Source organism: Scardinius erythrophthalmus (assembly GCF_964197995.2).
Source record: "Scardinius erythrophthalmus genome assembly, chromosome: 19".
NCBI classification, from domain to species: Eukaryota; Metazoa; Chordata; class Actinopteri; order Cypriniformes; family Leuciscidae; genus Scardinius; species Scardinius erythrophthalmus.
The window spans coordinates 19,812,303-19,956,481 of record NC_138239.1 but is presented as its reverse complement, the minus strand read 5'-3'; the positions used below and the strand labels follow the sequence as shown (position 1 = coordinate 19,956,481).

General features: G+C 36.4%; 5 protein-coding genes across 11 annotated transcripts; 2 read left to right on the top strand and 3 right to left on the bottom strand.

Moving 5' to 3' along the window:
- Positions 1-1,435: 1,435 nt before the first annotated feature.
- Positions 1,436-3,236, bottom strand: vsx1 (visual system homeobox 1 homolog, chx10-like; the record flags this gene model as incomplete). Its single annotated transcript, XM_081394113.1, has 5 exons — positions 1,436-1,689; positions 1,911-2,103; positions 2,188-2,311; positions 2,405-2,483; positions 2,852-3,236. 5 exons carry the CDS (start codon positions 3,234-3,236, stop codon positions 1,436-1,438), a joined length of 1,035 nt encoding a protein of 344 aa, XP_081250239.1.
- A 22,423-nt stretch (positions 3,237-25,659) lies between these two features.
- On the top strand, positions 25,660-40,818 carry entpd6 (ectonucleoside triphosphate diphosphohydrolase 6). 2 transcript variants are annotated; one of them, XM_081393901.1, is made up of 14 exons: positions 25,660-25,813; positions 26,568-26,889; positions 28,495-28,571; positions 28,706-28,849; positions 30,197-30,272; positions 32,913-32,948; positions 33,744-33,832; positions 34,421-34,500; positions 37,019-37,083; positions 37,565-37,666; positions 38,632-38,772; positions 38,885-38,941; positions 39,493-39,608; positions 39,790-40,818. In XM_081393901.1, the coding sequence occupies exons 2-14, from the start codon at positions 26,637-26,639 to the stop codon at positions 39,880-39,882; spliced, it is 1,329 nt and encodes a 442-aa protein (XP_081250027.1). In that variant the 5' UTR covers positions 25,660-25,813; positions 26,568-26,636; the 3' UTR covers positions 39,883-40,818. The 2 variants fall into 2 exon arrangements, with proteins under 2 accessions (XP_081250027.1, XP_081250028.1); XM_081393902.1 differs by having other exon boundaries at positions 37,568-37,666; positions 39,790-40,569.
- Positions 40,819-41,701: 883 nt separating this feature from the next.
- On the top strand, positions 41,702-55,244 carry pygb (phosphorylase, glycogen; brain). The gene is made up of 20 exons (XM_081347279.1): positions 41,702-42,072; positions 43,726-43,827; positions 44,144-44,222; positions 44,302-44,405; positions 44,529-44,660; positions 45,593-45,704; positions 47,158-47,240; positions 47,712-47,855; positions 47,965-48,057; positions 48,324-48,470; positions 48,546-48,709; positions 48,893-49,007; positions 49,154-49,255; positions 49,418-49,565; positions 49,798-49,856; positions 50,352-50,493; positions 50,643-50,850; positions 53,194-53,328; positions 53,513-53,579; positions 53,964-55,244. The coding sequence occupies exons 1-20, from the start codon at positions 41,830-41,832 to the stop codon at positions 54,114-54,116; spliced, it is 2,532 nt and encodes an 843-aa protein (XP_081203405.1). The 5' UTR covers positions 41,702-41,829; the 3' UTR covers positions 54,117-55,244.
- A 2,533-nt stretch (positions 55,245-57,777) lies between these two features.
- Positions 57,778-85,738, bottom strand: abhd12 (abhydrolase domain containing 12, lysophospholipase). 3 transcript variants are annotated; one of them, XM_081347282.1, is made up of 14 exons: positions 85,638-85,738; positions 84,587-84,737; positions 73,373-73,494; positions 68,292-68,397; positions 67,297-67,416; positions 66,641-66,671; positions 65,135-65,180; positions 64,903-65,032; positions 64,683-64,720; positions 63,296-63,375; positions 63,095-63,177; positions 62,573-62,651; positions 59,793-59,920; positions 57,778-58,779 (listed from the first exon to the last, which is right to left on the bottom strand). In XM_081347282.1, exons 2-14 carry the CDS (start codon positions 84,733-84,735, stop codon positions 58,746-58,748), a joined length of 1,146 nt encoding a protein of 381 aa, XP_081203408.1. In that variant the 5' UTR covers positions 84,736-84,737; positions 85,638-85,738; the 3' UTR covers positions 57,778-58,745. The 3 variants fall into 3 exon arrangements, with proteins under 3 accessions (XP_081203408.1, XP_081203407.1, XP_081203406.1); XM_081347281.1 differs by lacking the exon at positions 57,778-58,779 and having other exon boundaries at positions 59,613-59,920; XM_081347280.1 differs by lacking the exons at positions 57,778-58,779; positions 85,638-85,738 and having other exon boundaries at positions 59,613-59,920; positions 84,587-84,997.
- A 15,659-nt stretch (positions 85,739-101,397) lies between these two features.
- On the bottom strand, positions 101,398-136,397 carry hspa12a (heat shock protein 12A). 4 transcript variants are annotated; one of them, XM_081348053.1, is made up of 12 exons: positions 136,048-136,397; positions 122,429-122,505; positions 122,088-122,215; positions 119,877-120,063; positions 119,384-119,488; positions 118,707-118,823; positions 114,517-114,688; positions 109,234-109,320; positions 108,242-108,346; positions 107,829-108,087; positions 104,503-104,606; positions 101,398-102,369 (listed from the first exon to the last, which is right to left on the bottom strand). In XM_081348053.1, exons 1-12 carry the CDS (start codon positions 136,088-136,090, stop codon positions 101,738-101,740), a joined length of 2,016 nt encoding a protein of 671 aa, XP_081204179.1. In that variant the 5' UTR covers positions 136,091-136,397; the 3' UTR covers positions 101,398-101,737. The 4 variants fall into 4 exon arrangements, with proteins under 4 accessions (XP_081204179.1, XP_081204180.1, XP_081204181.1 ...); XM_081348054.1 differs by lacking the exon at positions 136,048-136,397 and adding an exon at positions 135,267-135,374; XM_081348055.1 differs by lacking the exon at positions 109,234-109,320.
- Positions 136,398-144,179: the final 7,782 nt, after the last annotated feature.

The window sequence follows — 144,179 nt, the reverse complement described above, 5'->3', positions numbered from 1 at the left end:
AGATTTAATTCCTATGTCCTGAGCTTGTCTCAGGCTGAAGTGTTTTAATCTCTGTTTTCATGCCCCTCTTCTCTGCTAATCTGTTTTTCTATTATTCTCTTTAAAGCCCTAACAAAACCATTACTTTCCTAATGTCATATTATTAAGATTAGATACTATCAAATTGTTTATTTAGCCATTATAAATGATAGTACATTTCATATAAACTTTATACTAACATGCCAATTAAAATAATTATAATAATCATTATTATGATCTTCATTGTGATTGTTTATATTACAGACTATTAAATTAATTGTAAATTGTTGTTTTTAAGTTGTGTTATTTGTGATCTGAAAAAATGAATTATGATGATTACGCTACGGTGTTAGAGCTAAACCATTACATTAAACAATTAACTAATGATAAACTAAGTTTGATAATATAACAAAACATTGTGTTTATCGGTTTCCATTGACCTTCAGTAGGATGTGAGTGTAAAGATCTAAATAAAATCATTCCTCAGAGATAGAAATAAAATGAACATGGTTTTGTTGAAGTGCTGCACTTAACACGCCTGCAGTGGAGTAGAGCCTTTGTTGAGGTTTTTTAAATAAAAAAAAGATCTGGACAAAGCTCATAAAAGCAGGCTGACATGAATTAAAGATGATTTGGCTATTGAATTGTCTGACAGTTTCTGGGAAACAAATTGCTTAACCTAGTTGTTGTTTGGCTTAAATGTACCTTAATATTTTTTTTCCCAGATGGTATTTGTGTAACAGGACATCTAACGGGTCAGCAGCATCCATACTGGAAGCCTTCTTTATACCTTTCTCCTGTCCTTGACAACAAAAAGACTGGCCCCAGTGATGAAATGAGCCAATTTCTTATCCTTCCATGTGGCAACTCAAGGTAATTCTCTTTGACATATATTTACTTTTAGTCTACTGAAACAAAGAAACAGAAAACCGGAATCAAAAGCATAAAATGTTTAATTTTTTGTCGTGATGTGGATTTGTTTTTGCTGGTATTATATTGCTCTGATGACATTGGTCGATGCAAAACATTCATCATCACAGCAGGTAAAGTGCTTTTAAAATTCTTTCCGGGAACTTTCTGTTCCCCAAAAACATGCCATATTACAACAGGGAAATATTCTGACATTCACAATAGTGGCGCTGAACAAGTGGTCACCCCGAAGCGGCTGAGATTTTTTGACAGAAAAAATGAATAATGCCCATGAACGTATCATAAAACATGTAATTTAACACTTTTTACATTAATAATTATTACACATCAAAGATAAAATCATTCAGAATAAAACAGTCTCTAGTATTCAAATATTTGATGACCGACAAAAAAAAACATAACACAGGAATGCTGTCAAAAGGTGAGATATTGTAAACTGATAGTCCTTGTATGTGCACTTCAAAATTGTCCATATTCGTTTGCATATTTAACTCTCATTTTCAGAATCGCTGCTGTCTCCTGTGCGAGGTGGTGATCTTTTCAAAGTGCTTTTACTCTCTTGTTTCGAAGTGCTGGACAAGTCTATTGCCATGTCCTCTGAGTCGTCCGCTCCATTGGCTACACTTGACCATGTCACGTCGCTGTCTTTCCCCTTGTGTTCCTCTGAATACGAATCTGAGTGCGTCGATTCAGGCGTGCCGGGAGGTTTTTTCCCTATTTCCAGAGACTTTTTGTGCATTCCTAAAAGAATAAAATGCCGACACCGTTAAAAATTGTTTTGAAATATTTACAGCTCTTCATTTAATTACAATTACAAGAGGAATTGTTTAAGCCTAATTCACATATATTTAAGTCTAAACATTCAAGTACAACATCAGACGGACGTTCACAAGACACCTCAGCTATGTATTCAAGTGATCAAATACATATTTGAGTCTTTAAGTACTAAATAGGAAAACCACCTGCTGGCTCACCTAGAAGCCAGGGAGCGCACGAGCCCATCATTCCATTCTTGGCCGAGTTGATGATGGATTCCGGAAGTGGAATCGAGTGACGGACCATGGCACCGTACAGCCCGTATTCTGCCATGACACTGCTGCGGCCCCAACACTTCTCTCTCTTCCTCCACTTAGCACGGCGGTTTTGAAACCATACCTGGACAGAAGCAAACCTGGGCATTAGCTATTTTTAAAGAGAGAGAAATATCAAGAAAGGAAAAAACTGTGGAAGTCATCCTACCTGTATCCTGTCCTCTGGTAGCTCTGTCTTCATGGCCAGCATTTCTCTTGCGTAAACGTCTGGATAGTGCGCTTCATGGAAGGCTTTCTCCAGCTCCTCAAGCTGATGCGAGGTGAAAACTGTCCTAAAAATCAAAACAAAGTGTGTGGTTGAGACACTGACACACCAGATCCTTAAAGAATAAACATTTAATGTGACGTTTCATTTCTTTACATACCTGTGCCTTCGCTTCTTCCTCTTCTGAGAGTTCCCTGAGTTTTTTCCATCATTGTGATCCCCGGAAAGACAATCATCATCTGTAAATAAATCAGCTTTTTGTTAATAAAAAATAAATGAACATAGCCAGACAAAGCTGCATCAAATAAATAAATAAATAGTAAAAAAGTAAAAAATTTAAGTAACATAAAAATGTGCTTAATGTAATTCATATTACTGAATCATGCAAATCAACAAAATTATTTTTTAAGCGTTATGTCGAGCAGAAATCTGTTACAGGTTACCAGTTTTCAAAGCGTAAAAAAATTCTGATTCCATCAAATTAGTAGCCTAGGCTATAAACAAAATTATTCGTTAATCGAAACCATAAATTTGCAGGGCCGGTTTCAGCACCGGCTGTCGTGAACAGCTCTTCGGCTCATTCATAACCAAATAAAGTGATTTGTACCGGAATAGGCGTCCCGTTGCTGTTCCATATTCTGCATGAAGTGGCTCTCTGTCCGTGACTGCAGGAGCGGGATGTGGCTCGGGAGAAAACACGGGGCCCCGGGAGGTTGTTGTGCCGCCAAACTACAGAGAAAACCCAAGCCGAGCGGCAAAGAGCCTCCCGGGAAGGCAAATCCTCCGACCGCCGCGCTCTGCCCCTCTCCATTGACCACTGCGCCCGGACCGGACTGATGCGGCTGAAGATCCGACTCCAGACCGAGCAGGTCTGTGATTGCGAAACCTTTGGACCGAAATCCAGATCCATTGAGGCGTGATTTGTCGATTCCGAAAGAGGGATACAGTTTAACCTTAGGTTTTTCGTCTATAGCCTCTTCTCTTCCTGTCATGGTGGCAGTTTGTTTAATTCACTTTCTCTCTGCGGAGGTCAGGCTGGTGGGACGGTTAAGCGCTCTGGCGGGACCATTTATCCTTCTGTCCAATCCAGCAGATCATCGCACTGTCCAATCAGATCTAACCTCAGATATGTCTTCCAAGAGGAGGCGTTTCCCTTTTTCAATCACAAAGGATTAATTGCCACCAATTTTCCCTTTAATCCGATAAGGATTTTCCTCCGCTGAATTGGTCCTAAGTAGTTTTTCCCTTTGGATGGAAGATTTCACTCATGTGCGCAGCCTCTCGTTATTGAAAATGTTTATATGGGACATTTCAGTTGGAATCAGAATAATCATTAGACACGAGAAACCGGAACAAGATCAATATTCAACATTTTAGTGGCTAACTGTGTATGACTATAAAGCCTATAGTTCTGTGATATCTGACGTGTATATATAGCCTATAGGCTTATTTATCGTTCGATAGCAGTATAATCTAATTTCAAATAATTTCTATGATGGCTAAATTACTTTGAAAAACAAAAAAAAAAAATCACTAATAAAGGAAAAAATTACGAAAAACGCAGTTTCTCCTCTAGTCTTATATTTTTACATAAATTAAGAAAAACTTAAATCTCATTGCCAAGCTTGCATGGACTGTAGACATTTAGTTTGATTTTGAATACATTTTTCTCTGGGCTTTTTTAAACATCGTTTTTGCTTTTTGAAGAAATGATTTCGCTGCCTTAATAAGCCCATTAAAAACGAGCCAGACAGGCGAGCGTTTAAAACAATAACAACAACGGCAAAATTATTTTATGTGGGTGAATAAGAGCATAATAAAGTATTATTATTATTTGCCTATTATTATTATTATTATTAGCTATTATTTTGATATTTACTTTGATAATAGCCTACATTAGTTTTATAAATTATTTTATAATATGTCTAAGATTTATCATTATTTAATTAAACTATGTATCTGTGAATCAATATTAATGAAACAATATTAATTATATTTATAAAAGACTAGAAAAAGACAGCTAAAATTAGTCCTAATATGCATTTATATTTTACATCAAACGTTCTGGCCATATATTTTTTTTTTTATATATTCGCAACATGATTAACACGTGTCCTCCTTACCCAGATACTTTCAGGCAAACCAGTCTCCAGTCGCAGTTATAAATCTAATAATTTCATCTTTAATTTCCTGTTTGGACAAATATTGGAATAAAAAAAAAAGTAATTATCTTGACGTGATCACAGAATCTGCTTTATTTCGTTCACTGAAGTATAGCGTCATCAATGAGGGAACATGAAGCTCCCAATGAGTAAAATATGTTGGGAAATGAGGTCAGAGTTACGGTAATACTGCTGTCAGAGGCCATCCCAGGTGTTTCACAAACAGCAGGCAAAAACGGTCAACATCTCAGCCAGTCTGTTTCGAAAAGAAGCAATTAGAGAAATCGTCTTACACAAGATAATTAAATGAAGTCCATTAAATTCGTTTACAACATTAATCTGTCATATAAAGAGCTCGACTCTGTAAAATCTGCTTTTAGGGCCCGTTTCCACCAGGACGACCTCCAGCATTTTAACTGGAATTTAAGAGAGCTGCTGCAGTAATCCTCATAACACAACGTTAACTAAAACTGAATGCGATCATACCAGAGAAAAAGAAGGGAGATCATTAGTTATCGTGCTTGAGAAGAATAATCTCTGGCTATTACATTGCACTTATTATTATCATTATTATTATTATTATTATTAGCCATTTTTTTATAGCCTATAGTGCAACAGCAACAATACCAACGAATAATAATTTATTAGCCTATTGTGTTGTAGGTCTATAACTTTATAAGAACTTGATACGAATTACGAAAACATAATGACGAATTTATTATTTAATTTTCTTACTTAAATCAACAACAAAAAAAATCTTTCTAAATGATTTTAATAACGTATTTATTTAGTTAGCCTATTTATTTGTAGAAATTATTTCACATATTACGAAATAACGAAAATTGCCATAACGAAAATTCAAGGATGATTTCACAAATACTTTTTTAATATGCCTATTTATTTATTTGTGTGTTTAATTTAGCCTGATTATACATTATGATTCCTTAATACTCTACTGTATTTGCTGACCAACAGCTTGCAATTTAACATTGCATAAACAGCCTTGTAAATTGTCAAGCAAACTAGTCAATTAACAATCTTTGTTCAATAATTATAAAAAACATTTCAGTTCAGAGTAGGCCTATATAGACTAAACACAAAACTTGACCGTTGATTTCTGGTCCTTCTATTGTTTTTAAGCAGACTGGAACAAACACAACTCAACGGAAACGGACCAATAAAACATCCTTCAATATAATGCATGGCGCTTTTAGTAACTGAATCAAACAACACGCTTAAACTGCGCTGGCTGTAAAGCGAGGAAATAAATTATGTTATTTTAAAGGCCAGATTACAAGGCTGGGTTTCATGGTGTCATCAGATAGGATAATCCAGGATTAAACTAATCAGTAAATGTTTCTCCGCTCATTATTTTCCAGAGAAGATTTCCAACCGATTCTCCACCGCCAAGATTATTAATCTCTTAAAGAGCGTAACATCAAAAAATCGCTCTTTGCTCTAATTTCCTCTGGCCGTGGCGCGCGGCACATGGAGGTTGTTTGACTAATAGACATGCCACGTGCCCTAATTCTGAGCGGGATCCCGCCACTGGGAATCACAGCAGCCCCGCACGCGCGCGCAAACATCACATGCCCCGCCCACCTCTGAGAAACTGTCCACTGGCTGCCAGCAGAATGGCTATTAAGCAATAGGATTTCATGCAGATTTTACATTTGATATAATGGGCGAAATATAGATTTTATAGGTCAAAAAGCTAGGAGAACAAATGTTTTATATACCCAGGATCACACTACCTCCAATGTTTCCTTAATGGCTTTGGGGGAACAAGATCCCTCAAAAACTTAATCATGTGATGTCACTGATGCTTTTTGTCACTTTACAACATTGGGCAGATGTTCAAATCTAAATCTAAATCTGGGTAGCTGTGTGCTTAAGGGTCGGAGGTCTCATGTGTTTGTTGTGCAAACATCTGGGCCCTTACATCTCCAGATGTCTCACCCAATCTATTAAGATCCCTGATTTGTAATCATCACAACATGCACCGCCATTTAAACTGAGTCTGACCAATGGTCAGAGTGCATATCACTGCGGCTTCCCGTCGCTCTGGCACTCACTGCTTTTCAACAACACTGGATGATCCCTCCAGACAACTTGTTTAATGTTCCACAAATACGGCGCCAGGATAATTTAGTAGTCTAAGAAATTCAGTCAGAAGAAAGCGGCAGTCTGTTGCACATAAGCTTCATCCTGAAACGGCAAACAACCTGTAACCCTTATTTGTCCCAAATCAGGACAAAATAAAGCGTATATTAATTGTAAGCAAAATGAAATGCCCTCATCCCAACCCTATATAATCTTTTATATAATAATAATAATAATGATGATGAAAAACCGATGCAGATGTCCATTCGGCTGCTTTCAAACATGCAAAGGGAGACCAGCCAGATAATCATTTTGCTGTATTAGAGGAGAACAGGCTTAACAGCATTTGTGCACTAAATTTCAAACTTACCGAGGGCAACGATTTGCGTTTTGACGGGGTAATATTTTGTAAGCTGCTGATCATTTTTTTTGGAACGTATGCCACATTAATGCCGTGAATTGTAATCACACCAGTGAAGTATTCATCCTCGAGTGGTAAATAATTTATGTTGAGATTAGGTTTTTGCATTCTCTGCTGGCAGCTTATGTCGACGCACAAATCTATGAGATTTAGTAATTCATTTTCTCTGTTTTCGAAATTGGTTTGCCTTTTGTTGCCTCACTATCCTTACATTTACTCTAATGAATGCGCGTCGGCGCCTGACGTTTATTTCCATTGGATCTTTTGAAAGTCCAGTAATAAAAAATGTCTCTACGTGGGTGAAAAAGTCCAATGATACGAGCTTTCCAAACAATTAATTTTTAGTTCACACAGAATTTATGACAGTAAACATCTTTGTAGAGGTCTTATTAAAGTCCAATTCATTAAAAAATGAACATTCAGTCATTACAGTATTTACTCAACTTCATGTTACAAACCTGTATAAGTTTCTTTTTCCTGCATAACCCAAAATAAGATAATCAAACACTATTGACTTAAATTGTACGGATTTTCCAAAATATTTTTTATTTCATACAGGTTTAAAACAACATAAGGGTGAGTAAATGACGACGGAATTTTCACTTTTTAAATTTGTATGACATGTTAATGCATGAGAGCGGAATACTTGATGACTTGTTGATCACTATTAAATGTGTTTCCTGCTATAGGCAAACGCCTTTAGAATCTGTTACCAACCACTGAGAGCAATGAAGACCAAAAGCAAATGCACACCCACTAACACCCTCAAAAAGACGCATTGTGCGAGGACGTGTGCTACAGAGGCGTTGGGACGCGGTTTTCTCCCTCTCTAGGGAGTAAGTACAAAAGGAGAAGAGCCCATCTGGGACTAAGAGAGCCGGGTTAATTAAAAACCTTCCGCACTCACACACTTATATTCACACGCAGACACAGAAGGATATCAGAGGTCATCTGATCAGTTACACACAAAAGCAAAGAGAAATTGGCCAGTCAGTTAGAGCTGTGAATCACTTATGTTGTAAATCTGCCCCTTGGGAAGACACTCCAAATTAAGCTGAAATGCTGCTTTAAAATGGATTTTTGAGCACCCATGTTGGAGAATATTAGAATGCGGGTTAGTAATGTCTAATGTCACTACTTTTAGAGCAAGCTGCAGACTTTAGGGTTTCAGTAAATTGTTTTATAAACTATGAAGAAAGAAATGCGTACAGGTTTGGAACAACAAGGGTGAGTAAATGGGGCAGTAGTGGCCAAATGGTTAGAGAGTCCGACTGGTAATCGATTCTCAGTGCCGGCAGGAAAATGACTGAGGTGCCCTTGAGCAAGGCACCTAACCCCCAATCGCTCCCTGGGAGCCACAGCAAATATAGCTGCCCACTGCTCCGGGTGTGTGTGTTCACTACTCACTACTCCTAATGTGTGTGCACTAACTTGGATGGGTTAAATGCAGAGGACAATTTGGGTTACCATACTTGGCCTTCATATTTCACTTTCACTTTTTCACTATTCTTTTTGGTGAACTATCCTTTTAAAGGGCTAGTCCACTCATAAATGAAAATTCTGTCATCATTTAATCACCCTCATGTTATTCCAAATCTGGGGTGCATTTCATGTACAACGCTATAACTTGTTGTTTAACCATCATGCATCGTTATAGAAATTAGCTAGCCACAACTATTTCCTGAAACCTGTCGCTTGAACCACATTAGTTCAACAATATGGGATGTCGTTAATTGTGTCACATGTAGCGGGGGAGTAATAACTTCTGCAATTAATAGATTTTATATTATTATTAGATAATTTACTTATAAACCAGAAAGCTGTTTATTTTTAATCACATTAACATGCAGCATACACTTTACTCCCATATACATGCGGTTCATTCTGTCAGAAGTTTTCTCTACAATATAATTTTTCTGACATGCTGCTGTAACGAACATGCCACCTGAGGACTACTGAGGTTTTTTTCCCCGTCCTTTTTTTATTTGTTATGTTTGATTCTTCACGGGTTCCCTCTTACGTCATACTCTGGGGTTCCTTATGCACATTCACACTCTTCAAAAACAGTAACCAACATTCTTCAAAATATTATTTTCTACAGAAGAAAGAAAATCATACAGCTTTGGAACGACATGAGGGTGAGCAAATGATGACCGATTTTTCATTTTTCTACGAACTATACCTTTAGGTGTATCATTATACGCATAGCAAGATAATTTATAGTTACATTTATTAAAATATCCTTCAATATTGTTTAAAGAAAAGGCAATATGGCAGATGGGAAAGGAACTGTTTCATAATTTGGATCTTGCATGTTTGCGGAGCACACTGTAAACGATAGCAGTAATTGCTATAATTCTATATCCAGACAGTGATTATGTCCTGGGTCATATTCAACAATGCCCTATAAACACCAGACCCAACTGAGTTTGTTTTTAATTGTTTAGCTGGTCCATTGTTTATGCTAGATAAGGGGACAACAATAGTCTGGCCACGCGTCACCCCCCACCAATCACACCCCATTCATTGCCTCTGGCCCACTAATTATTCAAAAATGCACATTTATGCAAATAGCCCTCCTTGTAGATTAACCTAATTCAGTGATGTAAACAACGGGTAGTCGTGGGATTAAATTTTTGTAAATTAGTCAAGGCCACTAATGATCTCTGATGTCTGTAAGTCTGGGGTTTTGGTCTCCTTAGAGTAATGGTAATCTCACATCCGAAGTGAGGCCACGCCACGCGGCGCGCAAGACAAGTTATAAATCTGTCAAAAACAAACAACTGCACTCGCCGTTATGCGTAACGATTCAGGATTATAGATTACTGGTGGATGCACAGGGTCAGAGGCATTTTATAAACATTGTTAAACCTCTATTAGCCTTCCTTTGTAATTATGTGCGTGTTTATATGCAAATAAGCCACGTGCCATCCGTACACAGCTAGATTCTAGCAAGAGGCTGCTTTTGAAAGATAGTCCTAAAAAGAAAATTGCAATTCACTCAATCTCATGTATTTCCAAACCTGTATGACCTGTATCCTTTCCTCTGAACACAAGAAATTGCACAAAAAAAAAAAAAACATATATACTTAGATTATCAATATATGTCAAATATATAGTTTTTTGCAACATAGCCTATTAAAACATAAGTCATACTCACAGGTTAATCAAGGAGTAGTTGCTTGAGTATCACAGCTTGGGTCATCCTGAGTCACACATGATTAGCAAAGCTTTGTGACCCTGATATCATTAATGCACACTTTCAATAATGGGAAGGATTTTTTTTCTCTCCAAAATTTCATATAAACTGAATAAGAGCTGAAATAGTGGTTTTGACATTATTAAAGCAAATACTGGGGAAGCAACTTACTTTAGCTTGTCAATTAAGCTTATCATAATTGAAAATTGTTCAATTACAGTTAAACTGCCCTATTGAAGAATTTGTTAGCTACAAACTACTAACAAAAACGACCTAACAACACCAAGACAATACACTACCGTAGATGTTTTTGAAAGCTCTTATGCTCACCAAGGATGCATTTATTTGATTGCATCCAAAATATATTATACAAAATTTAAAAACTATTTATTTTTTCTATTTGAATATAATCAGAAAATGAATTTATTCCTTTGATGGCAAAGCATCATTACTCCAGTCTTCAGTGTCACATGATCCTTCATAAATCAGTCTAATATGCTGATCTTTCAATGTGAAAACAGTGAAACGTTTTGTTCAGGATTTTGTTCAGAAATTGTTTTAATAACTGTCACTTTCGATCAATTTAATGCTGAACCCCAAACTTTTGAACTATGTAGTCTACTTACAGGCTCTATATCACATGCAATAAACACTACTATTTGTAGGAAAAAGTAACTTTGTATTGGATAACGATAAATAGTTTATTACTTCATCTAGTTACTCAAACACTGATTAATGCTTACTAGACACTTGATTTCATTATTTCAGACAGAAAAATAGAAAAAGCTGTGGGGGAGGAAAAGCAAGAAGGTCAGACAGAATGGAAAAGATAAAGGTAACAGTAGGAAGTAGGATGCCATACCATAACCACCAGTTGAGCACTGGTTTGTGTAACGCATAAGCCAGTCCACTAATGAACTTTGTGTGTCTGTTCAGTTAGCCTTGCTAACAAAGACACTATTCACACGCCATCACAGGCCTGTCTGACTCACTTAACCTATTAGACTGTGATCACTCTCTTTTTCTTTCTCCCACTCCCTTCCCTCTCCCCCTCACTCCTATCTTGCTCTCTCTTTCTTTCTCTTTTCTCTCCCCACTTCCTTAAAGTGTGCTAATTAGAAGGAATCAGGTCAATTATAAGATGGGGACTCATTATGAGGCCCTGATCAGGGACACATTGTGCTGTCCAGACAACCAACCGTCGCTGTGCCGCACCGTGGAGAAAAAGAGATGGTTTCACTTTATTTGATAGTCCCTTTATTCTGTTGACTATAAGTAACGTTGCACCTACAAATAGAGTTTTAGTAGACTGGTATGGGTTAGAATAAGGTGACATGTAGTAGCAAAGTTACTTTTAGTCAGAAGAATGTCTGTTGGGGGAGCATCACAATAAAGATTTAGATATTAAGCACAGTCTACTAATACTCTAATGAGAGTTAGTTTACATAGTTGCAAAGTCACTTATAGTCAACAGAATGTTCAAAAGGGATCATCAAAATAAAATTAAAGAGCCAATGCACTCTTTACCTAAATGAGGCATAAAAAGAGCTTCTGTGTCAACTATCTGGTCTAATATCATAAAATCAACTAAAAAAATAAATTATTTTTATATCAACTCAAAACAATATTCCTATCTTATCCTTACACCAACCAAGTGATGACAAATTTTTCATTCATATACTACCATTCATATACTTTGAAAAAAATGGTAACATTTTACAATAAGGTTCATTAGTTAACTACCTTAGTTAATTTGAACTAAAGAATGAACAATACTTCTATACAGCATTTATTAATCTTAGTTAATATTAATTTCAACATTTACTAATACATTATTAAAAACCAAAGGTTGTATTTGTTAACATTAGTTAATGCACTGTGAACTAACATGAACAAACAATGAACAGCTGGATTTTTAACTAACATTAACCAAGATTAATAAATACTGTAACAAATGTTTTGTTCATTTGTTAGTTCATGTTAGTTAATGACGAATGTACTAATGATCCTTATTGTAAAGTGTTACCAACAAAATTAATACTTTTATTCAGGAAGGACACAATACATTGTTCAAAAGTGAGAGTAAAGGCATTTATAATGTTACAAAAGATTTCAATTTCAAATAAATGCTGTTTAAATCCTGAAAAAAAGTATCATGGTTTCCACAAAAATATTAAGCAGCACAACTGTTCTGAACATTGATAATAATAAATTATTTATGAGCACCAAATCAGAATGATTTCTGAAGGATCATGTGACACTGGAAACTGGAGTAATGATGCGGAAAATTCAGCTTTCCCATTACAGGAATAAATTACATTTTAAAATATATTAAAATAGAAAATAGTAATTTAAAGTTTTGCTTTTAATGTATTTTTTAATTACATTAAATTACATTACGGCCTATTAATGCAAATTTACCTGCACTGCATAAACATTTCACCAGTATATCTTCCCTGGAAATAAAACCAACGTTTGCTGCATTTTCCAAATAAAAATACTTCTTTGCTCCTCTCTTGTCACAGTATGAGGTAGAGGCACAAACTTGAAACAAATAGACTTTTGGTATGGTTTTAAATGTTGCAGTGCAAGGCCAGATGAACTAAAGATGTACACTTTTCACAATATTAGAAATTTGGAAAAGCTTAACTTAATTCGGCCCAGCGCACCCCTGTCCTCAATGGGAGGAGAGGAGGGGTTTAGCTTTAACTGGCGAGGACTTTTCTGAAAGTGATAGGGAGAAATCATAAGAGTATTATAAAAGAATAATGAAAACAAAATCTGCCTTTGATTTGAATAATAGTTGTGATATTAAATCGGACGAAGGGATTATTAAAAGAATGGAGCGACTATTGTCCTTTTTTATGTCCATCTTAAAAATAATCACATATGTTATGAGGCATATGGTTTATATCTGGGTGAAGGGGAAAGGAAAGAGCAATCTAAAACATGGATTACCAACTTATATCTGTAAGTATCTTTCCTCGCAATGATGTGATTGTAGTTCAACACACTATGTCAATATTTCATTCTCATACGGAGGGTTAAGAAATATATTTATATTTATACAAATAGATCGTAATTTTTTTAAACAATAATATAAAATCACCTGTCTGAGGGCAGAGGTAGAGATACATTGCATGATATGAGAAAACTTAAGGAATGAAACAAATTCACATTAACTCCATTAATTAGGGGAACGTGGCGCTTGGTGAAGTGCCAAGCCCTCTGGCGTTTGGTGCTGAGTGGCAGATGTCATGTGCTAACATTCAATAACTAACCTTGAGGAGCGGGACAGCCTTGCAAGTTCCTATCCCTTGTCAGAATGTCTCCCAATCTGGCTCCAATCTGTCACAGAGATGCAGAAGCTCCGTGAGTGCACATGCTTCCCTTTCCCCAAGGCCATCCCATCCACCTCATTCTCATACTGTAAGCGCTAAAGAATAGCTATAAAAGATATAAATGCATCTTTTCTCAAAGAATAACAAGATAACTAAATGATTGAGGTTCTACAGCCTCAGAATTCACTTAAACTGCTTTTTCAGAACAAATATGGAAGGTCCTTAGAGCGATGATACTTTTCAAATAAATATTATCTAAACGGTAAATATGGCTCCTGTCAAACTTTTTTACTTAAATCATGCAGGAAAATCTGAAGGTGAGTTGCAAGCAAATTCTTGCATTTAAACCAACCAGAACCTGAATGTATGAGGGCATGTAGGATACATTCAGCTCATTTTCTCAGCTAAGTGCCATTACCCATAATCCACCATAAGCACTGGAGAGCGCCTGTCGCCGTGGCCCTCTGAGTCCCTCTCACCCTGCTTTACCACCATCCACTCACCCACTGCAGCCACCCCACCCTCTGTGGTGGCAGGATTAGGCCAAATGAGGCTAAGAACAGATTGAAAAAAAAGGAGGAAAAGGAAAATAAGAAGAAAATCGGTTTTAAAAAATGCAAACATTGATTCACAATGGATGACGAATAAATCATCCCTTCCACTCATTTAAAAGTTCAGCATACGGTAAACAAACACACATTTAGGTGAAACCAAACACTGCTTATTCTAAAGACTTTTTACTAAATTTGTACAAAGAAGGGTTAAAGTTGTGTTGTCAAGGTCAGATGAAATGTCTGCAAAAAAAGGATTAAATAAACTGGGAGAAAACATGACAAGGTCAAGCAGGAAAAGTTGCTCTATACCCTGCTATAATCAGATTAAATCTGATTTTGAAAGATATTACATCTTAACATTGTTTTATATATATATATACTGTAGCATAATTTAACATTCGATTATAGTCGATTAAAATATTAATCACGATTAATTGCAATTAATCAATTAATAGAGTTAATCACAGATTGTGCATTTGTGGTGAAAATGTCCTTCTGTTTATAATTGTATTCATCTTGTAAAGAATGTAAAGTATTTTATTAGCTATTATTTATACAAAAACTTAGTGTTAAACAGTCCTTCATCCGTAACTCAATCACTGACTCGTTGTTGTCGTGTGTTTCAGGTGCTTACATACTCTTTTATGGTGTGTGTCACTGTAATGAACCCAGGCTGCATCTGAAACCACATACTTTCCCAACTATATAGCAGGCGAAAAAAGTATGTGTATCCCATGAGGCCACGGGAGAGGATTTATGAACGATAGTGAAGGGATGCAACTGATGCCGGTAGGTCACATGATAATGACAATTTGGCAAATGTTGTACATCCTGATTATATTCATACCACACATTCGTATAGAACATACTTTTTTAGCGGTTGTGGAGTAATTGCTTAGGCTATTCAAAATTATTACCTACTCAAGAGAGTATGCGACATATCGCTAAAGTTCTGACAACCGGTGTTTAGAACTCGACACGGAGGAAAAACTAATTTAATGTCAAATGCATTAAAGGCGATCAAAAAATACTTGTACATTTAATCACTTGTGTCAGCACCTCAATTGTGACAGTCTAATTAAAATATTAAGAAAAGAAAAAAACAGAAGTAAAGTGGGATAATATGGATACAGATATGGGATAATAGATCTGGTTCCTTTTCATGTTTCCAGTGAGGCAGCACTAGTTGTGGCACTGGTCAGACTGCATGTCTGTAGTGCGGTCTGCAGGGTTGGCATGAGGATGCAGTGGGGCATGCAGTTATGGCAGCGTTAGAGACCCGTCTGTCTCCCTCCCTGGGGTAAGACAGGCACTCTGTGGCTAATTTTGCGCATATGCTTGATGACAGGCAGCCGGCGTCCTCTGCAGCTGCCAGGATAGAGAGATGGTGATCAGGCAATTTATGAGTTTTTTTTTTCTTGAAGGACATTCTGCTGTGATTATAAATTAATATTATTAATCTGAAATAGGCCATGCAAGATATGGCTTCAAAACAAAAGAAACACACACTTAGTGTAGTAGGGGTGTTTACGTAACGTTTTCTTGTGTTACCATTCAAAAGTTTTTGAAAGAAATGAATAGGGCTGCAACTAACGATTATTTTGATAATCGTTTAATCTGTAGATTATTTATTATTAATTGATTAGTTGGATGAAAATCTAAAATTATTATACATAAAAACTTATTTGTAATTAAAATTAAAATTTAATCCATTATTTTAAACAATGTTACTGCACATTCTGCCCAATGCTGTCCTCCAAACAATAACGCCTATGAAAACAAATATAGTGAATTTATCTAGGCTATGTGGTACATTACAAGCAAAAAAGGGAAAAAAATGTAAACATTACATTTTAAAACTAAAAACAACTGGTTGCTTACTATTTTAAAGCACAAGTTAAAACAGTTACATTAAAAATAATAATAAACAAAAACAAACACAATCATCCACTCTGTTTATAGGCCATTACAGTTGTGGTCAGAATTATTGGCACCCCTGGAAAATATGATCAAAGATGGCTGTAAATAATAAATCTGCATTGTTTATCCTTTTGATCTTTCATTATGAAATAAATAGCCTAAATGTTTTTCTCCAAAACACGTTGGCCACATTTACTGGCATCCCTAGAATTGTTTTATGAGTAAAATATCTCTGAAGTAGCCTATATTCCCAATAATAAAATTTTTAGCACACCAGGGTGACTAGGAACATGAAATTGCCTAGCTATGACTTGTTTCACAAGAGTATATGAGGAAACATAAAGGCCAAATTCCCTTAATTATCCATCACAATGAGTAAAACCAAAGAATATAGTTATTTTATAGTTATAAAAGATTGATGAGCTTCACAAAATAGAAAGTGGCTGTAAGAAAATAGCTTAAGCATCGAACATTCCCATTTCCACCATCAGGCCAATAATTAAGAAGTTCCAATCAACTAAAGATGTTACGAATCTGCCTGGAAGAGGACGTCTGTCTATATCATCCCAATGCACGATGAGGAGGATAGTTTGAGTGGACAAAGACTCTCCAAGGATCACAGATGGAGAATTGCAGAGATACTTGAGTCTTGGGGTCAGAAAGCCTTAAAGTGATAGTTCACCCAAAAATGAAATTTCTGTCAGTAATTACTCACCCTCATGTTGTTCCAACCCCGTAAGACCTTCGTTCATCTTCGGAACACAAATTAAGATATTTTTGATTAAATCTGAGAACTGTCTCACTCCTCCATAGACTTCTAAGGGACTGAAACTTGCTGGCCCAGAAAAGTTATTAAAGAGATCGCTAATATAATCCAAGTGACTACAGTGGCTTAATCTTAAGTTTATCAAGCGACGAGAATACTTTTTGTGCGCTAAAAAACAAACAAAATTAACGACTTTATTCCACTATTCATTTTCTTTTTTCTGGGCCTCAAGTGAGTTAACGTAGTGTTTTTGCGCAGCACGTCACACACATGACCAGCGTCGGCCAATAGTGAGCCTACGTGGTGACGTGCAACACTGACGCGCTGCGCAAAAACACTACGTTAACTCACTTGAGGCCCAGAGAGAAGGAAATGAATAGTGGAATAAAGTCGTTATTTTTTTTTTTTTTTTTTTGCGCACAAAAAGTATTATCGTTGCTTGATAAACTAAGCGACATTAAGATTAAGATTAAGCCACTGTAGTCACTTGGATTATATTAACGATCTCTTTAATAACTTTTCTGGGCCAGCAAGTTTCAGTCCCTTAGAAGTCTATGGAGGAGTGAGACAGTTCTCAGATTTAATCAAAAATATCTTAATTTGTGTTCCGAAGATGAACGAAGGTCTTACGGGGTTGGAACAACATGAGGGTGAGTAATTACTGACAGAATTTTCATTTTTGGGTGAACTATCCCTTTAAAAAATAAAAAATAAACAACCCCTGCATCACCACATGTTGTTTGGGAGGGTTTCAAGAAAAATCCTTGCTCATCCAAAAACAAACTCAAGCATATTCAGTTGTCAGACACAACTGGAACTTGAGAAGAGACCATAGAATCTATGGTCAAATGAAACTAAAAAAAGAGCTTTTTGGCAGCAAACACAAGACGGGTTTGGTGCAAATATGGATAAAAAGTACCCATGCCCACAGTTATATACTGCTGGATCTTTAATGTTGTGGGCCTATTTTATTCTGGTGGTCCTGCATCTTGTTCAGATAGCCAACATTGTATCAAGGATTCTAGCAAATACTAACAGATAAAAAAATCAAAACCTGACAACCTCTGCTAGAAATCTTATAATGGGCCATGGTTGGATCTTTCGTCAGGACAACGATCCCAAACAAACCTCAAAATCAACACAAAAAATGTGTCACTGAGCACAAAATGAGCTTCTGCCATGGCCGAAGAGTGAACTGAAGAGGAGAAGCACCAACGTGGATCTGGGAATCTGAAGGATCTGGAGAGATTCTGTATGGAGGAATGGTCTCTGATCTCTTGTCTGGAGTTCTCATCAGGCATTATAGGAGAAAACTCAGAGCGGTTATCTTGGCAAAAGGAGGTTGCAAAAAGTATTTAATAAAAGGGCGCCAATAATTATGGCCAACGTGTTTTGGAGTTCATAATGTGAGTTTTCCCCACTTTCAGTTATTTCACTTCAATGAAAGCTTAGATTTTTGCGCATTTTTTGAACAAAAGATCAAAAGGATAAACAAAGCAGATTTATGTTTTACAGCCATCTTTGATCATATTTATCAGGGGTGCCACTGATAATTCTGACCACAACTATAAATTAATCAATGGGCTATTCCAACAATAGTGCCGTAACCTACTGTTACTGCTCTCATAACTATAATTACTTGTGTTAAATGTATGTTTTTAAACCTAAACTTAATTTCTAACAAAAAATATTTGAGCAAAATGTGTATTTTAGTCAGAATTATTGACGCACTTCGAACGCTCGTTCACTGAAGTCAGTGAAGTTTAACATGACTTGCTTGCAAAATGGAAATACCCCCGGGACTTTATAATATTTACAGATAAGGCTATAAACAGGTTATAACCAAGTTATGCGCAGAGGAAAAGACGTGGAGGTGAGGTGTTAAACAGCACACGCATCCGTCAAAGCACAGCAGGTCAAGACCAAGTGCTTATTGTTTGAAGTGCTTTAGAAATATAAAACATTCTCATGTTTCGGACAACTTGAAACACGTCCCTTTCCCTGAGTCACTCTAGCCTACTATTGTCCTCCACTATTTTTCATTTGCATTTTGTCCATAGAAATAGAATATTCACTACTGTAAAGCAGCGTGACTGGCTGACTGATGATTCTGAGCACGTAGACGCGACTATTCGATAATTAAATTCGGTGTCGATTATTATTTTATTATTTACTCGTGGACGCACCAGTAATCTATGCCCATTTTGTTTAAAAGAATACATACAACTCACTATAAATTATTCCTTATGTGTGTACAATTACAAAAAGGTGCATTCTGTGCATCAGAATCAGAAGAATATCTTATTGATGGAATATCACTTAATTTTATCTCATCGCTTATCTCATTGCAGGCCAGAAATCCAAGTTAACACGGATTAAAATGTCACAGGAAAGACATCAGGAGGCAGACATCTCTATGAGTTAATCTTCTCACCCACTAATGAGTCTTCTACTGGATTGCTTAAATTAAAAGCAAATGTGAAGAGTGATTTGGCTGGCTTGCTGAGAGCCTGCCCCGCTCCGTAACGCATTAAGTGATTTGATTTCGCTCTCATTACTGTAATAAAGCCCTGTTAGGACTAAACAATCAAATGACCAGGTTATCCGGATATTAAACTGTTCCTGTTCAGAGCTCAATCAGGGTTAATGACAATAGGGTTGCAAAGCCAGCTGAACAAAAGAAGAAAGACTTTGGGAGAGGGATATAAGATTTAGGGGTTAATACTACTCGAGCTGCTTGATATTATTTCATATTTATTGACTTTGAATAGCAATGCGAATTGTTTTAAAAGATTTGGGGAAAATGAAAAAAAGGGTAATGTGCAAACATTTCATCCATAACAGAAGGTCTTGTTCCACTAAAACTGTACAATGTCTTAAACAAGCTCTGAATGCATTTTTTTTTCCTCAAATCTGATTGGAACAGCTTTTCCAGTGAAAGCTCCTCTCCTGTTGCTCTTAATATTAAAAAACACTGTAACACAGTGACAGGATATATGGTCAGGGATCCTTATTTAAGACCTACAACAGTATAAAGCAGAAATATGCTTTTGTTATACTTCTGATTAAAGTTGAGGTCATATGATTTCTGCTTTAGCGCTGATCTTTGTCTGCCGGCTGGCTTCCTGGTGCATGCGAAGGGGATTTTACACAGTGACAGTTATCATCCCCTTTTCATTTTAGAACAAAGAACAGCTAATCCTCATAATTTTTATTGCTAATACCAAATCATTGTTTTCCCCCCCTTTTTTCTCTTGTTGTAAAGCATGAAATTGGTAGGGAAAGAGATGTTTAAGTGGACAGACCATCAAATATATTTTATAAATAATAGGTTGTCCCTATAGCAACATGCACTGCAAAGGAAAGTAATGATATTACCATAATTCATTATGCCAGAAGCTAATATATACATACTATTGTAATTTTGTTTTTTCAATTTATCAAGTTCATATTTAAATAATGTAACTCAATTGCCAATACATACTGTTTTTATCAATGGTTCGGTTGGTATGACAGAATAAGATCTATTGCACCCAACGTGCAGAAAAGATGAGCTAAATTCACCTTTGACCTCTGGACAATTCAGTCTATTCTTCATGTTGATTTCCTCAGTGTTATCATCTTCCAGTGTTTCAGGCTTTTAGTGTGTTTTGGTGGTAGGTCAGATAATGTGCACTATTATTCCCCCTTCCTTTTTTTGGCCGTAGTCTTTTCCAAATGAACTAAAGTGATTGGTGGTGAGAGAGTCAGAGAGGATTTACTTTTAGTTGGGATTCTCCCTGTTTTGGAGCGTTTCCTTCAGATTAGCCATGCCCACGCAGAGTACATTAACTAAAGTAAATTTATTTAAATTATTCCATTATTTTTATTATAATTCCCCTTGTCTGCCCTCAGAAAAACATTATATAATGAATCAAAAAGGCATTAACTGCTTTATCCTTTTATTTTCCATCTATAAAAGGTAGTATGTTTGGTGGATGAGAATTGGATTTGAACAGGCTAATGCCATCCATAACAAATGAGAGTCTGGATGAGGTTTTAACGTACAGCAGAGCATCATGGGAAATCTCAGAGCTATTATCTTCAGTAAGGACAAATGGATATTTATTTATTTTTTATCAAAACCATATTGTGGTATACTCCAAAAATGATTATTTTATCAAGTAAATAATGCTAAAAATATGTTTGCTTATTGAGGTTTGGTTTACTGTTTTAAAGTAACACACTGTACAACTTTCAGGAACAGGAAAATTAATGTATCCTGATACAGCTTTTCTATTATGATACATAATAAAAGTTGAACCACAAGCATAGTTTTTATTGCTAATACCAAAGTATTGTTTTTTCCCCCCTTTTTTCTCTTGTTGTAAAGCATGAAATTGGTAGGGAAAGGTTGTATAAATGTGTGGTTTTCAATAGTAATAATTCAATTATTATCAATCTAATAACAAATTTGAAGTCATAGGAACTGAATATATTCAGTCAAGATATAACACCACATTATTTACAGTGTAAGACTTCTGTAAGATACTTTGACAAATCTTCTTTGACTTTTAGTTTATAATTGTTAACAATTACAGGTGCTTGAATGATCTCAGATAACATTACATCAACCTTCTTGCATAATTGTGGTCAAAACCTTTGAAATGCTTTCAGAATGGGTTCTAGTTAAAAATCTCTCTGCCGTTTTAACATCTATAAATACTTTGCCTTAATCAGAAAATACTGGAAGACGGGCAATACCATGTGACTCCCCCACTCTCTTTACGTACATTCTTTCACATACATGTAATACACATCATCCTGTAAGGAGGATTATTAGAAAGGATTTAGAGCAGGATTTTATTCACAATAAGTATATTAAAATAATTGTTAATCGATGACTCCTATTACATCTTTTAAATCCTCAGTTGGAGAACATCTGGACATCAAAAAATGTCTAATTTCTTCAATTTATCCTCCAGTTATTGTATATACGTTGTCCACGAAGGACATATACACACAGTAATATTAAATGTGACTAAGCCTGTTTCTCATGTTCAGATATGTGGTGGTACAGTTTGGTTGTAATTGCTTGTGTGTCATTCGTCTCTGCTCATTCTGTTACATAGAGAGCAACAGTGTTAGACAGTTTCTTAAATGAAAGTATTTGAAAAGACAAAAAAAAAAAAAAAAAAAAAAACATGACCTAATCCCATTGGATTATTTACGCTGCCTTCTACACGATTAAGCTACAAAAATGAAATTAAAATGTGTGTTCAATGGGATTTTCGGGGAATTTCCTGAAACATTGCTTGAAAAAAACACACACTGATAATAAGGAACAATAACTAATTCTGGTATAGTAGATCTGATGTTATTATGTCCCCCTCCAAACATGCACACGCTACGGCATCAGAGTCTTGTTTTCTCAGATTAACAAATGGCAGCAGGATTAGACTATTGTTTCATTCTAGGAAGATCTTAGATAATGTCTTATTTTTTGTTTGTGCATTAAAGCTGTGAAAAAAAGTAATCTAAGCTATTACGAAACAAAACAGCCTGTAAGCATTCAAATGACTTGTACACGGACAAGGGGTTTAAACATCAGGATAAAGTACAGGTTTACACAGAAGCATGATCCACTGAATGCTATTTAATTAAGAGAAAAATCAGTTTGCATATAGTTTATATGCAGATTTGTGATTTAAATATGCAAAATCCACATTAATTGGTTTAAATTTGTTTAACAATTTTAGACCTTAGTGGAAAATCTATCTGGATTATGAGAACTTGTTTCATATGAGTCACTGTTTCACTTTCAATAACTTTCCTCTTTAAAAAAAATTCAAGGCAGATTAATGTATGTGGGTATATCGGTGAAGGTATAAGTATTTCCACCCATTTTACGTCAGTTGGGTCAAAGTGAACTGGATTAGTGGTCTTACTATAGAGAGTGGCTCTTAAAATTTTGTCGTAATTGCTATGAATTTGCTTTTAATGGTTATGCAGACCACATCACTAATGGTCTAATCATTATTGTTAAAAATGTGAGCAAGAGATTAAGGGACCATTAAACATTAAATTGCTAAAAGCTATTAAGAGCTTATGTTAAATAAATACACTCTGATGCTCTATAGAGGAATTTTGGAGTAGTTTGTTTAACCTGTTAACTGTCTCCACCCTGAATGCTTTGAAATGCACACTCTTAAAAGGTTAAGTTGGGTTCCTGACTCAACAAAGAATCCTTGATGCCAAAAATATAAGGAGAAATGTTTTAAATGATTGCATAACATTTTTTCTAGTGATAAAATATGTTTAGCTGTTTAAATCACTAAATTTAACATTAATAATTAAAACTAAATCCATAAAATGATTCCATGATGGGAACCTCTAAAAGGTTCTATATGAAGCGCTTAGAACCCAGTTTAAGGTTCTAAAATTCTGTAGTGTAAGAGAAAGCAAAAAATGAAAATGTAAAAAAGTTATTATAAAAGTTTACTGTAAATCAAATGTACTGAATAAATATAATTATATTCAAAAGATATATTTAAAAAAATAATTTGGACACTAACATTTCTAGAAAATCAAAGCCACGTCTAAACAAGTTTTGTTCCAAATTTTGTAAAAAAAAATTGAGCCTGCTGAAAGTTTTACAGTAATTTTTCTAATGTAACGCAATGTCCAATTCCAAAACGATGTTCACAGGATGGATTTTGAATGTTTAGGATTTTGAATGTTTAAGCTTTTGAATGATACCTATGTATGATGATTACTAAAATATGTTATATGGATAAAAGGCGATAAAAAAACGCACCAAGTGTCCTGCTACCAGGACCTGACAGTTAACAGGCTTAAAGGGATACTCTAGTTTAAAATGAAAATTCTGTCATCATATACTCACCCTCATGTTGTTTCATACCTGTATGAATTTCTTTCTTCTGCTGAACAGAAAGGAAGATATTTAGAAGAATGTCAGTAACCAGACAGTTTCTGGTACCATTGACTTCCATAGTAGGAAAAAAATATACTATGGAAGTCAATGGTACCAGAAACTGTCTGGTTACTGATATTATTCTAAATATCTAACTTTCTGTTCAGCAGAAGAAATAAATTCATACAGGTTTGAAACAACATGAGGGTGAGTATATGATGACAGAATTTTCATTTTAAAGTGGAGTATCCCTTTAACAAACACTTTTTTTGGAAGATTAATGAATACATCTTGTGGTGGAGAATATGCAGCTAAATATTTCTTCAGCTAGAAAAATGAACAGCAGAAGCTTTGTAAAAACCTCTTTTATAACGAATACATTTGTCGATCTTCCCTCCCTTTTTTCTCTTCACAATCCCTGTGCAGTATGCAAACTGCAACTCAGCCCATTATTGGGGACGAGGATGGGGCGTTTTGCTTTCTGCTGCAACTGTTGAGGTACGTCTGTAATGACTGCTTAAGTTATAATGGGGGAAGTCATGTATGCATCACTCTTTGAGGGGGGGCGGTCAGAGTGCAACAGTTTGGAGGGATGGCCATCTTCCCCCTTAAAAAGTCCGCCCACATTGATTTTTGATAAGTGAGAACGGTCTTATATTAGGCGGTCCGTTGCCCCTCACCCCCTGCTGGACCTTGTGTCCTAGATAGATGCGCTCACACACATACCCTCATGTAAAAAGAGAGCATATGGTCCTTTCAAGCTTGCCCTGTGCTCGCAGACACTCTCAATGGAAAGCGTCAAATGAATATCATCAAAACCATCTCGACCCCCCTTGCAGGGACCTCTCATTATAGGTCACTCATTGGCTGAAATTCAAGCTCAGATGGGGGTGTCGCATGTTGCATGAGAAAGTGTAGGAGGGAACCACAGATTGGCCCATATAGCAGGCCAATAGGCCTTAATGATGGTTAATTAAGGTAATGAATGGAGATGTGCCACAGGTCATGTATAGCTGCCACAGCCTGGTAAACTTTAACAAAACTCACAGGGCCTCGGTGGAGAGACCAGCTGGTGCCATATTGAAAACAGCACAATGAAAGTGTAATTGGCTCTCTGGGTCTCAGGAGGTTAAGAGGGAAGCATTGAACAGCCGAAATGGGGCTTGAAAATGGCAATAGAACTTGTGCTGCAACTGTTGCTCTTATAACAAAAAACAAGCATATCTTTCAAGCAAAACATTTCATAAATAGAAGATTGACTGATGTCAATCATAAAAATATAGATGCATACTGTTCAAGATGAAGACAAAATGTATTTGGACTAATGCCATAATTTGTTTGCAGTCAGATGTCACTTGGTTTGATGTTTTGGAAATTCATATATTTTTAATGTGGTTTACGTGTCCAAATGCTTTTTTGGCCCACCCTATGTCTATATATGCCTACTTAACTTGATTCAGATGGAATCAGCTCAAATTAAATGAATTATCAAAAGATTCAAATTTTAGGCAAAACCATGTGGGAGTGAATTGTTTGGATACTGCTATTCAGAACCAATTACTTTCCTAGGGATTTACTTTCAGTCAATTCCATCATGTAATTTCCTTACCCAAAACGAATGGGCTCAATGGGAATCATACAGAAAAAAGTAGGCTATACAGGATAAGTAAACAATTTATTTGCTTACAATATAAACGGAAACTAAATAGGCTAATTAAAACGAACATTATGAATGTTTCCAGTAACATTATTAATGTTCGTTTTGGGCGTGCCATCATGAATAGACTATAGGGGGGGAAGCAAATTGGCCTAACATTTAAGCCGATTTAACAACTATATAACTATGGATTTGCCTAGCAAAGGGGTTTGAACGTAACAAAAAAATATCTGAGGAATGTTTGTTGTCTTTTCATAAACGGTAGGCTATTTATCATTATAACACTGCTTCAAACAAGTGTTACTGGTTTTGAGGGCGCGTCTGTCTTTTCTTTGGAACGCGTGACGTACGTGTTCGCTCCACGTCATCTCCACGTTGCAGGATTCTATATTACTGACGTAATCAAAACGAGACCAGAGGAGTTTGACAATTTTTCATAAGGAATAACATGTCAAAATCTCACCATGGCTATTCGTCGATACAGAAAACACGACTCGGATCCGAAGGAGTATGATCTTGCTACAGAGAACTAGGTATAACGATCTTAGAAACACGGATAATGACATTTTTGTCTTATAACTATGATGAGATTTATCTATCTGTTCTCAAATTATTCTTGAGACATTAAACAAAATTAAAATAAAGTACATGTGTTATATAAAGTTATTCTTTTAGATTAATATGCTCACCATGTTCCAAAAGTGTTGGTGCATCTCTTGTTGGTATTTTCCCACTCAATGTGTGTGCGTATTATTTTTGCCTATCGCGAATTATTGTTCAACATGACCGATACAAAACATGTTTCGAATATGTGTTATAAGTATTGACAAATCTAGAGTTCACTTAAATTAATTACCTAAATAACTCCATATATTAAACTGTCATCACAGTAAGAAAGTCTTACAATGCTGACAAAAATAACCATATTGTTCATATAACGCGTACATTAATTGCAGCAGATGTTTTGTTTTTCAGGTGTTGCTAGGTATTAGTAGTTATTCATTTACAAGTTGTGTGACGTCATAGTTGTGGCAGAAAATATAAGGACATCATTTGTTATATTTGAATTTATTTCATGTATTGTTTTGAGTGAGAACAGGTTAATACTGTATGTATTGGCTGTGTTAAATCTGTAAATCTTTGTTAGCTTCGTTAGTCATAGCTTCTCATTAACATTTAAACTAATGACTTTGTATTCACTTGGGTCGGTGATATTTCATACTTTATCTCACAGGAAATTTAAACTCCTTTTTTATATGATATTTTTTGGTGTTTTTTTTTCTGTAGGTAGTGGAGAATTGTTGAGCCTTCTGCATTGGTAAATTGACTCCACATCATGTACCTCTGTCTGCCATTATGAGGTTCCCAAAGTTAGCTTTCATCTTTATGTTTGTGGGATGCCTGGTGGTCTACCTCACCTACGTCAAACGCCATTATGATGACTCCAAGCCACCAGTACCTGACCAGCTGCCCCAATATAGGATGGATACCCATAAACATCCAACCTCATCTCAGGTGGTCAGTGAAAATTTCCAGTATGGTATTATGTTTGATGCTGGAAGCACTGGAACCAGGATTCATATCTTCAAATTTCAGATGGAGCCAAATGGTATGTTCAAATTTAAGAGGTATTTGAGTCCACTCAAATACTAATAATCGAAAAGATCAAATTAAGGGCATTAAGGCTCTCTAAAAGGGTCAAAGCAACACACTGCAAATAAGACCACATGACAAAAGCTTTTTCATAACAAAGACGTGAAAACAAAATCAGTCTTTAAATATTTATGTACATCAGACAAGAAAGCAGTGTTTTCGTCAATTGATACAAAGCTGAAATAAAATATAAATATTAAACTTAAATATAAATTAGAAATTTTGCTTTGGCAACTTACCAAAATTGATGTTAAAGTGCTAAAATTACAAAAACTGAAATAATAATACATTAAAGCTAGATTAAAAATGTTAATAAATACTAAAATAATTTTTAAATAATACTAAAATAACACTGTGGCAAACATATTTTGCACTAAAATACCATAGATACTAAAGTTATTGATAAAAGGTAAATGTCAAAGATATTACAATACATCTAATAAATATTAATTCATTTTAATGTTAATAAATTATGATTTTGTAGTAATGCCAAAAAATATGGCCATGGTGTTTTGTTGAAAATTATGGTTATTGTGGTAAAAAAATGTAAGGGCTTGTTAGATCACTGTAATTATTTATATAAAACCTAAACTCGTAACCTACTAGTACACTGAAATGCACACTTCCTAATTATTTATTTATTTTAAATCTACAACCTTACCACCAAAATACCATAGTGTTACTATAGTAAAACCAGGGGTATGTTGACTGTGTGGGTGTTATCCACAGATATTAGGTTTACTGCTTAGCGCAACCCTGATCGTCCAATGGCTTAGTTATTGCATCCCAATTCTGAGCTAAATCAGTTAAGTGCTGCTTTAGCCTTTATTGTTAAACCTATGATTGTCATATTATAATGGACATCAAGTAGTCTGCTATCAGGCACGCTCTCTCATGCACACACTTCCTAGCTAAGCCTGATGGATCAAAGGTCACACCGAAGAGTATGGTTAGATTTGATCAGTGGCTGAAACATTTGTTTATATCGTTTATTATGCAAACTTTGATATAAGCCATGTGGAACCCTACTACTGCAGTTAATCAGTGTTACAAATATCCTTTTATGAATTTTATTTCATATACTCTACTGTTCAAAAGTTTGGGGTTGGTGAAATGTTCACCGAGGCTGCATTTATTTGAATATGCACTAACATTGGTAAACATTATTACAATTTAAAATAACAGTTTTATATTTAATACATTTTCAAATGTAATTTATTCCTCTGATGGCACAGCTGAAGTTTCTGCAGCCATTACTCCAGTGTCACATGATCCTTCAGAAAACATTCTAATATGCTGATCTGCTGCTCAAGAAACTTATTATTATCAGTGTTAAAAAGTTTTTTTTGTAAATCATGATCGTTTTTTTTTTTCAGGCTTCTGAAAATGAATAGAAAGTGTGAAAGAACAACGTTAATTAGAATTTTGTTACTGCCACTTGATCAATTTAATGCATCCTTTCTGATTAAAGTATTCATTTCTTTAAAAAAAAACACAAATTTTAATGTGTAAATATATTTCACTGTTTTAAAAGCTAACATTTGTCTTTGTGTGTTAACAGAAGCTCCAAAATTAGCCCACGAGACATTTAGAGCTATAAAACCTGGACTGTCTGCATATGCTGATGACCCAGAAAAGGTAACCAGTAAAATGTGATCAAGTTTTATAGTTTTGAACCCTTCGCAAATGCCTTTGCAAAAGATTTGTCATAGTATCTTTTCCGTCTACAGTTTGATGGTCATATTAATGTAGCCAGTGCTGTTGTTTTACAGAGTAAGGAGGGGCTGTTGGGACTGTTAAAGGTTGCTAAAGACACGGTTCCTGAAACGTTATGGAGTTCTTCCCCTCTTATGCTCAGAGCCACGGCAGGGCTCAGACTGCTGCCTGGTGAGAAGGCCACCATCCTGCTGGACAAGGTCAGAGATCCATCAGTCACCAAACAGACTTTCACTGTATAGAGTGGTGCAGGGATGCCGTCAAAACCCAGAAGACCGATTCGCCAGTGGTTCCCACAAGATTTTCCTATGGGGTTTTTCAATTTATGAATAAAATAAGGTCTGTGGTAAACATAACTTGACGATACTTGAACATTTTGCTCTACTATGTAAATTTTGAAGCTGTTTTTTTTTTTTAAACAACATATGTTTCTAATATGTTTCTTTACGTTGTAGAACAAAACATTCAAGTATCGTCAAGTTATGTTTACCGGAGGCTAGTGTTGTCAAAAATATCAATACTTTGAGATCAATACAGTATCGATACTGAAATATCTGAAATGGTTCCAATACTTCTTTTCTGCAGTATCGATACACCGATGCCAGCTGCGCATTCTCTTTATCTTCTCTCCGACGGCGAATTGACACACAGCCGCCTCCTGTCACTCACTCATCTCATTCACTCCGATTGAATAGTGCTTGTATTAAGAGTCATTTTACTCGTTCCCACAGGTTTCGCGCTTTCACCAAAAGCACGCTCACCACTGATAACACTCTCGTAAAGTCGCCCTCAAACAGATCACGAGTACTAATTTGTCTTCTTTTTCGTGGCTTATTGTGATTAAATCAAATGGTCAACAGTAACACTATTGGTGTAACAGTATATTGGATCCATGCCTGACCTCTTAAAGTGACAGCAGTCTAATAAACCTGCTGCTGTCTCTCATGTTTATCAAAGAACAAAAGACAGAGAAAATCACTCGCTGATCTTGTTTTGTAACTTTAATTTAATTAATTTAAATAACATAGGATCTATATGCTGGTATATATGGAAGTTTTTTCCCGTGGTATCGAAAATGGTATCGAATATCAATATTTTTCATGGTATCGTATCGAAGTTGGAAATTCCAGTATATATCCAGTATATATAAATTTAAAAAATCAATTATAAAAACCCCTAGAAAAATCTCTATACCCTCTTTCAGCTAGTACGCAGGGCCTAGTGCTTTGAGGTAACTAAATGTATTCGGTTTCTATATCATAAAATTTCAGTTTCATTTACATTTGTTAATTTAGCAGATGTCTTTCTTTTGCAAAGCAGCTTATAAATGAGGAATACTTCAACACAATTTTAAGGAGACAGTGATATTAGACATGCAGTACAAAATTACTGTAAAGGGTGGAGTAAAAGTTTTGTTTTTTTAATACACTAGGCTAAAGGTTTAGTAAGGTTGTAGAGATGAGGGCTGTCTTCTGGCATTTCTTGTTCTTCAGCCTGTCATCTCAGTATTTCCTAACCATGCTAAACCTGAAATCTCTCTGCTGCAGGTGAGGGAGGTGTTTAGCGAATCCTTGTTCTTCTATAGACCGGACAGTGTGTCAATCATGGATGGCACAGACGAAGGTACCTTGTCAATTACTCCTTTGCCCTACTTAATAATGTCAGATTCGTAATAAACAAGAGTGTTCGTTTTCAAATTGTAAAAGAATATTCTACAACTTTTAAGCATTGTGTAGCCTACCATATATTGAAAGGAATAATCTATTGCAGTGTCAATTTTTAGTATCTAATTAATTTAACAATCAGATTATTTCAATAATTATTTAAATAGAAACAAATTCATAATAATAATAGATTCCTAAAGGCCCGTTCACATCAAGGACGATAACTATAAAGATAACGATAAAGATATAATTCTAAAAATCGTTCTCCATATTAAAAAATAACAGAGTTCACACCACAACTAAAACGATAAAGATATGAGGAACGATATCGTTGGGATCACTTTCAGAACGATTTTTTTCCAGCTGTCAAACGATAAAACACTGACAGCCAATCAGCATCCATTCTAGCAGGTCATCCATTTTCGCTACTTTGAAACCGCAGCGCGGGCGCGCGCGTGCTTAGAATAAAAGGACCGTTATCGGTTGTTGTTGACGCATATATAGTTATCTTTATCGTTATCTTTATAGTTATCGTGCTTGGAGTGAACGGGCCTTAACACTTTTATTTTGAGTCTAACGTAAAAAATCTAAACCAAACAACCTTAATGTACTTTTGTAGTCAAAAACGTGACTTTACAGTCTCGGCTAACAAATCAACTTAGTTTTGTTTGACAAGCTAATTTGAACATTTTAGGGTTATTTTTTTTAACATTAGGAAAACTGAGGAAGCACATCCTGAAAGTTCTAACTGATGACAAAAGTTCTCGTTTCTATGATTGTGAAGTTGCAGTGTTTTGCTGAGCTATGATCCATGCAGGAGTCTGTCCGTCTGGAATGTGAAACCGGCAGATGTTACTGGACATCTCCAGCTCGTCAAAAGCTTCTGGCCACTGCGGTCAAGCATTTGCGCTTCTGGCATAAAGATATAAATTGTAAATTGAAATTTTCTTCAGTAATGGCTTGAGCTGTGTGTGTATATTAACGATAGATAATGCGTATATATGGGACTTTAATCCAATCCTTTAAAATAGTTCACACAAGTAATAATGAGCCCAGAGGATAATGTCCCATGTGCACTATAATCTCAGCAAACAGATTAGCGGCCATTAATTTGCTAGGCAGTAAATTGCTTTTAAAGGAACTAAACTAGCATGGGCAAACAGTGTTGAGCAAAGGCCAGGTTAATACTGCTTTTTTGTTGATATACAAGTTGTCTTTGCTTAATGGGTAGCAATTTGTGTTTGAAATTTTGTCAAATTAATGCATAAACTCTGCAGGTCCCGTAACTGGATAATCTCAGTCTCATTATCAGCGTGAGTCTAAACTCTCCTGGACACACAAGCTTACCCAACCAGATTAGTCCATCACAGCAAATCATACAGACTTATTGTTAATGCTGTGCCAAAGTGGTATATGTGAGGGAACGGGATGGAGGGATGGAGTTTATAGAAACTAAGTGAGTTTGGTTATTTCTGAGAGCTAAAGCCCCTTACTTTGTTAAGAAGCAACCTACATTCAAAACAAACATACAGTTTATAAGAGTTTTAGCACAAAGATCCAATGATGCACTCACTCGCCGAAGTCTTTGTGATCTGGCCGGACCATGACTATATGTTAATGCTAAACTCTCTAAATGTATGGAATCCACCAGCATACAATGTACAGTACTGTTCAAAGGTTTTGGGTCAGTACTTGTTTGTTTTTCAGCATGGATACATTAACACATATTAGACTCATTAGACATATTAGACTATTTCAAATAAAGCTGTTCATCAAAGAAATAATAGCACAGTTTCCACAAAAATATTAAGCAGCACTGGTTTTCAACTGTATCAACATTGATAATAAGAAATGTTTCTTAAAAGCCTAGTTCATCCAAAAATGTTAAATTCTGTCATCATTTACTCACCCTCAAGTTGTGCTAAACCTCTATGAGTGTCTTTTTCTCTGTTGAACACAGAACAACCAGACAGTTGGTAAACAAACAGTTTACAGACATTAGCCATAGTATTTTTTTCTCCCTACTAAGGCTCAATGGCTACTGCCAACTGTCTAGTTACTAACATTCTTCAAAATATCTTCTTTTTAGTTCAACAGAAGAATGAATCACATACTGGTTTGGAACAACTTGAGGGAGTAAATTATGGCAGAATTTAAATTTTCGGGTGAGGTATCCCTTTTAGCACCAAATCACCATATTAGAATGATTTCTGAAGGATCATGTTACGTTAAAGACTGGAGTAATAAAGCTGAAAATTCAGATCTTGTTAAATAACAACTGCTCGTTTCTGATGTTGGGATCTGTCGGATGGATCTGCATACCTGCAGGTTCTACGCACAGCCAGGAGTTTATTCTTATTCTCTTTATTCCACAGTTTATTCTTAGAAGTAGCTCTCTTTTGTGTTAAGAATAATGATCCATCATTCTCTGTATTATATCACTGCGACTGGTCCGGCCATAAATGTGTAAGTGTGGGTAATAAATGATTAATGTATTTTTCTGCCTGAAATGTTTTTTGCAGCCTAGCTTTAGTACGACTGTGAGAAAGTAGTATTTTTGTATTGGGCTAATAATTAATGCACATTTGTATTTACACAGGCATGTCAGCTTGGATTACCATAAACTTTTTAATAGGTAAGCAATTTTAGTAGTCATGTTATACTGTATGTCACGCCAATTTAAAGGGATAGTTCACTTTGAAATAAAATTTTGGTATGTTTTAGCTTACCTCAAGGGCATCCAAGATGTAGATGTCTTTTTCCGCAGTAATTTCAATTTTGATATATTTAGGTCAAACCGTTCTTGTATGACAGTCATATCATGCAGGTCTATGGTCACCCCCTCAAAGAGCATGCACAGAGTCCAAATTAAAACAATTCTCCATCGTAAATACACACGAAATGAGCGGTTTGTGACCTCAGATCACTTGGACGTGACTGTGTTACAAGAGGTAAAAACTATATAAATACTGTTCGTTTTCTCACACAAACCGCTCATTTCGTGTCTTAGGCCATCAATGTGTACTTACGATGGAGAATTGTTTTAATTTGGACTCTGTGCATGCTCTTTGAGGGGGTGACCATAGACCTGCATGATATGACTGTCAGACAAGAACAGTTTGACCTAAAAATATACAAATTGAAACTACTGTGGGAAAAAAGACACCTACATCTTGGATGCCCTTGAGGTAAGCTAAAATATACCAAAATTTAATTTCAAAGTGAACTATCCCTTTAATCAATGAACATCAACAGATCAATAACAAAGATTAATCTGGACACAAATATATGATTATTTTATACCTTTCAACAGTCACCCTGCCCACATGCAAACTTTTTTCTTTTGTTTTCTTCTTTACTTTTACTTGAAAATGTTTGGTTTGTTCTTTAGAATGATTAGTCAGTGTTTTAAAAAGTCTCTCCTTCACAGGTAGTCTTCATGGCACTGAGACTCCTACAGTAGGCATGCTGGATTTAGGAGGAGGCTCGACCCAGATCACCTTTGCTCTACAGGATGAAGTGAGCCGTGTACATGCATATACTGTGTATATATATATATATATATATATATATATATACACAAATATCTGTAGACCCATGTTAATGAAGTCATGTCTCTCTTAACAAACTACCGTGATGTTCTCCCGTCCCATGCATTAATCCGCAAATGTCCTGTTAATCCCATAGGCCTTGTAAATGAAGGTTGTTGTACATTGGACGGAGAGAGTTAGAGAGATTCTTTCTCTTGAACTAGGTCAGGTCCTGTACAGGCGGTTTGGATTGAGGACCAATTTATTATGTCATTACACAGTTTCTCCGAGAGCTCTAGTTCCAAACATGAGCTCAGAGAGGAACTGCTCTACAGATTGCAGCTTACTTGAAGTTGCTGACAGATGTTGTGTTATAGTCTGGACTTAAAACTGCTACACTAGGCAGTTGCTGACTAATGTTGTTTTAAAAAAGTATACTGGACAAAAAAATGCAATGATGAGACTAGTACAAACTAGAATTGTAACATTTGTCATTCTACCAGATTCCTGCTTAAGAAGATAGGAATGCTACCTTTATACATCAATATTTGCTTGTTTGTGTTTCGTTCCTGTACAGAAAACCATCCAGACCTCACCCATTGATTATGTGACATCGTTTCAGATGTTCAACATCAGTCACGCCCTCTACTCACACAGGTAAAGTGGGCAGGGCATAAGTTAAAGTGGTAAAGAATGTAGCGAATAAAGCAATATATTATGCTGTTGAATTCTGTAGAAGAGATCCTTCTGTAAAATCTTTTAACACGTGTAAAAAAATAATAATGTCATTTTCTTTTTTCTTTTTTTACATGTACACATTCTCACTGAGCAATCTGAGAAAAAAATATTATTTCTGGCTCATACCCATAAATGTCAAATTTTAAAATGATATACTATTTTGTAAAAATAAATAAAACATGAAAGATTAACGACAGAAATCAACTATTTTAAATGCTGCGAGTAAAGTTTAGGCATCACAACATTATAACGCACAGCGTGAAAAATTGATATCCATTTTTAGATTGGTTGAAGATTACTTTTTTTTTTTTTACAATAAGTTGTTAAACTGTTTTTAATGATTTTTAGAGGATGGTAATATTAAATGTAAAAATATAGAAAATGAGCACAAACAATTAAATATCCAATATCCTCATGCAAGTCTTTAGTACATCCATTTTAAGTTATAGTGATAGTTTCAGCACATTACTGTTTAAAGGGGTCCTATTCTGCACTTTTACGAAGTCTTGAATTTGTTTTTGGGGTGTACTAGAGTATGCTTTCATGCTTGATTGTTTAAATAATGCATTATTTTTCACATATTTTACCTTATTGGCTAAAACACGCCAATTTCGATGAAGGCCCTCCTTTCGAAATACCAAATGTGCTGTGATTGGTTAGCTTTCCCAGCGTTTTGTGATTGGCACCATTTAGCACGTTTGGGAAATGTCCCTCCCCTTCATAACTGCGAGTTCTTCTCTAGTGTAAAACTGAATAAGGATGGCGTCAATTTCAAACCAATCTGAGCCCGATTCAGACCCTGACAATGTTAACAAGAGGATTGTGCAGAACTGATTTCATGGACAGATTTCATAGGATGTTTCAGAGTGGTATGTTTTTAGTAATTTTCTTATATATTATAGATACGATGTTATGTACCATTTAATCGTGATATTTGTCAGAAAACTAAGCTAATACAAACAGTAATCGATCACAAAAACATGGTTAATTTTCCTATGGAGCGGTAAACCGTCCTACAAAAGCGAGAGTTTACCAAAGCAACAGAAAACAAGCTGTTCAGCATAAAATGTGCAGTGCACCGATAAACGTTGGGATTATAATGTTCAGGAACAGTTTTTAAAATACATTTTAACAACCAGCCTTAGGAAGGCCAAACAAATGAGTTTTGGAAACGGGGTGGAAAAAAACATTGCCTTTGTGACAACACAGTCGTCTCTAATGCAGCTCAACCAGGACTCGTCCCCCTTTTTGCGTATTCCGTGGGCGGGGATTATTTAAATGTGTAACATTATGACTTCATAAGATCTGGAAAAATTGTGTTGCAGTCCAAACGAGCCGTTCGTTGTATCTTTCTTTACAGTGGACTTTGAGCTTTGCAACCTTGCAGATATTTGTTATGCTCAAACAGCAACATTACACACTAACTAAAGTTGAAAAAATGGAAAAGCATAATAGGACCCCTTTAAAAGCTTTAGCTTTTCAGTCCAACAGTGATGTTACGTGACTTGCAGTCTTCTAGAACCAGGATCAAAGCTCTGCCCGATGTTTGACACCACCACCCGTTGGTTGCTGTGCTTGGTCAGGGTTGTCCAGGGCTTTCTAGGTTATGTTAGCTCAATGATTAGTGCATGGCAAGTGTTTATGAGGCAGTGTGCGTTTGCCTCGCCTCGCTCTCCTGATTAGAGTGTAATCACACAAGCCTCCAATTACAATCCCATCGTGGGACTCATCTCCAGATTACTAGAATTACTAGTTATTCACTGCAGGAGATTTGACGCAACAAACCCTCCAGCAGAGGCCAACCAAACAGACTCTTTACTCATTGATTTTTAAAGGGCAAGATAGTGTTGGATGAGGAATCACTTATGGTGTATGACTCTTGCTCCAAAGTATGCAATCTCATTTCTCATACTTTCATATGAAATGCTGAAATATTTGTGATTTATAGTTAAATGTTATAAAATGCTTATATATACGTTACCGTTCAAAAGTTTAGGGTCAGTAAGACTTTTCAAATGCTTTTGAAAGAAGCCTCTGTTTGCCAGAGCTGCATTTATTTGACCAAAATACGGTAAAAACAGTAATATTGTGAAATATTATTACTATTTAAAATAACAGTTTTCTATTTTAATATATTTTAAGATGTAATGTATTCCTGTGATGCAAAGCTGAATTTTCAGCATCATTCATCCAGTCTTCAGTGTCACATGATCCTTCAGAAATCATTCTAATATGCTGATTTTCTGCTCAAGAAACGTTTCTTATTATTATCAATGTTGCTTTAGTGTTTTTGTGGAAGCTATGATACATTTGTTCTGGATTCTTTGATGAATAGAAAGTTTTTATTTAAAACCCTACATTTTTGATCAGTAGTGTATTTGTATTTTTTTGTATCTTGTATATTCATCCCTTTAATGTCTCTGGTCTTTCTCTGCAGTTACCTTGGCCTGGGCTTGATGTCAGCCAGACTTGCTGTGTTGGGAGGGTTTGAAGGACAGCCTTGTATGTGGTCTACAATCTCTCTTCATCTCTTGCTTTTAAAGACCTCATTCACTAGATAAATAAGCCATTATCTAATCTCTTAATAACGCACTGAAGATTAATTCCTTGGTGGCCAGCTGTTGCACTGATTCAGTTGAGGCCAAAGAGAGAAACTGCCATCAGTGCAATAGCTTCTACATGCAGTTTACTGCTGAGATTTACATTTAGTACACTACAGATGTAATCAGATTTCTTTGTTTATAGTTTTGTCCGTTGTATGAGTGTATCCCGCTTCTCTCAGAGTGGGTTTTAAGGTTATTATGAGCAAGACATGCATGTATTTGTGTAAACGTGCTTTTATGTTTGGCCACCAGGTGGCACTGCAGAACTCATGTTTGGATTTGTCTTCCTCAGCAGTGTCACAGTTACTCCACATAGTGGCAGTAAAAACGCTAATATGCATAAATAAATCATTCTTCCTCTTCTTTTTCTTCTTCTTCAGTAGCAGGACCCCAAGAGCTGATTAGTCCATGTCTAGCCTCAGATTACTCTGGACAGTGGGAGCATGCTGAAGTACTCTATACTGTGAAAGGCCAGAAAGCAGGTATGAAATATGTTGTCTGTATGGGTTAGGTTTTTGTATTTATTTAACCTTTAAAGTCCCCCTGTAATCAATAATTTATCCCTTAAACTCATCTTTTATCACTGCCCCGTCTCCACTATGGTCTCCACTCAGTCGAGCTCAGAATACCTGGTCCTCTCTGTCAACTTTACTGTAGTTAACGCTACACAATGGCAAGTGGAAATACTGGTTTCAGCCATAATATATTTGAACCAGAAACTGATTCAGAAGAAAAGGTGGAAGAGTGAATTATAGGGTTGTCTACAAGTCGATGTATACGAATGGTAATGCGTTTATGTATCACCGTCTACAATGTCAGACACAAAACAGTAATTAATATGATTAGCCTTTTGCTTGACTACGTTATCAAACAGCTAATAATGTGTCGCTTATGTTACACAATTGCTTTCTAAAAATCAGTATCCTAAGAAAAGATTTAAACAACTTAGAAGGTCAGTGGAGAAAGGCATATAGTTCATCATAACATCATAATATAAATATAAATCTACCCGATTTTTCAAATCAACAAAAAATCTAGCAGGATAACCTGGCTTCTCTTGAGACTCCCCTGCTTCAGAGCATAGTAATGATGATATGCTAAAGCCCACCGGCATGTTGACGTGATTGGTTACAAGGTAGTTTGTGACGTAAGAAACACCAGCGATTTTAAACCGTGTTTTTGAGACTGACTTTGTTTCACTGCAGTTTTAAAGAAAAAATACTCTGCAATTGGTGTTGAATTTGCACATGGTTTGTGTTAAAGCATATAAAAACACCACATAGACATATAAACAACATTAAAAACTGTGTTTAATTACTCCCCAGAATTTTATCATTTATAAGATCTTATAAAAATGTATATATAATGTGGATGTGTGTAACATATATAATAAACAGAGTGAACCTGAGTGTGTTTTATTTGAATCACTGTATGTGCTCTGTTCCAGGGGAGCCCATCTATGAGTCTTGCCTTAAAAAAGTGGAAAAGATGATCTACAAACGGGTGAGAAAAACAGAGGAAGTAAAAGACATAGACTTCTACGCATTCTCTTACTACTACGACAGGGCAGTGGATCTGGGCCTCATTGGTGAGAGATTAGTTTGATTGCTGTCATTTGATCTGATTCAAACATTGTCTCTTTTTTCTAAGATTTAAGAGTAGCAAATGAGTCATATACAAATAGTTTGTCTCTGTCTCAGATGAAAGCAAAGGGGGAACTGTCAGAGTCAGTGATTACATTGAAGGAGCCAAAAAAGGTAAGTGTTTGGATATGGTTGTATTAGTCTGATTACATTTGTGCAAGTAACTCTTAATTAAATGCACTACCATTCAAAAGTCTGGGATCAGTTTTTTTTTTTTTTTTTTTAAGTTATTCAGCAAGATGCATAAATTGATCAAAAAGGGACAAAAGATTCCAAATAAATGCTGTTCTTTTGAATTTCCTATTCATCAAAAAATCCGGAAAAAATGCATCTCTGTTTCCACAAAAATATTTTTCAAAAAACAATGAAGACTGCAGTAATGGCTCCTGAAAATCACTTTGCCATCACTGGAATAAATTACATTTTAAAATATATTAAAATAGAAAACTTAATTGTAATAATATTTCACGATATTACTGTTTTTCACTCTATTTTTGATCAAATAAATGTAGCTTTGGTGAGAGCTAAAAAATCTTACCAATTTATTGTGGCAGGTATAAGTTATCAGGATGTCATTATTGCTGTAATATATTAGATTTAAAAAAATTCACTTAGTTTACCTTAACTCAACAAAAAATTCATCCATTCTCTTCTTTGTGGTGCAGTGTGCAATAACATGTCAGCCGGAGGAATAAATGAGACTCCGTTCCTCTGTTTGGATCTGACCTACATCTCTGTACTACTTCAGGAGCTTGACTTCTCGCCTGATAAAGAGCTGAAGGTGTGCTACTCTTGATTTATGATTCCTGACTGTGTGGTGACTTTTGTACACAGATTGCAACACAAATAATTGGTCAACTACAGCAGTGTGTGATTTATCTGTAATATTTTGAAGAACAAATGCCATGACTCATGGGCGAACTGTGATTTTCTTTAACCGTATCATTCTGTTTAAATTTCAGCTGGCAAGACAAATAAATAATGTGGAGACTAGCTGGGCCCTCGGCGCCACTTTCCAGTGCATAGAGTCACTCCGTAAGCACGGAACGTGCTGAAAACACAGACACTCACAACGTTGTAACGCTCCACAACCCAGTAAAGCACTGACTGGTTTTAATTCTCTGGGAAAAAATATCTACATTGATTGTATTTGCCATTTTGTCATTGAACGTATTGAAAATGTGAGTTTTTATACATACCTCTGAATTTATGAATGTTTCTTATTAGGATGTTAAGCTGTGTGTGAGGGTAAAATGTATGTACTGGTCTGGGTGTTTACAGCATGTCAGAATCATATCAGTCGGGGTTAACTATACATAACTGATGAAGTGTACAAGTTGAAGTTATTTCATTTGTATCTTGTTTAATTATTTTTGTAGCTTTTAGATCGGTTTAATATATTCCATATGTTCAAACAAATCATATACTTCTTATTAAATATCTACTCTCAGAGGGAGGAAAAAAAAATTCTGTTGGTAAGAGCTGTTGCAGTCATGTCCATGTATTTTTTTCAGATATTTATTAACTTGCTGTTTGATGAGGCCATGTTCTTTACTATTAAATGTATTAAATATGTTTATATGAAATGCCATAAAAAATAACCTGAGTCTGTTGAAAACTTTGCTTCCAGTATTGAGAAAGTGCAATTACACAAAGTTCACAAGAAGGTCATAGAATGAGACAGCAGGATGTGGTCTGGCTTGTGTTTGCTCCAGTCACGTCCTTCAACTGTACAAACTTGCTGCTGTTTGTTCTTGGCACCAGCAGGTGTCGCAACACTATAAGCCTGAGGGCTTGGGCAGTCCGAATGTCACCATATATTACTCAGGTTTACTCATAGAATGTTGTATTGAGGTTTTTAGAAAGGGGACTTCGTTTTCTAACCTGTATAGCATTTACAAAATATGAGTTTCCTTGTCTGTGAACATAACTTGCCTATCTTTGGGAGCAAATGATGGGTATCGACAGACAGTGGAAGCCATTGACCATATGAAAACGGTATGAAAATACAGTTTCATGTGCCTGAGAGCACAGCGACTTGGATTCCTGTCTGAACTCCATAAATCGTCGATTCTCAAACTTGTGTCCGGGGATCCCAAGGAGCCCACAAATGAGTGCCGGGGGTCTGTGGAATAGTTTAAAACATGAATAAGATTAAACTAAATATATAAATTGATTTAAATAAAGAATACGTCTACAATAATGCAACATAATAGAAACAATTGATGCCTTTTCGATTTTAATTCTAGGATGGAAGGAGGCCTTTGCACTAGGATGATCATATCTGGGACAAGTTAAGAGGTATAATAATTATAAATGTTTGGAAATAGTTCTAGATCAAGAAATGTCCGTCACGCTACTCTCATTGCAAGTCAACTACAGTAGGCCTACCCACACTGACTTACAATCAGACTTCACTTCTAAATCCGACTCCTCCCATTTCGAAATGTTTTCTATTGGGTGCTTCAAGGCTCCATATACGGCCAGATTGTGGATCGAAATCAATCCGGAACTGTATCAATTAGTAAAAAGTATACCTATAATAATGGAAACTCGGCTCGTTTGAAACGCAAGGATATGGGCAAGTCTACATAAGTCATCTTTACTGCGACCTGAAAAGGCAATGGTGTTACAAAATGTTATATTATTATGTTATAATAGTTGCTGGCCCAAATGCAGATGGTTATACACAAACCGGCTCACCTAGGTCAGAATCATAGACTGTGGTCAGAATACATTAGTAAACTTGTAGCTAGTAAGCGTAAGCGTTGCATGGATGATTGACGTCTCACGCAACCTATGAGAACGCAATTGCGATAGTGTCACTGGCCAATAAACAGGCGGGATTTAAGCCCGCCCACCTTCTTCTCCAGCTGACATAGGGGTGTGTCTCAAAGCCAGGGAAGGAACAGTGCGTGTAAAGTCCTTCTCCACCGCACCAAGCTGTGCACAAGTCAAGGGTCCACAATTTCCATTCTTTGCTTTTTAAACGCATTGGCAACATGTCCAAACCTCTAACCGACCAGGAAAAGCGCAAGCAGATCAGTGTTCGCGGTATAGCTGGACTGGGGGATGTTGCCGAAATCAAAAAGAGCTTCAACAGGCATCTTCACTTCACCCTAGTGAAGGACCGCAATGTGGCCACCCCGCGGGATTATTACTTCGCCCTGGCACACACGGTGCGGGATCACCTGGTGGGCCGCTGGATCCGCACTCAGCAGTATTACTATGAGAAAGACCCGAAGGTACGGATCTCATCTCTTCCTCCTCTTGCAGCGAGGAAGTGGCGTATTGTGCACTAGTGGGATAAGTTACATGAAATGCTTTTAATGTGGAATTAATCTTTACGAATTTAAACATTTTGTTTATGCATTTGGCAAGTTTGGGCCTCCATAATTGCATTACTGCAGAATTGCACACTGCTGTATGACACAAGTGTCTTCTTAAGTTCAAATTAAATGCACAAACCATAATCATATTCATAGTGCATTGTAAATATTAGTGAATATGACCTGGACAGTCATTTCCTCATTTATTGTGAGATAGTCATTAATTTCACTGTTTTCTGGGGAGAGTTAAAGGCCTGTTGTTTCCTCAGCTTCCTCCATTGACATGGGGTCAGCTGTTAAAAAAAGTGTGGTCTGTTCTTTGTCATATTAGGGCATCATTAGTTATGTATTTTGCTACCAAAGATTGCATTATACTGTCAAACCCAGTTGAAGATAATAGGTTTTTATTTACTTGGGTTTACCTGTTGTTTATTTGCTATTACCTGGATGTTTAAGGAGTTGGGAGGTCATGGTGTTTTTCTGGAGAAAGTGCTTCTTTTCTTAGTCTTTTGTGGCTCCATTGGTGTGGCTGTGAAGCTCATTGTGACTTGTTTGTTGATGAACATGGAATCTAGGCCTAACCATGTATTTTGAATTAAAGCAGCATTACATGGTAATTTTCTGTACTTTAGGTCTTTTGGAGATAAGTTATTTATTGAATGTTCATGTTCTGGGCTTGACAGCTTTCCAGAGATGTGTGTGCTTAATTTCAGCAGTCATTTGAGCCAGTAATGATAGCCTGTGTTTTCCCTCCTGTCTAGATATCTCTTAGTGGAAGCAGATAGCTTTATATGGTTGAGCACAACAATATGTCAAGCATTTCCAGGTACTTCACTCTTGTCAAGCACTACGCTTGTTGAAGTTCAGACCCTTGGAAAAACAGTAAAACACTGTCACTTTATTTAAACCCACAGTATGCACTATGCAGTGATTAAGCCCCATCTCAGCATGTTAAACTGAAGCATGCATTTATTTATTACTGTGGTATTCGGATGTTGTTCAATGTGTATTTGAGGCCTTCAGCAGTCTGTAAACTTCTCCCAGGGCAGACATCTAATGAATGAACTCTTATGAAAAGTTGATATCAAGCCAACAAGATCAAATGTTGTACTTCAGTAACATACCTGAGAGTATAAGTAGGCAGTAAACCATATAAAAAGACTGACTGCAAAAATCATTTTAAAGTGATTTATTAAGTTGATTTAATTCAAACTATTTTAACATGCATGTCTGTGGAGAATACACATTTCCTGTTTTCAAATATTTTTTATAAAATATTTAAATAAATGTTATAATATTGGAGTAAATTCATATAATATAAACAGCCAATTTGAGGGAAAAAAACAACATATTGGTTGACCTTTTGTTTCAGTTCATATGCTGATTAATTGTAGTGTTATAAGATAGTATAATGTTATAATTTTACCAGACCGTAAAATGTTGCATCTTCTAATCACTGTAAGCTTGTATTGTCACATCTTTTCTATGGTCTTCTGCCTACATGATCTGCTACTTCAGATATCCCTGTGCACATGCAGTGAGGTTTTATTTGTGTGTTTTTTGTTGCAGCGCATCCACTATCTGTCTCTGGAGTTCTACATGGGCAGAACTCTACAGAACACCATGATAAATCTTGGGCTGCAGAATACCTGTGATGAGGCCATCTATCAGGTAAACTGCATCACTGATATAGCAAACTTAATGCTCTTGTTACTGAATTGCAGAAATGTCCCAGAGCTCTGTTACTTGAAACTTTAGAAACAGCTGTTGTTTTTCCCCTGCTCACCCACAGAGCGCTCATGGGGGATGTAGACCAGTTGCCACAGGCTTGCAAAACTCTTACTCTAAACCCTTCCTTGTTTGAATTAGAGAACACGGAAATTGCCGAAACATTAAACTGCACGAAATTTGCTTAATCGGTTGAAATTGTGTTGCCCAATGTGACTTTTTTTTAACATGATCTGTTCTGAAATCTATTGACCTTCAGCTTGGACTGGATTTGGAAGAATTAGAGGAGATTGAGGAGGATGCAGGGCTGGGAAACGGAGGGCTCGGCCGTCTTGCAGGTACCTACATTTAAAACTCCCTACATCCTAGTACATGTCCCAGACATATTGGACGTTTGATGTCTGCTTTCTCTCTCAGCTTGTTTCCTGGACTCAATGGCATCTCTGGGTTTGGCGGCATATGGTTATGGCATTCGTTATGAGTTTGGGATCTTCAATCAGAAGATCGCCAGTGGCTGGCAGGTAAACCAAAACTGAAAAATAGTATTTATATGGGTAATTTTCAGTATATGTTAACCCATGCATTTCACTTTATTTAAATAGTAGATCAAATATTGGAAATATGAGTATCATTTTTTTTTTTAGGTTGAGGAAGCTGACGATTGGCTTCGTTATGGTAACCCTTGGGAGAAGGCCCGTCCCGAGTACATGCTTCCTGTGCATTTCTATGGCCGAGTGGAGCATACTCATGAGGGACCAAAGTGGGTTGACACTCAGGTCAGTCAGTGATAATCTAGTGGGATATCAGGGGGAAAACATAGCTATAGAAAAAAAACAACTTCAACCACATTCACTATCATTCAGAAGATTGTAATATTTCTGAAAGAAGTCTGTTATGCTCATGGCTGCATTGATTTGAACAAAAATACAGTAAAACAGTAATATTATTTCTAATTATTATACAAAATATTTTCATTAGGGCTGTCAAAAGATTAATCGCGATTAATCGCATCCAAAATAAAAGTTTGTGTTTACATAATATATGTGTGTGTACTGTGTATAATTATTTTGTATATATAAATACACACACATGCATGTATATATTTAAGAAATAATTGCATACATATACTGTATATATATTTATATAGTTTATATTATATATAAATAACAATTTTTTCTTAAATGTATACATGCATGTGTGTGTATTTATATATACAAATTTAATTATACACAGTACACACACATATATTATTTAAAAACAAACTTTTATTTTGGATGCGATTAATCGCGATTAATCTTTTGACAGCCCTACTTTTCATAAATAAAATGATTACAATAAAAAAATAACTTTAATAACTTTATTCTTATGGCAAAGCTGCATTTGCAGCAACATTACTCCAGTCTTCGGTGTCACATCATTCAGAAATCATTCTAATATGCTGATTTGGTGCTCCAGAAACATTTTTTATTAATATCAATGTTGAAAACAGTTGTGCTGCCTAATAAGTTTGGAAACCGATATACATGTTTTTTTCAATAGAAAATAGATTTTTTTTGTAACACTTGATTAAATTAATGCGTCCTTCATTTCTTTAAAAAAACCTTACTGAGCTTTTCAATGTTACTGTAATTGTGGATAAATAGGATGGCAAAATTAAAGTCATTTCATGTCTATATTTTACTGTACCGCTCTGTCTTTTCTCTGGCAGGTGGTGCTTGCAATGCCTTATGACACACCTGTGCCTGGTTATAAGAACAACACTGTGAATACTATGAGACTGTGGTCTGCCAAAGCTCCTAATGATTTCAACCTGCAAGAATGTGAGTCAACACAATGATCAGCTCACATGATAAGCAGTCTGAGCTCCAGTATAACTTTTGGCTGAATCGCTGAAATTAAGTGAGCTTCTCTGTCCTGGTTTGAATTATTACATGCTTAAAATTTCCAGTTGCTTGCAGTATTATTGAAATAGTTTTTTAGATTACTGTTAGTTTGATTAGAGTCGACACTAACCTTCTCAGTTGAGTTTATATAAAAGTGAACTTGTTTCCTGGGAGAATGGTTTCTGTGTAGAATACTAAATATAGGCCTCTTCACCAGAGCAATGCATCAGCAGCACAGAAACAGGAGAGCAGCTGGCAACAGGCCAGCGTTACCCATAGATACGCCTGCTTTTGAGAGCGTCCTTCATGATTGTTGGGCCTCTGAGCTCTACAGTCAATGTCTCATTCTATAGACACATACTCGTAAGGTTTATACATGCATACAATTTTATATATATATATATATATATATATATATATATATATATATATGTATATATATATATGTATGTGTATGTATGTATGTATATATGTATGTGTATGTATGTATGTTATATATATATATATATATATATATATATATATATATATATATATATATATATATATATATATATATATATATATATATATATATATATATATATATATAACATACATACATACACATACATATATATATATACATATATACATATACATATATATATACACATATATATATACACATATATATATATATATATAATATATATATATATGTATGTATGTATGTATATATGTATGTGTATGTATGTATATATGTATGTATATATGTATGTGTATGTATGTATATATGTATGTGTATGTATGTATATATGTATGTGTATGTATGTATGTATGTATATATATATATATATATATATATATATATATATATATATATATATATATATATATATATATATATATATATATATATATATATATGTATATATATATTAGGGCTCAGTTTTTTCTATTGGCCCAATCAGATCAGTTTAGATTTTTACTTGCCCTGCTGCTGTTTTTTAACCATGTGTAACCTTGTAAATAGTGCTTTAAGATTTTCGGGTAGGTCTAACAGGTTGGATATATACATATTTAATAAAGTTATCAAACACTTCACAGCCTTCACTGCGTAAATTATAAATTAAATATTGATTAATCCTTATTAAAGCTACAAAAGTTATTCAGCCAAGAGCAGCGAGGGATTCTTTGATTGTCCTTAATGACAGACAGCAGCGGGTTTATTAGTCTGCTGTCACTTTTAAGACATACCATACAGTATATGACGCGCATCCCATTTTCTCCCAACTCTTCATGTTAATTTAAGACTTCATTTAACTAATTTAAGACTGTGCTTGCAAGGAACACTCGACAAAACAGGCATTTTAGCATGTAATTTTGAAATACTCTCTCTTAATTGTAGTCAATGTGGGAGATTACATCCAGGCTGTATTGGACCGAAACCTGGCAGAGAACATCTCCCGGGTGCTCTACCCCAATGACAATGTACGTACACTCACTTTGCAATGCTATAAAACTCTTGCTGAGGATGGTCTGATGGACAGAATGTACACACAGGGAGAGAGAGAGAACAGAGAGCAGGAATTTGAACGTGATATGCGTTAAGTTACTATAATAAACACTGACAATCATATGTGTGTAAATTTAGACTCTGTCGATGCTGGTATGCAAAATAAGCTTTAGCTGACAGGCATGAGCAGATTTCAGCAGAGAAAACTCTTATCTTATGCAACAGTGCCACTGACATGTGTAATACATTGAGGAAGTTTGAAAATGGAAGGCTATGTCTATGTGTCATGATACAGTAGTGTATATTGTTTTTATTCACACAACTGCTAAACTAAGAAAACACAATGCTTGGTTATTCCGTCTGTAAAACTGACAGTAAATGGAATGTGTTGCTGTTTGCAAAGCTTTCAGTGTGTCTGTATTTAATATTGTATGTGCATGCGTTAGTTTTTCGAAGGGAAGGAGCTCCGTTTAAAGCAGGAGTACTTTGTGGTGGCTGCTACTCTGCAGGACATCATCAGACGCTTTAAATCTTCGAAGTTTGGCTGCAGGGATCCCGTGCGCACCTCTTTTGAGGCTTTCCCTGAAAAGGTTATAAGACATGAAATGCATTTATTGACTGAATTTTCAGTCACAAATGTATAAACAGCAAAGGTTTTTGCTCTTAAGAAGAATAACGCTTTCAAAACCACTCTCTCAGGTGGCGATTCAACTGAATGATACTCATCCGGCTCTGGCGATTCCTGAACTCATGAGAATCCTGGTGGATATAGAGCAGCTGGACTGGGAAAAGGTGTGATGTTCAGGCTGTCAAACTGTGTTTTAAGATAATTCATCTTAACTCTAATCTGTGTTCAGCATTTGTATTTTTCTGCCTAGTCATGTTGACATGAGTAATACAGACAAAGTATTGCTAATATAATGAAACGCATAGTTCATTCAGCCAGACAACTTTTTTTTTAAATAACATTTTCTTGGAAGATATTTTATTCATTTTGTTATTTTATTTATAATAGAACTTTCCAAAATCCGCATTAAAGTGCGCATGTGTGTATGTAGGCATGGGAGATTACCACAAAGACGTGTGCGTACACAAACCACACGGTGTTACCCGAGGCTCTGGAGCGCTGGCCTGTCTACATGTTTGAGAAGCTTCTGCCGCGACACCTGCAGATCGTCTATGAGATCAACCGGCGGCATCTGGATGTGAGGATACACGCGTACACTAACTCAAGATCATCATAGTTATTTCTGTTTGGTCTGATGGACTCTCTGTTGTAGAGAATTGCTGCGCTGTATCCAGGCGACCATGATCGTTTGCGCAGGATGTCTCTGATCGAGGAGGGCGATCCAAAGAGGATCAACATGGCTCACCTTTGTGTGGTCGGGTCGCACGCCGTCAACGGAGTTGCACGGATTCACTCAGACATTGTGAAAACCACTGTGTGAGTAGAGTGCATAAGTCTATATACATAAATATTTGACAGCGAATGAATTATTTCTAGGGCGCCATGGAAGCATTTTTATTTTAAGGCTGTTTAGGTCATGTGTGTATTGACATTAAGTACTTTTGATACAGTTACATTTAGAACTTGCCGAAATGAATTAATTTTTTTAACTGGTTTAAGATTTAAGGACTTTTGTGACGTTGAGCCGGAGAAGTTTCAGAACAAGACAAACGGCATCACACCTCGTCGCTGGCTGCTGCTCTGCAACCCTGGCCTGGCTGACATCATCGCTGAGGTGGCCTCCTTAACTTATTATTCATGCAGTTGGTGTAAAGTTGTGTAGTATTTTAGTTTACATGTTATTTATTTTATTTTATCCAGCTCTTGCTCGCTCTGCCCCCACAGTTTTTGTTTCTGTCCCTCACTATCTTTCCCTTTCAGAAAATTGGCGAGGATTTCCTGACGGATCTGTTCCAACTAAGAAAACTTTTGGACTTCATCAATGATGAAATGTTCATTCGGGATGTGGCTAAAGTGAAGCAGGTCTACATTTAAATTATTATTTTTTTTAAATAAATAAAGACATGCCTTCTTCGATTTTGATATTTATAATGTACAGGAGTCTTTTTCAAAATTTAAAAAGACAAAAGAATAAAAAAAGAGAGAATTTTTGGCTTCATGTTTAAAGATTTTTTTTTTTTTTAGGAGAATAAGCAGAAGTTTGCAGCATATCTGGAGAATGAGTACAAAGTAAAGATAAATCCTGAGTCCATCTTTGACATCCATGTCAAAAGAATCCATGAGTACAAGAGACAACTGCTCAACTGCCTTCATGTCGTCACCCTATACAACAGTACGGAAATACATAAAGAAAAACACAGCAATGTATTTAAGATAGAAGATCAGTGCTTGAACACTGCCACCTATCTGAGCACTGATGAACTGACCAAAGAGAACATTACACTTTTTTTTTTAACTTTTTTTTTTTATCATAATTATTTTGTAGATCCTTTTTTAAAATGGCTCAAATTAATGAATGATTTAATTAGTGATTTTATAAATTATTTTATTCTGCACTTTTCTAGGGATCAAGAAAGAACCAAACAAGAAGTTTGTTCCCAGGACCGTAATGATTGGAGGAAAGGTATGTGAAAAAAAACAAAAAATAAATAAATAAATAAATAATAATAATTATATATATATATATATATATATATATATATATATATATATATATATATATATATATATATATATATAATATAATATAATATAATATAATATGGGATTCTGAATAATATTAGTATGTGATAACTGTCATTATGGAATTTTTGTGTACATTAGATTGACATGATTTAAAGCAGTAGTTTTCAATTAGGAGGTCTCAACAAACTTAATTAAAATGTAATCAAACTTTGCTGAAATGCTGAAAAAAACAAGGTGTAAACTTTATATTTATTTTTGTCTCCCCCAGTCATTTACAAATATTGATTTATTAATGAACATACTTGTTTGTGAAACTTCTGGAATCAGCTAAATAAATAGCTTAATATATTGACACTCCCAGTTTCTGTTAAAAAGTTTGAAAACAAGCAGCTCGAAAATTGCTTTTTCTCTGATCCTGCACTGCCTCCTGCAGGCGGCACCAGGCTATCACATGGCAAAGATTATCATTAAACTGATCACCTCAGTGGGGGAGGTGGTCAACCATGATCCTGTGGTGGGAGACAGACTGAAGGTCATTTTCCTGGAGAACTATAGAGTCTCATTAGCTGAGAAGGGTGAGTAAACACATTAACAACTGTTGATGGAGAGCCATAAAAATATCAGATCGGATATTTGTCAAGATCAGTTGCATCATAGTTATTTTATTTATTGGATATCATAGATTATAATGGAATTTGAATTTGTCATGTGCTTTGCTCTTCAGTGATCCCCGCTGCCGACCTGTCCGAGCAGATCTCCACGGCGGGCACTGAAGCCTCCGGGACTGGGAACATGAAGTTCATGCTTAACGGCGCTCTGACCATCGGCACCATGGACGGCGCCAACGTAGAGATGGCAGAAGAAGCTGGAGAGGAAAACCTGTTCATCTTTGGCATGCGGGTCGAGGATGTGGAGGCCATGGACAAAAAGGGGTGAGAAAGAGCGAATAGATATAAACCGAATAAGAGAGAGAACATGGGTCTAGATGGGAGAGCACTTCATTTGTTACAGTATTTACATTAGTTATTATAAGCATAACTATTCATTGATTGTTTGTTACAGTTCTGGACCATTTAATAATATGAATGGGTACAATTTTTTATTTTAATAGTTTATTAGTAAATTTTGAAGTTTACATGAAATAAGATAAATAAATGCATTAGAATTATTGTTCATTGTTAGTTCATGGTAAGTAATGTAGTTAACTAATGTTAACCAATGAAACCTTGTAGTAAAGTGTTACCAAACAGAAATGTAACTTCCTGATTGTGACATTTAAAGGGATACTTCACCTCTGGGAAGATGAATGTGTATTTAAAATAGGTCATTTAAGTAGAAGAAATGTGGAGAAATTTTTGAATTTGGAGCTTTCTAGACTGAGAAAAACCAGAAAATGTATTTTTGGCTTATGTGGATGAAAGACAACAACTCCCAGAATGCACTTGCTTCGCTGCCTTAGGAGGCCACGCCTACCGGTTAGAGAGCACAGTTGAAAACAACAAGGCTAGCCTAAGTAAGTGATGAGTTTGCCCAAAATGTCCGGGATTCGGCTTTTGCGTTCTACAGTCGCCATTCATCATGTTTACTGTGGCGAGCAGGACGAGGCTGACGGCCGCGGGAGAACGGCGCGAGGCCGGTGGCTTCATTACTGAGACGCGCCGGGTCTCGCATCTCTCACGGAGGAGCGGAAATTTTCTTAGCAATGGTAAAGCGCACATCAACCGATCACTTGTTTAGCGTTCATGTAAACACTACAGTCAGATTCACTGATCGGAATTAATTCAGTTAGATTGAAACGAGAGGTGTGCATGTAAACAATGAATGGCGACCGCAGAACGCAAAAGCCGAATCCCGGACATTTTTAACAGTCTCGCCCGCCGGACAAGTCAGGGAAAAGGAAGATGGTAACCCTTACTATTCAGCTTTCTCCTATTATTCAGCTTTCTCCACAGAACAAGAGCATGCTAGCTTAGCTTCCAAAGAAAGACGGCTGATACTGTGTACATTCTGTGAGCGAGATCCCACCCTGTATGGGCGGGTTGAACACATGCGGAACAACGCCATCTACTGGCTGTAGTCTTTAGCCTCTGGACAGAAAATCCTCCGATGACGCAAAATGACGATTTTTGCGTCATCGGAGGATTTTTTCCAGACAAAAAATACATAAATCTCTCGTCTCAGGGGGATTTGGGGGTGGAAAGCAGGGTAATTCGAAAATACTACAGGTTTTCTACTAATACAAAGCTTAATGCTAAATCCTGAAGTAACCCTTTGTGGAATTATTTTCTTCTGACTGGATTTGTTTTGTGATCACTGTTATTTTAGTGTTATTTATATAGGAGTGAATTAAGGGTGATTGGGACATAAGGTCAAATGGGATAGTATAACTATACAGAGATTATTTTCACTCCTAATGAGGGAAAATAAAACCTTTTTGCCGAGCCCTAGCTTTGAGACCTCATTGTAAAAACTGTAGGAGGGCGGAGCAGGCATCAAACAGGAAGTTGACCCTCTAATGCATGAGGAAAATTACAAGCTTTTGCTAGTTTTCGTAACAAGGTCCTAAAATTGTCATAACTACTATTTTACACAAACCTTTGATGGAAACATGAATATGATGCTCAGTCCACTGCAACAAAATCAATAAAAAAAAATCCTAACTGGGTTGTTTTTATTTTGTCACAATTTAGGTGGATGGGACAGCATGATTCTGGGTGATTGGGACACAATAGAGAACCATTGTTTATGCTCGAAATTGTTTTTTCCCAATCTCTTCATTTGTGCAACCCCTAATCATTCACAAAAAATGTTCAAGAGCTAGCTGGATTATGCTAAAGAAAAGAAAAACTAATTCTGAAAAGAAGGGTTTTGGCTCATTTACATAAAGGAGTATATCACGCATCCTTTCATTATAATATAAACTTTTTACACAGCTAAAACTTGTTTACACAAGGCTGAAATTCAAAAACCGTCCCAATCACCTTTGATGCACCCCTGCTATTATAGTTTTTATGTTAAGCTTTTTTTCTTTAAAATTTAAAATTTTGGTTATTTATTTTAGTTATGTGATTTTTTTTTTTTTTTTTTTTTTTTTTTGCCATTTTTAGTTTTTTTTATGCTTTTTTGGTTTTTACATATTTACTTTTTCATGAGTTCATCTTTTTATTTGATTTTTTTTAATCTTGTATTTGATTTCAGCTTTATTTCAGTGACTGAAAAACAACTTTTAATAATTAAAGTTTGAGTCTACAATAACATCACTGTTTGTGATCTAGATACAATGCCAGGGAATACTACGAGCGTCTGCCTGAACTCAAACAGGTGATGGATCAAATCAGCACTCGGTTCTTCAGCCCCAAAGAGCCTGAACTCTTCAAAGACATTGTCAACATGCTCATGAATCATGACAGGTGGGCAGCAAAGAGTGCACTTGTCTGAATTTTATTTATTGCTTCACTCCTTCTTTGAAATAGTTTGCATTTTCTGGTGTCTGTTATGTCGGTTATGTATGTTATGTATGTCTGTATGTATGATTATCACATTTCTTTTTTCATTTGTAGGAGGTGTCTGACTTCTGTTGTTTTTCTCTCTCAGGTTCAAGGTTTTTGCAGACTATGAATCATATATCAGTAGTCAAGAAAAAGTTAATGAACTCTACAAGGTGAGTTAAGCAGCTTTCTTTATGATCTATATTAAACCTATAATTACTGTATATCATTTTAAACTCCATTTTTAATGATATGTTATAAACTATAATTATATAAAATATCATTATATATATATATATATATATAAAATGTTTTTGTAACTGACACAAGTGGGCACCTAACACTCCTGTTAATTGTTAGCTGATGGTCATAATCTGAAAATGACCATTTATTGGCTGATTGATCTACTTGGAGTTTAAATGTGTCTTCCACTGCTCAAAATGTAGAACTGATTTTTGAGAAATAGATGTATGGGCAAAACTGCTTGTTTCCCAATAGCAACTTTGTTCATTCATCGTAAGTAAAATTCCCCACTCTTTATTTTTATTTTTAATCAGAACCCAAAAGAATGGACCAAAACAGTGATCAGGAACATTGCTGCTTCTGGAAAGTTCTCCAGTGACCGCACCATCATGGAGTACGCCCGTGAGATCTGGGGAGTGGAGCCGTCGGACGTCAAGATCCCGCCACCTAATGAACCACTGGAATGAGGGAGCAGGGAATACTGGGTCTGCTTGCCTGTTCCTCAACCATTCCCAGTGTGTTGGTGTGCCTTCAGGTTTCTCTCACTATGCATTACACCATATTGAACCCCTTTGAATTTCACGACTGTAGTTTACCCCCAATATACACACAAACTAACCCCTCCATGTGCACTTACACTGTAGTACATTTAAAATCAGTTACTTTCACTTGCCCATATACTCCATTTTCATGAATTTGGTTATGCCAATTCAATTTGTTGCTCATCTGAGACTAATTTATTGAAGCTTCATTTAGTTAGAGCTTAGTCTAGCTTCACTTTACAGCTGTATTGATGCATGTGTAAATTCTCAATGTTGGTGCATTCCTTGTATCACTTTTAAGAGTGGCCATTCTGACTGATTATAACAGAGATGCCAAGACTATAGTTCTGTCCCTGTTTTATGCATTTCAGGAAGTGAATTTAGCAACTGGAAAACATTGGAGACCTAACTATCATTTGCATCCTGGACTATTTCTTAGCAGCTTCAGGAAATATTTGCTCATCAGCCACCTTTAGTTTGTTTAAATTCAGTAGAATTAGTCTCCCTGCCCTAAAATACAGTATATAACCAGTCAGAAACAACCGTCTCAAAAGTGGCAAACGGCAGTAATGACCGAATTATATTTTTTATTCAAGCTTTCTGACGCAGGTTAAAGGGTGCCTTGTGTGCATACTGTGCAATATTAACAACAATAATGTAAATATTTCATAAAACAATGAGAATAGAGAATATATGGCAGCTGCCTATGTAAACTCACAGGAATCCATCAAATAGTACATTATATTTTGTCAGGGTGAGCTGATGTCAATTTGTGCTCTATTTTGCATAGTATTACCAAGTGATGATATGTTTGCGCTATTGTATCTGTAGCTTGAACTATGGCCCGTTTCATAAAGCAAACTCTGACTTTTTTTCAACTCTAAACAGCATTTCAGATTCCAGGCTGTCATTTGAATGTATGCTTATGGATGTCATCTTTGAACATTCACACTTGTACTGAGGTTTTCTTGCTTTTTTTTTTTTTGTTTTTTTTTTACACAAGTACTGTAAGGAAATTACCTTGTTAACAAATAATAAAATAAATAAAAACAGTATGCTGTTGAATTAAATGACTAAACAAGGCAATTCCAATTGCAAGTTGGATAATCTGTTCATTGTTGTGAAGATTGAAGGCTTGTTACGCCACATTCATATCACTCAGTGTAATGAATGGCTTGAACAGGTGTAGGGTAAGGTAAAAGTGAACGCATGAATGAGGCATTGCCTAAACCTGCTTCCCTGTAGTATAACTAGTTTACCTGGATTTGAGTTTGACCCTATCTATTAAAATTGTTCACATTGTGGTTTGTATATGCATGTGTATTCTGCTACATGAAAAAAAAAAAAGTCAGTCAGTGAGGTACTTAAAAAAAAAAAAAGATGCCGTCCTGGGATTCAGTATAAAAGTTTTAAAAATAGTGGATATTAAAAAGCGATACATATTTCTTTTCCAGTCCTTTATTGTTAACAAACAAACATACTGTACTTACACCTGTGCATGTGTCCAGTAAGGTTTAGCAGCTTAGAAGAAAACAAACATTGTAAACCACGCATGATATAGTCTGCAAAAAGTAACAGTTGCTGTTGAAATAACTGGGCAGTATTTCATTTCATTACAAAAAATAATTTTAAAATATAAGTGTTCAATTCAAATATGCAAAGTTTGGTCAACATCAACGAAGACGACAGAATAAAATCTGTGTTCAGAGCAGTGACATCCAAATATACAGTGGTCCATTTTTACATTCTAACAAAACAGGATACATAATTAAGTGGCTTCATTTATACCTCTATATAGTTTGTTTTTGGTCTTACATACAGTATGGTTGTCCTTCGGCTTTAGATAAGAATATTGCACTTCTTTAGGACCTGGTGGTCTCGCTAAAACTTGATCATTTCTACATAATCCTTCGCAAATTAAGAGATTTTGGTTGTTTTGCTTTCAGTGTATCAGTCCATCATGAGCCCACACTGGCAGAAGAAAACAAAAAATATTGGGATGCAATTTCTTGATGAGACTAACATTGGACTGTACAAACAGAGCCTTGAGACGATCCAAGCTTTCATGCTCACATGACCTTCCAATCATCACCAGCCCAAAAAATGTCTGACAAATATAACCTGACACACAGAGCAACAATACAGCAGATCTCGATTTTCAAAAGGCCTGTATTACAGTGAAATTAACTTGTTCGCAGATAAGAATTATCAGATGGTCAGTGCACACTGGGAAGAAAATATGTTCATCAAATATACATGACAAGATGTCAGAGCAAATCATAGATATGTGTCGTTATTGCTCGTCAATATTCAGCCAAATTAGAGAACACGACTATAAAACATTGGAAGATACACTAAAAGTGAAGCTTGGGTCAGAATGATCTTGTTAGAAAAAATACATTTTCAACTGTAAACAAAGTATACTACTGTTCAAAAGTTTTGGTTCAGAATGATCTTTTTTCTTTTGAAAGAAGTTAGCAAGTCAGTAAGGATGCATTAAATTGATCAAATGTTACAAAAGATTTCAAATAAAGTTTTTTTTTGCTATTCATAGAACAAAACTTATCAATAAAAAAATATCATGGTTTACACAATATTAAGCAGCACAACTGTTTTCAACACTGAGAATAAGAAATGCAGCAAATCAGCATATTAGAATGATTTCTGAAAGATCATGTGACACTGAAGACTGCAGTAATGATGCTGAAAATTCAGATTTGCATCACAGGAATAAATATATTTTAAAAATATGTTGTAATATTATGCAATATAATATATTGTAATACAGGGTTCCTACACATTTTCCATTAAAAAAAAAAAAAAATCAGACCATATTTAACATAAATGGTGCATACAACACTATTTTCAGTACTATATTTGATATACAGTACAGTCATCTATAATTTGAATTTTTAATCGGTTTTCTAGAAGTGATAACATGCGCTGGCATGATGAGAAGAAACCGAAAGTGCTTTATAACCTTCATATATTCACCTCTGACACAGTTTGATACTGTAAATGTGGTTTGATGTGGCACGACCACCAAACAGCAAAGTACAGTCTGATTTAAATGATCGTTTGTTCCTTGATCTGTTGCTGGTTTGAGTGGCACACGCATTCTTTTAATGAGCTTATGGCAAAGACAAACAGTTTTGTGTAATGACAATGTGCGCCTTAAATTCATTGTCGTGTTAGACAATCACTAAATGATCAATTTTGCCATGAAACCGCTCTGCTTGTATAAGTTTAGAAATTCTTAATTTTATATTTTTCCATACTTGGAAAATACTCTAATCAAATCCCATATTTCTCCAAACTGAATAGGAACCCTTTCACAATTTGACTGTTTTTACTGTATTTTTGGTCAAATAAATATAGCCTTGGAGAACATAAGAGAAAAACTTACTGACCCCAAACTTTTGAACAGTAGTACATCAGTTGCTAATTTATATAAAAGGTTTTTTGGCTCTATATAATAAAGGGGAGGGCATGAATTTAACGTAATGTTAATAAAAATAAGTTATCAAGATTTTTTTGATTTGGGTATCCAACATATTATGGTAACAAGGAATTATTATTATTTTTTGGAATGTGCAAAGTGAGTATAAACACCAAAGAAAATATATAACCCACATAACGAATGATTTTGCATACAGTTTTTTTCTTTTGAGAGTGCAACAATCTTTTTTTTTCCCAGTAACTGGCATGCAAACTAGCATAGATAAACCAAATGCATTAAAATAATGAAACATTGGGAATTTGGGAAGGGAAATGTCATGTCAAAAGCTCATTCAGTTCTGATTGCAGTTGGGTTGCATATGTACCAAGCAAACATTACAGCATAAACACAATACACAATAAACCCCATAAAAAAGTCACAGAGTTTTAATGCCAAGGCAGCACAAAAATCTGCACTTTAAAATCATTCAGGAGACGCGTCATTTAAATGGGAAGAAATAAAAGAAAGAAGACATTTTATTGTACGTAATTCAAGTTCAACCTAAAACAACTCGCTGTTCACATTGAGTGGATTTCAGGTCCATGATATTGTTAATAAGTCGGTTATTGTACGTTCGTAAAAACAAAACGGTGAATCGCAGTCAGCAAGCGCTGACGGTGACATTATTATAGCAAGTTGTCCTGATTCGTCCCTTTGACCTTGATCCTCGTGTGGTCTTCTCAGTGCCATCGTTAAAACTTCATCTGTACTTCTTTCCTTTGAAGAGGCTCGATGACTTAAGCATTAATTTCAGTGCATATTTGCATATTATTTTGCATACTTTGTGCTCCAGCTGCCCATTCAGATTTGTTACCATGACAACAGGAGGCAGTGAAACAAATCACTCTCTCAAAGATGATAACTTTCTCCCTCTGTAGGCTGTGTTAACAAGGGAATGCAAAAGGAGCCAGTGCATCTTCAGTCCATGCTTGTGTGTGTGTGCGCATGTACACGTGATGTACACTTGTGCGGATAATGTACATTGTGTGTGTGTGTGTGTGTGTGTGTTTAACTGACAGTGTGTGAGAGAGGGCAGTCAGGTAAAATGATCTTGACTACATGTGAGGAAGCGTCGCACTGAGAAAATCACTGAGACAGAGAGACAAAGAGAACAAAAACACATTAGATTTCTCAAAATCTAATAGAAATAAAACTTGGGTTTCTTGACCAGGATTTGCTACAGTTGTAGAAATGCTATTAACTAAACAAATATATACATTTAAATCAATATAAATTACATTAAGTGTCATTTATAGTATAAAAGTATAGAAGGATTCTGATGCTTTAGCCACACTTCAGTGTCATATATAAAGATAGATAGCAAAATATTTCACAGAAGAATTGTAATGTTTTCAATTATAAAACCATAGATATACGGTTAAAAATGTAGACAAATTGATCTAATTTGTCCAGAAAACATAACCTTCGGAGTCGGACTAGTTGTTCAACAGCAATTGAAAAAGAAAACATGTCCATGAAAGGTAGTTAGTTCTTGGGAAAATACATAAAGTTTAAGAGTTGTCTCAGTGTCCAAATATATTCAGGTGCATTTAATATATAATTAATAATTTTAAAAAGTGAATAAACTAAAATAACACTTAACTCAACTTAAAAAAAGAATCAGTCATTCAATTATGAACTCAATTTAATACATTTAGAAAACTAAAGGTTATTACTTAAAATCTCAGGCTATTTCAAATAAATAATTTTGATCACAGCGGTTAAGTTGACAAAATGTTTGAGAACCCCACTTCTAGTGTTTACTAAAGAAATGTAAAGGTCTGTCTCCCTAAAGAAATCATTACCAATAACCCCCATCTCAAATAAAACCAGATCTGTTTGTTAGTTCAGTTCCAGCACAAACTGGAACAGAGCGGAATGACAGTGATTTATGTATGTCTGAATTACTATTGCCTCGGCTGTTGGTCAGGGACCTGGAGCAGAATGTCAAAATTACACCACCTGGCACAATCCTAAAAATAGCTTGTATTCACACCCAAAAAAAATAAAAAATAAGATTAATGTTGCTGGACTGTTCTGTCAGCACCGAGCACTGGGAAAAAGTTCAGATGGCAGCAGTTTGTAAAGTGTACAGTACATACCTGAGTATATTTGGTAGCTGTGGGCTCTTGTAGATGAACTTGTGTCTGTATCCCAGAGCGCTGGAGAACGGGATGAACTGAACCTTATGTCCATTCAGACTCTTACTCTGAGCCGCCAAATCATACAGCTGTGGATAAAAAGAGAGAACAGCATCTTTCAAACAAATGTATTAGCAGGTACCATTTTATATTATTACTGTTGTTGTTATTATTAATACTAATACTAATAATGATTATATTATATTAATTATATTTTTATAATATAATTATTATTATTATATATAAAATAATAATATAAATATATAATAATATATTGTTTTATTATTATTATTATTATTACAGAGAACAAACCATGTTAAAAAAACAAATTAGCATTAGCAGCTACCATAATATATTATTATTGTTGTATAATACCGTGTTATTTTAGTAGAACTGAGATTATAATAATTCTGTTGTCATTTTGTTGTGTGTTTTGACTTTTTTAATAGTTATATATATATATATATTGACTATGATAATATGATAATAATGATAATATGACTATTATCAAGATAAACAAAATAAAATTGAGAAATGTTTTTATATTTTTATATTTTAAGTTATTTCAGTCTTTATGTTTTATTTCAGTTAATGTTTACTTTATTTCAAGTAACAGATTTTTTTTTAATGGTTTTAGTAAACTATAATAACCCTACATCAAACATCTATAAGTAACACTGTGGTTGTGTTCTATATAGTATAGGCTAATAATGTTAGTTAATATTAAAAAAGAAACAAATTGAAACCAATGGTTTGTAATGAAGATATATTTAGGTTAAGGTTATTTCTGAACAAAACAAAACCTATTTTTACTGCAACTTTATTTGGTATATGATTTTGTTTGGCATGTAACATGTTTAATACACATCCTCACATGTATTTAGCAAAACTTGAGCCTGAGAAACATGGCAGATAAAAGTAAAAAAAAAAAATACCATCAGACATGCCATATGTGCTTTAAAAAGCAGAAATTATGTTTAATCATAACAAGTGATCAAAATTATTGTAATCTAAGTATAATGAGCATATCTCATCCAATCAGAGTCTGAACTATCCATTCTACAGTTTTAAAGGGATATTTCACCGCTGGAAAAATACACGTATGACTAAAATACACGTATAATGCAATATCGTTGACGAATAAAAACGAGACTAAATGTGGTTTACAAAATAAAAACTATGCTAAAATGTCTCTTCATTTTCGTTGACCAAAACGAGACGAGACGAAATGTTATAACGTCACGACGAATGAGAGAGTTTTGTGTGAACCCATAGCTTTGTCGGCTTTAAATTCTGGTTTGCGATCTGGTCACCCGATTATCAGCGAATTTAACAATATTACTCCATTAGTTATTCTATTAAAATGTCTCATTGATATATTTGACACATTCATAATCACTTTTGCCAGTTCTTTGTGACAGCTGTATGTTATTGGCAGCGTCTCACATGAACACGTCACCGCATCAGCACCAGAACTTGGAGATTTTATTTTAGAGAATAATCGCACAATCTATTCGATATTCTATAATTAAATAAACTAATCGAATATCCAAAAATCGTGACTCATCCCTGCATGGAATCTCTTGATTCTTTTCCCAAATCTTCACTCACGTCGTCTCACCCATTTTCTAAAGGGATTATAAACGTCTTTTCATTGGTTCGCTTTTAATTAGGCCTATTATATTCGTATTCTTTACTGTGGTAAAGTAGAAAAACTGTAGGACAGATAGCCTACATTTGTACTTGCATGTCAAATTCTTTTTAACACAGTTTGTGCTTGTTATATTAGACAAAGGGCGCGTCAAGTTTAGTTGTAAAGCGTGTTTCACAAGCGCGGGTGATTTTTAGTTTCACTTTCTCTGGCAGCGCAATCTCAAACATAGCCTAAATATCTCGCCCTTGTGGAGGATAAAATTCGCTCTTCAGACTAATTTACATCAAGTAGAAAACATGAAGATATCATAAAGAGATCGATGGTCTCTTTCCTGCTCGTGTCCCACATCCCTCTCAGAGCGCAGAGTGGTAGGCTATATCACGCGTCTCTGTGTGGAAATATAAAACGAGTTTTTATTTTTTTTAAATAACCCCACCACCGCCGGTAGTTGGTCCATTACCACCGCGGTGGTAAAAAAACTGCCACCGTCACAGCCCTAAATATACTAAATATAAGATAACCTTGTTTGAAATTCTAAATTGACTGGGTTAAATAGAATCGCATTACTAAAAAGAGACTAAAATACAATTTTCATTGACTAAAACTAGACTAAAATGTCATCAGTTTTCGTCGACTAAAACTAGACTAAAATGTCATCAGTTTTCGTTGACTAAAACTTGACTAGACTAAAAAGAGTATGAACATGACTAAAACTAATAAAAACTAAAACGACAGCTTGACACAAAGACTAGACTAAAACTAAAATTAAAACATGCCGCCAAAAACAACACTAGATCCCATCCCACATGGGTGGGACGAAAACATGCGGAACTAGCTCCTACTACTGGCTGTAGTCTCTATAGTCTCTGGCCAAAAAAGCCTCAGATAACGCAAAATGGCGATTTTTCATCATCAGAGGTTTTTTCCAGACACACAATACAGAAATCTCTCGTCTCAGGGGGACATGAGGGAGGGAAGCACGGTCAGTCGAAAATACTACCGGGTTTCTACTGACACAAAGCTTAATGCTAATCGGTGAAGTATCCCTTTAAATGAACCCTGTCATTGTTTGACGTTGATGCTTTACCTTCTTTCCCAGCTGGAAGGGTACGACTGTGTCATCTTCTGCATGCAGGATCAGAACCGGACAGGATATGTGCTTGACACTAAGAGACAGACAGACACATTTTTAGGTGTTTGAAATACTCCAAAGTACTCAAAAGAGATACAGCCTTATAGGGATTTCATAGGTCTTGTGTTATTACAGCCTGGGAACTTGCAGTGGAGGTCTATGTAATGAATTGCATGCTCACTGCATCTATGTCTGAAGAATCAACGGTCACATAGAGCTGAATACTAAAGTGCTCTCTTTACAATATACAAGCATTCACATTAAGTCTGTTTCTAAAACAAATTCTCAGAGGAAGATGAAGCCTCCAGCATGTAAAATGCTACAGAACAGAGAGCCGAGATTATTATCTCAACACAGCTGTGAGGACACAGTGATGTGTAAACACTCAACAGTTTCCCTTGGTGGACACAGGGTAAACAAACTATCACACTTAAACTTACAGAGAAACAAACAAAATAGAAGACAAGAAGAACCTACTTCTCATCACTGGCAAATCGGATGTCATTTGCAGTAATTGAATCCAGGAAGAACCAGTCAAAGCCTGGTAGATATCTGTAAACCTGTTACACATTTATAATAAATGAACATATATCAATGTCCAAGGTGAGTTCTGCTTTTATTCATGGCACAAAGGCAATACATGATACTTTGAGAGTGAACAGGAACTTGATTTCTCACCATAGAGAAGGGATGGCTCTTGGCTTCCTCTCTGATATTGGTAAAGGGGGACTCTAAAATCAGCGAGTCAGGGGGCGTTCCTGTAAACACAGAGGAAGGAAGTCTGCATAATTCCTGCACAAAAAGTTTTGCAACAGCGGCTCAAATGCAGGCTTATATAACTTAAAGACTTGAAGTGCTTGCCGATTACATAAGTTCACTCTTAATCTAGTCAGTGCCTATTAAAGCTTGTCTATTTCTGAAACGTCAAATCAGAATCGCAGCTTCCTTACTGACAAGAAATAAAGAAATTATATTCCTAAACTCTTGATGGCGATCAGGGCACTTCAATTTACATTCATTGTTCTTTATGTGAACCAATTATAATTATTATTAAATAATATTAACAAATGTTTTGGACTCAAATTTGACATTTAGGGTTTCTGACCAATGCTTTTCCAGAATTAGCCATCACTTTTCCAGTCATTTGTGAGGATTAGAAGGATTTTGAAAAATGGCTTGATATAGATCACACTCACTAACAGTAAACTCAAGCCAAATAAATACTTTAGATGCATATCGAGAAAATTTTACACTTTTAAAATGTTTTTGAAACAAGTCTCTTTTGCTCACCAAAGATGAATTGATTTAATCAGAAATAGATTAAAAACCTAATATTATTCCAATTTAAAAAACTGTTTTCTATTTTAATATATTAAAAAAAATATATAATTTATTCCTGTGATTCAAAGCTGAATTTCCAGCATCATTACTCCAGTCTTCAGCGTCACATGATCCTTCACAAATCAGTATAATATGCTGATTTGCTGCTCAAGAAACATTTCTTGTTATTACAAATGTTGAAAACGGTTGTACCGCTTAATTTGTTTGTGGAAACTGTGATAATTTTTTTCAGGATTCTTTGATGAACAGAAAGTTCAAAAGAACAGTCATTTACTGAAATAGATTTTCTTTGTATCATCATAAATGTCTTTACTGTCACTTTTGATCAATTTAATGCCTCCTTGCTTAATAGAATTATTGATTGGTCCAAAACTTTTGAATAGCGGTGTATATTGACATTTTAAGATTGTATTAATTTCCACAACTTTTACAGCCCTGGAAATCACACTTTTGGATTTTCAATCATTTCATTTGGGAACATGTCTACAAGAATGTGCTTGGCTCATGAATAATAATGAGGTGACATAGAATTCATCCCTTTATTCAATGTGATTTCTTTGAAGGTAGGTAAATGGCTGCTAGCCATCGGAGGATAAAGGTTCAACCGACTGTAACCAGCTGTCGGAAGTTTCTACTTGGTCTCAAATTGTAGTTTTACACTGCTGGCTACGGTTTGTTCTCAGTTTCAACATTCCTGCCCATACACAAACTAATGATCACGTACCCCTGTCACACAGCCGTCTCACTAGGTTTGTGGCCACTCTGGAAAAACAAGAATGTACAGCATCAGCAGCAGTTCAAATATGCCACAGGGAGTTACACAATCAATTCCTTTATGTCAAATGAATGCCAAAACATTATTCCAAGAACAAGAAGTTCCACTTCTAGAGAAAGGAACACTATCCTCAGAGCTCTCTGAGATGGCTCCGGCGAGTTCATCTCACCCTGTGCCGAGTGAATGACCCCAGATGTGCAGGGGCTTCTGGCCAATCCGCTGCTTTATCCACTGGTAGAGGAAGAGGGCGTCTGACGTCATCCCTTTCTCTGAAGGGCTGCCCTCAGAGTCACCCCAACCTGCACAAACAAACAAAACCACATGGTGCTTCAATCCGGCACTGGGAATGGGATTCTGACTCAAATGATAGGATAATGCTTTAAAAATGACACCCAACATACCTCTATAATCGAATGTGACTACATGGTAGCCTAATGAACTAAGAACCTGCAGAGACAGGAAAAGAAAATGTCTGACATTACCCAAATGGACAAAAAAGGGTTCCTGCTCATTTTCCATAAAAAAAATAAAAAATAAAATCCATACTTTTCCAGATTCAAATTTCCAGAACTTCTCTGTAGATTCTTCAGACCATTTTTAAAATGGAAAAATCAAAAGGAAATATTTCCTGATCATTTCCTCACTCCAAGGCCATCCAAATGTATATGACTTTCTTTCACAGAGCTTAAAAATTGTATAGTTTTTTATTTGTTTCTAAAAATGACTCATTATTTGGCTAGAGAGGACCCTTATTTGTCAACTGAGGTTGTGTGGAGCCCTTTGAGGCTGCCTAAATATGGATTTTGGGACCGTCAGAAATGGTTTACGTTGGGCAACTTTCACTTGCATTAGATGGAGAAAAATTCTGGAATGGTTCCCTCCAAAACTTAAATTTGTCTTCAGCTGAGGAAAGAAAGTCATATACATCTTGGTTGGCATTGGGGTGAGTAAATACTCAGGAAATTTACATTTTTGGGTGAACTATTCCTTTAAAATCCAGCTGTTAACATGCTATTAAGTTGCCAAATAATTGCCGGAAGTTTATAACTACTGTAGCTCAAACAAATCAATTAAAACCAAACCCAGACATGTTCAATGCACAACATTTAGTTAAAACTGCAATGCTAAAACAGTGCAATGTTATTCATTTTTGTCATGTAAATTTAAATAACAGTAAACCTTCAATCACTGCTGCAACAGAAGGAATGTTTATGTCCATTCACTTTGCTTCACTGGCTGTTAGATAAAGCATAAAAATACTTGTAAACACTGTTTAACAAATAATTACACTTCACTGTAACAACCAATCACAGGAGAGAGTCCCTCCAGCAGATCCAGCCTAGCACTGATCTTTTGGCAGCCTGCTCTAAACGCCATGGGGAAAAGAACTCTGCTTGTATGATCAATTTATTTGTAGAAATTATTATTTTTATATTTTAGAAAACACATATTTTCCATACTCATCCAAACCTAGAAATGACTTAAATCAAAATCCATACATTTCCAAATGGCATATGAACCCTCCAGACAGAGCTTTCGAATATTAAATATACGGTTTATAATTTGGGGCTGGTAATCTTTTTTTAAATGTTTTTTTCAAAGATTTATCTGATAAAAAAATACAGTAAAGCAGTAATATTGTGAAACGTTTATTTGATACTCAAGAAACTTTATTTTTTGATGTTGAAAACAGCTTTTTCCTGGAAATCATGATACTTTTTTGTCAGGATTCATGGATGAATAGAAAGTTCAAAAGAACAGCCTTTACTTGAAATAGCAGTCTTTTGTAACATTACTACCACTTTACCACGCATCTTTGCTGAACAAAAGAATGAATTTCTTTACAAAAAAATCGTATTGACTGTAAACTTAACGGCGGTGAAAATTTAAGGCAATTGTTTTTTTACCTTGTAGAGCTGAACTCTGTGATCCCCTCCTCTGAAACACACAAACATACTCAAGTAAAGTGACCAAACAACTGCATCTACTGAACTGCATTTGACAGAATCCTTATAAAGCCTGGAATATTTGAACAGATTTTAAAACATCCAACATTTGCCACTATGTAAAATGGTAACAGAGAAAAATGGGCGTCATACTATCATATTACATCACGTTCTGAACACAACAAACAGGTTTGATTTCCTCCATATGGCTGGAATCATCTGCACACTGGAATCATCAAAAATCTGAGTCTGTGCCCATCTCACACAATATGATTTTCTGTGAAATTAGCATCGACGACTCTTGACTGTAAATTGTGAGAAAAATCTGGCCAAAAGCTGTGTATTGTATTCCAGCCTTAAGGCCAATTCACATTGCACCGACAGACGGCGAACAACACAGACAATCACCAGATTAAAGAACATCAATTTCCACGACCCAACAAACATGTTCAATGAGCAAAAACAACAGCAACATATGGGTAACACACACGGATCCAACAAATCCTGACAAACTGTTGGTGCAGTGTGAACTGGCCTTTAACGAACACTGAATAATTTTGAGATTGAGTGGGCTTTAGAAAGTGGTGTTGATCTCGTGTCCCTGAGTGTTTGTTTACCTTGTTCCAGCATTACCATGGAGATACAGGATGACAGGGTGATTGGACTGGAAGCTTTTGTCGAACCATTCAGGATCTCTTGCCTGAGCCTCCCTCCACATCACTGTAGGTACTGTGTGCCTGAGAGAGAGAGAGAGAGAGAGAGAGAGAGAGAGAGAGAGAGAGAGAGAGAGAGAGAGAGAGAGAGAGAGAGAGAGAGAGAGAGAGAGAGAGAGAGAGAGAGAGAGAGAGAGAGAGAGAGAGAGAGAGAGAGAGAGAGAGAGAGAGAGAGAGAGAGAGAGAGAGCATACAGCTGTTACAACACTGCTTAATGCACTTGATATAGTGAAAAAGTTTGATTCACAGGCATGTGCTACTATTCAAAAGTTTAGGGTTGGTCAAATTTTTACTGTATTTGAAAGAAGTCTTTTTCAAATCTCTTTCAAAAATCATTATACATATACAACACTATAAATGTCTTTACTGTCACTTTTTTGATCAATTTAATGCATCCTTGTTGGATTATTTATTTCACGTATTAGTTTCTTTCAAAAATAAAATTTCTTACTGACTCTAAACATAGTAATGTACTCTTTCAGGACTTCACCAAGAATTTATTACAAAAGATTCTCCTATTCAATATTGAATATGACCAGTACACAAATGAGTTTATTTACGGAGAGAAAACTAAAGCATCAGTGCCAGGAGGCTTATATGGCCCTTTCCACTGTTACTCAGTGAAAGTCAAACACACACATTCACAGTCACACCCAATGGCCAGCAGCCACGGGCCCGTGCAGTCCTCTGTCACTACGGATTTACATACTTTGGGCCACAGGCTGCGTTTCAATAAGTGCGCCCTTCAGAAAGACAGCCATGGCCATAGGCAGAGAGAGAGAGAGAGGGACAGAAACTGTAGGGTAGAGAATGTGAGGACAGAGAGACAGAGAGATAGCGAGTGGAGGTAAGCCAGGCTGTGTCTGTATTTTAGCCGTAGTCGGTGTCTGTGCTCTCACCAGACTCCAATGTTGATTCCTTCCTCCGGCTGTAGGTAGAAGTTGTGAGTGTGATTCAAGCCCTGATCCTGTGGTCTCTTCAGATCTATAAAATACGGCACTCGCACTGAAAGAGAGTGAAACAGAGAGAAATCAGTTCATGTGAAGCTGATGCATTTCTCAGTTAAACAGGATATTTTTTGTTTTTGTTTTATCCAACGGGAATTGATGGGATCTTGGAAAGTCTGCATCAGATACCAGAATGGAATCGTCAGTTGAAATCGAAATAAGTTAAAATAGTGTACATTTTTATTTCATGTTGCCTTTAACATTTGACCACTGAGATTTATACATCTCCAAGAAACTTCTGCATGGCTCAGTTAATATTAATGCACTTTAATTTTGTATTGTGTTACATAGCAGCAAATTTTGTTTGATAGTTTTATCAATTTATCTAATAGACGTCAGTTTAATCTATGCTAGTACTTGTAGATTATTCAATCATTACAAACGTAATGTACACTATATTAAAAGTTTGGGGTTAGTACGATTTTTAAAAAAGAAATTAATACTCATATTTAGCAAGGATGCATTAAATGGATCAAAAGTGACATTAAAGACATTTTTAATGTTACAAAAGATTTCAAATATATATATATTTTTTTATCTTTCTTTTTATCAAAGAATCCTGGGAAAAAAAGGATTGATAAATATAAGACATCAGCATAATAGATCATGTGACACTGAAGACTGGAGTTATGATGCTAAAAATTCAGCTTTGCCTTGCCATCATAGGAATAAATTAAATTTTAAAAATTAATAAAATAGAAAAACTGTAAAAATACTTTAAAATATTACTGTTTTTCTTGTATATTTGATCAAATAAAAGCAGCCTTGGTGAGCATTAGAGACTTCTTTCAAAAACATTTAAAAAATCTTACTAACACCAAACATTCGCTCGGTAGTCTTAAAGGTACAGAAGCAAAAAAAAAAAAAAAAAAAAAAAAAAAAAAGATTGTTTAGTTCTAGTTTAACTCTACTGTAAATTCCATTTTCCATACAAAGAACTGCTAATGAGATTTAAGATGATTGAGTGAGTTTTAATTTTACACTCTCTTCAATAAAGACAAATTTTGATGAAATAATGAATCGTTATTGAACATTTACAAATGAAGTAATCATGCTGGTAAATCATTTCATACAAAGGTTTTTGCAATTCTGCAAGTCTGGTCACAGTAAGACAGGAAAACAGTCACGTGAATCTATATAATGACTGTCTGTGCTGCTGCAAGAACCTACGAATAACATTCGGTTTGCCTTTTAAGAACTGAAAGTGTGCCACAAGCTTTCTCAGGAGACTGATGACTAGACTAAATTCACCAACCTTAGTCACAGATTTCTCTCTGAGTAAAGCAGACACAGGGATGCTTACAGTCTCACTTTTACACAGAGTCTGTCCATTATTAGTTCAGACTGCAAACAGAAGCAGAACATAGTGTGGAGAAACACATCAGCTGACAGAAGCGGTGTGACACTGCTGACAATGCTAATGCTAACATCAGCCCAAACCACCACAGAACCATGACTAATATCAGAGAAATGAAACTATGATGTGACAACATAGGAATAATCTGATAAAACCGAGAGACATGTGAGAGGCTGTTGAAGTGAAACAGGATCTCAGCGTTGAACAGAGTGGGCATTTAAACTGGATTGATGGATGAATGACGGCTTTGTTTGGTCGTAACAACAAAAGGTAGCTTAGAAATCTAGACGCACCCTAGCGGCAGCAAATGTAATGTAATGTTGTAAACCAACATCTTGATGTGGGTCTGGCTTGCCAGGCTAAACAAAACGCTGAATATAAACCCAAACTGCAACTGTGTATCCAACTTTAATGTTTGAAATGTCTTATTAAATGTCATGATGTCCAGCAGAGTCTGTTCTGTAATTGACAACACTTTTATATACCAAAAGACATTATGTTGCAAAACAGGTGCTGAGGCTTCAGTACAAGAGGACAAAGTAGAGACTGTGGATCAGCGTTACTGAACACTCACAGGTACATACTATTCAAAAGTTTGGGGTCAGTAGGATTTTTGAAAGAAATTAGGTTTTATTCAACAAGGATGCATTATATTGATCAAAAGTGACAGTAAAAACTTACATTGTAAAAAAATATCTCTATTTCAAATAAATGCTGTACTTTTAAACTTTATATTCATTAACTCTTTCCCCACCAGCATTTTTTTTTTAAATAGTTACCAGCCACCACCAGCATTTTTTAATCATTTTTGATAAAAAAATAAAAATAAAAAAAAAACATCTTAGTCTAGCTTCATTCATTCTTTGTTTAGCAATACTTGAATATGGGTAAGTTTCATTAAAAAAGCAACATTCTGAACAAAAAACAGATCCTAAACATCAAGTTTTTTTTCAAAGACTACAACATGTGCATAGGCAATAGAGTGGTGCAGGTATGACGTCACTTTGTAGGCCAAAAACGCAGAAACGAGTTAGCATTTTAGCACTTCCGGTTCCATCGTCCCGAAGTCAATGTTTTTTTTTTTTTATGGGATTTTGGTTAAATGGCTGAAATAAGGTCTGTTGTGAGCACAAGCTCAAGACACTTTCATGTTGTATTCTATGACATAAAATACATTTTATGTCTTGAAAAAGGCGTTGCTAACAAGTGGATAAATGGGACTACAGGGGCTGTCGAGGAGATTAAGTGTTTTCACGCCAAACAGGTAAACTAAGTCGCCTTTATTATGCTTATAATTGTGCTCTCAAACTATTCAGACTCAAACTTTCTGGGAAAATGTTTTAGATAAAAACTGAAAGAGTTGTCGGAAGCTTAGTAGTGGCCACGTTGAAGTGGTGGGACCATGGTGTAGTTAGCTTTGTTAGCTCACCTTACTAGTCTTGTGGTGTACAATTAACCTGTGCAAGTTAAAGCAACACTAAGGAACTTTTCCTCTTTGGTCGCCCTACAGGTTGGAAGCGGAATTGTCCATTACCGCTGTCATAAATCATTTCGCTGCCCGCAGCCTACTGTCGCACGCACGCTCGCTGTTTATCCAGCACCGGCATTGAATGAACGATGTCCACAGACAAGGTAGAGTATGTTGCATGATTTCATGAAAGTATGACGTATTGCGACATCAGAAACGAAGAAAAACTAAATAATGACTATTGTAACGCTTGACGTAAAGCAAGTCAAATTTGTAGTTTTCTTATGTCTCATTCGAACTACAGAAACGCGACCCAGTTTGGCAAACTTGCATAGTGTTGTTATAGACCCCTTTTGCGCCTACGTCACAGCGCTAGCTGGAGGCAAAACAAACGGAAAACTGGAGGCGGCCAATACAAACCAGCACAGATTCGGCTACATAATAAGGAGCTTAAATTATTATTTTTATTATTAAAAGTCATCTTGTTGTGTTCTTGGGTGCAAGAATCAATGAAAAATGAGTATGCTGTATCTGGAATTTTTATTTCTAGAAAATATTCATATCATTAAAATTGCACCGTAGTGTCACTCTTTACATTGTCGTCTTGGCGCTGGCTAGGCAGAACTGCGGATCGCACCACACAAGTCTTTACATGATCATTCAGCAGTTATATTATAGGCATCTAAATATATTTATATGTCCTCAGTTTCTCTTTAGCGTTAACGTTAATCCTGTCCGTTCGTCCATTGACTGAGCGTGTACGGTCATCTGGTTCCGTCCGTTAAAATTAACTTTTGCAAATAACAATCGGCATCCTGGACAGTGAGTGACCTTGCACATTAAGACAAAATCGGATTTTCTCCAGTCATTGTTAAAAAACAAGCTAACAAAACTTGCAAACTAACGTTAGTGAAGCGGCCAGAGGGATCTTTCTGCCTCCAGCTAAGCTCCGCCCACACAAATACGTCACCGTGTTTACCAACTGTAAAAGGGTCTATAGCAGATAAAGGGCTGCAAAGCGAATCCAAAAGTGCTTTTCACCCTGCTACGACTTGATGAACCACTGAAACCATTTTGGAAACATTATTTTAAGGTAAAAATTTTTTACCTAGTATTGCTTTAATCCACAAAAAACAATAGTTTGTTGTGGTAATCTTTAATCAAAATTAGCTTCTGCTCTGGAATGGCGTTCCTTCTCTGATGATGTCAGTTTGATAGCTTGGATAGAATAACATTAACCACTCCCCTCCAACCGTCAGTCTGCTATGAGCGAGGGATGAAGAGGAGGTCGCCAAAACAGCACCCTGCCCTCTATTCAATATTCCGTCAACAATGCAACTTCAGCTTCAGATGTTTCTTGAGCACCAAATCAAAAAGGGAATTCTAAAAAAAAACATTTAAACATTTAAAAAACCTTACCAATCTCAAACTGTAAAATTACCATGAAAGAGGTACATAAATTGAGGTACATAAAGTATAAATTAGGACAAGATTAAAAATTCACATTTGTATCCAAAAATTTTCTTCATAAATTTTGAAATGCCACAGAGTGTAGGCAAAATATTTGATTTTATGAAGATGCACTATGCTGTTTTTATTTGATGACTTTAAGTGTGTGTGACTGAATGTGTCTTCAGAGTTGTTCTGAGGATGCTGAATATTTCACAGGGGAAAATGCAGTGTAACAATCTCCTTGGATACTACATTTCCCTTGAGGTGTTTTGCCCTAAACTTGTCCTTGCAGCAGCAGATAATAATGGAAACTGACCCATCAAGTTACTGTATTAAATTATACATCGACAGAAACTGATGCAGCAACCAAAATAATGACAGCTTTACATGGCAGCTTTGCTCAAATAACAAAATGCAAATGCAAAATGATTGGTCTGGGCATTGCAAAACATAAAAAATACTCAGGAGAATTAGTTTAGTTAAAAAATACTTATATGAATATCAAAGTTTACAAAGACTGACCAAAACACTTGTTTAAGATAACTAAAGTATATCCAAAACACACCCACACACACACACAAACTCTTGTCTAAATGCCAAAGTATACAAAGAATGCCCTATGGCAAACTTCTGGCTTTCATCCCAAAATGTATATATAGTTTGGCCAAGTTGAAAAGATTGGATAAGAAAACTCACCAAAGTTTAAAAATACTAATTTTGCTTGTATTGCTGGACAGAGTTTGATGATAACAGGGATAGCGATATAGATTCCCAGCACCCAGATCAGTATCCTCCTCAACCTCCACATCAGACCACCCCTGCGGACAAAGAGAGAACTGATTATAATTCCATTAACACACATAATGCATTAATGTACTACAGATTAACAAAAAATTAGATCTAAAAATCTAAAAATTAAATTGTACCACACACCAAGTTCTATTTTGTCCTGCAATAATTGGTTAATAACAACATTCCCTCACATTTGAATGTCTAAAACACTTCAGGCCAGTTAAAGAATATATTATGGAAATGTTAAAGCATGTTTTTTGTAGTAAAAATCACATGGAAGGTTTACCATGTGTAAGTACAAGATGTGAACAAAAGTGCTGGTTTGGGAATGAAGAGTTAATGGTCCTCATAACAAGGCCTGTCCTCTCTTGGTCTCCCTCACACTCAGAGGTCAGACAGTGTGCATCTTTGCGGCCAGTGGTGACCTCTAAATTGTGCCGGGGAGTATAAAGTGTCATGATTAAAATTAGAGAAAGCAGGAGATAGATCACTTAGAGGAACAAACTCACCCTGTCTGACTTACTGCCCTGAGCTGTACTGTAAGGTCTGTGTGTGTATGTGTGTTTGTGTCTGGCTGATATACAGATTAAACTGTTAATTTCCAGTGCTAAGAGGTTTGTGGTGAAAAGCTGCTGTATTGAACTTGTTTCATTTCCTCCTTTGCATCTTAAACTGAGAGAGGAATTTTCCTACCTTACTCATGACCAGCGGATTACTTAAACCACACACACACAAACACACATCTGGTTCACTATCTTTGTGGGGACTCTCCATAGACGTAATGTTTTTATACGGTACAAACTGTATATTCTGTCCCCTTACACCAACACTACCCCTACCCCTAAACCTACCCATCACACAAAACCTTCTGCATTTTTACGCTTTCAAAAAATTTATAATTTTGTATGTTTATTAACCCATTATTAACCTGGTCCCCACAATGTAGGTGATGTCAGGTTTTACTATCCTTGTGGGGGCATCGCCACAATGTAATATAAACCTGCACACACACACACACACACACACACACACACACACACACACACACACACACACACACACACACACACACACACACACTAAGTGTAAAACGGTATCACAAATTCCACAAAAAATATTAAGCAGCAAAATTTATAACATTGATAATAACAAATGTTTCTTGAGCAGCAAATCAGCATATTGGAATGATTTCTGAATGATCATATAAGTCTGAACACTAGGGTAATAGCAGCTGAATATTTAGCTTTGCCATCACAGGGGAAAAATATATTTAAACACATTTAAACTGTAATGATGCGGTATTTTACAACATTATTGTTTTTACTGTATGTTAATCAAATAAATGCAGCCTTGATGAGCATAAGAGATTTCTTTCAAAACAATAACAAATTGTACTAACCCCAAATTTTTAACCCCAATAATAGTGTATAGATACACTTTAATTTCTTTGCAGTAAATGGTACTCATAAAGATGCATTCATATGAAATCTAATCACAGGACATACAGATAGGTGAGAGAGCATCCCAGACAGGGGGAAAGTAGAGTCAAAGCAATAATCCAGGAATCAAGCCAGAGCTGAGCATCCGGTTTGATCCGGCTGATCCTGGATCAGTTCCACCACAACATTTAAACATCCCTATGACCTTTCCTCTGCCTCCTTCAGATCACACCTGCTAACTTTGATCAAATAGTACAATGTAAATGACTAGTATGAAGAACTAAAGACAGGTTTAAATTTCTATTTACAATGTAAAATAAACTGGAACAAATTGAATAATAGAATCAATTGCTTGCGGCAACAATACATGGAAAGGGGTAGTAGAGAGAAGACAGGAAATTATGTGAGTGAGTTCTCTATCCTCTTCTCCCATCTTAATGTGGTAGCATGCCAACAACCACAGCTCTAACTGCATTATACTTGAATACTTATTCCAGGTGATTAATGCAGGTGGCTGATCTCAAATTCCCTGCAGAGATAAGACGTTTGGTCACCAGAAGGTCTGATCTGAGCGTGTGTGTTTGTGCCAATGTGGTCCGTTTGAGAGTTTTTGCTTGTGTGTGAGAGTGCAAGGTGATTGTGATAAAGAGAGAGAGATTAAGACTATTGTGTAACAACAGAGCTAAATACAGCACACACAGGCTGCACTGAGACTCATTACCGTACAGTGCTTACATAGATACTGCCATTGTGCCGTTTATGTGTGTGTGTGTGTTACCTTTCAGGATGTTGCTGATTATATACACATTATTATGTAGTAGAACGAGCCATTTGTTTGTCTATGTGGCTTGATAGATGTTCAAGATGTGTTTACTGGTTAGGTTATAAGATAAGATGTGCAATTCAGGGTTTGTACATGCCGTTTTTGCAGGTTCATGTTTGCACAGAGCATCCTAACCAGAGCTTTAAACCTTCAGGGTAACACTAATATGTTAAGCCATGCTGATCCAATGCCATATGGGCATTATTACGGCTGTCTGGGCATCAGGAGTCCAGTCTGCACTGGGACAAAGAGTTTCTGACTTGTGCATTGAGCAAAAATATGGGAAGGAATTAGAGATGCACCAACATTTCAGCTGAGAAAACATGCTGACATCTTGGCAAAAAATATGAACAGAGATAGGATAACATTTTTAACAGATACGGATACAGAAAGTTTGTCTGTATTTGAATTAAGTCTAAAAATGATATGTAATTATAATGCATATAATCCTTTCAAATACTGACAGATTAATAAAGAATGGTTCACGTTCTCAAACAGATTGCACACATACATTAGTCTGCCTCGTGCATTATACAGACAGCGTGTGTATTTTAATGCATTAAAATAAAAACAATGATTTCACATTCTAACAATATTTTATAATATTACTGTTTTACTGTATTTGTAATCAAACAGTAGCAACCTTGGTGAATATAAGAGACCTCTTTCAAAAACAGTAAAAAAAAAACTTAGCAACCCCAAACTTTTGAACGGTAGTGTACTTGAAGAGATATGAAGGTCTACTCGGTTTACCATGACACAACGTTGAGCATCACACAATGATTCATTTTTCAGTGCCGATTGCTGTTTAACTGTAATTTGACCTGCTTTAGAGCTCCATCTTGGTAATTTCGCTCTATTTGTGTGAATGTGTGATTCAGTCTCTGCATTGGACAGGATGTAAGTCTCTAAAAATGATCACCACCAACACACTACACCCACACATACAAACACTCATACACAGTAACACTTTACAATCTGAAATCCCTAAGTCAAGTGCATGTCTTAAAATGGAAAGGGATGAAGGATGAACATTTATTTTTCATCCTTGAAATAAAAACACTAATGAGTTTATTTAAAGTCTGCAGAGTGGCAGCAGTTGGCTGTCTTAATACCATATATGAAGACATCAATCTCTAAAAAGAATATCATAGTTATTCAATAACCCATTAACAACTCATTAGCTATTAATTCAATATTTATAAGCGAATACCTCCACATTTCATTGATCAGTCTAAACTCCCAAAGTGACATGAGTACCGCTCAAATGATAAAACTATGCACTTGTTTGACTACCATTTAGCCATTTTAGTGTAATTATATATACCTGGCATTAACAATGCAGGAAAAGTGAAACCTTAAGTGCACGTCTGATTCTACATGAATAAATAATTAGGTCATTTTCAGGTCAATGTATTTGACAGAGAACAGATGCATGATTCTGTGTATTACCAGAGCAGACAGGCAATAAGAACCTGCTGTACTAAACGATAAGCCTACTTTAGGATTAACTTCAGGATTGAATTACACAAGAACACTGAAGTATGCAAGAAACAAAATGAACAACATTTTATACCCATACTACAATACAACACCATAAACATAAGAAAAGCACACAAAAGAAGATATTTTGAAGAATTTTACCATCCAAACACTGGATTGCAGAAACTTTTTGTTCAAAATTATTCAAAAAAGTCAGGCTACGTTCTGCAGATTTGACGTGTTCTTGACAGATCCCACGGGCTTTAGATTCAAAGGCATCTTTCTAAGTCTAAACAAAACCAGTGTATCCTCTCTGCCAACCTCAAACTGTGAGCCCTTATTTCTTGAAAGCCACAGTTAGATCACTTCCACTCAATTCTAAGAAGCCAGATTCAAAACATCTCAGGAAAACTTTTCTGTCTCTTCCTTCTCTTTCTGTCGGACGCCAAAGGCTTGTCTCGTGTCTTCGGGTACCAGACAACAGCTATTAAGTGGCAGAGGATATGCTTTCAGAGCTCTCAGCTGCAGCAACCCAAATCAATGTCCTAAATATCCTGGTCTGGTAGTAGACCACCAAATGCCAAATACCTGCTCTATCAGTGCCCATGATCAATTAGTGGTCAGAGTTCTGACTGACATACAATGTCTGGAGTGACTTAAGAACACATACAAAGTTCTGTCATGAAACTCTAGGTCCCTAACTCAACCTGCTTGCAATCACATCATCTTTATAATGCACAGCTGATTGATTCCTGCAGTATCAGTAGCCAGTGAGGTCACATGTTCAACCTTCAAATACTTGGTCAGCATTTGCCTTATCAGTGCAGCACACTGTCTCTTGGACTGCTTTTACACTGGCACAAAAAATAAAAGTTTTTATTCATGTCTGACATAGATTGTACATTGTTGCACACGTGTAAACACAACTTTAACATGGTTTGTTATTCAGGGAAGAAGGAGGCAGTAACCTGCCAGCATTTCACAACTTTAATCATATAAAATAAACACAAAACGAAAGTAAAAGCGGCAGCCCCTCATGGACGACTGCCCCACACACACAATCAAAACATAATGTCAAATAGTCCAGGCCTGGTCCTCTCTCGTCCTTCACTGTCATCGCTCCTCCTTTTGTGCTTCTGAAGTTGTTTTAAGTGAATAAACAAATGGGCAAAAATGTATATGGTCAAAGGATCTGTGCATTATGCTTTGCAGTTTAAATGCACCATTATGCCTCACCAAGACTGTATTTATTTGATCAAAAATACAGTAAAATTGTGAAATAGTGTTACAAATTAAAAGTACTACTTTCTATATATATTTTGTAAATGTACTTTATTCCTATGATGGCAAAATTTAATGCAAAAGTCTTTACTGTCACTATTTCTAAAACTTCTGATTGAATTCTGATAGAAATAATAATAAAAAAGGACTAGACATGAGACAAAGAAAGGCTTGCAATTGAAGGTTAAACAGTGAAGAATGAAGATGATGCAGAAGAAGCAGTAGAAGTAGAGAAAAGTGGAGCCCTTTCACCAACCTGCAGCTACATGTAATAGATTATGACAGGTCTGAGGGACAGGACTCTCTGAGAGCACTAAGGTGACACTGAGACAACACAGCTTGGCGTAAGAAGAGGACACTAATGCCTTCATGCTTTTAACACAGCAAAAGCCAGAACTTCTGGTAACATTATACAGGAAGTTAACTGTTAATGTTTCTCCCATTAGACAAAATGAAATGGTATTTATAATGCGTTTAACTTCTGTAATGTGACGTTTTTAGGTGGAAACTAGCTTTAGAGTGGTAATTCCCCTCTTATTAATCACTTTGTTTCTTGGAATGAATCAATCATGGCTGACTGTGTTCTTGTTCACAACTCACAAACAAGACCAATGACATTTATTAAGGAAGTAAAAAAGATCAGGTTTGATTTCCTGTTGTTTTTAAACAACAGCTGATATGGAATTGCAAGACACACAGTCTGCCCTGGCATTACTATTCCACGATAATGCAAATGGCCTGAGATGAGTTAAGTCTGGACGGGCACGTGAAGGGTATGTGAAACTGTAGACACTGCACTCTTAAGGATGAGAGAGAGACACGTGCTACATTTCAGGCTCTCTACTTCCCCCCTCTCTCCTTTCGTCCTCCCTTTCACTCGCCCTAATGAGTGTCTCTGACCGCTCAGCGGAGGTTGGAAGAGCAGTTTTGACAGTGATGCCAGAGTTAGTTACCGCTCTGTCTAACCCAAGATTAGTCTTCTTCAAACCACCCTAATGTAGAAACACCACCGCCATTTCACCAACCCAGTTTGGGGAAGCGCAAAACAACATATTCAGTATCAACAAATCAGTGGGTTGCCTTTAAAAAGGCTGGTTTTGAGTCACTTGATGTTTTGCGCTCAAAAACAGCTAGATAAAGCTGATGGAACAGAATAGAGGAATCAAAGCTTTTTTAAATGTTTCAAGCTTTTTGACAGGCAAAAAACTATGCAAATGCCAAATACATCGATCTACATGTGTATGGCTGTAGAGGTGAAGATGAAATTTTTGAGAGGGTGCAAATGGTGTATCAACACACTGTTATCATGCAAACTAAAGGAAAACCTGAATGAACTGGTGGATATTGGATGACTAGTAGACCATCGTGACCCATCTCATTTACAGCAACTGACACAATGCTTCCCAGGCATTAACAGAATCTTCAGGCAATCCATGTTTTTACTGTTTAGGGTAGGGAGTGCTATTACGTATTTTCGTAAAGAAAAGAATACAGAATCTCTGGATCAAAACAGGCGAAAAAGAAGAAACAAGCCATAGAAGCATTGTCGCAGTCTTTGACAAGATGCGATTTTCTCAGCTTTTTGTTCAAAATGTCACTTTTTTGATGAAACTTTACCACATAAAAGAATGCACGAAGACAGAATAAAATAGTTTAAGTATAAAACAATATATTTTCTTTAAAAGCAGAGGCTCTGTTCTTTCTTTTGATATATTGCATGTTCAGATATTCATACAACAATATATTCTGAGGCCCATGAAAATTTTGTGAAAATCATCAAAAATGCTGACGGTGGCTGGCAACTTTCTTAAGAAATGCTAGAGGAAAGAGTTAACACACTTTTAGCATGTTTCTCCAATAAGTCATTGTCAAGATCTGTTATTAGTCTTCCTGAAATCTAAAAAAAGATTTCAAAAGAAGAAACCTTGTCAAGACTTCTTTTTCCAATCAAACCTGACATACTTTCAAAGGAAGAGCTAAAATAAGACACCAAATTGTCACGATTAGGACGCCTCTTGGGTCTACATTTGATCTAGAGCTCCTGATCCCAGGATGCAAGAAAAGACCAGAATTTCAGGTTGAAATGTGCAGAGTGAATAACTGACATGGTTTACAGGCATTATTTAGGCTGAAGGCTAGCCACCCCTTCTTGAGATGAATGTCTTTAAGAACAAGGGAATGCAACCAAAAACAATCGATTTAAATTTGCCCCCGTAAAATCAAGAGATTTTTTTTTATGCCTTTTAGCTTTAGGCATGATGTAACGGAAGTAGCAACAGATCTTTTCGTCCATATTGTGATGTACATCTGAATGAAATGGTTATATGCATCCATTGTTGATTGGATGGAGGCAGATCTGAATCCGAGCAGTCGACTATAAGAAAGGGGAAGCGGACAAAATGATTAAAGTCCGGCATGCATCACAGAGAGAAGTCTGTTGTTTTATCGAGTTATATTTTAATTAAAAAGAATTAAGAGTTAAAAGAAAATTGTACAAGTGAAACATGCATGGATGAATAGTTGGCAATAAGATCATAACCATACATTTAGAAAACAAGAGTGAATTTTCATTTCATGGCGACTTTAAGTCATCTTCATCTCTGTTTACACCTGGTATTAAGATTTGTAGATGTTTAGATGATTTTAAAATGTTTTGGTCGATCAGTTCACAAGCAGATGAGAGAGACACATTCCCGTTTGCACCTGATGTTTTAATCCGTCTCTTTTGTCCACTCTTTCATTTCTGCGCTGACAGCGGAAAGACCACACCGAACGCGGTGAGAGCGTGTTAGAAATCAGGAATGGTGAGAACATTGTGCTTGGTACGTTTTTCCTCTTCAAACCAAACTTGGGTCTTCAGCCAACAAAGTCTAAATCCGTCTGGCCGGCTTCCCTTAATTTTTACGCATTAGGTCAGTAGGAGGGGAGTAGCCCGTCTTTTGTGGCTGTGGAAGTGGTCGAAAGTAAACGACCCGTTTACACCTGTATTCAGCGTCGTCCACTTGTGATCTGGTCGCCGAAAACACATCTTAATACCAGGTGTAAACGGCCTAAATGCTAGTTAAAAAAATACAGTTTTTCCTGTTTCAGTAAAAAAAAAAAAAAAAATCAACACTGTTCTCCTCAAGCAATGTAATTAAGTCTTTAACTTCCATGTCTAAAATGTTACATGGGATTTCAGCTAATTTACTTAATTTCACAGATCCTGTAAATTAAAGCTGATCTGACCCTGTTAACCTTGAAACCGGCTAGCCACACAAAGGTCACTGCAACCAGACTAACCAGCGGCAGCTCCTGTGTCGGACACATGACCGGCTCCAGCACCCAATACCCCAGACCCATACAGCACCGGAGGAGAGTCCGATTACTGCGGCATCGGATACAGTGCAATAGTAGAGTGGCAGTTCAAATGAGATGTGATGGTAGAACTTTACCATACCATTTCCTGCTAGAGTTTCATGCTAATTTGACAAACAACGTCTTCTATAACAGGACATTTTACAGGTTACAATCTTTTAATGGAATCTTTCATAACTGCTCAGTTGAAACTAACTGCAACCATTTGTAACATTATAGTAGTTAAGAGCTGTAAGCGTTTCCTTATAAAGCTAAATCCCACTATTAATCAGAGCTCTAGCTTATTTCTAATAGCCACTATTCACATACACTAGTGTTTAAAAGTTTGCGGCCGGTAAGAGGTTTTAAATGTTTTTGAAAGAAGCCTCTTATGCTCACAAAAGCTGCATTTATTTGAACAAAAATAAAGTAAAAACAGTAATATTAAACAACTGTTTTCCATACATATTTTAAAATGTAATTTATTCCTGTGATGTCAAAGCTGAATTTTCAGCATCATTACTCCATTCTTCAGTGTCACATGATCCTTCAGAAATCATTCTAACATGATGAGTTGGTGCTCAAGAAACTTTTCTTATTAATATCAATGCTAAAATCAGTTGTGCTGCATAATATATTTGTGGAAACTGTGATATACTTGGATCTAAGAATTATTAGAAAGTAAAAAAAATTTTAAATAAAGTTATTTTAAACAGAAATGTTTTATAACATTATAAATGTTTTACTGTCACTTTTGATTAATTTAGTGCATCCTTGTTGAATGAAAGTATTTATTTCTTTAAGAAAAAAAAAAAAAAAAAAAAAACTTACTGACCTCAAACTTTTGAATGGTGGTGCAACATTAAGCAAACATGAGGCATAGGTCTCTAACTGTCCTCCAGGGTCAAAGGTCACAGCCAATTCACTCAAAAGCAGTGTGTATTTCCACATGATGTGGCAACAATAAAACCTAATACAATCCTCTAATCTTAAAAGCATTTTTGGGTTGTCACCCACAAGCTGAGAAGCATTGATCTGTAGGAACTCCTCCAGGTTCCCAATCAGCAATATGTTCTGGCAGTACTTATTGTTTATTTGCTGAGTGTACAATGTTTTAACATCATTATTGCTGGACCAGAATGTCCAGTAATGCCCCACCTTCCTCCCACTTTCATCTGCAGAGCAAGTACTGGCCGAGAAGTATAACATCACTAAACACACCTTAGTTGTTCATCAGAAATTTCTAGAATCTTTGCATTTAAGGCCTAATAATATCCCTTATAATCTGAGCAGAGATATGCCTGGACAACAGCTGAACATGACTATTGCATCCTCCTACAGTGATGTAATCTACCATTATTTTAATTTTAGCAGTAAAAAACATGAACTGCATGAGTACGTCTACAGATGATATCACCTTGCAGCCACTTAACCATGCATTAGAAAACTGACTCTCTTTTTGCATGTAGGGGATCTCCGATGGACTCCAAATCTGGCTTTAAGATCTTTCCACTTGACTGAGACAGAAATACTTTAGCTACTATATACAAGGTCAGTGCGATAAAAAAAAAAAGCGGTAAAGATTGTGACCAGTGTCACAAAACATGAATTAATTCCCAAAAAGCACAATACTTTGAATTTTGTGCCTCAAATTTCTAAACAATGGAACTGTAAAACAAAATTTTAGGGTTTGTGGAGTCTGAACTGGAATTTGAGTTACAGTGAACAAAAAAGTGTAACATGATTCTTGAGATGCTTGTGCACTTCGTGCGAACAGTGACATTTGAACAGTGACAGTGAAATGTGACATTTCTCGAGATATTGATGGTCTTGTGTTTTATTAAATAAATAAATAAATAAATAACCCAATATGATTGGACAAAAAACCTGTGAAAGAGCAGGATGAGTCATCAACATTTTTTTTTATATACATTTTAAATGCGCATATCTGTATATTTTGTGTAACAAGTGTATTTTGTCAACATTTAGGAGTAGATTAAACAGGCCTCAAAGCTTAAAGTTGTAGAATAAAAGCCGCATTGACTTCACATGTGTTTTAAGCTTTGCACAAACATCCCAAACTTACAATCACTTCACACTACACCCAGAAGTTGCTGAACTAGTTTTGCAATGGATCAGCCTAAATACCCTTTAGAGCAGAGGTCTTCAATTCTGCTCCTGGAGGACCACTGTCCTGCAGAGTTTAGTTCCAACACACCTGAATCAGCTAAACACACCTTTGTATTGTTTTGAAGCAAGCTGGAACTAAACTCTGCAGGACAGTGGCCCTCCAGGAGCAGGATTGAAGACCTCTGCTCTCTAAAGAGAGTCACATGGGACTGTGATTCAATCATAGTGAATAATATATGTGGATCTGTGCCTCATAAGAGTTTAAAACCACTAGGATCTCAAAGGAATGCCAATAATGCATGTAATATCATATTAACAAACATCAAACGGAACTCTATGCTGAAAATACACAAGATAACACTGAAAACACATAACTTAAAAACAACTTCGAGCCAGGCTTTCCAAACAGAAGTCATCAGAGAAGATAATACTGCATATATCTGGTAATTTGTATATAAAACAGTTCCATGCCATTATTATGTATTAACATACATAGCTATTTTTTTTTTTTTAACATACTAGGGTTTCATGGGACTGTATAAGTTGGTGTAAAGCAAAGACAAGTCTTGAGCAAGCTTTCCAGAAACTTATAACGTTACTGCTATAAACTGGTGATCAGTGTCTCACCTCCTGCAGCGTCTCCCCATCGCTGTCCCAGAGCCTCCTGGATCAGAAGCAGCGTCTGTCTTTTTGTGGCACTGCTTTAGATCGGAGCCGTCCAGTAGTGTACCCGTGAACGAGCTGTCATGATCTTCGTTCGCTTTTCGCTTTCGCATCACTGAAATGTGAAACAGCAAAGGTAAACAGTAACACAGATGAGACAGGAAATATTATACTGCAGTCCTGCGCGTATCCTCTCTGAATCAGGCGGCAAGGCCGGGCTAAATCTTGCAACCGTGTTAGATCCGGTCGTTCCGCAACGGTCTGTGTGTTTCTCCTCCCGGCAATTGTGTCATTCAGCACTTTTTCTCCCTACATTGTTTTGTAGGAGTCAGATATCTGCAGAGACCAGCTGATCAGCTCAGCCTTTCCCCCTCCGTCCCTCCACTCGGCCAATCGCACACCGCCGCTCGGCCCAGTCCGTTCGCGTCAACAGCCAATCACACACCGCTCTGTTCCGCCGACAACTAATCACAGAGCTGTAGCGCCCCCTCTTGTTCAGTTCAATCGTGAAGTGTAGGGTTGCCATGTCGCTTCTGTTGTGTATATTTTTTTCTTAATATGTCACATTAAATGCTTGCATTCTAGCTCTAGAGGTCGCTGCACGCTTTCTTAATGTAAAAATGTTACACATTTTTACAAAGCAAATTTAGGGATTTTATTTTAAAAGATCTGGCAACAACCCATCTGTAGACTTCCGTACAGACCAAACATGTTCATCCTGCTTTACTGGGTAAAACATGTCAGTATTCGTGTAATTATAGACAATAAGAGATCTTGCCACCTTTTTAACAAACAAGTCTTAGCTTTCGTCTATTTCCGTGTAATTTAGTAACTACATGAGCAACATGTAAGATATCTTTTAACTAGTTCCAAAACAGCCGTAAACACATCAACATTAAAGCACGAGGATCAAACCAGTAGGCTATATGCATGTAAAAACATTATAAACATCCAAGCCGATGCATATGAAGCTGTTGTCAGGAACTTTGTAATTATATAAATCATAAAACCTAACCTGGTCATCCCAGCTGATGAGATTTCATTGTAGATGTGTTTGACACGTCGCGTGCACTAGTAAGTTTTTAAAAAATGAGTTTCCTCTCACGTGACCATAACAAACAATTCAGCGGAAGGAACACGCAAGCACCTCTTTCCACACTGCCATTAAAGTAGTGGCAAAATATTCAAATTTTAAGTGTGTACAATGAATGTTGTATGTATGTATGAATATATAAGTTGGCCCTATAGGCTTGACATTTTATATAAAAAGATAGGCATGTTATATATATTTTTTATTAAATCTATGTTCAAGAAAATATATTATTAGAAACATGTTTACATTTAGGGGCAGTTAATCGCCCTCTATCTTCATTTAATTAATTTAAGACATTAAATTAAAGAAAATTTATTCCTTCTTGTATTTTCTCTCTGTTTTACATTTACTGTCATTATTGGAAAAAAAATTCTTGAGCCGGTAGATCAGATTTGTCACCTCTCGGTAGCCTCACGTTGGGTTTTGAGTTGTTTTGGGCAAAAGGTGGCAGTATACCATCACTTTGTTCTCTCTGCAGTTTCACTGTGAAGCAGGACAATCATTTCACCCAACTCCCTTCACACACACACGCAATAAAAACACAAAAAGGGTGGCTTTTAACACGGACAGCACTCTCAAGACACTCTCTGTGCCTTTTTACATAACAGTGTTCCATCTGCCTGGATTGGTTTGGTTTAATATCCCACATTTAAAAATGCCAATGAAAACTGTCATAGAATCTACCAAATGTACAATATCATATGGCAAACGTATTCCCAATAAGCTTCTTCTACTTATTGCCTCTAAGCCAAACAAATACTGTTTTATTTGTGATTTCACAAACCCTGGCTGATGGAACACACTGTTAAATAAAGAGTCTGAATGAATACATGCTGATTGATTTTATAGTTATAGGGAGTTATAGGGATATAATGCTCAGTCGATAGGAAAGCATTTCTCCCATCCATTAGCTCTAGTGCTTTTCTCTCCTGAAGCCATTCTTCTCATTGAGACTGTTTTTAACACCCAAATTAAAAGCAGTTACTGTTGTTCATCTGAACGCTGCTGTATGTGACATGTGGGTGTATGAGCCATCCATGTCCATTGAAGCCTCTGTTCCTCTGTCTGCGTTATAGGGTTGACGTGACTCGCGAAAAGTCTCTCCATATTGATGATGACAGAATTTCTGTTGCTTTTGTGCAAACAGCAGTCAGATTGGGCTCTAAATTACATGTTAACGGTCCTCTGATCCTTTTCACATCTCCGCTCAAAGTGCAAGCCCTCTTTTAATATGTCACACGCATGAGTGTCATTTCTAAAGGCTGCTTGAGTGGGTATGTGTGTGACGCACTCTCATTAATCTGTCCCATGCTGCTCTCTGCTTTATGAAGTCCTGATTGCCTGCTCATTGTTTTCTCATTCACTTGTTTGAATACCCAACCTATAATCAAAGCTGTAAAAATAAGGCATTAAAAAGGCATGCTGCCATTTTCATGGTGACACTAACAAAGTACATTTGCATTCACACTGACTTTTTACTCATTTAAGCCATCAAAACTCACAATGCCCATCAGAACAATCTGCAGGCTTCAGCTCCCAGTAAAACTGCATTATGGTATTAGAATCTGAATTGAACCGTGGCAAGTGATGAGGAGGGGTTCAATGCCCTTAAATTTGCACTCATCTCTCTCTCTCACAATGTCACTCTTTCTCTTCATTTTTTTTAATTTCTTCGTTGCGCACAAAGCTAATGATAACATAGATCTCTGATTCCAGTAATTACGGTGGCTTATCAGAAAGAATATCCGGATGACAGCATCTGTTTCACTGTTCCCATGAATAGAAGAATGGAAAGTTTGAAAACAAGCTTCTGGCCGATTTGTCCAGGCTTTGCCACAGTTTCAGTATTCTTAGTAAAACTTAATGTTCTGTGGTCAAGAGCTGTATGGCAGAAGGCTACGCTTTAGCCACACTTGAAGAATGATATCAAAAGGAGCATTTATTTTTTTAAGCATAGTAACCAGGCTTTTCAAGCAGAACATTTCACAAATCTAAATGTAAAAATATTATGTTGTATATCAAAGCCATTTGCATTATAGATTTAAAACTAAAGTGTACAAAAATTGGACTCTTTAGTGAAAATGTATGTGAGATATGAAATGACCTCAAGTTAATGGTTTTGAAGTTACTGCAGAAGTTACTGTAGTTTTAAGAAAATAATTTGTTCACATATGCCACTTGGTTTGATATTTTATTTCTACATTGCAATTTATTAATTTCAAATGTGACTTAAGTGCCCAAATACTTATTGGGGCCACTGTATATTTAAAGTAGGCCAATACACAACCGTTCAAAAGTTTAGAGTTAAGATTTTTTTTTATGTTTTTGAAAGTGTTATGCTCACTGAGACTGCATTTATTTAATCAAAAATACAGTACAGCACCATACTAAACAGTAATATTGTGAAATATTATTATAGCAGTCATTACTAGTCTTCAGTGTCATGTGATCCTTAAACGTACAGTATGGAATTTTTCGCCACTAGGGGTCGCTAACAATAACAAAGGTGTAGTTTGATGACGCAACATTTGCTAAGAATTATGGATCTTGTCGTCAACGTCAAGCCGACCGATCTAATAATGTTTATGGATGAGTGAATACATCGATGCTTTTATCATGACTGTGATATGAAGCAGTTCAGGATTGCTAAGAGACAGCTATCAGCTCCACACACGACGCGAGTCCCGCGGATATAAAAGGAATATGGACATTTCATTCTACCGAACTACACGCGAGTGCAGAATTACAACTCACAGGTCAGTTTATTAGACAAATTAAACTTGTGAGGTAACGCAGCGCTGTTTCACTTGGTCTAACATTACACTATCACACTAAACTGCATTTGAATGTGTTGAAATGTTTGTGTTAGTTTGTCTGTATGAGACTAGCAGTAAACTAGATCAACATTAGAATAACATACAGATCATATTCTAACATTCTAATTCTAACATTCTAACATTCTAATTCTAATGTTTGAACGAAACAACAACAGCGTGCAAATAGACATTGCGAACTCCACAGTTGTCCACGTCAGTCGCTTTTTGGTTACTATCAGAGGGCTCTGGTTCATAGCTCTGGTTGCTATGGCAGTACGAGCGGAAACCAGGGAAAACGCGGATATGACGCCATTGACGGCGACAAAACGGAAATAAAGAAACGGGACATGTCTTCGAATTAAATTACAAATTTTTCCTGGTTTGAAAGTTGTTGGAAACAGTCGGGATAATGTAAGTACACAACTAAAAAATATATATATAACATAGATATAGTGATTTTTGCTGTTTTAAAGCAAAAAAGTTACATATTGTGCCTTTAAAGGGATAGTTCACCCAAAAACGACAATTCTGTCTTCAGAACACAAATTAAGATCTTTTTGATGAAATCTGAGAGATTTCTGTCTCTCCATTGACAGTCTGCGCAACTGAAACTTTGACGCTTCAAAAACAAATTTTCTGAAGAGACACAATTGCTTAATATGATGAACAGAGGCTTTTATTCACATTTAGACATTCATCAACTCATAAATCAGTTATGATAAACTGAAACTCAAACCTGCTTGCTTGGCGTGCGAGAACCAGTGAGGTTCATTCTCGCGTTACAAAGTTACGCACGTTTGAGCTTCTGTTTATGTTTGCTGGTAAATGTTTTTATGTGAATAAAAGGCTAAATTCAATCTTCTATCGAAGAATATAAAGCGATCGAGTCTCTTCAGAAAATTTGGAATAACCCGTTCAATTTATGGATTCGTTTTCCAATTTCTTTATGGACTTTTTCTCAGATTTCATCAATTGTGTTCCTTAATTTGTGGTCTTACGAGTTTGGAACGATATGAGGGTGAGTAATTAATGACAGAATGTTCATTTTTGGGTGAACTAACCTTTTAAGAATTTTTGTGCTCAAGAAACATTTCTAATTATTATCAGTTGAAAACAGTTGCACTGCTTAATATTGTTGTGGAAGTCGTGACACATATTTTCAGGATTCTTCAATGAATAGAAAGTTCAAAAGAACAGCATTTGAAATAGAAATATTTCATAACAATGTGATTTTTTTATCAATTTAACACGCCCTGCTGAATAAAAGTTTTAATTTCTTTTAAAAATAAATCTTACTGACCATAATTTCATAATGTAATGAACATGATATCCAGCTCTGTTCTGCCAGTGTGCTCACCACTAGACATATACAGTAGGCCTATACATATTAATGATGTAGCTTGACTTCTGATGCAGTGAGTTTGCTTCCTTCTCTGAGAAAATCAATAATATCGGAAAGGCGATCAGCATATCCTCGTGTGGCACTGAGGTCAGACAGATCAGACCACATCTGCAGAAATTTACTATGTCTGATTTTGAGAAATTAGTGGTAAAATTTTGGAAGAAACAGTATAGCACCTTAAAACATCAACCTGCGCCCTTGACACAATCCCCACTTCCTTTTTCGAAAGTGCGTTAAACTGCTAAGAAGCAGATCTCCTAGAAGTGATAAACTCCTCACTTCTCTATGGGACTTTTCCAAAGTCTGCATGGCGACAAACTGCAGTTGTCAAGCCCCTCCTGAAAAAAAGCAATCTGGATAGCAACATATTGAGCAATTACAGACCAATCTCAAATCTTCCTTTCATAGGCAAGATCATTGAAAAAGTTGTCTTCAATCAGCTGAACAAATTCTTAATCTCAAATGGATACTTTGACAATTTTTAATCTGGTTTGCGACCGCATCGCAGCATAAAGATAATAAACGATATTCGCTTAAATACTGATACAGGCAAAACATCAATTCTGGTACTACTCGACCTCAGTGCTGCATTTGACACTGTCGATCATAACATATTTCTTGACAGGCTGGAAAACTGGGTCGGGCTTTCTGGGATAGTCCTAAAATGGTTCAGGTCATACTTAGAAGGGAGAGGTTATTATGTGAGTATAGGAGACCATAAGTCTGAATGGACATCCGTGACATGCGGAGTCCCTCAAGGCTCAATTTTTGCGCCACTCCTGTTCAACGTGTACATGCTCCCAATGAGCCAAATAATGAGAAAGAACCAAATTGCTTACCACAGCTATGCAGACGACACACAGCTCTACTTAGCCCTATATCGCCTAACGACTACAGCCCCATTGACTCCCTGTGCCAATGCATCGATGAAGTCAACAGTTGGATGTGCCAAAACTTCCTTCAGTTAAACAAAGACAAAACTGAAGTCATTGCGTTTGGAAACAAAGATGAAGTTCTCAAGGTGAACGCATACCTTCACTCTAGGGGTCAAACAACTAAAAATCAAGTCAGGAATCTTGGTGTGACACAGACACTAGAGTCAGACCTTAGCTTCAGTAGTCATGTCAAAGCAATAATTAAATCAGCATACTATCATCTGAAAAATATTGCAAGAACTATATGCTTTGTTTCCAGACAAGACTTAGAGAAACTCCCAAAAAGACCATAAGACAGTTGCAGCTCATATAACGCTGCCGCCAGGATTCTGAGCAGAACCAGAAAATATGAACATTTCACACCAGTCCTCAGGTCTTTACATTGACTCCCAGTTAGATTTAGGATTGATTTTAAAGTATTATTACTGGTATATAAATCACTCAATGGCCTAGGACCTCAATACATTGCAGATATGCTCACTGAATATAAACCCAACAGTTCACTCTAAGCATGGCGAGTCTGCTTTTAGCTATTACGCCAGCCGCAGCTGGAACCAGCTTCCAGAGGAGATCAGATGTGCTCCTACTGTAGTCACTTTCAAATCCAGACTCAAAACACTTCTGTTTAGCTGTGCATTTAATGAATGAGCACTGTGCCACTGTGCGTCCGACTGATTACACTGTATTTTATCTCTGCATCCTCCTTTTGATTCTAAACTCAAATGGCACTGAAAATTGGATAAGAGACAAATACTACTAATTCATTTTATAACTGTATCATTTATCTCTTTTAAGTCCTTTCTATGTAAAGCATTTTGAATAACTGTTTTAAGTTTTCTTGCTTTTATTTTGTGATTATTTTTAAAGCACTTTGAATTGCCATAGTGTATGAAATGTGCTGAATAAATAAACTTGCCTTGCCTTGATACTCTATGCCCATGTTAAATCATTTCAGCTCTCATCTCAGTTTTCAAGGCTCTTGTATCGGTTAGTTGTGGGTGTTTCTGTTAAATAAACAAATAATCAGACAATAAAATAATTACAGGATTACCTGATAGAGGGGTGAGGAACATTATGCTTCACAATGCTGAAAATGTGTCAAGCGGCCACTTCTGCAGATCATGATTCTGTTGGTGACAGAGCCGTATGTGGGCAGTACCCCTGAAGGGGGGATACACTACCCTCTCACAATCACCCTAGCAACCAGCCCAATTCTGACTGATGTGCCATTCTGATGATCTCACCTCTTTGGTAAGCTTCCTAAATCTCTCTCTCTCTCACACACACACACATTCACAGAGAGACCCTGTCCTGTTTGAAGTTGAGTGGTCCTCCACTCCCTCCTCTGTTAAAATAACACATACACCCCTGCCGCTTGTACAAATTGAATCAGAAGTGCTTTGCGTTTAGACTCATATTCAGATGGGGTGGGATCCTGGACGAGGGTGCTTGAGTCTAACTATAATTGCTGGGTTTTCATAATAAAATCCTTTTATTAATACTTACCTGCCGCGTATGGACGGGGACTAGTGAGGATGATGTTTTAAGTACTCTCTCAGCCCTGGAAAAAGGACCCACAAATGGACAGTGAATGATATTAAACTACCTCACACAGGGCCGGATCTAGACATTTGGAGGCCCTAGGCAAAATTCATGTTGGAGGCCCCCCCACCCCCAATAAAACACACTTGAAACAAATATGATTCCTAACCTTTTTATTTATAAAACATTTAATTTTAAATTTAGTATATTTTTACTTACACAGTACATAAGTTTGGACAAATTATTTGTAATGTTTTTGAAAGAAGTCTCTTATGCTCATCAAGCCTGGATTTATTTGTTCAAAAATACAGAAAAATAATATAGTGAAATATTATTACAATTTAAAATAATGGTTTTCTATTTTACTAGGCTATACTTTAAAATATATTTCTGTGATGCAAAGCTAAATTTAGAGTCACGTGATCCTTCAGAAAACTTTATAATATTCTGATTTATTATCAAATGTTAGAAATGGTGCTTAATATTTATTTTATAACATGTGATACTTTTTTTCATGATTCTTTGATTATTAAAAAGTTGTTTTAAAAAAGTCTTCAATATCACTTTTATAAATTTAACACATCCTTGCTGAATATTCCTGTTTTTTTCTGTATTTTTGATCAAATAAATGCAGGCTTGTAGCATAATAATAAACTTCTTTCAAAAACATTAAAAATAGTAATGGGTCCAGACTTGTTACTGGTAGCCTATCAAACTTTATCTAAGCTAATCTCTTTTTTGTTTAATGAAGATGTTATTGTTCTTGTTGTTATTTTGCTGTTTTATTCAGTTTATTCACAGTTCCAGAATACCACTTCAGTAGATGAACATGAACGTGCTTTTATAATTTTTCTGCGTTATGGGCAGGATTTTTCCCTCCCATTTAATCAATATTGACTGCAGATATTGTCATATTATTAATATCAGTAATATGTTATTATGTATTGCATTGCTACCTTAAATATGCTATACACAAATCAAGTGGAAGAGAAAGACACGATCGCTACTGAGCAGGAAAAAAAAATCTAAACTGATATTCGTATAGGCTATGATGTCAGGGTATTATCTAATCATCAGCATCAGCATATAGAAGATAGACCCATAGATATGAGATCCTTTATTTGAAACATTTAAAAATGTTGCAGTGTGTTGGTTTTTTAACTTTGAATACAAACGTCTTGTCTTTTACTTTTGTAGCTTTTTTACTAGTTAGCTTTGGACGCGATGTTATTCATTGATTGTACGCGCAAATTCAAAGCGTCGCGTCTGGGCACGTTAATGACGCTCGCGCGCTCTTTTAAATTCACAAAGCGGTGAATGATTTTTCCAGAAATGACGCTGATCTACAGTATCCCACAAGTTTATATTTAAAATACATTGCAATCACACCAAAATCGATGACCTGCATTACGAGCTGTGCTTCTTTGCGTGCCTATTTCTGCTTTTGCTTCGCACTCGCAGCACCTGATGGATGCGTTCGTTGACCGCCTCTGATCGCCTCTGACGTCCCCTCGGACTAAACTGGCTGGCGCCTCTATACAGTCATGGGCTGGCGTTAATGTGACGTAATGTAACAGTCTATGGTTAAGATAAACATTGTCACTATTTTTAGTTGATTAATAGGCTACATTTTGAAATAAATTGTAGATAGGACATTTAATTTTTTTTATTTTTTTTGTCCCTCTGTCTGGGCCCCATCCCGCCAATCGGGCCCTAGGCACGTGCCTAGTTTGCCTTTGCGTTAATCCGGCTCTGACCTCACACACCCGGTTCTTTTGTTCTGTATACCCATGAAATGTCAGGTAACTCACATAGCATTTCAAATATCAAAAGTAGTATGTGTTTTTGTTTGTTTTGTTTTAATATATAAATATATATTATATTTTAAATATGCTATAAATATATATGATTTATATTATATTATTTTTATTTTTTATTATTTTCTAATTTAATTATTTCCTAATCATGCCGCAGTACTGGCGAGTCACTTGTCTACACATATAAATGACACTAGGGGGCAGTGTTGACTCTTTAAAAATTCTCCTTGCCTCAATGGTCAAATTTCATCAGACTTTATTTGTCGAATGCCAGGAATTACCACGATGCAGAAATTACGTTTAATAAATAACGAAGCCGAGTAATTATTACCCCAAAGGTAGGCAAGAGTTTAGTTCAATACATATACGCCCATTGAATTTGTATTTGGTGTGAGGGGTTTTGAATAGAGGGTGAAGGGAGAACTTCCACATATTTATTTTATTTTTTCTCAGGCCAGACAGAGTAGGCCAAATGAGCCTTTTGAAGTAAACAAGACCATGCTCTTGGATATGTTGATTTAGCTGTCATTTAATATTTTGCTTAATCAAAAATAATTCTGCAATAAGTCCCAGTAGATCTGTCACTCTTCACATTAGCAATTGCTCTTTTGTACCAAAGATCATGATCGTTCTATGGCTGCTAATTACTGTCTTTTTGAATTCTTGTGTCGCCATCTTGTAAGTCATAAAGCCAGACAATGTCATACAGCCTACAGTCAGTCTCAACAAGTGTCTTCAAGAGTTTTAATTGTTCATAAGCTGTACGCTCAAATTTGTCAGCCCAGTCTAAAGAGGACCAAGATGTCCTTGATTTCAAATAATGCAGTTATATATTTTTGCTGGAACAAGAAAGCAGTTTCTCTTTTGAACTGAATCAGTCAATCTTTGCAGGACACAAGAGTTAAGTGGCCACTTCTGAATATAAAAACCTTCCTGAATGGAACAGGTTACAGTTCAATGTCTCATACATCATAGCTCATTGCTGAAGGACCTAAAATGTACTCTCGCTCCACCAAAAAAGGACCCTTTTCCCTTTATAAACAAAAGCATATACTCTTGACAGATCCATAGAAAATTAATAAAGGCTTCTAAACTCTTAAAAACTGGAGCCATTATGTACTTTAAGTTGATGTGTCAATGAACTAAATTAAAGTATGTGAGAATATTGATTTTATTTGTGTATAGAATGGTAGAATTTACAGATGGCGAATAAGGCTTTACAATCAAATGGCTCTTTTCAAATAGGAACAGTGGATGTATGTACATGACTGAAGAAATACTGCATGTTGAATTGCAAGTCAAGGTCTCTGTAGATTTTTCTTTTTACCATTTAGAAACTGCTTTGAACAGGGGATGTAAAGTGTGTCAGAGTTCAAACGAGCAGCATCCAGATTTTTTCAAAACCTGTTAACCTTCACGAGGATGCCGGCGCACTGAATCGTTCTTTGTTTAAATTAGTTTAAAGTTACTGTTAGATTTAATGTAGGCTAATCATACCTTGATAAACTTCTAGTGATAGTTATGTCTTAATTTGTGTCAGGAGTTATGAAAACGAAATGAGTTGATCCCTTTAATATGAATTATGATCATCAGCCGCTCCCATTCAGAAAAAAAAAAAAAACTCCTGTCCGGCCCTCTGGGTTTTTAGCTCAAAATTGTGCAGATTTGGAGAAATATTGATAGAAGATTCCCATATGTGTAAAAATTATACAGAGAGGAGTAATATTTATAAATTCCCAAAATGCACAATGTAATCATTATGAACGCTGGATACTGTGATGAACTGTGTTTTTAATTCAAACTGGCAGCCTGGGGGTGCTGTATGCACATTTAGTGCACAAATGGCTCTCGTGATGAACAGGCACATCATGTGACATTCCAGGAAGTCCCTTACATAAAGCTTCCAGAGATTGCTGGAGACAGTAAACACATGATTGCAAAGATATATGATTTATCTGTTCTTCAAGCCATGTCAGGTATTTTCATAACAATAGGTTATATTTATAATGCAATGCTAATCGATATAGCCTTTATGATTGTGCAAAATACTAAAATAATATTATTTTCTGTCCGTTTATTTTTATCCAAAGCCACATCAGATCACAGAAAGTTACTGAAAACACTTGACTTGCATTATAAAGCAAGTTTTGAGCAAAAACATGGTTTTAATTGAAGAAATTGTTGTGTATTGATTGTGTGCTAAACTAACATGCTAGCTTGCCCTAAGATGCACCTGCCACCCAAATGTTATTTTTATGAATAATTCTGAATAGTAAAGCTCTCTGAAATGTTTCCTTTTTTTCAAGAAGGGCAATTTTGATCAAAGAAATGAGGAATTAAAACAGTGTGAATAGAAATTCATAATTAATTATAAGAACAAAAGAAAATAATAATTAGAGCCATAACCAGGCCGGAGAGGTGTGAATGATGTGTACAGGGAAGACTGAAACTGAATTGAAGATGACAATAAACATCAGTTATCATTTTAGTCTTCTCAAAATATCACATGACATGATCTTGAAAAACGTTTTTAGACTTATCTTCAGATTTGAAATATAACATGGTCAGAAGTGCAGTGCATTTCTAGAGTAAAACAATGCCATCTTTATTTTCATAAAGATTATTAATTTCTAATAACTTTACAAAACTTTGAAGCTATTTATAACATTTTTTTTTCATTATGACAATAATTAATTCTGATTAAAACTGCCAAGTGTCTTTTAGTGCAAAGGGTTCCTGAGCTGTATCTGTTTTAGTTGCCATTTCTTGGGATTTGCTCAAAAGCGGGGGTGCTGACTAACAGGTTAAATTAAGGTTTAGGTTAATCTAAATTCCTTTTATAGTTCACTGGACAGCCATATTAACAATAACACCCAAGCAAAGTGCAGTACAACCCCCTCCCATATACTTACTTTATATGGAGAAATCTATTTAAACATTTGTGCTGTGTAATCTTTAATTACCATCACACTCTCAAGACAATTCGAAAAAATTCAATTGATTGGATGATTAGATGGTTGAAATTTGCTATTGCTGTGATCTCATGTGAGTAACAGTTCGTTCCGCTCTCACACCAGTAAACAAGTCATCAGAGAAAAGATGTCATTGCAAGAGGGAGGGGAAATTACTTTAATTATGAGTAAACATGAATTAAAATAAAATGATGTGCATGGTTACATCATTAATAACAATTCCATAAAAATAAGAATGGTCAATTTTGATTTCATGATTTTTTTTTTTTTTTTTTTTCAAAAAAAAAAAAAAAAATCTATTTCTGCTCAAATCTCATATGTTTTATATGAAATCATCACCTCTTAAAATTGGTAGTTTCTTGTGAATTTGGGTTGAAATTATGCATAAAATGCCAAAACAAAAGCTCCATTAATGCGCATAAGTGATTTTCAAGTGGGATTTCCATTCCTCTTGCCACTATATTAAGCATTTTCTTTCATTCATAAATGGAATTTATGCGTTCATTATGCCTTTCAAGTGTCTGGAAGATTTTAGTCTTTATTTTTACCTAAGAAAAATTAAATATAAATTTCATGAAATAATAATGACATTTTTAACTCTTAAGAAAGAATTTCACTGAAGAATTAGCCCCTCTCAGATTTAAAACAGAAGAATGTTTTAGCACAAGGTCACTCATTTCATACACAAGGAACTCAACTCGGCCGTTTTTTGAAATAACACATACTTTTTATTGGGTGACATTTTGGCTGTTAGTACTTGGCATTGATTGAAATACAGTTGCAAATCTTTTTTTGATGTGCATATGGCAAGAGCAGTGACACTTTATCCAATAATTAAAAACAACCCAGTAGGTATAGTTTGTGAGTTTACACAGCGTCAGCTCTAGGGGTGAGCAGCCATCTTGGATCTAAGTGAATGACTAGGTGACTTTCAAGCATTTAAAGCACAGAATCTAGCAAACAGTGAAATTCCTTAGTTTTTTCACACCCTTTGACCTGGTCCACTTTTAGCTAAACCAAGTTAAATAAAATAATGCTGAAAAAGCTATCAAAATCAAATTCACAGTGAATTTTTAGCAAACGTCGCCCCAACGGGGATGAGCATTTTAATACTTTAGACAGAGTGAAGAAACTGAAAAACAAAAGAACAAAATGATAGTGCTTTTTATGTGATTTTACAAGCATATCATAGCAATAACTACAAGAGGCTATACATTGTGTTAATCAATCAAATAAAAAAATAAAAATAGCAAAGCTGCCCATGAAATGGTATGGTGCAAAACAAGTTAAAAACAAAAGGAAAACTTTAAACCAGCAGAACAATATTTTATGTTTTAACATTCACCCTATCAATACTCTCAGAGCCAAAAAGGTGTGCTTACTTCACAAATCTGCACATGTTTGTAAAGGTGTATGTCTTAGTGTGTAATGTATATATCACACATGATGACATCCCTCCTTCTACTGCCTTGCACAGCCAATGATGAGAGAGTGATTTGTGGTAGCTCAGGTTTTATTATCCATTTAGTTTAAAATAGAATATTTAAATAAACCTAATCAAAAAAAAATATTTATCATGTTTGTTTGGTCACTCATGCGAATCGTGCAGAGCAGATGCAATTATTTGCAATTAATCACATGAGCAGCAAATTCAGATTACATTTAGAGAAGCGTTAGCATTTAGTCTGTTGCTTGCTATTTTTCATTTTCAGTGATATTACATTGTTTGATGATATTTTATTCACAATCTGGCAGATGCCCGGTGTGATTTGAGAAAAACTTTTGATCCATCATGTTTTTGATCCAGGATCTGTGCTATTTTCCACACATTTTAACTGTCCTGTGCAAGAATGATTTGGCGCTTCTTGTCTTACGTTGCTATGCAAATCTATAGAAAAGCAATTGGCTGACGCATATTTTTCCAAGAACGCCAGAAATAACTGTTACATTGTTCCACATGCTGACTTTCAAAGAACATGTGAAAAAATGCTGAAAATGTTCACCTCAGTGATTTAAAAATGTTAATTAATACAATTTCATAGCGACATTACAATTTTGCAGCTGAAGCTTTGACACAGACGCCACACTGGCAGAATAGCATGATGGAGCAAGTGGGAATCAAATGTGGAACGTCACATTGCAATACTTTATTGCTTTCATTTTTTAGCGTTGCATTCATCTCAGTATCTTCCAAACCTAAAGCACATCTATTGCCTGTGATTTGTGGTATCATCTACAGAATAAGATTTGACCATATACACACCATAAACTATCAGTCACCTCATTTCCCCAAACCAAAATATTCCACAATGTTACACGTCTTATTTCAAATGGTAACTGCGAGTAAAGTTGTTAAGGTCAAAGGTTTTCAAGTCTTGTGATGCTAAAAATAGAGCAACATAGGCAAGTCACAAAGCCGCATATGAGATTGGGAAATGGGAATTGCAAGTTATGAATTACAGGTTTGTTTGCGAGTTTAAAATGGAATTATTTTGGTTGGGGTTACGGTTTTGGGAATGGGATTAAGTTTCAGTTTTTGTGGTTTGGATTAGGGTAAACTCTGAATTTACTATCCATGTGAAGGCTGGTGAGAGTGGAAAAAAAATAACGTGTGCTCTTAAGGCCTGCATACACACACTGCTCATAAAGCTGCTAATGCTAAAACAATGCTAAAAATCTGTACAATATCTTTAAATACTGTATATACAGAAATAAACATTTTCATTTGACACATATACTCCAAAATAATCTCCTAAATAAAAATACAAAAGAAAAACAGAAGAAAAAAAAAAAGAAAAAACTCAGTGGCATCTCTTTCTATAAGAGCAGGATTAAAGGCAACTAGCATATAGCGATGGCTATCCTTTCAAATCATGTTGTAGGTGCAGCTAGCGGATTCTCTGTCGCTGCCACTTCAAATAAATGATGATTTAAATTCACATTCTAGGATTTATGCTTTCTCACTCCGCTTAGAGCGACATACTGACCAACAATATGAAAAGATATGCTGCATTTTGCGACAAACTAAACTTCTGCCAAGTGGAGTCAATGTAAGTGTCCAGAACTCCTAAAATGCCTTGACATGCATAAAATAAACACACAATCGAGATAATGAAACGTAAGAACAATACAAACAAAAAATATGAGATTTATGTTGTGTTTTGCCGCGTAGCACTACTGTGAAAAACTGACAGTAATTTTGTCATGGACATCAGCACCTTTGTGATGTGTAGCGGTACCAGTACCGTTCTTGAAGTTAGTTGAGTTTCTGTTTCAGACTAACAATTTGGTCAGCAGTCCAGCAGCCCAAACCATCTGCTTTACCTCCTCATTGTAACCTAAATGAATGAACTGGTTCTGGACTGGGCCTTGGAGGTAATAGGCCAGAGTTTCAGAGCAAAGCAGTACATTTCGTAAGAGAACAATGTTATATTGTGAGTATAAGACTGATGTAGCTGCCTTAACCTGAACTTGACTTGCTAAGTTAATACAATGTGCTATCCCAGACTGCACTACTAGCAATACGCAGCTGTATTTTGGCTCTATCCATGCAGAGTTTGCATCTCTGTGCAGAAAATAGCCATAGCCAGACAATACACAAAGACTGTAATACAAGCATACAAAGAATAACGGACTGAGTCTAGATGAAGAGAGAGCATTGGTAAAAATGAACAGAATGAACTCAACTTTGACCAAATAGGAGAAATTCATTTCTTTCTTAAGTTGATTCCAGTTGTGTTTCTGGAAAATGAAATAACCGGATAAAATAACACGAATGGCACAGTTATTCAAGCGAATGTCACATGGAAAGTCAGCAAACATGGTGTATTAGTTGAGACTCCAAACCTACAAACTTCATCTCTTGCTCAATCTCTATTTTTAGTTTTCTCTTTCTTTTCTCTATCCTTCTACACTGCAAAAGATATTTTTAATCAGCATTTTGTCTTGTTTTCCAGTCAAAATATCTAAACATCCTGCAGAACTGCTTGAGATATTAAGACTATTTTTCACAATTGTATTTTTATTACCCTGTAGTTTTTTGTTTCTTGTAAGTATAAATCTACAATTCAGTGGTTAATGTTTACAAGAAAATAAAACAATTTGCAAATTAATGTAATTCAATACGCAACTGATTACAAGTTTGGGGTCATGTTTTTGAAAAGTCTCTTCATTTATGATAATTTTTTTTTTTTTTTTTACATTTTTCATTTATTCATGTGATGGCAAAGCTGAATTTTCAGTATCATTACTCCAGTTTTCAGTGTCACATGATCCTTCAGAAATCATTTTAATATGCTGATTTGCTGCTCTTGAAAACAGTTGTTCTGCTTAATCTTCCGTAACATTATAAATGTCTTTACTGTCACTTTTGATCAACATATGCATCCTTGCTGAATAAAAGTATTTTTATTATAGTAAAGAAGTAATTTTAAAAGTAACAAATGGATCTTGTTTTAAGGATGTTGGGACATTTTTCTGGAAAACATGACTAAAATACTGAGTTTCTGCAGTGTCGTTTACTCATCCCTCATCTTTTTCTATTGACTAAGGAAATCGATGCTAGCTTTGACACTGCGAGAGGTCGCCACATCAATAGCCATGGCTCTTATCTCCGTGTCTCCGAACTGCATGAGCGTCTGGATCTCTCTTCGTGCCGCTGGACTCTCGGTACCGCTCACATCCAGCTTCAGCGTACCGCACTTCCTCACACCTGGGTCTGAGATGAAAATGGCAGACTCTTTTTCTGAGCAGTATACGTGGATGACAATCACCTGCTGTGACGGCTTCGCCGGCGTGTAGCTGCGTTTTACCGTTTCACCCAGCGCCACCGACTGATCGGCAGAGATGAACGTGTCGAAAACGTCGGTGCACCAGCGCATACCGTCCTTCACAAGCATCTTCTCGGGCGGGTGCTTCCCTTCTACAAAACGGTTAAGGACGCCAACGCCGTAAGTGAGTGGAGAGCGCCGCACCTTTATGACGCTGGGATCCAGGCCGAACAACACCGCCCCCTTGAGGATGGTCAAGCCCACATCATGCGGAATAATAATTCGGCTGCGGCCCTGAAGCATATTCTGAACCGCCTGCTGCAGCAGTGGAGACTCTGCGAATCCACCCACCAGGAAAAGGAACTTGATGTCTGTCACCTCCGGCCTGTCGAATAACTCAGCTGGAGGACATATAGAAGAACGAAAGCAGGGAGAGAAAGAGAAACAAGATTTTGACAAACGTCATTACAAGATTTATTACAAAACAATTGAACTCATTGCATGTTACACATTCCTCCGGTTTTCATCAAAATGCCAAAAATGCAGTTCATTGGCAGGGGTGTTTCTGCTTGTAGTTTTTGTTTGAACAGATCACAGCTGTGCTCAACCAACATGAGAACAGTGGGACTGAGTTCTGACCCAGTTCTGTGTGTGCTGGAGTATTTTGGGCAGATGGTCGAGACTCCCCTGACTGGGCCAACGCATGCCCTAATTGTGCTTCCCAACGGCCCATTAGTTTATACAGCTTTGCAGATTCTACTCAAGGCTGGAAAACACGACAACTTTTGCCCAGATTTTTGCCCCAATTTGACTACAATTACAGATACAGACTACAATTTTTTAGCTTCAGACTATAGGCCAAGTCGTACTGCACTGAAAGATGCCGACCAAAGTGAACAATCACCAGATTACAGATGACGCACCATCCAAATGTCTGTTGGCGTTGGACGGTGTCTGCTGGTGCAGTGTGAATTGGCCTTTTGATTCCATTCCAACACAACATGATCACGCTCTTACTCATTCAAAAGCTTTTAAACCATTCAAGCGCGATAAGACACAAATGAGGCGGCAACGCAGTGCTGGTGCGTCTGTGAATCTCCTGTCGGTGATACACACGACTTGCGCGCATTGAAAGCTGCTTAACACAGCGCTTGAACGGACAAAAACACAAAATTATGCCTAAACGCCTGTTTTGTCGGGTATTCCTCGCAAACAGTCTTAAATGAGTTAAATGAAGTCTTAAATGAACATAAAGAGTTGTGAGGAAACGTGTCAAATCCGTGTCGTGTGCAGCATGTCAAAGAGCCTAATAAACCCGCTGCTGTCTGTCATTAAGGATAATCAAAGAACAAAAGAAAAGGAGAAAAATCACACACTGCTCTTGACTGAATAACTTTTGTAAGTTTTAATAAGGATTAATTTGTATGTAATTTATGATTTATGCAGTGAAGACTGAAGTGTTTGATAACTTTATTCAATTTCTGTATATATCCTACTTGTTTGACCTACCCGAAAATCTTAAAGCACTGTTTACAGGGTTACATGGGTCAGAAACAATGAAAACAATGACTCTTTGTGCATTTTGACGGGGCAAATAAAAATCTGAACCGATCTATCTGGGCCAATAGAAAAAACTGAGCCCTGATATATTGAAGTGCAGGTAAATGTGACATTTATTATAATGGATTTATGTGAAAATTGTTTTAAGTTCACTTAAATTAAAAGTCGTTATATTTTTTAAAGCCTAATAAATGTAAAAATTGATAGTTTGCAATTATACTGTAATGCTAATTGGCTATAATTAATGGCTAAAATTGAGAAAAAAATCAATTTCATAGAGAGTATTAGTAGCAGTATTGGTATCGGTGATACTGGCCTTCTTTCAAAAAAAGATGGCATTAAACAAATATTTAAATTGAATCGATTAAATACATTTTACCTAAAACCTAAAAGAAAAGTTTCATTTTTGCTTTAAATAAATTTGTTTAGACTTGCCATTTACAATTAATGATGTTCATCATAATTTATGTTTGTTTCATATATTTTTCATTCCTATTCGATGCTGAATACTGTTTAATTCAAAAGTATTTTCTGTGGAATGAGGGAAAATATAATACAAGTTTATAATGTTTGTAGCAGTTTCATTTTATTTACAGGTATTTTTCATTAGTTCTGAATGTAATAATAAATTGTGACCTATACACGGATGCAACTTGTTTTGTTTTTTTTCCCCGTCTCAACAATGCAATTTTGATCCGATGTGAAAGTGAGGTGCTGCTGCCATTTCATCTGATATAAATCAAGAAGCAGTCCGATCCCCATTTATAAGTCTTGTTTATTTCACTGAGTTTCATGACGCATGTATCCAGAGCACATGGTTAACACCCAAATCCGAACAACAAACACTCCCATTTCACTTAAAAACTCCAGAGATCTCAATCCTGTCTGAATCGGTACATTACATACAGGCATCGTCTGTCAATAATTGTAACTCATATGGCACATTGTTCCAGTAGAACAGGGCGAGTACTCACTCAGGTGTTGTATAATGTGGTCTATAGTTGGTTTAAACAGTGCATTCATTGCATCTGGACTCATTCTCAGCATTCCCTGCGAAGACCACTTCACAAAGTCCACACTGCAGAAGAGAGACAAAAAGAGAAATAGCAAGAGTTATAGACTGAAAATAAATAATAAGTGTCCTCAGTTGGCCTCGGTGCAGTTTAAAAGCTTTCTTCACATATAGAAGACTACTGAGAAACTTGATATTATTGAGTTTATGTAATAAGGTTTTACACTGCTATAAAAGGCAGCACATGTGTGCTAATAGCTGTGGTTTCCAGTAAACAGATGCACATATTCCCATAATGCAGCGCAGTGCAGTGTGATGCAGGGCTGAACGAGTGCTCAGAGATTTCTGACTCGCCTGCTTGTTGGAAAAACTGTCCCCTGAGGGACATAAGAGCTAAAAATCTATAACATGCAAGTTAGAGTAGTCTTGCTCATGGCTCTCGACTGATTAGCTCATTACTGTGTTAGGAGGAAAGAATAAATTTAACTCTTAAATAATATAACAGCATGACATTTTTGGAAAAAAATGCTAGAATGATAAAACTAGATTCTGATGCCATTATAACTGGTTTTAGAAGACTACTATTTTAAGTCATTTTCGGAAAATCTTTTTACTTGGCCGTGGTGTAAAAATATTGTAGCCGGATGCATACAATTATAACTTTAACTTTGCCCACTCTCCCCCCCTCACCTCATCAAACACAATTATGAGTGTTTAGCACATAGTCAGCAATCACACACAACACAAACATGGTATTCATTTAGCTGACTTGGCCATCTTTATACAGGGCATGATGGCTAATTGAAAGCCTGTGTATACGGTATTGACAGCAGTCATGAATAGACAGATTAACTCTCCAGGGGCTGTAGGTCACACATGCCCAACCTCAAAAGAGACAGACAACAATTACCGCAAAGGCAGAGTCAGCAGGAAACAGCCCTCAGTTTATGGCAATGGAGAATATATATATATTTTTCTCAACTATATGTTTAGAATATATATATATTTTTCTCAACTATATGTTTTTCTCCATTGCCATAAACTGGGGACTGTTTCCTGCTGACTCTCTGCCTTTGAGGTAATTGTTGTATATTACCGTGTAGTATATATATATATATATATATATATATATATATATATATATATATATATATATATATATATATATATATATATATATATATATATATATATATATATATACATATACATATATATATATATATACATATACATACATACATGACTTGACATTAACTTTTTGCTCTTTTTTTGCTCTCCAGTCACTGTGGCTAGTAGTTTCCCAAAGTTACTAGTTACGAGACGTCGTCGAACTCGAAGCCAGTTGTCGACTGTAGACGCAGAGCTAGAGTATAAAGATTTTTAAGTGTCGACTGTAGACGCTTGGATTTCGACGGGAGAGGCCCCAGGTAATTAGGTTCCAGGTATGTAAGAAAAATCTACCACACTAGTCACTCAGCATTTTCACTGGCCATCAATCAATATAATGGGGAAAAACTGCCATATAGATATTTTTAATATCACCTCATAATTTGACGCACAAATCCATTATACTGTTACACGTTTTCTTTCTCAACTGTTTACATTCACTTAAAACATAACTGACTGTGTTTGCGTGAATACTCGCCAAGACAGGCATCTTGACATTATTTTGTGAGTATTTGATGGTTTAAGTGCAATAAGCAGCGAAAACAAACTCAATTTAGAGATGGCTTTATGTGTGCGCACTTTGGGTGTGACCACAAAATCTGCAGGAATTAATAAAATAATGCGCAATAAATGCAATCCCACAACAAAATTCAAGCCCTGTAATACCAACAATATTCATCCGGAGCAAATGAAACGAGCGAAAGGGAGAAGGGTTTGTGTGTCAACTAGCTGTTGGAGAGATGAGAGAGTGAGAAAGCAGAGCTGGTTTAGTGTATATATTCTGTGGAAAATGAGTATTGGAAGAGTTTCAGATATTTCAGTATCGATATGCATTGAAAAATCGATATTTCTGACAACACTACCTTGCACTAAGTTTATTATACATTTTGCAATAGTAGTCTTTAAAATAGGCACCTGAAATGTAGCTATTATATATAAAATTCAACCCACCAAAGTGGCTAATAGGAGTGACTGTTTTACACGGCAACGCTGAAATCCACCCGCATTTAGCAGGTGTTAAAGTCAAGCCCAAGTATGTATGTGTGTGTATGTCTGTATATATATATATATATATATATATATATATATATATATATATATATATATATATATATATATATATATATATATATATATATATATATATATATATCTCAAATAAAGGGAAATAAATGTGTAAAACAATTAATAAAATAATAATAATAATAATAATATTATATAGGATATATGATACAGTGCTATGCATAAGTTTAGACACCCATGCTAAAGTTGACTAAAAAGAGGAATAAAAAAAATCATCTTTTGGAAATTGAACTTAATGCCTTAATTAAAAAAATTAGGAAAAATCCAACCTTTAAGGACACCAATTTTCTTTGTGAATGAATAATGTATTGTAAATAAATAAATGTTCTTCCTTAAAATACAGGGTGCATAAGTTCAGACACCCCTATGTTAAATTCCCATAGAGGCAGGCAGATTTTTATTTTTAAAGGCCAGTTACTTCATGGATCCAGGATACTATGCATCCTGATAAAGTTCCCTTGGCCTTTGGGATCAAAATAGCCCCGCATCATCACATAGCCTTCACCATACCTAGAGATTGACATGGAGTACTTTCCATAAGATTATCTCTCAATGCAAATCAAATTAGCTATTAGGCTAACTGAAATAAAACCATGCCAATCTCTAGGATTTTTCCTATTTTTTTTTAATTAAGGCATTAAGTTCAATTTCCAAAAGATGATTTTTTATTCCTCTTTTTAGTCAACTTTAGAATGGGTGTCTAAACTTATGCATAGCACTGTATATACACATATAGGATATTATGAAAAGTAAAATGTATAAATAATAATATTTATTTAATAATTTATTAAAAAAAAAAATTTTTTTAAATACATATGGATATTTAAATTATTATTTGAATACAAGCAAAGTTGCAAATAAACTTGATAGCCAGTTGATTTATGGAAAAAGCAGCTATTCCAAAGGGGGAAAAACATTAATGTTTCAAGCGACATGAAAGTGGATAGATAATGACGAAACCTGTAAATAATTGTGTTTGGTGCAACCTGACTGCACTGTGATCATGGGTGATTTTGGCCACATTTAGACACTCACTTGCTCTTCCTCAGTGCATGCTCCACACTGTGTCCTCTGAATTTCTTGTAGTAGTCGATGAAAGAGAAGGGCAGGTTAATATTCAGCGGGTTGCTTCGGTCAGGAGCTGCGGCCCTCTTACGAGACTCAAACGCGATCATCAGATCCACCCAGGCGGCCGGACGCTTGATCTTAAACTGGTCGATGAAATCCTGTCCGAATATCTTACATAGGAGCTTCTCAAATTCATAATCTATACCGATAGAGCCGTGCGGGCCTCCTACGGAGAGGATGGAAAGATGAAAATGATTTCAGATGATTGGAAATAAGATTTTCAGTTATTACATATTTAAGAATAGCAGTTATCTTTTAAATAAAAGCTTGTTTAAGCTAAATGTGTATCTCAAGCTTTCAGTCATAGTTGTGTCTTGTACCTGAAGCTTTGTAAAGCTCCTTCAAGTGTCCTTCTGGCAGCCGGATCTGATGCACAGTGAGATCCACTGTCCCTCCTCCACAATCCACCACCACATAACGGTCACCTACAGCAGCAGAAACAACATTTGAGGCTCACCAGGAAAAGAAATTAGTGGATCTACATATGGTCTGGTGACATTTTATACTTTTCCACGAACTCTCTGCAGATGTTGGATGTGAGTGACGGAAAAATCCGGCAAGTGCTTTTGCATGGTGTCAGGGGAACGGTGACCTACATTTAGGGTTCACTGGTTGGGATTTCAAATAGAAGTCTTTGGAATTAAAGTTTTATGTAGGTTTTGTATATTATTTACTATATACAGTTCACCCAAAAAATGAACAAAAAATAATCATTATTTACTCACTAATATCTTCTTAAAAACATACAGGTGTGGAACAACATTCAGGAGAGTAAATGATGACAATTTTCATTTTTGAATGAACTATCCCCTTAACACTGAAAATGTAGTGAAATTTGGAATGATTTTGAACAACATTAATTTGCGTGGAGGTTATTCCAGCAGTGATGAATAGCAAAGTTTCTGACGGTTGAGCAGCTGCTAATTCAGAAAGCAGAATAAGTCGGGGTTCACCAGAGCAGGGCTTTCAAACTAAGCATCTTCCTTATGCTCTCAGCTAGGGTGCATCTAGTCTGGCACATCCAGGGATTACTTTACTTTATTACTTCTAAACGCAATGTCTATACACATCTGTGCATAAAAACAAACCATACTGTAATCTGTTGTTTCACATGCGAGTCAGTCTCTTCATATCTGATTGGATGATTCTTAGCCAGAATAAGCTACGTCGAGGTCTGTATTTAAGGTCTAGCTATTTGAGACTAGTGCATCCTTCTCAAGAGCTTCAGGCTTTCTTAACTTATGACAGCAGCATTAGAAACAGCAGGAGCAAAATACTAAAAGAAAAGTGTGTGAGAAGACAAAGACTCTACCTTCAGTGAGTTCAGACCAGAGCTCTCCTATGACATTCTCCACCAGAAAGGTGCGGCTCTGTCGGTTACGGCGCACAAGCTCCTTGGCTGGTTATTGACAGAGAGAGACAGGAAGTGTGTGTGAGAGAGAATGCAGCGTGAAGCTGTGTGTGTGTGTGTGTGTGTGTGTGTGTATGTGGCAGTTCTATAGGCAAGGCGACAGGATTAGAAAGGAACATGGGCTGCATGTGATTTCTTTAAGCAGGGTGATGCTGCTGGAAAAAAGCAGACTCCTGTATTTTCAAGGAAATTTATGAATTTAAAGAGAAGCAGTAAAATAGCTGTTATTTACTTATTTGAAACTTACATTTTAAAGGGATGCACGGTATTAAAATTCCAGTTGAAACTGCTAGTTGATCATTATTTTCATGTTGCGGCTGATAATAAAACTATATTACATTTTTGTCCAAATAAATAACAACTAAAACACTAACTAAAATCAATCATTTTAAATGCTACAAGTCATAACATTATAATGTACAATATATATATATATATATATATATAAAAAATGATATTTTTTTTTCGCTATTGATTCTATTTAACAGTGTTAAGAAATTAGATATTGGATGACAGTAAATGTAATTTATGTAAAAATGTGAATTAAAAAAAAGAAAAAAGAAACGAGCATGCATAATTAAATATCTAAAGTCACCTTTGTCTAATATTGGATGAACATGCAACATCCTTTTTTATCTTTCCACAAATATTTGATTGAAAGACTTCCTCTCTTTTTCACTTTTGTGAACTTCCTGACTGGAACCGGAATGCAAAAGTCTCTGTTCCTTCATTGCAGAGGGGGGAGAGTGTCCTGGTCTGATAAAGTTCTCTGTTGGTCTGATGACATCAGAGGATAATGGCCATCCTGACAGTTGTAAACATTCCCAAACAGGAAGTGTTAGCTCTACGGGAGAGTAACTGCATGGAGACTGATGTCAGATGGACATTTCCTCCAACCCACAGAAAACAATGCAGAATTTTTTTTTTTTCAGTACATGGCAGGTTCTGATGGGGCGTGGGAGACCTAACCGCTCCATCTAACAGTGTTTTCAGCACACGACAGATCCACATCTGAAATTCCTTTCCCACCCTGATAGCAAATTCACAACTCATTAGCTGCACTCACAGGGAACCACAGTCTAGATTATCAAAATATCAAGGCACTGAACTACATGTGGACTAAAAAAAATTTTTTTTTTAAATACATATGGATATTTAAATTATTATTTGAATACAAGCAAAGTTGCAAATAAACTTGATAGCCAGTTGATCACAATGCATTTCTGTTTTATGGAAAAACCAGCTATTCCAAAGGGGGAAAAACATAAATGTTTCAAGCAACATGAAAGTGGATAGATAATGAAGAAACCTGTAAATAATCTGTGTTTGGTGCAACCTGACTGCACTGTGATCATGGGTGATTTCGGCCACATTTAGACACTCACTTGCTCTTCCTCTTCCTCTTCCTGCTCTTCCTAGATTATCAAAATATCAAGGCAATGAACTACATGTGGACAAAACGATGCAACAAAAACCATAAACAAAATTATTTGGTTTTGTGGAAAAGTTTAGGAGAACATAATTTACTTCAGATGTGCTGTATATCAATTCTTCATTGATTCCTAAATGGTTACATTTGGTCAACGCTAATGATAATTTCAATTTATTAATATTAGAAATGGATTAAAATTAAAATGGACTAACAATAAACAATATTAGTTAATGCACTGTGAACTAACAAGAACATTTTTATTAAGTAATATTAACATATTATTAAATCCTGTAAAAATACATTTACTCGTTGTTAGTCTATGTTAACGAATTACCTAGTGTTAACAAATGGAGACCTTATTGTAAAGTGTTAACGATTCATCCAAAGCAACAGTAAAGACATTTATAATGTTACAAAAGATTTCTATTTCAAATAAAAGCTGTTCTTTTGAACTTTCGATTCATCAAATAATCTATTCAAAGAAAAGAAAGAAAGAAAAGACATCAAAGAAAAAAATTAACATGGTTTCCACAAAAATATTAAGAAGCGATAACGATAATAACGCCCGTTCACACTGGACGTGCAAGCAGTGCGGAGGCAGCGCAGAAGCTGTGCGTATGCAGAGCGGGAGCAGCAAGTGCCCATTGTGCTTTCACAGGTTGAGTAAGCGAGCCCATTGGCTACTGATACAGCAGGAACCAATCAGCGGTGCCCTATAGATAACGATATGATTACAAGCAGGTTGAGCTAAGGATCTATTGCCCTGCACCATCTAGAGTTTCATGACAGAACTTTGTATTAATCTTAAATTTAAGATGTACCTCTAGTTTTAATCATTTAAACAGGCCTTTGATGTTTTGGTAAAAACACCTGCCAATAATGTGTTTTCGTTTAGTTTAGTTTTCTGAATGTCATACGGTGACCGTGAAACTGGGAACACCTCACATTTGTTGAAAGTTGTTATTTTTCATGTTAACTCAGGTGCATTTTGACCAAGAACAATGCTCTGTGGCTAATTCAGCATAAGCGGCACAGCAAAAATACAAATATACTTGGCGCTGAAATGATCGCAGCACTGCCAATTCTGCTCTGCCACGCCACCTCAGTGTGACTGCTGTAATTGTTAACATGGGCACCGAAAAAATACAGGCGTAATAAGAAACACCAAATCAGAATCATGAGACACTGAAGACTGGAGTAATTATGCTGAAAATTCAGCTTTGCCATCCCAGGAATAAATTACATTTTAAAATATATTAAAATAGAAAACAGCTATTGTAATTGTAATATTTCACATAATTATTGGTCAAATAAATGCAGCCTTTGTGAAAATAAGATACTTCTTTCAAAAGATCTATGGCTGTCGCCTCACACAACTGCTTCCCGTCTCAGGCTCTCTTAAAATAACCATGTTCAAATATACAGACTATCAGAACACAAATACTACTACTGCTAAAATAATCAATAAACACTCCTTTGTCCTTCATTCTTTTTCTCTCTCTATCTATAGAACAGCATATGAGCACATGTAATTTTAGACTTTCTTTCTATGCATCATAATCTCTTTTTTCACCATGCCACCATTACTTCAACAATCGCTGTCATCTTTACTGCACAAAATCCATCTGGTCAAATTCTTTCTGTCACTTCTTTTGTAAGGTTTAGAGTTACAGATGTGCTTGCTGATGTCATCAGACTGAGGTCACTGATGTCACATGTCCCCTGATATAGTATTTTACAGGAATGATAGTTCTGCTTTAGCTGTTTCAGACATACAGTTTAATGGACCAAATAACATTCTCATCATAACATTCTTAAATGTTGACATCAACCAATAACAATTAAACTCTTTACAAATGTGGTTAATTCTGCAAATGGTTCAGACACAGATTGTTAACATTTTTTGGTATAATTAAAATTGTTTTCTTTCCAAGGGAATGGAAGGCATGACCTCAAACAATTACATGATTATGAATAAATGTGCATGCAAACTTCAATAGAAAGAGAGAGAGAGAGAGAGAGAGAGAGATGGGCTGGGGGGATTGTAAATTTGCCGAAGCTGTTTCTCATGCTGGCATCACCATTCAGCAGTGGTCCAAATGACTGTTGCCTTCTGAATGCACATGAAAAATTACTTTTCAATGTCATTTCTAAAATCACAGACCACTGAAATACAATGTACTAGTCTGAAAATGCGTTTTTTAATACAAAGCAGACTGTGTATGTGCATGCGCTGTCAGTCATCAATAGGGCATGAGCAGGGCAATGGTGGTGAACTGGAATGGACAGGAAGGGGAAAGGAGAAGAAGATGCACTCGGCTCTGCTTCTATACAAAAGCACCTTTACTTCTGAGGTTTGAATTTGACGCAATTACATTACACTTTGGTGTGTGTGACATAAACTGGCAAGACATACCATGTCCTGATTTACTGTGGAATGTAATGAGGTGTTTCTTCAACTATGGACACTTTAATTGATTAATTTACATATTTTAAGATTGAATTTGGATTGCACACTTTTTTGTATATATTTCTTTCAAAGTAAAAAAAAAAAAAAAATGACACAAAATAAAAGATAAATTAAATAAATAAATAAATGAATTATAAAATGTAAACATTAACCCTTGGGAAAGTAAAAGTGTCCATAGTTGAATAACCATCTGTTCATGTATGGTTGTAAATACACTACTGTTTTGGGGTCTGTTTCTCATGCTCACCAAGGCTGCATTTATTTGATGAAAAATACAGTAAATAATTTGATATTTTATCCTATTTTAAAAAGTAATTTATTCCTGTGATGGCAAAGCTGATCTTTTTTTTTTTTTTTGGTGCTCAAGAAACATTTCTTATTATTATAAATGTTGAAAACCGTTGTGCTGCTCAATATTTTTGTGGAAACCATGATACATTTTTCAGGATTATTTGATGAGTAGAAAGTTCAAAAGAACATTAAAACATTATAAATGTCTTAGTCACTATCTTACTGACCCCAAACTTTTGAACTGTAGTGTATATGTGATATATCTATTTACATTATGCAGACAAACACATGCATGGTCGAACAAAAATATATTAGTCATCTAAAATGAGCTTAAATTAAACGCTATTCATCTTTCCCTTTCTCACTCCCACTGATTTCTGAATGCATCATCAGCTTCTCCCTCAATGCGGTGAGAGTTTAATAAGCATTCTGCAGCTCTAGTTTAGAAGTAAAGTCCATTTCAGTGCTAGTTTAAGTTGAATAATTTCCATTTCAATTTATAGCACTGTTTTGGGAAAGAGTGGATGTTGTAAAAATTGGGTCATTTCACATTGAAGAACAGAACATCTTTACAGTTCACTGCTTTACTATGTATAGCAAAAAAAAAAAAAAAAGTATCTTTTTGGTCTTTCTCACTCTCAAAAAGACACACCATGACTAGCCGAACAACTATAGCCCCCTATAAAACTGAATTTTCTGAACTAGCCTCAACAGCAGCATGCCCAGTTTGTTCACTCACTATCTGAACTTTACTGATCTGCCAAGCTGTAATTTGACTGGCTTACTATTCACAGTAACTTATGCCTTTTGAAGAACTAATCACTGGCCAGGTTAGTGGCATCAAAACACATGGACAACATTATCCACAAGCATTTAAGTGCTGTAGCATAAACTTGAGTATAACTAGAACAGTATGAGTGTGATTTGGCTTATCTTTATAGCAGAATGCTATGCACCTGTAATATGGTAAAAGACTGTATGTGTAGCTTACCCTGGGTCATTCCCCCCCCAACGTTCTCCGTTGGGCTGTAACCGTTCAGGGCTGTTTTGGTGCCCAAATCAACCATTTGGTGGAGGCGGAGCTTCCTGCAGTAAATGGACGCAGCCTCTGGTTCCAGCGCAATGATCAGCTGATCAGGGTTGTCTCGAGAAACCAGACCAGCCTAGATGAGTACAAAACACCAAATGACAAGACATTAAACCAGGAATATGAAACCCAGACTCATATTTGCTAAAAACATGTGAATGAAGATAATACATTTTTACTCGTTAACTTAACAATAGTATTTAACCTGTTGGAAAAGAAAAAATATGGCGCCAGTGTATGTGGCATGTTGGCTCGCTGCTCAAAGCTCGCTGCCTTCGGCCCATTCTCCCAGATTCTCCTTTGACGATCCCCTGCTACCCTCCTATCCGTGTTCGCCGTGGTGGAGCTACTCTTCAGAGTCACTGCTCCCGTTATCTCTGACTCTGTACCACCTTCCAGGATGGCTCTGATTAATACTCGGTCGCTAGTCAATAAGACGTTGCTTTTAAATGACATTTTTACTACCCACGACCTTGGATTTTATGTGCATCACGGAAACTTGGACGAAGGATGGTGATGAGTCGTTTCTCTGACTTGATTCCGGCAGGCTGCACATTTTTTAACTCTCCTCGCTCTTCTGGCCACGGGGGTGGTCTAGTGGTAATTTAAAAAAACAGTTTTAATAGCTACTGTCGTTCTGTTCCATCTACAATTTATAGTAGCTTTGAAGTACAGCTGTTGCGATTGGAATGTGATGATCCTGTTCTGTTAGCGCTGGTGTATCGGCCCCCTCACCTAGTGAAAGATTTTATAAATGAATTTACTGCTTTTGTGGGTGAATGTGTAACTAATTATAACAATATTCTTCTGCTAGTGGACTATCCATGTGTGCTGTCAATCAAAACCTCTAACAAAGGAGTTTTTAAATCTCAATGATTCATTTAACATGGTTCAGTGGGTGAAAGATCCTACGCATACTCATGGACATACTTTAGACCTAGTTCTTTCTCATGGTTTTTCCATTACTGGTGCTCAGGTTTTTGACACTCTGATCTCAGATCATATGCCTGTATTGTTTTCTATCACTGCTCCTCTAAAACCTAAGAAGTTAAAACCTAAAACTGAACCATGACTCAATGATAACATCTGCTCTCTGAGGCGAGCCTGTAGATAAAGCAGAACGTAAATGGAAAAATGATCAATTACAAATTTCCTATGAAATGCTCAGAAACTGTTTTGGTGCTTTTCAGAAAGCTATGAAATCTGCTAAGTCTAAGTATTTTTCTAATTTAATTGCAAAAAATCATCATAGTTCTAAAGCCTTATTTTCTGTGTTAAATTCTGCTCTAAATCCTCCTGTAAATGTGATTTCAAATCCCTCAGTATCATTATGTGAAGGTTTCTCGAGGTTTTTCTGTGATAAGATCACCTCTCTAAGATCTCAATTACAACCATCTGCTAATGTTCCACCTGAACGTTGTTGTTCTTCAGCCATATGGAGTGTTTTTGACACAGTTTCTCTCAGAGAAATTATTGACCATTTGAAACCTTCCTTCTGCTCTCATGATGTTCTTTCTCCCCGTATTTTCAAACAGATTTTTGATTCGGTTGGACCATGTTTGGTGTCTTTTCTGAATAAATGCTTGTGCTCAGGGACTTTCCCTGATAGCCTAAAACAAGCTACTGTTACACCTCTTCTCAAGAAACCTTCACTTGATGATAGGGATTTTAATCATTTTCGACCTCTCTCGACACTTTCCTTTATTACCAAAGCATTGGAGAAAACTGTTCTCATTCAACTCCAGTCTTTTCTTAGCTCAAATCAAATCTTTGAAACTTTTCAGTCTGGCTTTAAGCCTTTGCACAGCACAGAGTCGGCTTTATTACGGGTTTTTAACGATACACTGTTAAGTGACTGACTCTCGGCTTTTGATACAGTTGATCATAAAATTCTCTTTTCCCGTCTAGAATGTTTTGTGGGCATCCAGGGAACTGTCCTCAGTTGGTTTAAGTCATATTTAACGAATAGAAGTTTCTCGGTTAGACTGGGCAATTTTTCTTCCTCGCCTGCTCAACTCTCCTGTGGAGTGCCACAGGGTTCAATTCTCGCACCCATTCTTTTTTCCCTGTGTTTACTTCCTCTGGGCTCCATTTTTAGAAAGCATGGTGTATCATTTCACTGCTATGCAGATGATACCCAAATTTATTTACCTCCGAAACGCAACAACCATGCTGCTCTGAAATCTCTTTTTGCATGCCTGGATGAAGTGAAAATGTGGTTCTCTCAAAATGTCTTATTTCTGAATGAATCTAAAACCGAGGTTATAGTCTTTGGCCCCATGAAAACTTTAAGAGCAGTAACATTGACCTGGATTACCTTGCTCCTTTTACTTTGTCCTGTATTAAGAAGTTAGGTGTTTTCTGGGATCAGAACCTCAAATTTGAAAAACAAATAAATGTGGTGATTAGGTCTTGTCTCTAAGATTAAATTCTCTCTCTCTGAGAAAACCTTAGAGATTGCTATCCATGCGCTCATTACACATCGTTTGGATCATTGCAACTCTCTTTACTATGGCATGTCCAAATACTCTATTGCTCGTCTCTAATTAGTACAAAATGCCGCTGCAAATTTCCTCAAAAGAAAACGTGAATTTGATCATGTTTCTCCAATTTTGAAATCGCTGCATTGGCTACCTCCTTAAATAATCGGGCACCGAGCTACTCTGTCCGAGCTACTCTGTCCGAGCTACTCTGTCCGAGCTACTCTGTCCGAGCTACTCTGTCCGAGCTACTCTGTCCGAGCTACTCTGTCCATACAATCCCACACGAAATCTGAGGTCTGTTGATAAGAGACTTTTATCTGTCCCCAGATCACGATTAAAGCATAGAGGAGATAGAGCCTTTGCTATTGCCGGCCCTAGGCTGTGGAACAGCCTTCTGGTTTACATCAGATCGGCAGTAAAAATGTAAAGAAACACCACACACAAGCTGTACTGTTTGCTGTGAGTGCTGCAGGATTGGTGAGATATGGGACGGCAGTGTGAGCAAAAAGGGATGCAGAGAGCGAGACAGCGGTAAGGGTGAATGCAGTGTCCTTTCTTTCAATTCTCCTGATCCAGCAGATGAAGAGCTGAGTCACTGCACACACACACGCACGCTCCTGAGGCAAGCTTTGCAGGAATTCCCACTGCAGATATCAAGTGTTGCAGACTCCCTATTTTTCTCTGCTCTCTTTTTCCCACTGTTCTCTCTCTTTTCTTACTGTGTATTGATGTAGCTCACCCACTCTTGCCTTCCCCGCCTCATTTCTTCTTTGCTTTGGATAGAGATGAGAGACGCCGAGGCCACACCCTGCTCTTCCTCCCTTTCTGTCTCTCTTCAGTGCGAGAAAATTCACCCCTCTGTTGACTACTTGCTTGTACATTTCAAAAAGAAAATAACAATTTGACCTAAAAAAATTCTTCACAAAACATCTTCAATATGACTAATATGAATGATAAACTGAAGCTGCATATCAAAACTAGGTGTAAACAGCAATCTGTGTCACCTGACCACTTGTAATCACTTGTAAAACCAGGTATAAATATCTCAATAATGCAGCTCATATGACTACCGTACACACACACACAGGCCACATGTCTCAAATACAAATCCACAAACAAAGACTCACAATGCTGCCAGCAGTGACAGACAAACAGCGAGTCAGCAATACAGTACCACATTGTATGGGGTCTCTATAGGTGGTCCAGTTAAGAGACAGTGAAAACAAACAAACAAACAGAGGCTGTATCTAAGGGATGAGATAAGTGTCTTTCCTTTTTCCTTTTCCGTTAATCTCTGCCTTTCCTCTCTTCCCATTTACATCCTGTATTTCTGTATATCTCATTCCTTTTATATTTTAGATTGCCAGCAAAACAGTGCTCTTTTACCTCCTCTATTTCAATTTACAAGCTCAACTAAAGCGTCGCAGTACCTTAAAACATCCACCAGGGATCTGTACAACCCATACTTCAAACTTGTGCTTAATGTGCTTTCAATTAATGTAATGACTCAATGGTTTCACACATTACACATAGACCTCTCTCCAATTTCAAAACAGAAAGTAGGTCGTTTATCAAAGCGAGACGAGCATTTTTAAGAAAGAAACGTTATACCTTATATGCTGCCTCTCTCATAAACTGCTTGGCCGGCATCTTCCAGATGGCCGGTACAGTGATGACCCATCTGACATCAGCATTGTCAAAATCCGCCCCTGCTTGGTCGCTCAGCTCCTGTATCCAATGAGAAAAATCCATTTTGAGGTCAGTAAATACTTTTATTCAGGAAGAACGCATTAAATTGTAAGAAAAAGTAACAAAAGATTACTCTACAAAAGATTTTGATCCTGAAATAAAATGTATCATGGTTTCCACAAAAATATTAAGCAGCACAACGGTTTTCAACTGTGGTGATAATAATAAGAAATGGTTTCTTGAGCACCAAATATGCAAATTAGAATGATTTCTGAACAATCATGAAGACTGGAGTAATGATGCTGAAAATTCAGCTTTGCATCACAGGTTTAAATTGCATTTTAAAATATATTCAAATAGAAAACAGTTACTTTAAATTATAATAATATTTCACAATATAACGGTTTTAACTGTATTTTTGATTTAACAAAAAAAAAAAAATGCAGCCTTGGCGAGCATACGAGACTTCTTTCTAAAACTTTAAAAATATTTTACCGACCTCACACTTTCAAACAGTAGAGTACATGTTAACATGATGTGAATTGACTGGGTTTAACATAGCATTCTGTATGATCATGATCATCAGGAGTAAGACATACCTTAAGAGCCTGCTCCTTAAAAAAGGCCAGCGCATAAGCAAAAATATCCAGAGCTTTCACTCTTTTCCCATTGGCCGCATGTAAATCCGTATCAATGGACAGATTCTGCAGAAGATAAAATGACAATAAATGCCTCTCAGAAACAAGAAAGAGCTTGACATTTAAAATCAAAATGTATTTGTACTTCAATAGACTTATCGCATCATTCACAATGAGGGAAATATACTGTAAACAGTTTAGAGACTTCATTTAGATTTAATAAAACCAGACAACTCATTAACAGCATTGCTTCAGTTGATAGGTTCACCTGTTAATAATGAGTTTGTTTGCATTACTTAAGTTATGCAGTAGCCAGTAATTTATGAATATATCCCAGCAGTATCAGGCAGAAGACCATGTCCTCACATTTATGATCAATAATTCCCTCAATGCATATTTGTGCTGGGACGCCAAGTCAACACTATTAAAAAATGTCGTAGGAATGTGTCCTTACTGCAGTGGTGTGTAGTTTCATTTTAAACTTCTCCAAATAGAGCCATTGCTTAGACTCGGTGGGATCCAAGTCATGGTAAAAATCTCGGGCTGCATAACCAAAACTGTGGAACTTCTTGTCTGGGGTCAGTAGAATGGTGGTGGGTGTCTTCTGATTGGACACACCTGGGTCTCCACCCTCCCAGCGCCTAGCAACAAAGGAAAAACAACCAATTAGAGAGTGAATTCTACAGAGATCTGATGGGATCAGGAAATAATTTCATTGGGTAGAAGCTTTTAGCTCTTCACTTCTTCTCCTAATTAGGAGAGACTCTTTTCAACTTACCTAAGATGACCTATAGTATCAATCATGCATCATACAGATGATTATCCATCATTATCCATATCAAGGCAGTCATAAAACCAGCTCAAGCATTATACAGAGACAGAGGGATTTAAAATATTCATGGCCTTTTACTTCCAGGACGAAGGACCTCAGTGGAAAAACAGAACATGCACCTCGACTACAGACTGTCTGAACGGACAGAGAGAGAATTGTATATGCCAAACTACAAGCACCCTATAATAATACAGAGATTTCATGGATCCACTAAAACTACATTGGGACCAATTGGTAAAAAGGTTATCATCTGTTTGCTGCTTTGTTTGATATTTTGTTATGTAAAGCATTGACATTTATAGATATTACATGTCTAAATAAATTTTGGGGGCACTATATAACCAAACTTATTACTGTAATTACAAGTCAATTGGCAATTATTGGCATAACTGTAATAGACCATAAGGTATCAGCTTACCAGAGTTAATAATATGGGTCTCTGTGAACAAACCAAAAAAATACTCTGGGATTCTGTGGAATCAGGACAGACTTGTCTTGAAGTTAATCCATTCATCTCCTGTTAACCAACTCAAAGCAGCTGTCTTCTTGACTATAAACAGATTTAGTAAATGAGCTGTGTGAGTTTTTACAAGGAAAGCTGAGTTTATGTAAAGGTTTAGGGGCTAGACTATCAGTCCAACCCAAATAATCTCAGAGGCCTTTGGCTATTTGTGCTTGTAAATCTGTAGCAGCAGTCAAAACACTATTCGATTTAACCAGATTGAAGGAAGGAATTGGTTTTTCCAAAGTAGAGCAGTCTCAATTTGACTCATTCCTTTTTTCCTTCTCATCTCCCACTCTCTCGTTGTCCACATTTGACACAGTTAAGATCCTAAATGAATACTATAGCCGTAGACAACGGGATGCTAAGAGTCCTTGTCAGACAGAGCTAAATATATCTGTACTGTATATGCAATGGCCTTCTTGTTTCGATGGAAAGCAGTAGGCTTATCTTTAAATTTTTTCATGCCACTATTCACGCTTGTATTCAAACCATCTTTTAATATGTGAATATATGTGCGCACACCCTCTACAGCTGTACTTGTGCGGTTTAACAAATAGAATCCTATTTCTGACTTTCATAATGAGTCTGATGCCTAAAATGAAACCCACATGCCCATTTGGGCGGGAAACACGTGGCTGACTCTGCCCAGCAGGTACTCTGGAGAGCTGACCTAGGAGTCAAAGGTCACATGACCAAATAGGTCAGGGTAGCAGAGCAGCTGTGGGTTTACCTTCATATACAACACGCGCACCCACTAATGTTACGTGGTTCAGACCATTATACACGCAGTGGGACTGTATATATCTAATGAATTTTAATGGGGCATCTAAGTGCCCAGAGAGAAAGACACCTGTACGTTTGACTTAAATAGAGACATGACCTTCTAATGGCCAATCATATTAATGACTTCAGAAGAGATGGACTACACACATAGGAGTATACTGTTGAGCACAGTTTTTTTGAATGCTCTGTTCGAACATAATTTACTCAAAACTGTACTGAAAAAAAAGGTACTTTCTACATAAAATGATGTTACTCAAGCAAAAAAAAAATAATAATAATTTATATAATTAAATATTTAATTTATAAATATATATATATATATATATATATATATATATATATATATATATAAATTTAAAGGAATATAAAAAACTACTTTTATATTATTTTAAAATTGTTAATAAATAATTTAATATGAATTATAAATTTATATTAATATATATATGTCTTTTTTTTAAGAGTCCTTTTAGGAATCTCATTTGAGCTTTTCTTTTACAGGTACACCCCCACTCTATCTCTCTCTCTCTCTGCCCCTTTTGTCTCACCTCATAGTGTGAATGCACTCTGGTTCTTTATTGAAGGCATATGCGTAGCCACTGGAGGTGGTGCCAAAGTCGATGGCCACCACCACCACATAGGGGTGCCTCGTAGGCTCATTCTCTTCTGAGGCATTCTGTAGAAAGACAAAAGGGAAAAGAAGCAGAGGGAAACTGAGAGACATGAAAAGAGGTAGAGAGATACTGTCAAGTATATGTCAAGCATTAAATTGTTGCATGTGATTGCAGCTCAGGGTAAATAAGACGATCCATTAAGGCCCCATTTGCACACCGGACATTTCCTTCATGTAATGGGTGACGTCAAGCTGGCAATAAAAAGCTGAGCTCACCAGTACATGTGTGGGGGAAAGTGGCGTGATGCCTGGGTCGCCCATACTCTTGGCTGGAGATGGAGTAGCCATTGCATCTGCAAAGTGAAAGAAACAGAAGAAAGAAAGTTTAACATTCAAATCAAACATTCAAACTACAAAGACAAGACTATTTTCAAGTTAATAATTTAGTGCATTGTTGGGCTTATACAGATAATGATCATATTAATAAATGTCAGTGTTTTAAAGACAATTTTGTTTGCCTTTGTATAATAAACATTTTTGTTACTGTTTGGTTGAGAAACAATATATTAAGCAGAAGCTGTTTGTGAAATGTCTATTGTTCATAGTGTAGCGATATATGAAGTACAGCTCAAACCTAGCAGATTTCTGCTTCTCAATCTGTGAATCCGCAATACCAACTTAAATCTGTTGCGAAATCTTTCAACCTCAAGAGTGATTGGGATCACATGGATTCAAATTCTCCATTTGAATGTTTTTTTTTTTCCCCGAACACATGGATATTTCTCTGTTTTATATTGCGTCAGTTGGACCTTTTTGAAAATGAGTCAAAATACTGCAATTCTTGAAGATAACCAAAAACTTTTCTTTTGGGTTGCCATTAAAATACATTTAAATGGCATTGGGAATATCAGGAAGCACTCTAAGGCTCGGTTTCATGGTCACAGATGGAGACCAGGACTAAATGGCACCATCAATGGTGATTCTTCTGAAAATTATTTTCAGTGGGAACGAGACTTAAAAGCCTCAATTAATGTTCAGCGAATTCGTCTGAAAGACCATTCATTTGGCCATACCTTTTTTTAAAACATCGCTTATGTCTAACATTTTACATTATTTGGTCATAAAATCATCAAATCCTTTAAGAGCTTTAGACCACTACAGCAACAGCTGCTCCCCTCCACACTGACATTTGAATCGAATTAGAGGTTGTATTTGTCCATTCCCGTCGTCCTCATTAGCCGGGCCTAATAGCTTCGCTAAAACACTTGGATGCTGAGCACCCTGAACACTAAACGAGCGCCCGGGTTCCTCACTCCGCGGGATGCCACGTTTTTCTGAGCATTCATCCTTTTTTCCTGCCTTTACCCCATACTGAGCGGCAGAGTGAACAGAATAAGCGTGGCGCTCTTCAGCGAGTAATTACAGGTTGAGTGACTGGCTACCTGCAGCTCGCACTTCATTTCAACCACTCACCACATGCACAAGCTCCAGCTACCAAGATTGATTTTAAAATGGGACAATGGAACATCAAAATCAATACTGAAGGAGTAAAATGATTGTCTATAATGATAAATGCCTATAAGTGAAGTGTTATTCAGAAACACACACTTGACCATCTTTTTATACTTTTCCGCGAATGGATTTGCGGGTTAAAGGAACTTAAGTTTGTTTACATGGCAACATGGCTCACTGTACTTCATTATAACACATTAAAGTTGCGTGAAGGTAATTACACAACGTCAATGGCGACCGTTTCCCTGGCGGCTGATTGAGAGCTATACTTGATTAGGGCTGTGATTGTGTTTTGTATGTGTGTATGTGTATTACACGTCTTTTCAATAAGGCTCTTTAAGTGACAACAGAGAATCCAAACATGCGTGGGAACTGGAAAGCAGAAAATGGGCATAAATGGCGGGAAATTACTTGCATTATGACCAGAGTGTGAAATGGATCTATTCCTTTGATTTTCCTGCTGTTTTAAAGACTTATTTACACATAAGCATGAAAATAAATGCATCTATAGACTGACCTGACCTGAATAGATGTACCTTGAATTGTTGTCAACAAGAAAAAAAACAATGTAAATCAATTCTTTTACTCAGGATTGGCTGACATATTGAGCTGTTTTAACACAAAACCTACACAAATAAAATATAATATAGTAAAAAAAACTATCAAGATGAAGTTATCACTTCAAGTTGTTGGCCATTTAGGTGCATTATTATTATTATTGAGCAAAATTTTTAATGTTTACTCAGCAGGTTTTTGGAAAAGTTCAAATCCAACTCACGTCTAAAGTTTCAGAAAACACAGAACACAAAAGGACTCTTTCAATGAGGCGATCATATATACTAGACCCAATACACATGCGTTGATCCAAGCTGCAAAAATAAACATAAATGAGAGAGAGGATGGAGGGAGAAAAAAGTATCCTGTTTTCACCCCTCCTCTTGTCCACAAGAGAAAGGGAGTGAATAAACGGGGTGTTCAAGCTCCGTTCTGGAATGTTATACAAAATTCTGACAGGAAGCAGGAGGAGTCAGAGGTCATCCCTCCTCTGTGGAATTACAAATTCGGAAGAATTCCAAGCAGCCCAGTACACAGAAATAATAGAGTTCAGAGACATATGGATCACTGACATGCACAAACAAAAGCGATCTTAGGTCTGGAATCTATTATCTATAAAATATGCAACATTGTGATATAGTTAAAGTGAAGAGTGAGAATCAGAGATCTGAGATATTTTTAAATATGAAGAAGGTTGTACAATCAACTCAAAATGTCAGTCATAAATGTCACTTTCCCTTTGTTTGTTTTTTGATAATTAAATATCAATAGAAAAATGTTATGTGAATGGGCTTTTTCTGCCATTCTCAAAAGGCATTCTGCTTTCTCCCCCCCACTCCTTACCGAGGAACTTTTACTTACTTTGAGGTCACATGCCTCATTTCCCCAGACAAAACAGAATTAGAAAGAAAAAAACAAATATTAATGCTAGACTGTTCTCTTATATCAAATGAAAATGCAGGACAAATGTTTGGACAGTGTTCATGGCACCATTATTTTCTTAAGACAAATGTCAGGACTGAAGCAGACCAAAGGAAATTTGGCAAAATCGGAGAAAAGAAGAAAACAAACATATTAACAGGTTATAGTTTAGTTATCACGTTTTTAAAGTTTGCGCAGACGCAGAGAGAACTTAAGGGTTTTCTGTTAGAATGGTGTCGCGTTAGCGGCCCCTAAGTTAATAACTAATGATCATTGCAACGGAAGTGAATCAATCAAAACTAACTTTAGCTGGACAATAACTTTATTCTAGAACTGCTGTAAAGCCAATACAATCTCTGTTACTTTAATTTCCTATTATCACTGTAAAGCTGCTTTGAAACAATCTATGTTGTTAAAAGCGCTATATAAATGAAGGTGACTTGACTTATAGTTGCAAAATTAATTGTAATATTATAAAGTAAAAAACTCATTAATTCTTAATCAAAACTTAATTAAACGCCACGTTGTCTTCAGAAAAACTCTTCAGTGGCTTTTTGTTGAGTTTATGTTCATATTCATCAAATCTTCAACAGATCAACATGGGAGTATCTGGGGTACTTGTAAGGTTAGGATACTTAAGTATAGTTTATTAGTTAGTTGTTCTTTAGGCTGCTAATTTTTGGTTTTATTTGGTTTTAAAACCTGATTATTCAGGTTTTGCCAAAAGACACAGAATAAATATGTTTGATATCTAAATGTTTGACTTTTTTTTTTTTTTTTTTTTTTTTTTACCATGTTGGAATCGAAACTGGGAATCAATAAAAATCAGAATAAGCAGAATTGGAATCGAAATCACTAAAATTCTAACAATACCTAACCGGTATTTTGTATTTTGAACTTCCAAAGAGAGAAATAGCTTCAAGTGCCTTCGATCTGGTTGATGATTTTATTCCATGGCTAGCACACACAGAGACATCTGTAAAATATTACAACTCTGGATCACACACTACAGTTTTGATCCATTATGAATTATATATATTTTTTTACAGTTCTCAAATCTCAACATGTCTGAGACAAATGGCCTCTTACTCTGTAACTTTTGGTTTGATTTTTTTCCAAAAATAATAACCAAATGCAGAGATACAGAAAAGCGAATCCATCATGATGTCAAGTAAAGAATTCCCTGGTAAATGAAAACAGATCAGGAAAAGAGAAAACGTAAAGTGTATCCATATCTCAAGCTGAAAAACAAGTGTTTTTTTTTTTTAGAAATATAACTTTCCAATGAATTCTGTGTGAACAGTACAGTTTACAGCAGAAGCTACACTGTATAGTGTGTGATCCCGAGTTGTAATTTTGTACAGACCCCTCTGTCTGTGTATGCTAGCAATGAAATACATTTATTAACCAGATTAAAGGCACTTGAAGCTAATTCTACTTTCTCTCTGTCTGTTAGGGTTGTCAGTAGGGATGCGAATGATTAATCGATGGCCGCGCCATAGTTACTTATTATACATGTATTAATGTCTTGAAGCCATTCAATGGATTAGGTATGCTAGCAGTTTATTTTGAAACATAATTAACCAAGAGTCCAAAAACGGTAATTTTACTGAACATAAGAACTACTTACTTGTGTAAACACCACAATAAAAGTACATAGAATAAACTAATGAGAGGCGATCTTCCAGTGCTTTTTCAGCTATGCGCTCCTATTCTATAGTGCATAGTAAATCAAGAACTAAGAGCTTTTCCCAAAGCCAAATATGGTCGCAAGTTCCTTTGTTATCAATACAATTCAACAGAACTTGCGACCGTAGTTGGCTAAAGATGCTTTTGGGAAACGCACTCCTGAACGATCAATCCAATTCAGCTGTAAAACAGTGTCCAATTGGTCTCTACACATCGTCCCTACCCACTATACCCACATACCACACCTGAGATCCAGTTTCCACTTGACATTGGAAATGCATTATATTTGTGACGGATTGGATACCGGAAGTACTATAGCTTTAGCCAAGCAGCATGTCATTTCACTCCGTGATCTATGCATTGTCTTATGTTCTGTTTGGGCTCAATCGAGACCACCTGCTCTAAATAAAGAAATGTGATCTACTACGGTTTACTAATGTTTGGAGTGGGTGTTCCTGCAAATATTCCATTAAATATTTGCCCTCTGGTTCTCCGAAACGGACAGTAGCACCTCAATGCAGTACACAAGATCCGGGGGGCGGAGTTGGATCCAGATATAAGGGGTGGAGATTGGTAGGTTTAGGGGTGGGTTTAGGGATCAGGGGGTGGAGATGGGTAGGTTTATGTATATGTAAGGTGGGAGGAGTCGGATCCAGATCCGACTCCTCCCCGTGGATTTCATGTTCCGCAGTGAGGACCATCTCGAAACGGACGTAAGAAGCTTAATCACCGCATGTGATCGCTAGTTAACCCTTTGACGCGTACGATAGTTCACACCGGTGTGATTAGAACGTTCAGATCACGTGATCATCAACTTCTAAATTCAAATTTGCGTTCGCGCGTTGGCTGGCGCTAAGCGCTGTCATATTATATAACAACTATTCAGTGTTTTCAACCACATACGGTTTATTTTAGGTTTCAGACATTTCAATACACAAGTACTAGCAAAACAACATTTATAGTTTGTAAAATACACACTGTCTATGGAAGCGGCAATAACAATCCTTTCAATTATAAATTGATGACGTGTTTAGATACACATTGTGTAGGTAACTATACAATTTACTCTGTTCTTCTCACACTTCACCAGCCACTTACTTTAATGTATTTCGGGAGAAGTGGGTGAATTGAAGTGTTGTAGGTCTAAATCTAACAGATACAATTCTCTGAACTGCATTGCGTACTAACAATGTTAGTAACGCCTATTGTGCGTTATAGATCAACTAACATGAATCATGATCATTATAAAGGTTTCTTAAATGACAAAACACATTCACTTACATGTATTTAAGAATAAATTGTTGTAATAAATGTAACGCAACCAATCACTGTTCATTTTGTTCCGCGTCATGTTTAGTGTGAAAATGTAAGGTCGATGTCCATACAATAACAGACGGCGTACATCTAACAAATTATTCATTCAAGAACGTTGTGCAAGTTTACTGCAACAATAGAGCCGCGAACCTCACGTACTTTTGAAAATCCAGCCTTTAGTTGATCCTGATGAGCGCTCATTGTCATACATGACGGCGTTGTTCTTCCACAAGGGGTTTCGCATTACGGCATTTAAGGTGATGCGTTCTAAAATAACGCTCACCTTATGCAGGACATGCAATAAGTCAGGAGAGGTGTCGTATTTGGCCAGAAAAGGAAAAAAAAATGTGAAAAGAATTGCTGAAATTTCAAGCTGGTTTGTAGCATACCGAATACTTAGCTGTTATTGGTACTGTAGTGTTATTTAGTGTTAAATTATTGTATTTGGGTTAGGTGGCTTAAGTTTTATTGTGAATTTGTATGTAAATTTGTTGTGTTTTGTATTTCGACTACTTATATTTATATATTTACTCTACAATTTTAATATATTCAATTTTAAGATTTTTTTATTTTGTATTTTTCAATAAAAAAGCCATTATTTAATGTCATTCACCATCGTTTTGAGGCTCTCTATTTTTTTAAAGTATCGGTTCAGGCACCGGTACGGTACTCTTTTAAAAGTATCGATTTGGCACCGGTATCAAAAAAAAAAAAAAAACGATACCCAACCCTAGTCACCACCCTAAACCTAAAGCCATAACTCATAAATAGCATTACAAATGCTTTTTCGGCTGTTGAGAGGGGCATACGACACACATCATCTCATACGAACAGCCTCCTCCCAAATCAACACCAGTGCCCCATTACCTCAGAGATACATGATGCATGGCCTACTGAGAGGAGCAGAAAAAGAGAGAGAATTGATTTTTTGCAGTGCTGAATAGAGATGCAAGTTAACCTGCTGCAGTCATCTACATAGAGCAGCTTTCCCTTTGCAACGTTACACTAGAATAGTTGAGAGATCAGAGTCGCCTGTGAACTCAGCAAGATCCAGCAGCAGTGTCAGTCAAATGGAGCTATGTAAGCTCTGTGGGATGATGATACTGCAAAACTGCCATCAGTTCACTAGGTGGGTTCAAACAGAAGATATCAGGATTCATTCATTCAGGATTCACTGTAATCATGTCTGCCTGGTGCAATCTACTGAAACTGATGAAACCAAGTTCTGGATTCCAAAACCTGTCTGATATTGATTCACCAACTGAAGTTTACCTTTTTGGTCAGAGAAATTTTGCTTTTCAGAAGAAATTAACTAATTAAATTGATCAAAAGTGACAGTGCAGACATATATTATAAATCTGATTATTATTATGATTATAATATTTCTTTTTCAAATAAATGCTGCTATTTTAAACATGATTATAGCATTAGCACCAAATCAACAAAGTAATGATGCTGAAAATTCAGCTTTGCCAAAATTGCATTGCAAATTATTTTAAATTTAAAGTTATTCTAACCTTATCTGCACGTCAGATGGAATTTTGTTAATAAAAAAGAACACTTACTAAGATCAAATGTAATGTGGTAAACAGAGAAATGAGGGATTCCTTGAACTTGAAAGAAGTACTTCCATAAATACAGTAGGCGAAAAACGAGAAGTATCGAATTAATAGTATTCATAAAACACTAGGTGAAAAGTCCTTGGATGACCCATTACTTCCGGCGAGACTCTGAAGTGTGCATGCATACGATGGACACTTTACTATCCCGTGAGGCCACAGGAGAGGATTTGTGAATGGCAGTGAAGCTACACAACTGATGCTGATAATGACAACATAGCAGATCCAGTACGTCCAGATTTCAATCATACTACACACACTCATACTATAGAACATACTTTTTTTAAATGTCGTGAATTAAGTTTTAAATCAAATGAAGTACCTACTATACAGTATGGGATTTCGGACGTACCAAAGGTGTATCGCCCAATGTACCCTGGGAGAACACAGATGGTTTAGTTCTAAACTGTCAGAGGGGCACAGGCTCCAGTCCAGAACAATAAAGAGTCTTTTGAAAGAGAGGAAGACACCCAAAAGTTGAAAGTTTAAGTATTTCTATGTGCATTTGTGTGCATGTTGTGTCTCCGTAAGGAAATTCTAAAAATGGCCTCTTGGAGTTACAATAGTCTTCCTTCCTGTGCATCTGGTTTTGGACAGCCTGATTACAGCTGCTACACAAAGCGTGAAGAAACCTCTCAAACTCAAACAATCACAAATGACACAATCCACAGTAAATGGTAAATCAGCAACTTTCAGACCGTGCATTTTCTTGAAAAACATTTAGTTCAACAAATGTTTTGCATTCAAAACAAGTCAAGCTCGTTCATCTGTGACATTGTGTCGATTACCACGTAGGCCTAAATCATTTTGATTCATTTGAAAGTACAGCCACAAGAAAGACTATAAAGTGACATTATAGGCTAGCTACATAACGAAAGAGTACTGTGATAAAATTGCTTACTAATCTTGTTGGAGCAAAGTTATTCAATCTCTTAACTCTTGTCATAATCATACTTAATCCAAACATGTATGACTTTCTTCCTTCTGTGCAACACACACACACAAAAAAGTATTTTGAGAATGTCTGTTTTTGTTTCTGGTAACCAACATTCTTCAATATATCTTCTTCCACAGAAGAAAAGTAAAGTAACAAGTTTGGAATAACATGAGACAGAGTAAGTAGATGATGACATCATTCTATGCCTTCAATTTCTACATAGCACTGACTAAACAGATCTTAAATTAGGCCTATTTCCACCTCCAAATCTAAACTCCATGTAAACAGTCTAGATTCCTGGAGTCATGCTAGGAGTCTGAAGGTCAGGCTAAACTCTGTGCAGCACATATGAAGTACATGCTTCCCTATATATATATATATATATATATATATATCCATGCATCAACCCCCCATTGCCCCTGAGACTAAAGGCCAGACACAGCTTGACTGTATTATTGGCATTTCTCTTCACGCTGGAGGGGTTGGTTTTCCTCACATAGTGCAGTCCACAGGGAATACACTACAACGAATCAAGGCATCCTGGCGGCATGTAAATGCTTCTTTTCACGCCCACCATTTGCAGTAAGCTACAAAAATAAGACCACAATTTCGGATTAAAGGCGTCTGAGGCAGCTCAAATGTGTCAATAACATCCTGTGATCCAGCTAAATACATCAATGTCAATTTTTATACCCAAACTGAAGATAAATTTGTCTCCGAACTAAGAGTAAAATCTGTGTGGCTGGCTGGCTGGTCACACCACCTCTCTTGATACTACCAAAAGGAGTACCTGAATTATTCACATATGTGAAATTATTCAAACCGTCTCCAATGCAAAGTGAACCACCCGCACAGAGTGCATGACAGACCCAGTAACTCTCAGATTTGGGTCAGAACTGAGTTAGGTCATACAAATTTGCTCTCAAACACATATACACACACACAGTAAACATATATATTGGACATCTGTGTCGACTGTCTGCTAAGTTATTCTAAGGTTTAAGAATGTTTTTTCTGATTTTTGTTTTAGTAAAACTCACTGGCCAAAACCTTTCTGTACTTCACAGCACAAAAAAACACTCAATACCTGATTTTAAAAAGTGTCACTGTGACAAAAATGCCAATGTCAAACGTGGAGGAAAAAAAAATCCCATTTTGTACGTTTATTGAATATTTCATATTACTGTATCCTAGGCCGTTCTAGTAATGGGTTTAGCAGACACATCTGCAGTGACAATTTAGATAGAGTTTTTTATTATGTTATGATATCTTGGTTTAATTTGAAATATAACAGGCATAATCGTTCAGACTTAGAATTTGTGTGCTTTTAAATACACTACTGTTTAAAAGTTGAGTCAGTACGATTCTATTCCAAATAAATAACGTTCTTTTAAACTTCCTATTCATCAAAGAATCCTGAAAAAAGTATGACTAAATACAGGCCCTAATATGGTTCAAGTACACAGCCTCTTAATAAAGAAGTTAATTTGTGAAACTGCCTAGATGCACATGATTTACTGAGCTGACGGTCACAGATGTACAGCATGAGAACATATGTGCTGCTGGGTGGAGTTTTCTTGGCCTGAATGGCTGTCTCTTGGCAGGCACGTATTGTAAATAAAAGCTTGACTGTGTATAAAGGGTGCTAAAAAGTGATATATTTTCAGTTGTGGAGACTCGCATAGGTTTTTAATGGAACATCCAAAAGGCATAACATTCTCATTATCACGTAGATGGTCTGTTGACACTAAAGACGCCCCTGCTCCCCCCTTTTAGAACTTCTCTCTCCTTCTCTTTGGGAACCGAGGCAACCGCAGCTAATACCTATACCATGACGTAATGCCAGAATGGAATTTTTGGGCTTTTGTGAGTGTCGTAGCAGGTTTCCAAATGTCTACATCATTCACAGCACGTTTTTCAATTAGAAATAAACACCATCCCATCTGCAAGTTTTTATGCCTCAAAACTCTGCGGATATAGTCACTAAGATTTGTATTTTAGCTCAAATGAATTGCATCCAAAGCTAGAGATTTGTAGAACAGACTTTGAAGGTGCCATTAAGGCCTAAATAACATTTAAAGTTTTATATAAAATTACAAGTCTAAACCATGAGGGATATAATAAACATTTTGGAGATGAAAACCTTATTCCAGCACTGATGGTATTAAAAGAGAACTCGAGGAGGAGAAACAGCGAATGAGAGAGAACGAGAGTGAGTTTGACCTACACAGATGCTGACCACAGACAGCACTCATCAAATTGAGACGTTCTAAGCGAACGTGTGTGTGCGTGAAGCTAAAAGGCATTGAGCTGACCTCAAACAGAGACGCTAATGGCTTCGCTTTAAATTACATCACCGTGTCGTCCTGCCTCTCCAAACACACCCAGGGCCCAGACACCCCCTGCCAGTTAAAGGACAAGACTTGCAGTTGACTCGCGGAGCACATGATGGGAATGCAGAAAATATTGCACTGGTTAATAAAACACACATCCAGCAAAAATATGTTTGCATGTCTGTGGCATGTGAATGATTTATTTGCTCATTCATTTCTAAAGACCAATACCATCACTACATATTCTCTCCTCAGCCATGTGTCTGGACTGTGGCTATTTAAACAGATGTGGATCCACATCACGTCTTGTGGCCACACCCTGACAGTGGACATTATCATTGCTCTCTTGGTCACGTCATACTGCTGAGCCCAGAGTTACAGGCATCTGGGCGTGCATGTGTTAGTTTGTTTGCCACACACATGTGTATTTGCTGTTAGTTGGTCACAGTTTGTGTGTGTTTGCATGCATGAATGCTGCAGACAGGCATGAATACCCCCCTATCTCATCCATGCTGACTAAGCAGTCCTGCCCTAGCCACGTGCATCAGACTGTTTAACTGCACCAGGCAGTCCACTGCAACCATGTTCACCATTGCAGTTCGCCCCACTGTACTCCAAATGCATGCTGTTGTGCGGCTAATGGTCACGCACCCTGGTTGATCCATTATAAAGGATTCAAATACTTCTTAACCAAATACAGAAAATGCAATCATATGTAAACATCAGTGCATTCATCTCTATCAATAGTTTATATGCAACAAACTGAAGAAATGTCTCTAAAGTCTGAAAGACATGTTTGTTTACATAGGGCTTCCACATGCAAAACGCACAACTACCCATCTAATAAACCATTTCTGAGTCTAGTCTTCTCTTCTGTACCCGGCTGTACGTGCTACCTATGAGGCCTTTTCCCCTCGACTCAAACAATGACTCCTTTATACTCCAGCCCGAAGTGGCACCGTGGGAATGTGCTGGGGGGTTGGGGGGGTTTATTCTGCTGTTGGCACCCTGACCAGAGGCTGCCGACGCAAAGGTTAAAACTGTTACACACAAACACTCAAGGCAGTAGGTGTGGACATTATGGAGTTCATTTGCACATTTCAACAGGCAAATGGTCCAAAAAACATTTGGCAGCAAGTTCAATGTTCCTATGTAAATTTCCCAGCGCGTTGCAATTAGCACGCCAGTGTCAGATCTTCAACATCCTGGTCTATTGAAAACGTTTACAGCACGACTCATTTCAGCTAATCGATTCTTTAGGAATCACCAAAAACGATTCAGTTATACACCGCTACGACATAACTGCGTCATCACGTGGTCTCCGATATGTGCCCTTTAAATTTAAAACGTGCGATATAGTTATGAAAACAAATTGCTGGTCATTTTCTCTCTTAAAAACTTAGAACCAAATTATATGTGTATTTACATCTTTTGTTTGAAAAGATTTTTGCACTTTTAAATAAAATGCTATTTATTAAAACACAACTTTAGAATGCGTGTTGATAAAACTAATACAATCAAGTTATAAACATGCATTTATTACGTTTAATTTGTAACTGCAGCTATCAAAGATAACTTTTCCATCCATCAACACACTCATCAGTTCTCGGTTCATAACGAATCGGTTCTCGGCTTAACGAGTCAGTGATCCGCTCGGACACAATTATTCCGATTGGTGAACGATTCAACCAGACAGAACCGGTTCATCCGATCTAGTGAAAAGATCCGATACAAAAGAACAATTCATTCACGATTTGTACGAAAAGACGGCAATGTCGTAAAGATGTACGCATCTTCGAATATCACCTTGATGCTGCTGTCTAATGCTGTCTACTGCACAAACAGTCTCTAGGAAACATACTCGTGATGACTAGGCTATCTTACAGATGCTCTTGAAGTGTCAGAGATGCGCCCATCCTGAATCATATTACATCACATCAGCAGTCAAACTGGCGTCCTTCCTAAAGGACAGACAAGCAGTACATGTGCTAATTTACCTTCCCATGCGTAAAACTGTCAGAAACATGCCAAACCTTGAAGCCAGCAAAATAAACATCCGCGCTACTGTAGGAAATGCTGTTGTGATCCCAGAGCTATGTAAACGGTCGCATTACTACATTTCTCTGCATTGCGATTGTTCCGTGTCAAAACGAGTACTGAACCGTTTTAATATGCGTTATGAAAGTATATTTCAGCTCTGTGGTGAGTTTGGGTCGGTGGTTGAGGAGCCCTACCTCGTTCCAGCTTCACCTGGGATGATGATGGTGGAGCGTGCAGACTTTTGCTGCATTGACTCAAAGCTCCCAGGAGTGAGACCACGTGACCCAACTCTGCACCGCTACTATCTCAGTCACCCAAGTCCACACTGCGCTTTTAAAGTCACAAGCAGATTTGCCCCGGCGAGGGCATATATGCTATAAAGAGTCGTGCAGGGAATAAATGTCTTAAAAGATAAGGCTAAGAATGCGCTAGAGGTGGAATATTATGTTTACATCCATTCCAAAGCAATACAGATTGCAGCGTGCAGCAAGCTAAATGTGCTTTCCAGGAATAGGCTACACTGTAATGTTCAACCTACGGTAAAAGCTGCCAGCTTGCCAGTGGACTACATTATCGTAAAATACTGAGACGACAATAAATGTGTCATTAAATCATATAACTTAGGATAGTTCTATAATTACTTAGGTGTCCAAAAGTTAACACTTTTTTTTGTAGTAGTAGTAGTAGTAGCGTACAAATTTTACTGTAGTAGCCTATATTTTTACATTATTTCCCGTTTAAATTAACGTACTTTTTTATACAGTGCATCTATATGCCATAAAATAAAGCTAGCCCATCGCAGACAGTACGACTATTATTAAAAAGCGGTGTGTGGATGTTTCTCAGACGGGTTTGTGAATAATTGCACTTAGCCTACAGTAATGATATCATGTGTCCTCTGACACTGTGGGCGTTGATAACGGGTTGCATCATAGAATAAACTGCTCAAACTTTCTAAAATGTGATTTATCTTACCTGTTATGATGTCGTCAATCACCAACTCTTTCTCAGTCATCATTCAAATCTTCAGGTTTTCTTATCCGTAAAGATCCCACTTAATGTCTAACTTTTTGCGCGGTTCATTAGATTCTTTACAGAAAGCTCCCTACTTCTTAAGCTATGCTACCCCGTCCCGTTACGCTATTACTCCCACCAAAACTCCCAGCCCTATACTATTTAAAACTAACGCTTTGGAGCGCATTTAAAATAAAGAATCTCGAGTTTGACCCACAGTTGAGTTTTCCTCAGACTGTCTGACATCCAGAGAAAAGAAGTGTAGCCTATACTGATCCAGACTTCACGTCTGTTGGCTCGGGCCCCGCCCTTCAGCTCGACTCCATGTGCAAGACTAATGAAGGCAGAAACAGAGTAAACACAGGCCTCGAACAACTAAAAAAACTTAAAAGGGACACCTAATTATTTTGTAGCTTAGCAATTCTTCTATATCCACAGTCGTGATCAGGCTATAAACAAAATAAGAGGGATCATACAAAAATGCATGTTATTTTTTATTTAGTACTGTCCTGAATAAGATATTTTGCATAAAAGATGTTTACATATAGTCCACAAAATAAATAAATAATGATTTTATAAAAATGACCCCGTTCAAAAGTTGAGCTTTGATTCTTAACTAGGCTACAATGTCATTAGCTATGATACACAACTGTTTTGTTTTTTTATGGCTTTTGAGTGCCTTGTTTGTCCTGAATAGTTAAACTGCCCGAGTTCTTCAGAAAATTCCTCCAGGTCCTGCAAATTCTTTAATTTCAAGCATGTATTGCATATTTGATCCCTTTCCAGAAGAGACTGTATGATTTCGAAATCCATCTTTTCTCACTGAGGACAATTGAGCGACTAAAATAACTTTTTGAATTTGAAGATCAAGGTAAATTGTACTTAATTTATCTTCTGTTGCTTTCGAAGAGAAGTACTAACTGAAAAAAAAATGCTATTCAAACAAAATAAGAACAACTTGGACATCTTCATCCTGTTCAAAAGTTTTCACCCCCGTCTCTTAATGCATTGTGTGTTTCCTTTTGGAGCATCAGTGAATGTTTGAACCTTTTTTAATAGTTGTGTTTGAGTCCATCAATTGTCCTCAGTGTAAAAACATGAATCTCGAAATCAGTCACCGCTGGAAAGGGTTCAAAGATGCTGGAAAACTAAATAATTTTCGAGAATTTTACTGTGGGTAACTGCCCTCAAACAAGAGACTCAAGAACAACCATCACAAAACAAAAAAATCATCCAGGTAACAACACACATGAGAATCAAGGGTATGTAAAAACAATTTTTGTCTTTTGGTCTATATGTAAACATCTTTTATGTAAAATATCTTATTCAGGACAGTACTAAATAAAAATGAACATGCATTTTGTATGATATCTTATTTTGTTAAAATAATTAACATTTTGCAGATTCTGTAAGGTGTACTGTATGTAAACTTTTGAGCACGACTGTGTACTGTGAAGATATAGTCAAATAATTGTGTATATAGTTTGTTTATATCTAGCAGTCTTTAATTAAGCCGTTAATTTAAAAAAAAATATTCAAGGGAGTTAATTATGAAACATTGATCTATAGAATGTTATCAAATACCAAACCATATTCCCAGGGAATTGCACATGGTGAAATAATACTGCATCACACCATGTACAGTATTGCATGGAAAAATAAAATTGTCTATGGTCATATGGTACACTATAGGTCCTTTTTCGACATCACTGCGGAAACCCCCCCATTTGGAAGCTTTATTTTTATATTGTCAATTAATGGATTAATAGGATAACATATTCGTTTTAGATATAATGTTTACACTGATTGATTGATTGGAATGGTATTGCATACCTGCAATATGCAAATTCAAAGCTATTTTTAAAAAAGAAGCTGGATTATTTGTTGACTCGGGAGGGGGGTTTTCTCAAAGTTTTCAGTTGTTGTCACTGAAAGCAGTGAGATTTTCCTGATATCAGAATAGCACTTAACACATGCATCTCTTCAGCAGACACTTTCACTTTCAACAAAATTAAGTCACTCAAGAATGAAGAGGTTATACTTTCAGTCACTCACGGGCAGAAAAAAAGTGTAATTCAGCATTACATTTTAGCCAACATATTACAAATATTTATTTATACATACAATATGATCACATTATTCAAAATGCATTAGTAAACTAAACTTCAGCTGACCTCGGGATATCAAATGAAAGATAGAAGAGGAAGCCAATGGCCAGCGCTGGTCACCTCCCCTGGCATTGTGGTTATAAAAAGGCCCAATGCCCCATCTAGTGGTCAATATGAATTTGACCCACAAGACCCTGAACCTGCCAATCAAACCCCAAACAAGCATTGCATTACACACCTAATCTAAAGAATTTTAAATGTTCATAGCTTCCCTGAACATAAACGTTACATGTTTAGTTCATATTCATATGTGCATAAAAAAAAGGATTTTTTTATGGTTTTCTATTTATTGAAGATTTCTTGCTGTTTCATTTCAAGGCTCATGTTTACTCCATACAAATAAAGAGATATTACAACAATACTATGCAAAATCTGAAAAATCAAATTGCTGCCCCATTACTGCCAATGCTGGAATAAAAAAAAGTCACTGAATTAGACTTCACAAGCTCACATTTAATTAATTAGATACAGTATAAGATATGCATATTTGGTGTGCTGTCTGAGGGAAGGGCTCCGAGCTCGCAATGTGGCCCGAACCCAGAGTACTCCCCTGTATCTGGGATAGGAACTATAGCAGAGTGAGGAGTGAGGGTGGCGGAGGGATGCAGAAAAGACTGTTGGGAACAAAGGTGAGTCAGATATAGGCCTCCAATCATACTGATTGGATAGATCATTTAATAAACATCATATTCAAACTGCACACTGTAATATATTATTGTTGGTTTAACTTAAAAAAAAGGGTAAGTAACCATGCCTTAAAATTTTAAGTTCATTGAAATAAAAAAAATTGTTAATACAATGAAGGAGATTGGTTTAATCAACAGAAACTCAAAATATTATGTTATCTGAAGAACCACTTAAATTATAATTAAGTTGATTTGATATTAAAATTTTGTGATATGAAATTTTTATTTTAAAGTGGTACTACTGTAAATTGTGACTAAGCTTTTTTTTTATTTTTTAAACAACTCTAACAAATATTAACAGCGTAACAGTGTCTTTCACTTTAGGAACATTGGTTTGTACTGCAAACCTTGTATTTTAAATGGTTATTTGACAGCTTAGCTAGTTCAATGCACTCTCAAAAACAGTTTGGAAGTCCTACAGTATCCATAATTTATTGCATAAGTCTGGTTCTTTTGTTATTAACCATCATTTTGGAGAGGTTTATATGTTTCATCCATTGCCCAGGATAAGGAAAGTCACGGTTCTATAGGTGTTTCTTTTCAAATGTGCCTGCATTTACAATTCACACATTACAATTAATGCAATGACCAATACAAAATCCCACCGCTCTTTAAGACTGGAAACTATTTCCTTGCCTCACTGCAGGATTGTCATTATATCATTGAGATCTATTCTGGATTCAGCATAATTATGCAGTTGCGTGACTTGCCATATAGTCCCAGTTTAGATATATTCTAATCACACAGTGAGGTTATTTAGTTGTGAGATTGTTCATTTAAATAAGGAATGCAACAATATACATCACTCATGTGGCTCATGATGTTTCTTGTTTGGAATATATGTTAGACAGGCCTAATAATCAACTAAATGAAAACAATAAATAATTATAAAAGAAACAACTAAAAATAGCCCTCAAAATAGTTTAAAAACACACAAACCGTCGTTGACAACAGTTCAAATTTTATAATGTGACAGGATGCTGTCTGCACAAGACTTGACGATTTTTTTTTTATAATATAGGAAAAGGGTATTGTTTACGTTAATTTTGAATGCTATAAGAATAAGTAGCTTGTGAGAATTATGTGTTAAGGCATAAATCGTTTCTTAAAAGATTTCTTAAAAACATAAACAACAACAAAAACAACCCAAAGCCTTGACATTAGGACAACATGCCCTCAAGTCCACAAGGGGGAAGTGTTCATACAGAATGCCAAAACCGGCAGGCCTATACAAGACTTTGTACAATTTAGGTAGCTTCAAAATAAACAAACTGATATAAGTGCACTTTCATTCTTATTGACAATGACACATGCACAAGAACTAAATAAGGAAGAGTTATTGCGACATCTTTCAGTGAAGGGTTTTATTAAAGCCTATTGAAAGGATTGCCAATTATGCTGGGCCTATTAAATCAGGCACCTGAACATCACATCTCTCTCAACAGATTCTCTCAATCGATTGGCTGGTGTTAGCCTAGCCGGTTGTGGCCATATCGTGCGCGATACAGTTTTCTTCGACTAATTCCCGAGGCAGCATGCTGAACTGTTTAAACCACAAACAACATATGTCCACACACACACACACACACACACACACACACACACACACACACACACAACTCTTTTGGTCCCAAATAAAGACTCGCGCAGTGCAATATGCGTAGGCTAAACGTATGCTAACTGATTATTAGGCTACATTAGACTAGAAAGTAGGCCTACCTTAAAATGTTAATGTCATATCGTAAGTGTTAAAAAAGACACAACGCGGATCGTGGCTATAAGTTAATAAACAGATTGAGGCCGTTGTTTAAGTGCGATGATAATGCTATTTGACTGATCATTAGCCTACGCCATTTCCTAAACTCTGCACTTCGCCACATGCTTTATTTCAACCATTGACAGTTTAAGGTTACTTGTTTAAGGTAGCCTACATATGAGAAACGTTAAATTTACAAACTATATTTTTATACATTGATTTAAAGAAAGTAAGAAAGAATGAGAAAAAAAAAAAAAAGACAGACGACAAATTGTTGAAACTGTAGGCCAGTTCATGATTTCTCAGATGTCGTCAAGACATCTATATATATATATACAGGGTGCGATTTGCCGGGGGGGATGCGTGGGATTTCCCCCTTTCTGGTCAATGTATCCCTGCCTCTGCTTAATTATTTTTATCCCCAGTGGGGATAAATTTATCCCCCCCTCAAAGTGATCAGTGCTACTACACTAGTGGCGAGGCGGATCACAAAACTTATCACGGATCCGTGGTTTGATTACACTCCATTTTATTTTAAAATGCGCTACTTTGACTGGCTCCGCGCAGCCTCTATCACCACTCTGAAGACTTGCTCAATTTCCCGCCCACGGCGCTATATGATTGGTTACACCTCACGAGTAATAGCCTATCAACACTTGCGAGACGGCTGCAGGTCTTTTTTTACGCCGTATATTCAGCATATTACTGAAGCGGGAATAAAAATCACAATCTGATTATCTGTTTCTATGATGACAAGCAGGGTTAGTGTCCCAGTCACACCACTGAGAATGGCCGAAGTTACACATACGGTGTTTTAATCAATTGAGACTAAACGCAAAGGTTTTTTGATTACTCACTCACTCTTGAGTTTCTGGCGCGAGTGATTTCAATGTAAAGACGCGTTTACGCGCGTCTAGAGGTCCTGCGGCGCGGTAGACGCGAAGCCCGAATGAGGCGAATTGACTTTGTCGGCCCTGCCCGACACGTTAACTGTAATCATGAGCCCGAGCCCGATTTAAACCCGTCCAGAGAGAGAAGTTTTACACACATTTTTTTTAATACGTGGGCCGTTATAACCAGGTGGCGCCAGGGAAGTTGAGATGAAGCAAAGATGAAGTTGACGATCGCCATCTCCGTAGTGAATGCACATATATGGAGAAATGCATGAATTACATCAGAGTGTTGCCTATTTCTTTTCGTTTTAAATTGTTTCGTTTAAAGACATTTCAAGCTTTCTTTAGATATATTTCTTAATATTCTCTGTGTGAGGCATACACTGAGTTTCGGTTAATTTATGATGAGATGCGCAGTGCAAGTGACCGGGGCGCGCGGGCGCCTCCATGATTAGCCTATAGCCTATGTCTGCTATATTTGCTTCTTAAATACATGCAATTCGTTGATGAAAAATGTATTAAAATTAAGATACAATTTATACAAAACGAAATTCACTTTAAAGAAAGGCTTTCTACAAAACAAAAATTAATGAAGTGGTCAAAATCATGTCTGACCCACTCCAAGTCTCCCGATATACTGCACATCCTATCTTCGTGCTGTTCACTTTTCATAATCAACATAGATGAAAAAAAAACAAAAAAAAAACATTATAATATTTTAACAAATATGCAACTAAATTTATTTAGTTATTTATTTATTAAATTTATTATTTAATGGCTAGGCTACAACACATAGTAGGCCTACAGAATCTCTGTACAAATTTCTGCACATTCATTTACTGCTTCTGAATTTTACACACAAGTTGAAAGGCATTTGTTTGTGCATAGTAAAACATATCTGCAACATTTATCAAGTTCACGGATAATTGTGCGTGCATTTATTAATTATTATCTTAATTAATAATGCAACAAGGACAAATCATGGTAACTGTCTTGTTTGTTTATTCAGAATGAAATGGATCGCAAATGGATCCGAATGAAGAAATGTAAAAAAAAAAAAAAAAAACGTGGACAATGATGAACACAGAAAATAAACATGAATGAACTTTGGATGAACTTTGGATGGCCTAGGAGGAGTAGGCCTAGTAGGCTACAACTCTAATTCAACAAGGTTTTAGAATATAGAATATTTTTTAAACAAAATAAATATTTTTAAAGTTTATTATCCCGGGCCCGGTGTGATGCGTGCGAGTGGAGGAGACGCTGAACATGACACGTGACGTGTTGCATTTTGTAACACAAGTGCTGGATCAAGGGCCCGGCCCGGGTCGGGTCAAGTTCAGCTCGGGCAGAGAATCTAAACTCTGATTTATCTGATCCTGTCCATTAGCTTTGATCCATGTACGGCTTTTCAGAATGTCACCAAGTAGCCTAAATATTTATGTAGCCTAATTTTTCAGCGCGAAAACTCTAGCTAGCTAGCTGGGAACAATGAAAAGGGTCCAGGGGCCGTATTCACAAAGAATTTTAAGGCTAAAAGTAGCTCCTAACTGGCGAATTTAGGAGCAACTCCTAAAAATAATGGGCGTGTCACTCGTAACTTTAGGACTCCTAATTTTTTTCACTAAGAGTAATTCACGAAGCATTTTAGCCCTAAAAGTAGCACCTAAGTCTGGGACAGCTTAAAAGAAGTCGAGAGGACTCCTAACTCACTAAGACCTATTCACAAACCGCTTTTTGTGGCATTTCACGTTGCGATGTTTTGAAATGCGTAGCGGCGGCTACAGGAGCGTCCAATCACGAGGGAAAAATTCTGCATTGTAGGCATAACTAGGGATGCAATAACGCCACCAACAACAACCAAAACTAGGCTACTCATTGCATGTAAACTAATTGTAACGTTTCATTGTGAATCAAATTAAAATGTTCTTCTCTTTGCAAACGTAGGCAGAGACATATAGTGACAGATTAATTCAATAATGTTGCAAAGATATTGCATCAATCCATATGTTTCATTAGGCTACTAGGCTATTTGTTTTGCCTTACTCTTTATTCATTTAGGCTATTTATTCAGTTATTCATCATCTTCCGTCCTTCGCACTACTTGTGTAGCGCACGCATTCTCAGACCTGTCACCTGTCACTCATCATCGTAGGGGAGGGGTTTGGAATCATTCCCGCGTTACAATCATCAGCCAATCAAGGTGGTCACTTCAGTCAGGCTCGTGCATGAGTAATGACGTCATCCATAGCAACGAAGACTCACTCTTAGTTTAGGAGTTGTCATTTTTCTTTACTAAGAGTAGGTCTGAAAGGCGTTGTGAATAACTTTTAAGAGAAAACTCCTAGCTAAAATCTTTTAGTGCGATTTAGGAGTACTCCTAGTGGTAAGATAAAATGCTTTGTGAATACGGCCCCAGAGCAGCAAATGCAGTGAATGAAGTTCATGTTCTCATGGTTTATTTTTATGAATAAAAATGTTTCAAAACATCCCCCCCTCTGTTTTTTTCACAAATCGCACCCTGTATATATATATATATATATATATATATATATATATATATATATATATATATATATATATATATATA

Bases quoted from the DNA above. Each gene is read 5' to 3' on its own strand.
- hspa12a (XM_081348053.1), bottom strand. From the start codon at position 136,090: ATGATGACTGAGAAAGAGTTGGTGATTGACGACATCATAACAG. The intron at 120,064-122,087 runs GTGAGACAAAAG...CTTTGTTGCTAG, and splicing joins GAGTGCATTCACACTATGAG to GCGCTGGGAGGGTGGAGACC. The intron at 114,689-118,706 runs GTATAACGTTTC...GTACTCATCTAG, and splicing joins TGAGAGAGGCAGCATATAAG to GCTGGTCTGGTTTCTCGAGA.
- abhd12 (XM_081347281.1), bottom strand. From the start codon at position 84,735: ATGCGAAAGCGAAAAGCGAACGAAGATCATGACAGCTCGTTCACGGGT. The intron at 68,398-73,372 runs GTGAGTTTTCTT...ACTCTCTTTCAG, and splicing joins ATTAGTATTTTTAAACTTTG to TGCGAGTGCCGTATTTTATA. The intron at 59,921-62,572 runs GTAAAGCATCAA...TTTTATCCACAG, and splicing joins CCTTCCAGCTGGGAAAGAAG to CTGTATGATTTGGCGGCTCA.
- entpd6 (XM_081393901.1), top strand. From the start codon at position 26,637: ATGAGGTTCCCAAAGTTAGCTTTCATCTTTATGTTTGTGGGATGCCTG. The intron at 33,833-34,420 runs GTGAGCCGTGTA...GTTCCTGTACAG, and splicing joins CCTTTGCTCTACAGGATGAA to AAAACCATCCAGACCTCACC. The intron at 37,667-38,631 runs GTATGAAATATG...GCTCTGTTCCAG, and splicing joins TGTGAAAGGCCAGAAAGCAG to GGGAGCCCATCTATGAGTCT.
- pygb (XM_081347279.1), top strand. From the start codon at position 41,830: ATGTCCAAACCTCTAACCGACCAGGAAAAGCGCAAGCAGATCAGTGTT. The intron at 47,241-47,711 runs GTACGTACACTC...TGCATGCGTTAG, and splicing joins TGCTCTACCCCAATGACAAT to TTTTTCGAAGGGAAGGAGCT. The intron at 53,580-53,963 runs GTGAGTTAAGCA...ATTTTTAATCAG, and splicing joins AAGTTAATGAACTCTACAAG to AACCCAAAAGAATGGACCAA.